The following is a 144179-nucleotide window of genomic DNA, read 5'->3' as shown; positions in this document are numbered from 1 at the left end:
ATTTATGTTAATCTGTAATTTTTGGGTATTTTATGTATATAGAGTTTTTTTTAAAGAAAAATTTGGTAGCTTTATAGTGATAATTCATTAGCGATAAATTTACCAGTAACTCTGAAACTGTATTTTTTTGATATATTGTGAATTTAATGTACATTTAAATTAATGTACCCATAAATCTTATTTCATTTATTACAACCATCTTGCTGCCCCATTACAGTTCTCAAACGGAATCAGATTAAATATTCTTGCCTTGTTGTGCATGTATTGTGTCTCTAGTGGATGAACCCTTGTCTCTCTGATGTGATGTGGTCTGAATTGTAAGTTGTCACTGGACAAAAGAAGTCAGAAGGTAGAGCTAACTCCAACTTGCAACTATTACACACTATCCGTACCATGGGGGTCATTCAGACCTGGTTGCACGCAGGCGTTTTTTTGCACTGCTGCGACCCGATAATCGCTGAGCAGGGGGGGTAATCGCTGAGCAGGGATGTGATCAGCTGTGCAGTGGGCTGCACAAACAATAGTTTGTGCAGTTTCTGCACAGCCCAGGACTTACTCAGCCTTTGCGATGATCCGGGCTGATGCTGACGTCAGGAATCCTCCTCCCGAACTGCTAGGCACGCCTGCATTTTCCCAGGCACTCCCTGAAAATGATGAGTTGCCATCCACGAATGCCTTCTTCCTGTCAATCTTCTTGTGATTGCTGGTGTGATCGCTTACCTTGTTAGTTCTGTCGCTGCCCGGTGATCCCCGTCGCCGGCGACCGACACGCCTGCGCATTGCGGTGCATGCACTGTTCAGTCCCGATCGCACGTCTGCGACAAAAGGCAGCATGCAATCAGGTCTGAATGACCCCCCCCATTTCCTTAAGCAGGGTATCACACTTGTATTTGCAAAAACACTGCAGAGAGGGTCCTGCAGGGGTGGATTGCCCACCAGGACACCATGACAGATTCCGATGGGCTGGTTCCATATCCCCCTAAGCCAGGCCGATTCACACTCAGACTGGGGTGGCTCACACTGCTTCCAGTACTTGCGGTTCATTGGAACGCAATGTAGAAGTTAGGCTAGAAAGGACTTATGGGTGCTGCTAGCCGTGAAAAGTGGTGAAGCTGTTCTACCAATGGGGGACCTGGAGATAGTTAACCAGCCCAGCAGCATCCTCTCCCTGGCCCCGGCCAAAGGTCTATTTAACGACCCCGGCCCGGGAGCTTCAGCATAACGATGGTCGGAGCCAGGTTCACTATACCCGCCACCACCCTAGCTCCTGCACTTTCACTGAACTGGCCAGAGCAGCGACTGAGCACTGAAGGGGTCCCGGCAGAGAGGTTATTTTTAATTACATTATTTGCATTATTATGTTGGTGTAAGGGTTAGGGGGTGTGGTTCATTAGATTGACATGCATTAGGTCAACATACAATGGGTTAACCACTAATGGGCAACATGCATTAGGTCGACATGGTCATTAGGTCGACATGTACTTGGTCAACATGGAAAAATGTCGACATGAGTTTTTTTACTGTTTTTGGTGTTGTTTCCTTCGTAAAGTGACGGGGAACCCCAATTAGTGCACTGTGTCCCCTCGCATGGCTCACTTCTCTCGCCATGCTTCGGGCAAGGTGCCTCGCTACACTACCACTGCTCTCGGCACAGGTTACCATTCCCAATTGTAGTCCACGTGGATCGTTAAGTATGAAAAAGGTAAAAATATGAAAAAATTGTGAGAAACTCATGTCGACCTTTTTCCTAGTACATGTCGACCTAATGACCATGTCGACCTAATGCATGTTGACCATTAATGGTCGACCCAAAGTATGTCAACCTAATGCATGTCGACCTAATGACCGCCATCCGGGTTAGGGCACCCACAGTGTATGGTTTGAGGGCTGGACAGGAGCAGGACGTATCTTTTTCTCAAGATGCCAGCTGATCAGGCAACACTCACAACCAGACCTGGGACAATCTCTTATGCAAAGTCCTTAAGCCCTATAGCTGCCAAATGTCTGTCCCTGATGATGGGCCTATTTATGTAATGTGGTGCATACGTATGTAATGCGGTGGCTTCATATGTAATGCGGTTGCTACGTATGTAATGCAGTGGCTACGTATGTAATGTGGTGCTATTTGTATAATGAGGTGCTATACGTGTAGTGCGGTGCTATACATGTAATGTGGTGCTATTCATGTTATGTGGTGCTAGTCGTGTTATGTGGTGCTATTTGTGTAATGCAGTGTTATACGTGTAGTGCAGTGCTATACATGTAATGCAGTGCTATTTGTGTGATGTGGTGCTATTCGTGTAATGTGGTGCTACTCCTGTAATAAAGTGGTGGCTATGTATGTAATGTGGTGGCTATGTATGTAATCAGGGGCGGATTGGCCATTGGGATAAATTTGTCTGTGCTGGTCCCCTGTGTCTGTGTTTCACAACATGTGTGTGCTCCCTTCCTGTACTGTGCTTCCCCTCCTTGTACTTTATAACATAAGGTTAATAAAAAGGGTTTGTAGAATGAAAAATCAATAAAATCAGAAGTAGATTAAAGGCATGACTGCAGTGTCAGTAGACACTGAAAGTGGGCATATCAGTCCTTTTATATTCAGACGTACGGATGTACATCAGGGAAGGGTATTGTAGCAGCATATGCATAAAGTCGCAGGTAAACATTAACATAACATAAAGCAAAGGAGGCCACAACTGTGTCTATCTCAAAATCAGGACCTCTGAGGAGTGACCCCGCCCTCTTGACAGACCCCTCCCCCTCAACAGACTCCACCCCCATTATGGCTGCTTCTATAAATTTTCCGGGCTGGTGTTCGATCCCAATCCGCCCCTGGGGTCCTGGTATCCCTCTTCAACCCTTACAACTTGCAAATATGCACACCAATGACCACGCATGCACGTTAAGATGCAAGCATGCAGGTGAATAAGGGTGGGATGCATTGCAATATAAATGTGATAATTGATACATCCTTCCACAATCCTTTTTTTTTTACTTTATCAGTCATTGTGTAAAAGAAAAGGTCTGCATGCTGCCAGGTCTTGGGTTCATCCAAATTATGCTTGTCCTGCTTAAAATATTTTTACTGTAGTTTGAAATACATACTAAGATAAGGAATATTTTCAGGTAAATCTTTCTTTTTTTTTTAATAAATTACATATGTTTCTATGGTATGCTAATCTTTGTGCTTTTGTTTACTGATATTTTGGTTTTGACTTCTGGTCTGTCGGTCTGTCTGACTACCCACTTTGGATTTGTGATCCCGTGCTAGTCACTTATTTTCCATTTGATTAACTTCTTACTACCCTCTATACTACCCTCTATACTATTTGCCTTCTCAGTTTGCTGTAACTTCATTGTGCCCCTATTGTGCATCTCAGTTACATTAAGAATGAGATCCCTACAGTACATTCACCCCTAAATTGTGTTTATATAAGCGTATTTTGTAGATACTGCCTTTGTTTTCAACAACACATAACATGGCTATTTGATATGTTTACAAAGAGCTTATTGTTGTAACCAAAATCATTAACTTAATTAGCTATCAGAAAACCATATTTTTTTCTCATTTGGAATTGGGAAAAAGCACAGTAATCAGGCTTAATTATTGAAGAAAATAACTCAGTGGATAAACCTCACACGTCAGATGCATCCACTAGAGAGTCATCACCACTAGAAGGGGGCAGCGCGACGTCGGACTGAGAGCTGACCGCAGAAGCATCGGCAGGAGACGACTGGACACGGGGAGGGGGAGAAGGTTCGTGAGCCACCTGCGCACGCCGCCCCCTTATGGGGTGAGTGACCGGCAGCCGAGACCCCGGTCGGTGTCCGGCAGAAGCCGCGCGGCCATGGGCGGCGGCAGAACTACCCGCCAAGTGAGGCACCCTGGAAGGGACCGGCGCCCCGGGCCCATCCACGGCAGGAGAGGTCGGACGGGCCGCCCCACCGTGGGCAGACACGGCATTCCCCCACACGACAGGCCCCGCACTATCAGTAACCGGCAACGCCCCCCCCACAGCTGCGGAGAGGGGCAATGCCCCACCATGACGCGGGAGGGCGCTGACTGGACCGGCAAAGAAGGGATTGTCACAGAGGGGGTAGGCCTCATCTGGGCCCCCCTGCTGTGTGGCTGATCTGCAGCACGCGCGCGCTGCCCAGACTGCCTGCATCCGGCAGCTGCGTGTCCCCCCACCCGCCCACTGCTGAACCCAGGAGGAAGGAGACTGCCCCCCCTGGTGGGGGAGAGCCGCCGGGCTGCAGGATGGGAGCTCCGTCCCCGCCCCACGTGACCCGTGCGGCCATCCATCCATGGCAGGCCGCCTAAGACGCCCCTGGCTCCCCGGTGCTCCATCCACCGCTGCTGACAGCAGCGGTGATGGAGATGGAGAGCGCGAACGCGGGGGAGCGCGGGCGGGCGGCCGAGCCCGGCCTCGCACGCCCCTCGTCTCCCGTATGGCAGCCGCAGCAGGGCTACCCCGGGCTGGCAGAACATCAAAGGAGTCCAAAAGCCGGACGGGGAGGCCAACGCTGCGGGTAGGACGGGATCAGTCAGCCATCACACAAAGGGAGGGGGGCTGAGGGGTTAGCAGCAAAGAATAAGACACAGGGGAGAGGGGAGGCACAGTAAGGAATAAGAGTAAAGGGTAAGAAAGGAGGGAATAGGAGAGTGAAGGTATCAGTAGTAATAGGAAAGTAGAAGTGTCAGAAAGAGCAAGGGAATGAAACTGTAAATAACTGAATGAAAATGGGTAGTACTTGCAGCCTCACGTGAAGAAACTGAAAGAGGCAGGAAGTACTAGGTCAGCAACCTATATGCATGGCAGTACAGCCCCTATCCACAATCCAGCCAATAGCCTCCCGGTCCTTCCATCTACGTTCCTCCCACCACAAAACATTAACCCCTTCCAAGCCAAAGTGATGCCTTGAGAGGCGCTCCGCAAGCCCAGATGGTGTGTTTATGCTGCTATGGTCACATTATATTCCCTACGCAGTCTTTCTTTATGAAAAATGTCAGACATGATATATATCACACCTTTACGTTACTTAACTTAGTAAAAATTATATTAGTTAATATTACATTATTATACAGGTTGAGTATCCCTTATCCAAAATGCTTGGGACCAGAGGTATTTTGGATATCGGATTTTTCCGTATTTTAGAATAACTGCATACCATAATGAGATACCATGGTGATGGGACCAAAGTCTAAGCACAGAATGCATTTATGTTTCATATTCACCTTATACACACAGCCTGAAGGTCATTGTAGCCAATATTTTTTATAACTTTGTACATTAAACAAAGTGTGTCTACATTCACACAATTCATTTATGTTTCACATACACCTTATACACACAGCCTGAAGGTCATTTAATACAATCTTTTTAATAACTTTGTGTATTAAACAAAGTTTGTGTACATTGAGCCATCAAAAAACAAAGGTTTCACTATCTCAGTCTTACTCAAAAAAGTCTGTATTTCGGAATATTCCGTATTTCAGAATATTTGGATATGGGATACTCAACCTGTAGTAATATTTGAATACAAAATATTGATTTAATACATAATATTTGTGAAATATTCATACCTGATTTTTTTATCTATTGTGTAAAACTGGTGAATGTAGCTTCATTCTCATTTTGTTAATAAGGAAAGTTTGGAAGGTTAACAATACTGTGATTCTTGACCACACATTTGTACAAATATTGTATTACTGTAGGACATAATTTTAGAAATGTACAAACATTATTTATTCAGATGTCGAAAACAGAAATTGTAAATTTCCCTAATACATTTTGAGAATGTTTTTTTCTAAATTATGAATAAACTTTCTCATACTGTAATTGTTGGATTATAGAGAAGCTTTAGTTACAGTGAAATATTCATGGTAAATTTTAATTATTTTTTGGAGTATGTTACACAAATTTTGAAGGATTATTTAATTAAATAAATAATTTAATTAATTAATTAAATGTATTGGTACATTATGTATGCATTGTGGTATTCAGGCACAATGTAATGTCTTTGTCACTATGTTTTTCTATACAATGAGAGTAATTTGTGTGCGCTAAAGAAATACAGCCCATGATGCAATTTAAACTCACTCTGAACTAATTTTTGTTGGTGTATCCATCGTACCATATTTATCTAATTGGGATTATTGCAGATAAAAATGTAACATCTATGATAGTCATTTTATTATGCAGAAACCCCAAAGCTTAAAACCTATTCTTTCATAATACTGAACTTAAAATTTTAAGAAACTACCAAGATTTACCTCTTCTAATGTGAACAACAAAATGTACTAACAATGTCCAAGACAGATTTTTTTTTTGTAATTGAAATTGTCAGAAAATTAACTTAAAACAGGGTATGCAGTTAACATACCGCCATACGGGATGCTGGTGATTACAATGCCGATGCCAGGATCACACACAGCGGTACAATGCCAGTGCTGGAATGCTGGCATCACAGGCTTTTCTCCCTCTATGGGTATACATGACACCCATAGAGGGACAATATAACCTGTGGTGAGCGCATCGAGCCACCGTACCCGCAGTGTGGAGAGCGCAGTGAGCCCTCATGGGGCTTACTAGCGCTCGCCACTCTGCCGGCATCCTGGTGGATGGGATGCCAGCATCAGTATAATGACTGCCGGCATCCCGCCCATTGGTAATTAATTCCGATCCCAAAAACAGATGTTTATTTTCTCTTGAAGTAGGAAAAAAGCAGGATTGTATACTGTTCCTTGGTTTTCTTTATAAAATCTGCATTTATGTAGCAATAATGTGGTAGCCAAAGAAGGCATAACATTTTTAAAAGTAGAAAAATTATTACTTATAAAATGAGGATGACCTTGAGTTTATTGAAGCCAACATGAGGGCCAGCAGGTCAGGGAACTCCACTGAGCCCAAAGACACCTCTCCACACACATCTACATCAATTGTAACCCTTGTGGTTCATGCTGAACCCTAACATGTTAACGTCACAGCTTCAAACAGAAGAAGTAGTAGCAGGATTGCCAGTTGTTTCATATTGGTGCTGTTCATCAGTATCCTTTAAGGGCATAACTACTTTGGTGTTAGACTGTTTAACCATTTCGTTGACTAATATTTTTTCCAAAAACTGCTCAGAAATTGTTGGGATTTTTTATGATTGAATTAAGTTAAGAACATTTATTTAAAGTATATCCAATACAATTTTTTTTTTAAATATTAACTTTTTTTAAAACAACGGTTCATCCATCACGACTTCAGTTTTTCAGCACATGATTCTCTCTGCAGACACTACAGGTGAAGACAGACACTACAGAATGGCAATGTATGGGGCAATATTTGCCAGAGAGTGGGAGCCCCAATATGTGGGTGCCCCTGGACTAACTCCCCATCCAACCCGCCTACAATCTGGCCCTGCCTAGAAAGTAAACCCCCTCTGGCCACTAATCTATCGCCCAGCAGCTGACCAATTTTATTATTATTATTTTTTTTAATACAGTACGTCCAAACCTCAGGCTCTAGCAGTATGACTCCCTGTGCGGCTGCAGCAACTGCCTTCGTTACATACAAACTGAGAAGCTAGCTACACTAGGGAACTGTTCCTCTCAGGCTGTTCTCAAGTGGTGTGTCTTGAGAGGTGAGAGTGCTGCTGTCCTCACTCCCCATAGCACTAACTCACTAACTCCAATGTAGCAGCAAGATGATGTATCTGAAGAGGCAAGGAGCAGGTGGGCACCATTTTCTTATAATAATAAATTATGCTTTTGACCAGCACTTTGACCAGCATAAGTGCAGGGACAGGGGTGGTGAGGAATGATTATGGTTACTGTGCTGCATGTCTATGGAGAAGAGGTGCTGAGGGGAATGATGGCACCTGTGCTGTCTGTATATGGGGGATTGTTGCTGGGGGAATGATGGTGCCTGTGCTGTCTGTCTATGGAGGGGGAAAGGTACTGAGGTGGGATGAACATGGTGACAATTCTGTCTGTCTATAGAGGGGAAAAAGGGTGCTGGGGGAACATTTATTTACACACACTTAACAAAAGTACATTAGAGTTTCAATTGTAGAGCTTATCTGAACAAATGAAAATATGGTAGTCCCATATGGAGCCAAACAGTAGAAGAATCAGCGGGATGTGGGATCAACACCTTTCATCCCATTTGCATCTGGTGGACTTCATCAGGAGGATGGACCATTGAATAACATTGAAAAATTGGGGAACCCTTCGTCTCTTGCCTGGTTATTTCTACAATGAGTGCCACCTACTATATTGTATATTCTGGATACGGTGCCCTGGAGTTTCCTTATTAAGGAATCACTTGCATTATATTAAATACTGTGCTACATAATGTTAATACACACATATATACAATATATATATATATATATATATATATATAGACAACATGCAGGTCCGGCTCTCCCATTAAACAGTCCAATAGCGCTGGGTGCCTACACAGGTATGGGGATATACACGGCATCGGGTGCGGCACTCCAAGCGGCGGAAACAAAGTACACTTACATCCGTAGTGAAGACAACGTTTCAATGCATTTTACACGTGCATTTTCATTTCGAACAGCCCCCCGGAGTGCAGATCACCCTCTCCCGTGCATTCCTAGTCTGGAGTGTTACCTCCCACACATGTAGATTCCAATGAGGCGGCACTGAGAGACTTCTTTTGAATGAAAAAAGTGCTTTAATGTAGCATCATCATCTACGTTTCGGGGGTCGCAGCCTCTTCATCAGGATGGTAGCATACAATCTAAACAGTGTTTAAATACCTATCAAGTGGGAGGTCCCCTCCACCACCACCAACCGCGCTGCCCAGTTTCCGGTCCTGTCATCTCTCCAATCCATGGAAGTGACCCGGCTCTGATCAATCCAGCCAGCGTGTCAGGGCTAGATTGGAGTAACCATAGTAACCATTAACACTCCAAAAATGTCTAAAATGTACCAGTTACATAATATTCAATATATATCATAAAAAGAGATACACTTTGGTTACACAAAAAACTGTAACAGTATCAATTAATATAACTTAATAAAAAACAGCAACATGCAGAACTTCACAGAGAGACGTAGCAAAGGGAAGCATTAGTCATTGTATATGCAGCTCACTCACAACTTCTGAACTATTAACCAATACATTGCTGCATTAGTACTCACATTACATCAGCCATATTCATAGCTACTATAAACTTATATTACATACTCAGATAGTTCTACCTAATACACTTAATGATAAATAATTATAAGAGACATATAAGATTAAGTGCTTCATTTAAACCCCTGGGGTACTGCGTGTTTAATTTGAAGATCCACTTAGATTCAATCTGTAGTAATTTCTTTGACCGATCTCCACCTCTTAAAGAATACGGGACAAGATCAATTACCTTATAACGCAGCATTGCCATTCCATGATTAGCAAGCATGAAATGGCGATCTACAGGTTGTTCACAGTTGCCTGTCTTAATAGCTTCCCGTATAGCATGACAAATTTGTGCCATTCTTGTTTTGAATGCAGTCAGTTTTACCGACACATGCAAGCCCACACGGGCATGTCAGCAGGTAAACCACAAATTTGGAATTACAGGAGTGTGGTTAGTGTATATTACACTTTAAAAGTATCATTTAGGTTAAGATAACTACATGTTGTACAACCACTGCACCTGTGACAACCATTTTTGCGCTTTAAGGCATTTTTTGTATCTTGACCTATACCAAACTTTGAAATATCGTTTTTTTTACCACAAAATCTCTGATACTTCATGCTTGCTAAACATGGAATGGCAATGATGTGGTATAAGAAAATTGATCATATCCTGTATTCTTTAAGAGGTGGAGATCGGTCAAAGAAATTACTACAGATTGAATCTAACTGGATCTTCAAATTAAACATGCAGCACTTCAGGGAATTAAATGAAGCACTTAATTTTAAATGTTTCTTGATAACTAAGCTAACCGACACAAGTGGACAACACAAACACCTGGCCCATCTAGGAGTGGCACTGCAGTGTCAGACAGGATGGCACTTTTCAAAAACTAGGCCCCAAACAGCACCTCATGCAAAGATGTAGAAGAGGTGCAAATAGGTAGCTGTATGACTAAGCCAAGCGACACAAACAATTACCACTGGAATTATACACCAATATCACTGGAATTATATGACAATATCACTGGAATTATATGGCAGTTCCACTGGACATATACGGAAGTGTAAGACAGGATGGCACTTAAAAAAATTGTTCCCAAACAGCACATGATGCAAAGAAGAAAAAGAGGTGCAAGAAGGAATTGTCCTTGGGCCCTCCCACCCACCCTTATTTTGTATAAACAGGACATGCACACTTTAACAAACCAATCATTTATGTGACAGGGTCTGGCACAAGACTGTGGCTGAAATGACTGGTTTGTTTGGGCCCCCACCAAAAAAGAAGCACTCAATCTCTCCTTGCACTAACTGGCTCTACAGAGGCAAGATGTCGACCTCTTCCTCCAATTCCTCACCCCTTTCACTGTGTACATCCCCCTCCTCACAGAGTATTAATTTGTCCCCACTGGAATCCACCATAACAGGTCCCTGTGTACTTTCCAGAGACAATTGCTGGTCAAGGTCTTCCTGGAGGAATTTATAATTCATTTTGATGAACATCAGCTCCACATTTTGTCGAAGTAACCTCCTATGCCGATCGCTGACAAGGTTTCCGGCTGCACTAAACACTCTTTCAGAGTACACACTGGAGGGTGGGGTGGGGGGTAACTTAGGTAAAATAAAGCCAGTTTGTGAAAGGGCATCGAAATTGCCTCTTTTTCCTGCTAGTGTACATACGGACTGTCTGACATGCCTACTTGGATGCTGTTACTCTTATAATCCTCCACCATTCTTTCAATGGTGACAGCATCATATGCAGTGACATTAGACATGTCAGTAATCATTGGCAGGTCCTTCAGTCTGGACAAGATGTCAGCTTTTGCTCCTGACTGCCCTGCATCACCACCAGCGGGTGGGCTAGGAAATCTTATCATTTTCCTTGCAGCCCCAGTGGTGGTAGAAATTGAAGAAGTAGCTGTTGATTGGTCACATTCCACTTGAATTGACAATTTACTCACCAGCAGGTCTTTGCACCTCTGCACACTTGTGTCTGCCAGAAAGAGAGATACAACATAGGCTTTAAACCTAGGATTGAGCACAGTGGCCAAAATGTAGTGCTCTGATTTCAACAGATTGACCACCCTTGAATCCTGGCAAAGCGAATGAAGGGCTCCATCCAAAAGTCCCACATGCCTAGTGGAATCGCTCAATCTTATCTCCTCCTTTAATTTCTCCAGCTGCTTCTGCAAAAGCCTGATGAGGGGAATGTAATCACCAAACTTATCTGGGCGCTAATGAATAATAATTGCACACAAATAATCTATATATACACGCAAAGCAGCAATTCAGTCAAGCTGTGTCTGTTCACACAGCGCAATTAGTAGCAGCTGACTTCAGCTGTACCAAAAAAACAATAGTTTACTTGTGACTTTTATGTGCTATAAATACAGGTGCATGAAATGACTAGAGACCACATCAATATAATAGAAATATGTATATACTGTAGAACGTTTCTTTTATGTAAACATTAAAAAAACTTATATAAACAGACATTTAATATCACTTAAAACGAGAACCTCAAACGGCATCCAGTGTTATACATAAAGATATTATAAAATGGATTTTTTGTATAGCCACATAACTCTTCCTGTATGGAATCCAGATATAATGCATAAATATGTCCTCATTCAATGAATTGTATCTCCAGACTAAAAACTTTGTATCTCAATGTCCATTATAGTGGATTGTATTCCTTGTGCTTGAAACTAATGCTGTTCAATGCACCATTCCTATTTGTTTAAGCCCTGAGAAAGAAGCTGTAATGGGCTGTGTTCTAATTAAACAAATGTCATCCAGCAGGAGTGAGCAGTGTGCAGCCATACCTGTGATGCTCTCCACTGCTGGCCCGGACGGGTGCATGCACACGGGCATTGTAACACATAAATGCAGAAGGTGGTGTTACAATTGATAAATTCCTCAACTTTGAATGTTTGTTTAGTCTGAAAAGATGTTATCTCACCCACCTTGTGTTTCATGAAATTACAAGAGATGCACTTTGGTGCTCCACACTTATGACGTCCAAGAGGGATGGATGACTCTAGCCAAGTTATTTTATTGGACTTCTTCGTATCTCTTAACATACTAGGTGCTATGATAGACTTCATGTTTCTATTTTTCTTAAATACCACTTTAATTTGAGGATCTACTGTATGGTTTTATGTAAAATCTGGTCCTTTTGTAAAATCCTGAAATTCATCATAAGGGTTTTCTTAATCATATTGGATTTGTTATTGTATTTTGACAAATGAATTAACTTAGACTTTTCTTCTACAGACACACCAATATATGAACATTCAACTTTGGGTTTGGACTGCAGTAGTACATTTCTGTCTGTATTTATACTTTTAGTACAAGCTGATTCTAAAAGGGCCCTGGGATATCCTCTTGTTTCAAAATCCCTTATCATGCTAGCTGCTTGTACAGCAAATGCTTCTTTAGTAGAACAGTTTCTACGTATTCTGTTAAACTGACTTTGGGGAACATTTTTGAACCAGGGTTTGTAATGCCCGCTGGAATAATGTCAGAAATTGTTAGTATCTACTGATTTTTTTATAATTTACGGTGGTTATATTTGTACCATCTGAAGAGACCATTAAATACAAAAAATTAACCAGGGAATCAAAACAATGTGTAACTTTTAAATTATAATTATTAGTGTTCAAATAATTAACAAAATCATGTACCAAGTGCGAACCATCTTCCCAAATAATAGACAAATCATCAATGTACCGGCCATAGTACACCAGGTTCATGCCAAAGGGCCCGTTCCAGATGTATTCATCCTCAAACTGTCAAATATAAAAGTTGTCAAAGCTTGGCGCAAACCTGGTGCCCATGGCCGTGCCTAACGTTTATAAATAAAACGTGTTTTCAAACATAAAATAATTGTGAGTCAAAATAAGCGTGATGGCATCCAAAATAAATTTCTTGAGGTTATCTGAGATCTCCATATCCGTGCACAAGTAACTAGCCACTGAATCTACTCCTAATTTGTGTGGAATATGTGTATATATTGCTTCCACATCAAGTGAAAGGGAATTATAATTAGCTTTCCACTCTATGGTTTTTAGAGAATACAATCCACTATAATGGACATTGAGATACAAAGTTTTTAGTCTGGAGATACAAGTAATTGAATGAGGACATATTTATACATTATATCTGGATTCAATACAGGAAGAGTCACGTGGCTATACAAAAAATCCATTTGATAATATCTTTATGTATAAGACCGGATGCCGTTTGAGGTTGTCATTTTAAGTGATATTAAATGTCTGTTTATATAAGTTTTTTAATGTTTACATAAAATAAACTTTCTATATATATCTATTATATTGATGTGGTCTCTAGTCATTTCATGCACCTGTATTTATAGCACATAAAAGTCACAAGTAAAAATGAAGAGGGCAATGATATGACTCAAGTTGGCAGTGTCTGAACTGACTTCAGATGTGGCAAGTTCAAAGGGTTGGAGAACCTTGTACAAGATGGAAATCATTCTCCACTGCGCTTGAGTCAGGTGAATTCCCCCTCCTTTGCCTATATCGTAGGTGGCTGTATAGGCTTTAATGGGCTTTTGTTGCTCCTCCGTCCTCTGAAGCATATACAGTGTTGAATTCTACCTCGTTACCACCTCTTGCTTCAATTGATGGCATGGCAGGTTCAGGAGTGATTCAAAAAGTTTCAAGGAAAAATCTTAGTGCGCATAAAGTGAGCTGCTGGACACCCCCCCCCCTCAAAGAAGGTTCCCACTCCCTTCACCCAAAGGTGCATGCAAAACAAATAGTATAGAAGGGGACTTATCCTGCGCTCCACAATGAAATCACAGTTCAAGTGCTTCTGGAGTTATTTGAAAACTCACATAAGTACCATGTAAAAAAGAAATGTACATATGGTGAAGTACAGTTTTAATAAAACATTAAACACAATACAAAATGTTAACAATCTTTTAAAAATTCCTTTGGTTAAATAAATAGCAGCATAAATGATAGCAGCATATGTTTGAGCAGCACAAATGCATGGACTGAAAAATGAGAAGCAATGGGGAATTACCAGAGGTGTAGAACTGTGAACACAATTCAAAGTCAGCTCGCGGGTTTAATTAGTGCAGGGAAACCCGGGAATCCCCTGTACCACGCTGTACTGGAATGGTCAATCGTCCGGTACTCCTCCGCTCACAGTCCTCCATCCCCAACGCGTTTCTACCTCTCACAGAGGTCTTTGTCAAGGTGCAGAAAGGATCAGGAGTGTTTGCTGGTGCTCCAGCTTTCTGCACTTAGTGGCAGAATGTCGAAAGTGGCCCGCAATTTTTTGGGCCACCGACAGCATCTCCTGTACACCCGTCATTTTTCAAAAAATTCTGCACCACCAAATTAATTGTATGTGCAAAACATGGGATGTGCTGGAATTTGCCAAGTTGTAATGAATGCACAATATTGGTGGCATTGTCTGATATCACAAATCCCCAGGAGAGTCTAAGTGGGGTAAGCCAATGCATAATGATGTTCCTTAGTTTCTGTTAGAGGTTGTCAGCGGTGTGCCTCTTATGGAAAGTGGTGAAACACAGTGTAGCTGCATAGAAATGAGTTTGGATTTGCAAGATGGTGCTACTGGTGCCACTGCTGCTTTTGTTGCTGCAGGAGGCAATACATCTAACCAGTGGGCTGTCAAAGTCATATAGTCCTTAGTCTGCCCTGCTCCACTTGTCCACGTGTCCGTGTATAAGTGGACAGTGGGTATAACTGCATTTTTTAGGACACTGAGGACACTTTTTCTGACGTCTGTGTACATTCTTGGTATCGTATGCCTAGAGAAGTGGAACCTAGATGGGATTTGATACCGGGGACACACTACCTCAAGCAATTCTCTAAGTCCCTGTGAACTAACGGTGGATACCGGACATACGTCTAACACCAACATAAGTGTCAAGGCTTCAGTTATCCGCTTTGCAACATGAAGACTGCTGTCATATTTCATCTTCCTCACATAGCACTGTTGGACAGTCAATTGCTTAGTTGAAGTAGTACGAGTAGTCTTTTGACTTCCAGTCTGGAATGACAATCGACTCCCAGCAGCAACAGCAGCAGTGGCGGCAGCAACAGCAGCACTAGGCATACCACTCAAAGATCCTCCCGAGGAATCCCAGTTAGTAGAGGACTTGTCAGTCTTGCCAGGGACATGACCTGCAGCACTACTGACGTCTATGGCTGAGGAGGAAGTTGACATTAAGGGAGTTGGTCGTGTGGCTTGCAGGAACTTGGGTACAACAGGAAAAAGGGATTTAGGTGTTAGTGGACTGCTTACGCTCTTACCCAAAGTTTCTCAACTTGACACTGACTTCTAATGAATGTGCATAAGGTGATGTATAAGGGAGGATGTTCCTAGGGGGTTACCGTCCTTACCCCTACTTATTACAGTTTGACACAGGCAACACACGGCTTGAACCTGTTGTCCAGATTTATGGAGAAATAATTCCACACGAAAGAGGTGGCTTTTTTGGTATTTTGCCCAGGCATCACAATGGGCTTCTTCATTCCACAGACAGCAGGTTTCTCCCTGGTGCCTGACTTAAACAAACCACATCACCATCAGAATCCTTATCGTCAACTTCCTCCTCAGCGCCAGCAACACCCATATACTCATCCTGGTGTACTTCTACAGTGACATCTTCAATTTCAATATCAGGAACTGGACTGCGGGTGCTCCTTCCAGCACTTGCAGGGGGCATGCATATGGTGGAAGGAGCCACCTCTTCCTATCCAGTGTTGGAAAGGCCAGGCATCACAATCGCTGAAACACTTGGACTCTCCTTGGGGATTCGTGATACCATCTTAGAATGCACAGTTATTTTCTGTGCTTTTTCCATCTTAACTCTTTTCATTTTTCTAGCGGGAGGATGAGGGCTTCCATCATCATGTGAAGCTGAACCACTTGTCATGATTATAGGCCAAGGCCTTAGCCGTTCCTTGCCACTCCATGTTGTAAATGGCATATTGGCAAGTTTACATTTCTCCTCAGACCATTTCAATTTCTTATTTTGGTTCTTTTACTGAACTTTGGCTTTTTGGATTTTACATGCCCTCTACTATCACATTGGGCAGCGGCCTTGGCCGACGACGTTGATGGCATTTCATTGTCTATGTCATGACTAGTGGCAGCAGCTTCAGCACTAGGAAGAAGTGTTTCTTGATCTTTCCCTATTTTATCCTCCAAATTTTTGTTCTCCATTATTTTTCTGGAGTTACATAATACAATATGCAGCACAGGAGAGTGTACCCCTACACCTCACAGGGCAAACCCTGTAAAAATTATTTTGATTAAATATTAATAACCCCTTTATTTGGAGTAAAAAATATATAGCACAGGACAGCACCACTGAACTTATATGGCAGCACCACTGGTCTGGATTTATACAGAATGATATGAATTTATATGGAATTATACTGCAGGATTACTGGAATTATATGTCAATACCAATGGAATTATATGGCAATATCACAGGAATTATACGCCAATATAACAGGAATTATATGGCAATATCACAGGAATTATACGACAGTATCACAGGAATTATATGGCAATATCACAGGAATTATACGCCAGTATTCCGAGAATTATAAGGCAATATCACAGGATTTATATGCAAAATCACAGGAATTATACGCCAGTATTCCGAGAATTATACGGCAATACCACAGGAATTATATGCCAGTATCACAGGAATTATATGGCAATATCACAGGAATTATACGCCAGTATTCTGAGAATTATATGGCAATAAAACAGGAGTTATATGCCAGTATCACAGGCATTATATGGCAATATCACAGGAATTATACAGCAATGGCCCTCATTCCGAGTTGTTCGCTCATTGCCGATTGTCGCTATGCTGCGATTTGTTGCTAATTGTGCATGTGCAAGGCACGCAGGGCGCATGCGCTTAGTTATTTAACAATAAACATAGCAGATTTGCTGTGGATCCTGTGGCGCTTTTCAGTCGCTCTGCTGATCGGTGAATGATTGACAGGAAAGGGGCGTTTCTGGGTGGTAACTGAGCGTTTTCCGGGAGTGTGTCTGGAGAAACGGGGGAGTGGCTGGCTGAACGCAGGGCATGTTTGTGACATCAAACTAGGAACTAAATGGACTGAGCTGATCGCAATCTGTGAGTAGGTCTGGAGCTACTCAGAAACTGCAGAGAATTATTTAGTAGCAGTTCTGCTAATCTTTCGTTCGCTATTCTGCTAAGTTAAGATACACTCCCAGAGGGCGGCGGCCTAGCGTGTGCAATGCTGCTAAAAGCAGCTAGCGAGCGAACAACTCGGAATGAGGGCCAATATCACAGGAATTATACACCAGTATTCCGAGAATTATACGGCAATATCACAGGAATTATACGCCAGTATATTGGGAATTATATGGCAATATCACTGGAATTATATGTCAATATCACAGGAATTATACGCCAGTATCACTGGAATTATACGGCAATATCACAGGAATTATATGGCAACATCACAGGAATTATACGCCAGTATCCTGAGAATTATACGGCAATATCACTGTAATTATATGCCAGTATCACGGGAATTATACAGCAATATCACTGGTATTATACGCCATTAACAATGGATATTTGGCAGCAGAGGACACCACCACTATGACTGGTCACTGTACTGATGCTGCACAAGAGAGACACTACCCCTGGTCTGATGCAAGACAATACAGCAAAACTACAAAGGACTTATACAGCAGCTCTGGGTACATTTAGCGGCAGAGGACACCACCACTGTGACTGGTCACTGGACTGATGCTGCACAAGAGAGACACTACCCCTGGTCTGATGCAATACAACACAGCAAAACTGCAAGGGACTTATACAGCAGCTAGCAGCACTGGGGACATATAGCAGCAGAGGACACCAACACTGTGACTGGCTGGACTGATGCATCATAAGACATTAACTACACTGGACTGAGCAGCACAAGACAGCACTAGAATCGCCACCCCACTTTCCCAACCACACAGACACTGAGGACAGAAACACGTCCTCTCACTAGACTCTCCGAGACTGGAGTGAAAATGGCCGCGACACGTGGTTCCTTATATGGAATCCAAATCCTGCGAGAATCCGACAGCGGGATGATGGCGTTTTGCCTCGTTCTGGTTTCCGAGTCAGGTGGGATAACCGAGCCTCTCAGGGATCCGAACCCGCTCATCTCTACAATGAACGGGTTAATATTTCAGAAGTTGTGAGTGAGCTGCATATACAATGACTAATGCTTCCCTTGGCTACGTCTCTCTGTGAAGTTCTGCATGTTGCTGTTTTTTTTAAGTTATATTGATTGATACTAAGTATTACAGTTTTTTGTGTAACCAAAGTGTATCACTTTTTATGATATATATTGAATATTATGTAACTGTACATTTTAGTCATTTTTGGAGTGTTAATGGTTACTATGGTAACTCCAGTCTAGCCCTGACACGCTGGCTGGATGGAGCGAAGCCGGGTCACTTCAGAGGATTGGAGTGATGACAGGACCGGATATTGGGCAGTGCAGTTGGTGGTGGTGGTGGGGACCTCCCACTTGATAGGTATTTAAACACTGTTTAGATTGTATGCTACCATCCTGACGAAGAGGCTGTGACCCCGAAATGTAGATGATGATGCTACATTAAAGCACTTTTTCCATTCAATAGAAGTCTCTCAGTGCCGCCTATAATGCAACTTACTACTTGACCTATCTAGTCTGTCCATGCGCACGCTTGCATGCTAGGGTTATTTTTTTGTTAGGAGCCAATTAACTTACCAGTATATTTTGGATTGTCGGAGGAAACAGGAGTACTCTTGCAAGTACAGTGAGAATATGCAAGCTCCACAAAGTTAGGGCTGTGGTGGAAATTGAACCCATGACCTCAGTGCTATGAGGCAGTAACTCTCACCATTACATCAGCCTTCCTACTATACAGTTGACAGAAGGTTTGCATTGGATATTACTAACGTGTCTTAGCACGAATGTGTCGTAGCAATTCTTGGGCGACAGCGCAAATGTTCTGTGTTATATATGAAATAGGGCCTGTATTGAGCATATTAAAAAGCCAGGGAATAATTGCTAGTTATGTGTGGAGGTCTGTTGGTCATTTTTATATGTATTTTATTCATTTTTTCCATCACTTCAACAGTTCCTTACAGCTTTCTTGGTTCTAGTGTGCAAGAGATAACGGTTGTGGGCAAGTGAAGCAATCAGCTGTAAGTGATTGTAACATTATGGGGGTCATTCCGAGTTGATCGCTCGCTAGCTATTTTTTGCAGCGCTGCAAACAGATAGTCACTGCCTATAGAGGAGTGTATTTTGGCCTTGCAAGTGCGCGATCGCATGTGCAGCCGAGCTGTACAAAAACATTTTGTGCAGTTTCTGAGTAGCTCTGAACTTACTCAGCCCTTGCGATCACTTTAGCCTGTCCGGGGCCGGAATTGACGTCAGACACCCGACTTGCAAATGCTTCGACACACCTGCGTTTTTCCAAACTCCCTTTTCCTGTCAATCTCCTTGCGATCGGCTGTGTGAATGGATTCTTCGGAAAATCCATCGCTTAGTGACGATCTGATTTGTACCCATATGACTCACCTGCGCATTACAGTGCATACGCATGCGCAGTTCAGAACTAATTGCTGCACAGTGAAAAATACTAACGTGCGGTCAGGTCGGAATGACCCCCCATATCTCTCTCCCTCTCTGACTCTTCACCTCTCTACAAAATTTCAAATGGTTATAAAGACTCACTTCTTCATCTCACCCAGCCATTTCTCATCCTAACCCTCTGTTCCATGCTCACTTCTAGCAAACCTGTATCACCCCTGTCTGTCTACCAATCCCCTGTAGAATGTAAGCTCTCACGAGCAGGGCCCTCTCCTCTCATGTGCATTCCTTCTTTTACTCACACTATCATCTACTCCATACTCCTTACAATGACTCTTGGTTCATGCTGCGTATTTGAATGTTCTGTCCCTTTGATGCAGAATTTTTTATATATTGTCACTGTTCTGCATTGTCTTGTACTATAAGTCATTGTTTAATGGTTTTGGTTCTTTCTTTATGTACTTTGTTACGGGCTGTGGAACCCTTGTGGTGCATTATAAAGAATAATATTATTAATAATAATAATAATAATAATATATAAATACTATATATGTATTTTTGGGGGGCAAGGCTCTTGTTAAGAAAAGTTTGATTTGTACTGAGCCTCACCCTATCATTTCAGATGGCGTCCCTGGATAATGTTCTCATGCATCCTACAGATTTACTGTAGTCACACTCATAGTTGCCACTATGCATATGTATTGCAGCAGCGATGGAGCGGCAAGTGTCCCTGCAACTACTTTCATGTGCGTCCATATATATGTGCACCCTCAAAGTCTATGGAGCGAACCCTGCTGTGACCCGGCCGTGATGCTTTTTTTTACTAACATTTTCCTGTGGCTTCACTCATGTGGATGTTTGTTATTGCTCAGTGGAACTAATTTAACTACACATTCTTGGGGTCCAATAAAAGGTTGTTGTTGTTGTTATTATTGTGTGTGTGTGTGTGTATATATATATATATATATATATACAGTATATATATTTATATACACACACACAGTATATATATATATATATATATATATATATATAAACTGGAAAATATCGGCGGCACTCAGAGTCTGTACACCTTCGATCAGCGTGAAAAAGCCATGTGCATTTATTAACGTTTCGGAGGGCGAACCTCCTTCCTCAGAACACTGCAAACAAGTGATAGCAAACAATATAACAACTTAAATACCTGCTTCTCCTGGTCCCCGTCATCTCCCGCCACGTCTGCGTTGTACACTACACCGGGAGCGCACCTCCGGTCACGTGGGGCACCCAGATGCCGGAAGTGACGTCCTCCCGCGATATGACCCGCTTCTGACGTGGCTGTGGACAAAGGGGAGAGGTTACCATAGAGACGGTACACAGTCTGCCAACGGCGCCGTGTATCACGTCACTAGAAGCCAATCATGTGTTGCATACAAAAGCTTCAATATCATAATGTGCATGTAATAATAAGACACACTGACCCGCAGTGTGAAACATTAGTGACATAAATAAACAAGTGTTGTATGTGACCATCTTAGATAAATCAACTATCCAATCTAAACAATAGGAGGATAAAAACTAGAGATGAGCGCCTGAAATTTTTCGGGTTTTGTGTTTTGGTTTTGGGTTCGGTTCCGCGGCCGTGTTTTGGGTTCGAACGCGTTTTGGCAAAACCTCACCGAATTTTTTTTGTCGGATTCGGGTGTGTTTTGGATTCGGGTGTTTTTTTCAAAAAACACTAAAAAACAGCTTAAATCATAGAATTTGGGGGTCATTTTGATCCCAAAGTATTATTAACCTCAAAAACCATAATTTACACTCATTTTCAGTCTATTCTGAATACCTCACACCTCACAATATTATTTTTAGTCCTAAAATTTGCACCGAGGTCGCTGTGTGAGTAAGATAAGCGACCCTAGTGGCCGACACAAACACCGGGCCCATCTAGGAGTGTCACTGCAGTGTCACGCAGGATGTCCCTTCCAAAAAACCCTCCCCAAACAGCACATGACGCAAAGAAAAAAAGAGGCGCAATGAGGTAGCTGTGTGAGTAAGATTAGCGACCCTAGTGGCCGACACAAACACCGGGCCCATCTAGGAGTGGCACTGCAGTGTCACGCAGGATGTCCCTTCCAAAAAACCCTCCCCAAACAGCACATGACGCAAAGAAAAAAAGAGGCGCAATGAGGTAGCTGTGTGAGTAAGATTAGCGACCCTAGTGGCCGACACAAACACCGGGCCCATCTAGGAGTGGCACTGCAGTGTCACGCAGGATGTCCCTTCCAAAAAACCCTCCCCAAACAGCACATGACGCAAAGAAAAAAAGAGGCGCAATGAGGTAGCTGTGTGAGTAAGATTAGCGACCCTAGTGGCCGACACAAACACCGGGCCCATCTAGGAGTGGCACTGCAGTGTCACGCAGGATGTCCCTTCCAAAAAACCCTCCCCAAACAGCACATGACGCAAAGAAAAAAAGAGGCGCAATGAGGTAGCTGACTGTGTGAGTAAGATTAGCGACCCTAGTGGCCGACACAAACACCGGGCCCATCTAGGAGTGGCACTGCAGTGTCACGCAGGATGTCCCTTCCAAAAAACCCTCCCCAATCAGCACATGATGCAAAGAAAAAGAAAAGAAAAAAGAGGTGCAAGATGGAATTGTCCTTGGGCCCTCCCACCCACCCTTATGTTGTATAAACAAAACAGGACATGCACACTTTAACCAACCCATCATTTCAGTGACAGGGTCTGCCACACGACTGTGACTGATATGACGGGTTGGTTTGGACCCCCCCAAAAAAAGAAGCAATTAATCTCTCCTTGCACAAACTGGCTCTACAGAGGCAAGATGTCCACCTCATCTTCACCCTCCGATATATCACGTGTACATCCCCCTCCTCACAGATTATCAATTCGTCCCCACTGGAATCCACCATCTCAGCTCCCTGTGTACTTTGTGGAGGCAATTGCTGCTGGTCAATGTCTCCGCGGAGGAATTGATTATAATTCATTTTAATGAACATCATCTTCTCCACATTTTCTGGATGTAACCTCGTACGCCGATTGCTGACAAGGTGAGCGGCGGCACTAAACACTCTTTCGGAGTACACACTTGTGGGAGGGCAACTTAGGTAGAATAAAGCCAGTTTGTGCAAGGGCCTCCAAATTGCCTCTTTTTCCTGCCAGTATAAGTACGGACTGTGTGACGTGCCTACTTGGATGCGGTCACTCATATAATCCTCCACCATTCTATCAATGTTGAGAGAATCATATGCAGTGACAGTAGACGACATGTCCGTAATCGTTGTCAGGTCCTTCAGTCCGGACCAGATGTCAGCATCAGCAGTCGCTCCAGACTGCCCTGCATCACCGCCAGCGGGTGGGCTCGGAATTCTGAGCCTTTTCCTCGCACCCCCAGTTGCGGGAGAATGTGAAGGAGGAGATGTTGACAGGTCGCGTTCCGCTTGACTTGACAATTTTGTCACCAGCAGGTCTTTCAACCCCAGCAGACCTGTGTCTGCCGGAAAGAGAGATCCAAGGTAGGCTTTAAATCTAGGATCGAGCACGGTGGCCAAAATGTAGTGCTCTGATTTCAACAGATTGACCACCCGTGAATCCTTGTTAAGCGAATTAAGGGCTGCATCCACAAGTCCCACATGCCTAGCGGAATCGCTCCCTTTTAGCTCCTTCTTCAATGCCTCCAGCTTCTTCTGCAAAAGCCTGATGAGGGGAATGACCTGACTCAGGCTGGCAGTGTCTGAACTGACTTCACGTGTGGCAAGTTCAAAGGGCATCAGAACCTTGCACAACGTTGAAATCATTCTCCACTGCACTTGAGACAGGTGCATTCCACCTACTATATCGTGCTCAATTGTATAGGCTTGAATGGCCTTTTGCTGCTCCTCCAACCTCTGAAGCATATAGAGGGTTGAATTCCACCTCGTTACCACTTCTTGCTTCAGATGATGGCAGGGCAGGTTCAGTAGTTTTTGGTGGTGCTCCAGTCTTCTGTACGTGGTGCCTGTACGCCGAAAGTGTCCCGCAATTTTTCTGGCCACCGACAGCATCTCTTGCACGCCCCTGTCGTTTTTTAAAAAATTCTGCACCACCAAATTCAAGGTATGTGCAAAACATGGGACGTGCTGGAATTTGCCCATATTTAATGCACACACAATATTGCTGGCGTTGTCCGATGCCACAAATCCACAGGAGAGTCCAATTGGGGTAAGCCATTCCGCGATGATCTTCCTCAGTTGCCGTAAGAGGTTTTCAGCTGTGTGCGTATTCTGGAAAGCGGTGATACAAAGCGTAGCCTGCCTAGGAAAGAGTTGGCGTTTGCGAGATGCTGCTACTGGTGCCGCCGCTGCTGTTCTTGCGGCGGGAGTCCATACATCTACCCAGTGGGCTGTCACAGTCATATAGTCCTGACCCTGCCCTGCTCCACTTGTCCACATGTCCGTGGTTAAGTGGACATTGGGTACAACTGCATTTTTTAGGACACTGGTGAGTCTTTTTCTGACGTCCGTGTACATTCTCGGTATCGCCTGCCTAGAGAAGTGGAACCTAGATGGTATTTGGTAACGGGGGCACACTGCCTCAATAAATTGTCTAGTTCCCTGTGAACTAACGGCGGATACCGGACGCACGTCTAACACCAACATAGTTGTCAAGGACTCAGTTATCCGCTTTGCAGTAGGATGACTGCTGTGATATTTCATCTTCCTCGCAAAGGACTGTTGAACAGTCAATTGCTTACTGGAAGTAGTACAAGTGGGCTTACGACTTCCCCTCTGGGATGACCATCGACTCCCAGCGGCAACAACAGCAGCGCCAGCAGCAGTAGGCGTTACATGCAAGGATGCATCGGAGGAATCCCAGGCAGGAGAGGACTCGTCAGAATTGCCAGTGACATGGCCTGCAGGACTATTGGCATTCCTGGGGAAGGAGGAAATTGACACTGAGGGAGTTGGTGGGGTGGTTTGCGTGAGCTTGGTTACAAGAGGAAGGGATTTACTGGTCAGTGGACTGCTTCCGCTGTCACCCAAAGTTTTTGAACTTGTCACTGACTTATTATGAATGCGCTGCAGGTGACGTATAAGGGAGGATGTTCCGAGGTGGTTAACGTCCTTACCCCTACTTATTACAGCTTGACAAAGGGAACACACGGCTTGACACCTGTTGTCCGCATTTCTGGTGAAATACCTCCACACCGAAGAGCTGATTTTTTTGGTATTTTCACCTGGCATGTCAACGGCCATATTCCTCCCACGGACAACAGGTGTCTCCCCGGGTGCCTGACTTAAACAAACCACCTCACCATCAGAATCCTCCTGGTCAATTTCCTCCCCAGCGCCAGCAACACCCATATCCTCCTCATCCTGGTGTACTTCAACACTGACATCTTCAATCTGACTATCAGGAACTGGACTGCGGGTGCTCCTTCCAGCACTTGCAGGGGGCGTGCAAATGGTGGAAGGCGCATGCTCTTCACGTCCAGTGTTGGGAAGGTCAGGCATCGCAACCGACACAATTGGACTCTCCTTGTGGATTTGGGATTTCAAAGAATGCACAGTTCTTTGCTGTGCTGCTTTTGCCAGCTTGAGTCTTTTCATTTTTCTAGCGAGAGGCTGAGTGCTTCCATCCTCATGTGAAGCTGAACCACTAGCCATGAACATAGGCCAGGGCCTCAGCCGTTCCTTGCCACTCCGTGTGGTAAATGGCATATTGGCAAGTTTACGCTTCTCCTCCGACAATTTTATTTTAGGTTTTGGAGTCCTTTTTTTACTGATATTTGGTGTTTTGGATTTGACATGCTCTGTACTATGACATTGGGCATCGGCCTTGGCAGACGACGTTGCTGGCATTTCATCGTCTCGGCCATGACTAGTGGCAGCAGCTTCAGCACGAGGTGGAAGTGGATCTTGATCTTTCCCTAATTTTGGAACCTCAACATTTTTGTTCTCCATATTTTAATAGGCACAACTAAAAGGCACCTCAGGTAAACAATGGAGATGGATGGATTGGATACTAGTATACAATTATGGACGGGCTGCCGAGTGCCGACACAGAGGTAGCCACAGCCGTGAACTACCGCACTGTACTGTGTCTGCTGCTAATATATAGACTGGTTGATAAAGAGATAGTATGCTCGTAACTTGTATGTATGTATAAAGAAAGAAAAAAAAACCACGGTTAGGTGGTATATACAATTATGGACGGGCTGCCGAGTGCCGACACAGAGGTAGCCACAGCCGTGAACTACCGCACTGTACTGTGTCTGCTGCTAATATATAGACTGGTTGATAAAGAGATAGTATACTCGTAACTAGTATGTATGTATAAAGAAAGAAAAAAAAAACACGGTTAGGTGGTATATACAATTATGGACGGGCTGCCGAGTGCCGACACAGAGGTAGCCACAGCCGTGAACTACCGCACTGTACTGTGTCTGCTGCTAATATAGACTGGTTGATAAAGAGATAGTATACTCGTAACTAGTATGTATGTATAAAGAAAGAAAAAAAAACCACGGTTAGGTGGTATATACAATTATGGACGGGCTGCCGAGTGCCGACACAGAGGTAGCCACAGCCGTGAACTACCGCACTGTACTGTGTCTGCTGCTAATATATAGACTGGTTGATAAAGAGATAGTATACTCGTAACTAGTATGTATGTATAAAGAAAGAAAAAAAAACCACGGTTAGGTGGTATATACAATTATGGACGGGCTGCCGAGTGCCGACACAGAGGTAGCCACAGCCGTGAACTACCGCACTGTACTGTGTCTGCTGCTAATATATAGACTGGTTGATAAAGAGATAGTATACTCGTAACTAGTATGTATGTATAAAGAAAGAAAAAAAAACCACGGTTAGGTGGTATATACAATTATGGACGGGCTGCCGAGTGCCGACACAGAGGTAGCCACAGCCGTGAACTACCGCACTGTACTGTGTCTGCTGCTAATATATAGACTGGTTGATAAAGAGATAGTATACTCGTAACTAGTATGTATGTATAAAGAAAGAAAAAAAACCACGGTTAGGTGGTATATACAATTATGGACGGGCTGCCGAGTGCCGACACAGAGGTAGCCACAGCCGTGAACTACCGCACTGTACTGTGTCTGCTGCTAATATAGACTGGTTGATAAAGAGATAGTATACTCGTAACTAGTATGTATGTATAAAGAAAGAAAAAAAAACCACGGTTAGGTGGTATAAACAATTATGGACGGGCTGCCGAGTGCCGACACAGAGGTAGCCACAGCCGTGAACTACCGCACTGTACTGTGTCTGCTGCTAATATATAGACTGGTTGATAAAGAGATAGTATACTCGTAACTAGTATGTATGTATAAAGAAAGAAAAAAAAACCACGGTTAGGTGGTATATACAATTATGGACGGGCTGCCGAGTGCCGACACAGAGGTAGCCACAGCCGTGAACTACCGCACTGTACTGTGTCTGCTGCTAATATATAGACTGGTTGATAAAGAGATAGTATACTCGTAACTAGTATGTATGTATAAAGAAAGAAAAAAAAACCACGGTTAGGTGGTATATACAATTATGGACGGGCTGCCGAGTGCCGACACAGAGGTAGCCACAGCCGTGAACTACCGCACTGTACTGTGTCTGCTGCTAATATATATACTGGTTGATAAAGAGATAGTATACTCGTAACTAGTATGTATGTATAAAGAAAGAAAAAAAAACCACGGTTAGGTGGTATATACAATTATGGACGGGCTGCCGAGTGCCGACACAGAGGTAGCCACAGCCGTGAACTACCGCACTGTACTGTGTCTGCTGCTAATATATAGACTGGTTGATAAAGAGATAGTATACTCGTAACTAGTATGTATGTATAAAGAAAGAAAAAAAAACCACGGTTAGGTGGTATATACAATTATGGACGGGCTGCCGAGTGCCGACACAGAGGTAGCCACAGCCGTGAACTACCGCACTGTACTGTGTCTGCTGCTAATATAGACTGGTTGATAAAGAGATAGTATACTACTAATATTATATATACTGGTGGTCAGGTCACTGGTCACTAGTCACACTGGCAGTGGCACTCCTGCAGCAAAAGTGTGCACTGTTTAATTTTAATATAATATTATGTACTCCTGGCTCCTGCTATAACCTATAACTGGCACTGCAGTAGTGCTCCTCAGTCTCCCCCACAATTATAAGCTGTGTGAGCTGAGCAGTCAGACAGATATATAATATATATAGATGATGCAGCACACTGGCCTGAGCCTGAGCAGTGCACACAGATATGGTATGTGACTGACTGAGTCACTGTGTGTATCGCTTTTTTCAGGCAGAGAACGGATATATTAAATAAACTGCACTGTGTGTCTGGTGGTCACTCACTATATAATATATTATGTACTCCTGGCTCCTGCTATAACCTATAACTGGCACTGCAGTAGTGCTCCCTAGTCTCCCCCACAATTATAAGCTGTGTGAGCTGAGCAGTCAGACAGATATATATAATATTATATATAGATAATAGATGATGCAGCACACTGGCCTGAGCCTGAGCAGTGCACACAGATATGGTATGTGACTGAGTCACTGTGTGCTGTGTATCGCTTTTTTCAGGCAGAGAACGGATTATAAATAAAACTGGTGGTCACTGGTCACTATCAGCAAAACTCTGCACTGTACTGAGTACTCCTAATGCTCCCCAAAATTAGTAAATCAAGTGTCTCTCTAATCTATTCTAAACGGAGAGGACGCCAGCCACGTCCTCTCCCTATCAATCTCAATGCACGTGTGAAAATGGCGGCGACGCGCGGCTCCTTATATAGAATCCGAGTCTCGCGATAGAATCCGAGCCTCGCGAGAATCCGACAGCGTCATGATGACGTTCGGGCGCGCTCGGGTTAACCGAGCAAGGCGGGAAGATCCGAGTCGCTCGGACCCGTGAAAAAAAACATGAAGTTCTGGCGGGTTCGGATTCAGAGAAACCGAACCCGCTCATCTCTAATAAAAACATTGTTTTTTTTTAAAAAACGTGATTAGCTGTGTAATAGACCAAATTTATCCAAGCTATACATCCTGTGTCTATAAGTATAGTGCCATCATTGATAGTTCTGTAAAAACAGTGCTAGAAATCGGCAGCGAATTGTGTTTTTATCTTTTCATATGGATGCTTATATTCTTATATAGGCATAACATTTTCAGGCATAATTTATAAAAAACAGCTTAAATTTAATTTATCATTTAGACCTCTGGGGTGGATGGTGTTCAGTCTAAAAATCCACCTGGCCTCGAGCTGTAATAACTTAATAGCCCTATTGCCCCCTCGGGCGGCTTCTGGGATATGATCCACTATCTTGTATCTAACTGACGCTAGACTATGCTTCATCTGAGCGAAGTGTCTGGCGACTGGTTGGTCGCTCTTGCCTGTCTGTAATGCTGCCCTAATGGCTGACCGATGTTGGGCCATTCTTTCTTTAAAAAGACACTGTGTCTTGCCTATATAATATAGGCTGCATGGGCAAATTAGCACATAAATAACAAATGAAGAACTACATGTCAAAGGCCATGTTATGCTGATCTTTTTGCCTGTATGCGGATGCGTGATGGTGTCTCCCGTTAGCATATAGCTACAGGTCGTGCAACCCAGGCATCGAAAGCACCCTGATTTGCGGCTCAAAAAATGTGGAGCCGCTGGTGTAGTTTTAAAGCCAGTGATATCATTTTTGACCACTAGGTCTTTGATGTTGGAACTGCGAGTATAACAAGGCATAATTTTACTATGTTTGAGAGAAGATAAATGTGGGTCAGTGGTGACTATTGGCCAGATTTGTTTAATACGTTTACTTGTTCTATCACTGGCAGTGTTATATTCATTGACCCACGTGACTCTCTCTCTCACAGGTCTCGGTTTGGGGTTCAATAATAGATCACAACGATCCAAAGTAAGCACTTTGCCACGTGCTTGTTGTAATAACTCCTTGGGGTATCCCCTCTGAATAAATTTCTCGGTCATAATATTTAGTTGATTTTCTAGGTCGTTAGGGTCACTAGTGATCCTTCGGACTCGGAGGAATTGAGAATATGGGAGACCTCTCACCAAGGACCTGGGGTGAAAACTATCATACCGCAAAATAGTATTACGGTCTGTGGGCTTACTGTATAACGAGGTCTGAATCTGACCATTATATACCATAATCTTAATGTCCAAAAAACAGATTTCACTGGGATGTGTAGTGAGAGTCAATTTGATAGGACTAGGTGACTTATTGTGTTCTTCAATCATAGCAGACAACATCTGTGGATCGTATGTCCAGAATAACAGTAAGTCGTCTATGTATCGAAAATATAGTAAAATATGCCTTGAAATGGATACATTTTCAAAAAATAACTCGCGTTCAATTTCCCACATGTATGCATTCGCCAGAGATGGTGCTACCGCTGACCCCATCGCACAACCTGTTCTTTGATTAAAAAAATTACCATTAAACAAGAAATAGTTGTGGGTCAGCGTAAATTCAAGTAATGTTATGAATAGGTCGATGTCCGGTCCAGTATATAATGTATTATGTGTAATCAGGCGCCTCACTGCGCTCAGTCCCGCTTGATGCGGGATGCATGTGTATAAACTCGCTACATCTAGTGTAGCGAGTGTGGTACCTTCTGGTACGGACTCAAAGGACATCAGTTTCTTCAATAACATATTTGAATCTTTAAGATGTGTAAATGTGGCTTGAACACAGGGCTGCAAGTAAGAGTCTAAAAAAATGGCTATGGCTTCACATAATGACCCTCTGGCAGAAATGATTGGTCTGCCAGGGGGCTGCCTAGCATCTTTATGTAATTTAGGTATGGCATAAAAAATGGGGATGACCGGATACTTGCATGTGAGTTTATTCAATACATCTAGTGAAATAAGCCCTTCCGTTGCTGCTGTCTCTAGAATGCTATCTAGTTCAGCCTTATATTCCCTAGTGGGATCTGCTTGCAACGGACTATAAGTGTTAGTGTCAGCCAATAGGCGGTCACATTCTCTGATATATTGGTCAGTGTCCATGACCACGATTCCTCCCCCTTTATCAGCTTTTCTGATAATGATGTCCTGTCTTTCCTGTAAGGACTTCAGAGCTGACTGTTCATCGACCGTAAGGTTTTTATAAACTTGTGGGGGAGGATCGTCCGACAAGTTCTCCATCATACGGGTAAAGGTTTTGATCGACGGATTTAAAGATAAAGGGTCGAACTTCGACGATGTCTCCAATCTACGGATTTGTGCTGGAAGACCCGGTTCAGTAGAAGGCTCTGCAGATTTATTGAAATGTTCTTTTAATTTCAGTGTTCTATTCAACTTAAATGTCTCCACTTTCCATTTAAACTTATCTGGGGCTTTGGTAGGGACGTATGAGAGTCCTTTGGATAAAACGGATACTTCAGCCGTGGAAAGAGTGGTGGAGGACAAGTTGAATATTAGGCTCGAGTCGATCTGGTCTGTCTGCCGCCCCGCCTGCCGCCTCGACTGGCCGCCCCTGCGGGTTGGTGTTTTTTTCTTCCGGACGTAACTGCCCGGGTTTTTACCCCTAAAGGGGCTCCTTGTGGAGGGAACGTCTGCACCTGAGTTGTGGAATCATCCGTCTCACTTGCTGATGTGCTGTACTGGGTGCGTTGCATCCGCTGTCTCCGTGGGCCCATGGGCTTTCTTTGTACGGTAGTTGATGTATGACTAGATAGCCATGTATATACGCGGTGCTGCTCATAATCCGCTTGGACTTTTTTCAATTTATCTTTCTTGAATTTGAGCAACTCCATTCTATATGCATCTGTTTGGTTTTTTAATTTATCCAGCCAATTTGTGGATGGATCGCTGGTTAGGGAGTTCTGATGCTGTTCCTCAAACGACTTGATTTTATCCCTCGTGATATTAACTTCACGAGTGGATTCCTCAATCACGAGTAACATCAAGTCCATTGCGCATTTATTGAGGACTGAAATCCATCGCTTACAAAAATTAATGTTATGACGTCCGATGGTGGGGGAGTTTTGTACTCGAAACCCCCTTGGGATCTGTTTATTTCTATGATAATCAGAGAGTGTCCGGCCATGGTATGTAAAGTCAATTTCTCTCTTTTTTAATTTATAAAATTCCCTGTATAATTCTTCGTTAGTGGATCTTGTATTTTCCTCAAATACCGGTTCCTTGAGCAATATATGCTCTGCCTCTAAATCCGAAAAACTTAGAGTCTCGTATGTATCACATTGCTGCATATATGATAAGGCATCATCTGAATCAACTGCCGCTGCTGCCATTCTACTGCAGCAGTTCACTGTTAGAAGGCACACACTAACTTATAGTGATGTAAGTGTATAAAAGAACTTACTGGTAGTGCTGGATAAAGTGCCAGTGCTAGGCTGTGCAATAAATTAAAGTGCTGAAGTGCTGTGATCCCCAATGTGCAAAAGAGCTGGCTGAGGTCCTGGAAAACAAAGTGCTTGAGTAGCTGTGCAGGTGCCTTGGCTGAAGATGGGACCCCCGGCTTCAAACTAGGGCCCACCAAATACAGTCCATGCAGGTAGCCCGGCACTCCGCTGTCCCCCACAGGGGATAAATGCTCCGGTGCCTTCCTAGGGGTGTGCTTGCCCCAATGTAAACTGGAAAATATCGGCGGCACTCAGAGTCTGTACACCTTCGATCAGCGTGAAAAAGCCATGTGCATTTATTAACGTTTCGGAGGGCGAACCTCCTTCCTCAGAACACTGCAAACAAGTGATAGCAAACAATATAACAACTTAAATACCTGCTTCTCCTGGTCCCCGTCATCTCCCGCCACGTCTGCGTTGTACACTACACCGGGAGCGCACCTCCGGTCACGTGGGGCACCCAGATGCCGGAAGTGACGTCCTCCCGCGATATGACCCGCTTCTGACGTGGCTGTGGACAAAGGGGAGAGGTTACCATAGAGACGGTACACAGTCTGCCAACGGCGCCGTGTATCACGTCACTAGAAGCCAATCATGTGTTGCATACAAAAGCTTCAATATCATAATGTGCATGTAATAATAAGACACACTGACCCGCAGTGTGAAACATTAGTGACATAAATAAACAAGTGTTGTATGTGACCATCTTAGATAAATCAACTATCCAATCTAAACAATAGGAGGATAAAAACATTGTTTTTTTTAAAAAAACGTGATTAGCTGTGTAATAGACCAAATTTATCCAAGCTATACATCCTGTGTCTATAAGTATAGTGCCATCATTGATAGTTCTGTAAAAACAGTGCTAGAAATCGGCAGCGAATTGTGTTTTTATCTTTTCATATGGATGCTTATATTCTTATATAGGCATAACATTTTCAGGCATAATTTATAAAAAACAGCTTAAATTTAATTTATCATTTAGACCTCTGGGGTGGATGGTGTCCAGTCTAAAAATCCACCTGGCCTCGAGCTGTAATAACTTAATAGCCCTATTGCCCCCTCGGGCGGCTTCTGGGATATGATCCACTATCTTGTATCTAACTGACGCTAGACTATGCTTCATCTGAGCGAAGTGTCTGGCGACTGGTTGGTCGCTCTTGCCTGTCTGTAATGCTGCCCTAATGGCTGACCGATGTTGGGCCATTCTTTCTTTAAAAAGACACTGTGTCTTGCCTATATAATATAGGCTGCATGGGCAAATTAGCACATAAATAACAAATGAAGAACTACATGTCAAAGGCCATGTTATGCTGATCTTTTTGCCTGTATGCGGATGCGTGATGGTGTCTCCCGTTAGCATATAGCTACAGGTCGTGCAACCCAGGCATCGAAAGCACCCTGATTTGCGGCTCAAAAAATGTGGAGCCGCTGGTGTAGTTTTAAAGCCAGTGATATCATTTTTGACCACTAGGTCTTTGATGTTGGAACTGCGAGTATAACAAGGCATAATTTTACTATGTTTGAGAGAAGATAAATGTGGGTCAGTGGTGACTATTGGCCAGATTTGTTTAATACGTTTACTTGTTCTATCACTGGCAGTGTTATATTCATTGACCCACGTGACTCTCTCTCTCACAGGTCTCGGTTTGGGGTTCAATAATAGATCACAACGATCCAAAGTAAGCACTTTGCCACGTGCTTGTTGTAATAACTCCTTGGGGTATCCCCTCTGAATAAATTTCTCGGTCATAATATTTAGTTGATTTTCTAGGTCGTTAGGGTCACTAGTGATCCTTCGGACTCGGAGGAATTGAGAATATGGGAGACCTCTCACCAAGGACCTGGGGTGAAAACTATCATACCGCAAAATAGTATTACGGTCTGTGGGCTTACTGTATAACGAGGTCTGAATCTGACCATTATATACCATAATCTTAATGTCCAAAAAACAGATTTCACTGGGATGTGTAGTGAGAGTCAATTTGATAGGACTAGGTGACTTATTGTGTTCTTCAATCATAGCAGACAACATCTGTGGATCGTATGTCCAGAATAACAGTAAGTCGTCTATGTATCGAAAATATAGTAAAATATGCCTTGAAATGGATACATTTTCAAAAAATAACTCGCGTTCAATTTCCCACATGTATGCATTCGCCAGAGATGGTGCTACCGCTGACCCCATCGCACAACCTGTTCTTTGATTAAAAAAATTACCATTAAACAAGAAATAGTTGTGGGTCAGCGTAAATTCAAGTAATGTTATGAATAGGTCGATGTCCGGTCCAGTATATAATGTATTATGTGTAATCAGGCGCCTCACTGCGCTCAGTCCCGCTTGATGCGGGATGCATGTGTATAAACTCGCTACATCTAGTGTAGCGAGTGTGGTACCTTCTGGTACGGACTCAAAGGACATCAGTTTCTTCAATAACATATTTGAATCTTTAAGATGTGTAAATGTGGCTTGAACACAGGGCTGCAAGTAAGAGTCTAAAAAAATGGCTATGGCTTCACATAATGACCCTCTGGCAGAAATGATTGGTCTGCCAGGGGGCTGCCTAGCATCTTTATGTAATTTAGGTATGGCATAAAAAATGGGGATGACCGGATACTTGCATGTGAGTTTATTCAATACATCTAGTGAAATAAGCCCTTCCGTTGCTGCTGTCTCTAGAATGCTATCTAGTTCAGCCTTATATTCCCTAGTGGGATCTGCTTGCAACGGACTATAAGTGTTAGTGTCAGCCAATAGGCGGTCACATTCTCTGATATATTGGTCAGTGTCCATGACCACGATTCCTCCCCTTTTATCAGCTTTTCTGATAATGATGTCCTGTCTTTCCTGTAAGGACTTCAGAGCTGACTGTTCATCGACCGTAAGGTTTTTATAAACTTGTGGGGGAGGATCGTCCGACAAGTTCTCCATCATACGGGTAAAGGTTTTGATCGACGGATTTAAAGATAAAGGGTCGAACTTCGACGATGTCTCCAATCTACGGATTTGTGCTGGAAGACCCGGTTCAGTAGAAGGCTCTGCAGATTTATTGAAATGTTCTTTTAATTTCAGTGTTCTATTCAACTTAAATGTCTCCACTTTCCATTTAAACTTATCTGGGGCTTTGGTAGGGACGTATGAGAGTCCTTTGGATAAAACGGATACTTCAGCCGTGGAAAGAGTGGTGGAGGACAAGTTGAATATTAGGCTCGAGTCGATCTGGTCTGTCTGCCGCCCCGCCTGCCGCCTCGACTGGCCGCCCCTGCGGGTTGGTGTTTTTTTCTTCCGGACGTAACTGCCCGGGTTTTTACCCCTAAAGGGGCTCCTTGTGGAGGGAACGTCTGCACCTGAGTTGTGGAATCATCCGTCTCACTTGCTGATGTGCTGTACTGGGTGCGTTGCATCCGCTGTCTCCGTGGGCCCATGGGCTTTCTTTGTACGGTAGTTGATGTATGACTAGATAGCCATGTATATACGCGGTGCTGCTCATAATCCGCTTGGACTTTTTTCAATTTATCTTTCTTGAATTTGAGCAATTCCATTCTATATGCATCTGTTTGGTTTTTTAATTTATCCAGCCAATTTGTGGATGGATCGCTGGTTAGGGAGTTCAGATGCTGTTCCTCAAACGACTTGATTTTATCCCTCGTGATATTAACTTCACGAGTGGATTCCTCAATCACGAGTAACATCAAGTCCATTGCGCATTTATTGAGGACTGAAATCCATCGCTTACAAAAATTAATGTTATGACGTCCGATGGTGGGGGAGTTTTGTACTCGAAACCCCCTTGGGATCTGTTTATTTCTATGATAATCAGAGAGTGTCCGGCCATGGTATGTAAAGTCAATTTCTCTCTTTTTTAATTTATAAAATTCCCTGTATAATTCTTCGTTAGTGGATCTTGTATTTTCCTCAAATACCGGTTCCTTGAGCAATATATGCTCTGCCTCTAAATCCGAAAAACTTAGAGTCTCGTATGTATCACATTGCTGCATATATGATAAGGCATCATCTGAATCAACTGCCGCTGCTGCCATTCTACTGCAGCAGTTCACTGTTAGAAGGCACACACTAACTTATAGTGATGTAAGTGTATAAAAGAACTTACTGGTAGTGCTGGATAAAGTGCCAGTGCTAGGCTGTGCAATAAATTAAAGTGCTGAAGTGCTGTGATCCCCAATGTGCAAAAGAGCTGGCTGAGGTCCTGGAAAACAAAGTGCTTGAGTAGCTGTGCAGGTGCCTTGGCTGAAGATGGGACCCCCGGCTTCAAACTAGGGCCCACCAAATACAGTCCATGCAGGTAGCCCGGCACTCCGCTGTCCCCCACAGGGGATAAATGCTCCGGTGCCTTCCTAGGGGTGTGCTTGCCCCAATGTAAACTGGAAAATATCGGCGGCACTCAGAGTCTGTACACCTTCGATCAGCGTGAAAAAGCCATGTGCATTTATTAACGTTTCGGAGGGCGAACCTCCTTCCTCAGAACACTGCAAACAAGTGATAGCAAACAATATAACAACTTAAATACCTGCTTCTCCTGGTCCCCGTCATCTCCCGCCACGTCTGCGTTGTACACTACACCGGGAGCGCACCTCCGGTCACGTGGGGCACCCAGATGCCGGAAGTGACGTCCTCCCGCGATATGACCCGCTTCTGACGTGGCTGTGGACAAAGGGGAGAGGTTACCATAGAGACGGTACACAGTCTGCCAACGGCGCCGTGTATCACGTCACTAGAAGCCAATCATGTGTTGCATACAAAAGCTTCAATATCATAATGTGCATGTAATAATAAGACACACTGACCCGCAGTGTGAAACATTAGTGACATAAATAAACAAGTGTTGTATGTGACCATCTTAGATAAATCAACTATCCAATCTAAACAATAGGAGGATAAAAACATTGTTTTTTTTTTAAAAACGTGATTAGCTGTGTAATAGACCAAATTTATCCAAGCTATACATCCTGTGTCTATAAGTATAGTGCCATCATTGATAGTTCTGTAAAAACAGTGCTAGAAATCGGCAGCGAATTGTGTTTTTATCTTTTCATATGGATGCTTATATTCTTATATAGGCATAAAATTTTCAGGCATAATTTATAAAAAACAGCTTAAATTTAATTTATCATTTAGACCTCTGGGGTGGATAGTGTCCAGTCTAAAAATCCACCTGGCCTCGAGCTGTAATAACTTAATAGCCCTATTGCCCCCTCGGGCGGCTTCTGGGATATGATCCACTATCTTGTATCTAACTGACGCTAGACTATGCTTCATCTGAGCGAAGTGTCTGGCGACTGGTTGGTCGCTCTTGCCTGTCTGTAATGCTGCCCTAATGGCTGACCGATGTTGGGCCATTCTTTCTTTAAAAAGACACTGTGTCTTGCCTATATAATATAGGCTGCATGGGCAAATTAGCACATAAATAACAAATGAAGAACTACATGTCAAAGGCCATGTTATGCTGATCTTTTTGCCTGTATGCGGATGCGTGATGGTGTCTCCCGTTAGCATATAGCTACAGGTCGTGCAACCCAGGCATCGAAAGCACCCTGATTTGCGGCTCAAAAAATGTGGAGCCGCTGGTGTAGTTTTAAAGCCAGTGATATCATTTTTGACCACTAGGTCTTTGATGTTGGAACTGCGAGTATAACAAGGCATAATTTTACTATGTTTGAGAGAAGATAAATGTGGGTCAGTGGTGACTATTGGCCAGATTTGTTTAATACGTTTACTTGTTCTATCACTGGCAGTGTTATATTCATTGACCCACGTGACTCTCTCTCTCACAGGTCTCGGTTTGGGGTTCAATAATAGATCACAACGATCCAAAGTAAGCACTTTGCCACGTGCTTGTTGTAATAACTCCTTGGGGTATCCCCTCTGAATAAATTTCTCGGTCATAATATTTAGTTGATTTTCTAGGTCGTTAGGGTCACTAGTGATCCTTCGGACTCGGAGGAATTGAGAATATGGGAGACCTCTCACCAAGGACCTGGGGTGAAAACTATCATACCGCAAAATAGTATTACGGTCTGTGGGCTTACTGTATAACGAGGTCTGAATCTGACCATTATATACCATAATCTTAATGTCCAAAAAACAGATTTCACTGGGATGTGTAGTGAGAGTCAATTTGATAGGACTAGGTGACTTATTGTGTACTTCAATCATAGCAGACAACATCTGTGGATCGTATGTCCAGAATAACAGTAAGTCGTCTATGTATCGAAAATATAGTAAAATATGCCTTGAAATGGATACATTTTCAAAAAATAACTCGCGTTCAATTTCCCACATGTATGCATTCGCCAGAGATGGTGCTACCGCTGACCCCATCGCACAACCTGTTCTTTGATTAAAAAAATTACCATTAAACAAGAAATAGTTGTGGGTCAGCGTAAATTCAAGTAATGTTATGAATAGGTCGATGTCCGGTCCAGTATATAATGTATTATGTGTAATCAGGCGCCTCACTGCGCTCAGTCCCGCTTGATGCGGGATGCATGTGTATAAACTCGCTACATCTAGTGTAGCGAGTGTGGTACCTTCTGGTACGGACTCAAAGGACATCAGTTTCTTCAATAACATATTTGAATCTTTAAGATGTGTAAATGTGGCTTGAACACAGGGCTGCAAGTAAGAGTCTAAAAAAATGGCTATGGCTTCACATAATGACCCTCTGGCAGAAATGATTGGTCTGCCAGGGGGCTGCCTAGCATCTTTATGTAATTTAGGTATGGCATAAAAAATGGGGATGACCGGATACTTGCATGTGAGTTTATTCAATACATCTAGTGAAATAAGCCCTTCCGTTGCTGCTGTCTCTAGAATGCTATCTAGTTCAGCCTTATATTCCCTAGTGGGATCTGCTTGCAACGGACTATAAGTGTTAGTGTCAGCCAATAGGCGGTCACATTCTCTGATATATTGGTCAGTGTCCATGACCACGATTCCTCCCCCTTTATCAGCTTTTCTGATAATGATGTCCTGTCTTTCCTGTAAGGACTTCAGAGCTGACTGTTCATCGACCGTAAGGTTTTTATAAACTTGTGGGGGAGGATCGTCCGACAAGTTCTCCATCATACGGGTAAAGGTTTTGATCGACGGATTTAAAGATAAAGGGTCGAACTTCGACGATGTCTCCAATCTACGGATTTGTGCTGGAAGACCCGGTTCAGTAGAAGGCTCTGCAGATTTATTGAAATGTTCTTTTAATTTCAGTGTTCTATTCAACTTAAATGTCTCCACTTTCCATTTAAACTTATCTGGGGCTTTGGTAGGGACGTATGAGAGTCCTTTGGATAAAACGGATACTTCAGCCGTGGAAAGAGTGGTGGAGGACAAGTTGAATATTAGGCTCGAGTCGATCTGGTCTGTCTGCCGCCCCGCCTGCCGCCTCGACTGGCCGCCCCTGCGGGTTGGTGTTTTTTTCTTCCGGACGTAACTGCCCGGGTTTTTACCCCTAAAGGGGCTCCTTGTGGAGGGAACGTCTGCACCTGAGTTGTGGAATCATCCGTCTCACTTGCTGATGTGCTGTACTGGGTGCGTTGCATCCGCTGTCTCCGTGGGCCCATGGGCTTTCTTTGTACGGTAGTTGATGTATGACTAGATAGCCATGTATATACGCGGTGCTGCTCATAATCCGCTTGGACTTTTTTCAATTTATCTTTCTTGAATTTGAGCAATTCCATTCTATATGCATCTGTTTGGTTTTTTAATTTATCCAGCCAATTTGTGGATGGATCGCTGGTTAGGGAGTTCAGATGCTGTTCCTCAAACGACTTGATTTTATCCCTCGTGATATTAACTTCACGAGTGGATTCCTCAATCACGAGTAACATCAAGTCCATTGCGCATTTATTGAGGACTGAAATCCATCGCTTACAAAAATTAATGTTATGACGTCCGATGGTTTGGGAGTTTTGTACTCGAAACCCCCTTGGGATCTGTTTATTTCTATGATAATCAGAGAGTGTCCGGCCATGGTATGTAAAGTCAATTTCTCTCTTTTTTAATTTATAAAATTCCCTGTATAATTCTTCGTTAGTGGATCTTGTATTTTCCTCAAATACCGGTTCCTTGAGCAATATATGCTCTGCCTCTAAATCCGAAAAACTTAGAGTCTCGTATGTATCACATTGCTGCATATATGATAAGGCATCATCTGAATCAACTGCCGCTGCTGCCATTCTACTGCAGCAGTTCACTGTTAGAAGGCACACACTAACTTATAGTGATGTAAGTGTATAAAAGAACTTACTGGTAGTGCTGGATAAAGTGCCAGTGCTAGGCTGTGCAATAAATTAAAGTGCTGAAGTGCTGTGATCCCCAATGTGCAAAAGAGCTGGCTGAGGTCCTGGAAAACAAAGTGCTTGAGTAGCTGTGCAGGTGCCTTGGCTGAAGATGGGACCCCCGGCTTCAAACTAGGGCCCACCAAATACAGTCCATGCAGGTAGCCCGGCACTCCGCTGTCCCCCACAGGGGATAAATGCTCCGGTGCCTTCCTAGGGGTGTGCTTGCCCCAATGTAAACTGGAAAATATCGGCGGCACTCAGAGTCTGTACACCTTCGATCAGCGTGAAAAAGCCATGTGCATTTATTAACGTTTCGGAGGGCGAACCTCCTTCCTCAGAACACTGCAAACAAGTGATAGCAAACAATATAACAACTTAAATACCTGCTTCTCCTGGTCCCCATCATCTCCCGCCACGTCTGCGTTGTACACTACACCGGGAGCGCACCTCCGGTCACGTGGGGCACCCAGATGCCGGAAGTGACGTCCTCCCGCGATATGACCCGCTTCTGACGTGGCTGTGGACAAAGGGGAGAGGTTACCATAGAGACGGTACACAGTCTGCCAACGGCGCCGTGTATCACGTCACTAGAAGCCAATCATGTGTTGCATACAAAAGCTTCAATATCATAATGTGCATGTAATAATAAGACACACTGACCCGCAGTGTGAAACATTAGTGACATAAATAAACAAGTGTTGTATGTGACCATCTTAGATAAATCAACTATCCAATCTAAACAATAGGAGGATAAAAACATTGTTTTTTTTAAAAAAAACGTGATTAGCTGTGTAATAGACCAAATTTATCCAAGCTATACATCCTGTGTCTATAAGTATAGTGCCATCATTGATAGTTCTGTAAAAACAGTGCTAGAAATCGGCAGCGAATTGTGTTTTTATCTTTTCATATGGATGCTTATATTCTTATATAGGCATAACATTTTCAGGCATAATTTATAAAAAACAGCTTAAATTTAATTTATCATTTAGACCTCTGGGGTGGATGGTGTCCAGTCTAAAAATCCACCTGGCCTCGAGCTGTAATAACTTAATAGCCCTATTGCCCCCTCGGGCGGCTTCTGGGATATGAGCCACTATCTTGTATCTAACTGACGCTAGACTATGCTTCATCTGAGCGAAGTGTCTGGCGACTGGTTGGTCGCTCTTGCCTGTCTGTAATGCTGCCCTAATGGCTGACCGATGTTGGGCCATTCTTTCTTTAAAAAGACACTGTGTCTTGCCTATATAATATAGGCTGCATGGGCAAATTAGCACATAAATAACAAATGAAGAACTACATGTCAAAGGCCATGGTATGCTGATCTTTTTGCCTGTATGCGGATGCGTGATGGTGTCTCCCGTTAGCATATAGCTACAGGTCGTGCAACCCAGGCATCGAAAGCACCCTGATTTGCGGCTCAAAAAATGTGGAGCCGCTGGTGTAGTTTTAAAGCCAGTGATATCATTTTTGACCACTAGGTCTTTGATGTTGGAACTGCGAGTATAACAAGGCATAATTTTACTATGTTTGAGAGAAGATAAATGTGGGTCAGTGGTGACTATTGGCCAGATTTGTTTAATACGTTTACTTGTTCTATCACTGGCAGTGTTATATTCATTGACCCACGTGACTCTCTCTCTCACAGGTCTCGGTTTGGGGTTCAATAATAGATCACAACGATCCAAAGTAAGCACTTTGCCACGTGCTTGTTGTAATAACTCCTTGGGGTATCCCCTCTGAATAAATTTCTCGGTCATAATATTTAGTTGATTTTCTAGGTCGTTAGGGTCACTAGTGATCCTTCGGACTCGGAGGAATTGAGAATATGGGAGACCTCTCACCAAGGACCTGGGGTGAAAACTATCATACCGCAAAATAGTATTACGGTCTGTGGGCTTACTGTATAACGAGGTCTGAATCTGACCATTATATACCATAATCTTAATGTCCAAAAAACAGATTTCACTGGGATGTGTAGTGAGAGTCAATTTGATAGGACTAGGTGACTTATTGTGTTCTTCAATCATAGCAGACAACATCTGTGGATCGTATGTCCAGAATAACAGTAAGTCGTCTATGTATCGAAAATATAGTAAAATATGCCTTGAAATGGATACATTTTCAAAAAATAACTCGCGTTCAATTTCCCACATGTATGCATTCGCCAGAGATGGTGCTACCGCTGACCCCATCGCACAACCTGTTCTTTGATTAAAAAAATTACCATTAAACAAGAAATAGTTGTGGGTCAGCGTAAATTCAAGTAATGTTATGAATAGGTCGATGTCCGGTCCAGTATATAATGTATTATGTGTAATCAGGCGCCTCACTGTGCTCAGTCCCGCTTGATGCGGGATGCATGTGTATAAACTCGCTACATCTAGTGTAGCGAGTGTGGTACCTTCTGGTACGGACTCAAAGGACATCAGTTTCTTCAATAACATATTTGAATCTTTAAGATGTGTAAATGTGGCTTGAACACAGGGCTGCAAGTAAGAGTCTAAAAAAATGGCTATGGCTTCACATAATGACCCTCTGGCAGAAATGATTGGTCTGCCAGGGGGCTGCCTAGCATCTTTATGTAATTTAGGTATGGCATAAAAAATGGGGATGACCGGATACTTGCATGTGAGTTTATTCAATACATCTAGTGAAATAAGCCCTTCCGTTGCTGCTGTCTCTAGAATGCTATCTAGTTCAGCCTTATATTCCCTAGTGGGATCTGCTTGCAACGGACTATAAGTGTTAGTGTCAGCCAATAGGCGGTCACATTCTCTGATATATTGGTCAGTGTCCATGACCACGATTCCTCCCCCTTTATCAGCTTTTCTGATAATGATGTCCTGTCTTTCCTGTAAGGACTTCAGAGCTGACTGTTCATCGACCGTAAGGTTTTTATAAACTTGTGGGGGAGGATCGTCCGACAAGTTCTCCATCATACGGGTAAAGGTTTTGATCGACGGATTTAAAGATAAAGGGTCGAACTTCGACGATGTCTCCAATCTACGGATTTGTGCTGGAAGACCCGGTTCAGTAGAAGGCTCTGCAGATTTATTGAAATGTTCTTTTAATTTCAGTGTTCTATTCAACTTAAATGTCTCCACTTTCCATTTAAACTTATCTGGGGCTTTGGTAGGGACGTATGAGAGTCCTTTGGATAAAACGGATACTTCAGCCGTGGAAAGAGTGGTGGAGGACAAGTTGAATATTAGGCTCGAGTCGATCTGGTCTGTCTGCCGCCCCGCCTGCCGCCTCGACTGGCCGCCCCTGCGGGTTGGTGTTTTTTTCTTCCGGACGTAACTGCCCGGGTTTTTACCCCTAAAGGGGCTCCTTGTGGAGGGAACGTCTGCACCTGAGTTGTGGAATCATCCGTCTCACTTGCTGATGTGCTGTACTGGGTGCGTTGCATCCGCTGTCTCCGTGGGCCCATGGGCTTTCTTTGTACGGTAGTTGATGTATGACTAGATAGCCATGTATATACGCAGTGCTGCTCATAATCCGCTTGGACTTTTTTCAATTTATCTTTCTTGAATTTGAGCAATTCCATTCTATATGCATCTGTTTGGTTTTTTAATTTATCCAGCCAATTTGTGGATGGATCGCTGGTTAGGGAGTTCAGATGCTGTTCCTCAAACGACTTGATTTTATCCCTCGTGATATTAACTTCACGAGTGGATTCCTCAATCACGAGTAACATCAAGTCCATTGCGCATTTATTGAGGACTGAAATCCATCGCTTACAAAAATTAATGTTATGACGTCCGATGGTGGGGGAGTTTTGTACTCGAAACCCCCTTGGGATCTGTTTATTTCTATGATAATCAGAGAGTGTCCGGCCATGGTATGTAAAGTCAATTTCTCTCTTTTTTAATTTATAAAATTCCCTGTATAATTCTTCGTTAGTGGATCTTGTATTTTCCTCAAATACCGGTTCCTTGAGCAATATATGCTCTGCCTCTAAATCCGAAAAACTTAGAGTCTCGTATGTATCACATTGCTGCATATATGATAAGGCATCATCTGAATCAACTGCCGCTGCTGCCATTCTACTGCAGCAGTTCACTGTTAGAAGGCACACACTAACTTATAGTGATGTAAGTGTATAAAAGAACTTACTGGTAGTGCTGGATAAAGTGCCAGTGCTAGGCTGTGCAATAAATTAAAGTGCTGAAGTGCTGTGATCCCCAATGTGCAAAAGAGCTGGCTGAGGTCCTGGAAAACAAAGTGCTTGAGTAGCTGTGCAGGTGCCTTGGCTGAAGATGGGACCCCCGGCTTCAAACTAGGGCCCACCAAATACAGTCCATGCAGGTAGCCCGGCACTCCGCTGTCCCCCACAGGGGATAAATGCTCCGGTGCCTTCCTAGGGGTGTGCTTGCCCCAATGTAAACTGGAAAATATCGGCGGCACTCAGAGTCTGTACACCTTCGATCAGCGTGAAAAAGCCATGTGCATTTATTAACGTTTCGGAGGGCGAACCTCCTTCCTCAGAACACTGCAAACAAGTGATAGCAAACAATATAACAACTTAAATACCTGCTTCTCCTGGTCCCCGTCATCTCCCGCCACGTCTGCGTTGTACACTACACCGGGAGCGCACCTCCGGTCACGTGGGGCACCCAGATGCCGGAAGTGACGTCCTCCCGCGATATGACCCGCTTCTGACGTGGCTGTGGACAAAGGGGAGAGGTTACCATAGAGACGGTACACAGTCTGCCAACGGCGCCGTGTATCACGTCACTAGAAGCCAATCATGTGTTGCATACAAAAGCTTCAATATCATAATGTGCATGTAATAATAAGACACACTGACCCGCAGTGTGAAACATTAGTGACATAAATAAACAAGTGTTGTATGTGACCATCTTAGATAAATCAACTATCCAATCTAAACAATAGGAGGATAAAAACATTGTTTTTTTTTAAAAAACGTGATTAGCTGTGTAATAGACCAAATTTATCCAAGCTATACATCCTGTGTCTATAAGTATAGTGCCATCATTGATAGTTCTGTAAAAACAGTGCTAGAAATCGGCAGCGAATTGTGTTTTTATCTTTTCATATGGATGCTTATATTCTTATATAGGCATAACATTTTCAGGCATAATTTATAAAAAACAGCTTAAATTTAATTTATCATTTAGACCTCTGGGGTGGATGGTGTCCAGTCTAAAAATCCACCTGGCCTCGAGCTGTAATAACTTAATAGCCCTATTGCCCCCTCGGGCGGCTTCTGGGATATGATCCACTATCTTGTATCTAACTGACGCTAGACTATGCTTCATCTGAGCGAAGTGTCTGGCGACTGGTTGGTCGCTCTTGCCTGTCTGTAATGCTGCCCTAATGGCTGACCGATGTTGGGCCATTCTTTCTTTAAAAAGACACTGTGTCTTGCCTATATAATATAGGCTGCATGGGCAAATTAGCACATAAATAACAAATGAAGAACTACATGTCAAAGGCCATGGTATGCTGATCTTTTTGCCTGTATGCGGATGCGTGATGGTGTCTCCCGTTAGCATATAGCTACAGGTCGTGCAACCCAGGCATCGAAAGCACCCTGATTTGCGGCTCAAAAAATGTGGAGCCGCTGGTGTAGTTTTAAAGCCAGTGATATCATTTTTGACCACTAGGTCTTTGATGTTGGAACTGCGAGTATAACAAGGCATAATTTTACTATGTTTGAGAGAAGCTAAATGTGGGTCAGTGGTGACTATTGGCCAGATTTGTTTAATACGTTTACTTGTTCTATCACTGGCAGTGTTATATTCATTGACCCACGTGACTCTCTCTCTCACAGGTCTCGGTTTGGGGTTCAATAATAGATCACAACGATCCAAAGTAAGCACTTTGCCACGTGCTTGTTGTAATAACTCCTTGGGGTATCCCCTCTGAATAAATTTCTCGGTCATAATATTTAGTTGATTTTCTAGGTCGTTAGGGTCACTAGTGATCCTTCGGACTCGGAGGAATTGAGAATATGGGAGACCTCTCACCAAGGACCTGGGGTGAAAACTATCATACCGCAAAATAGTATTACGGTCTGTGGGCTTACAGTATAACGAGGTCTGAATCTGACCATTATATACCATAATCTTAATGTCCAAAAAACAGATTTCACTGGGATGTGTAGTGAGAGTCAATTTGATAGGACTAGGTGACTTATTGTGTACTTCAATCATAGCAGACAACATCTGTGGATCGTATGTCCAGAATAACAGTAAGTCGTCTATGTATCGAAAATATAGTAAAATATGCCTTGAAATGGATACATTTTCAAAAAATAACTCGCGTTCAATTTCCCACATGTATGCATTCGCCAGAGATGGTGCTACCGCTGACCCCATCGCACAACCTGTTCTTTGATTAAAAAAATTACCATTAAACAAGAAATAGTTGTGGGTCAGCGTAAATTCAAGTAATGTTATGAATAGGTCGATGTCCGGTCCAGTATATAATGTATTATGTGTAATCAGGCGCCTCACTGCGCTCAGTCCCGCTTGATGCGGAATGCATGTGTATAAACTCGCTACATCTAGTGTAGCGAGTGTGGTACCTTCTGGTACGGACTCAAAGGACATCAGTTTCTTCAATAACATATTTGAATCTTTAAGATGTGTAAATGTGGCTTGAACACAGGGCTGCAAGTAAGAGTCTAAAAAAATGGCTATGGCTTCACATAATGACCCTCTGGCAGAAATGATTGGTCTGCCAGGGGGCTGCCTAGCATCTTTATGTAATTTAGGTATGGCATAAAAAATGGGGATGACCGGATACTTGCATGTGAGTTTATTCAATACATCTAGTGAAATAAGCCCTTCCGTTGCTGCTGTCTCTAGAATGCTATCTAGTTCAGCCTTATATTCCCTAGTGGGATCTGCTTGCAACGGACTATAAGTGTTAGTGTCAGCCAATAGGCGGTCACATTCTCTGATATATTGGTCAGTGTCCATGACCACGATTCCTCCCCCTTTATCAGCTTTTCTGATAATGATGTCCTGTCTTTCCTGTAAGGACTTCAGAGCTGACTGTTCATCGACCGTAAGGTTTTTATAAACTTGTGGGGGAGGATCGTCCGACAAGTTCTCCATCATACGGGTAAAGGTTTTGATCGACGGATTTAAAGATAAAGGGTCGAACTTCGACGATGTCTCCAATCTACGGATTTGTGCTGGAAGACCCGGTTCAGTAGAAGGCTCTGCAGATTTATTGAAATGTTCTTTTAATTTCAGTGTTCTATTCAACTTAAATGTCTCCACTTTCCATTTAAACTTATCTGGGGCTTTGGTAGGGACGTATGAGAGTCCTTTGGATAAAACGGATACTTCAGCCGTGGAAAGAGTGGTGGAGGACAAGTTGAATATTAGGCTCGAGTCGATCTGGTCTGTCTGCCGCCCCGCCTGCCGCCTCGACTGGCCGCCCCTGCGGGTTGGTGTTTTTTTCTTCCGGACGTAACTGCCCGGGTTTTTACCCCTAAAGGGGCTCCTTGTGGAGGGAACGTCTGCACCTGAGTTGTGGAATCATCCGTCTCACTTGCTGATGTGCTGTACTGGGTGCGTTGCATCCGCTGTCTCCGTGGGCCCATGGGCTTTCTTTGTACGGTAGTTGATGTATGACTAGATAGCCATGTATATACGCGGTGCTGCTCATAATCCGCTTGGACTTTTTTCAATTTATCTTTCTTGAATTTGAGCAATTCCATTCTATATGCATCTGTTTGGTTTTTTAATTTATCCAGCCAATTTGTGGATGGATCGCTGGTTAGGGAGTTCAGATGCTGTTCCTCAAACGACTTGATTTTATCCCTCGTGATATTAACTTCACGAGTGGATTCCTCAATCACGAGTAACATCAAGTCCATTGCGCATTTATTGAGGACTGAAATCCATCGCTTACAAAAATTAATGTTATGACGTCCGATGGTGGGGGAGTTTTGTACTCGAAACCCCCTTGGGATCTGTTTATTTCTATGATAATCAGAGAGTGTCCGGCCATGGTATGTAAAGTCAATTTCTCTCTTTTTTAATTTATAAAATTCCCTGTATAATTCTTCGTTAGTGGATCTTGTATTTTCCTCAAATACCGGTTCCTTGAGCAATATATGCTCTGCCTCTAAATCCGAAAAACTTAGAGTCTCGTATGTATCACATTGCTGCATATATGATAAGGCATCATCTGAATCAACTGCCGCTGCTGCCATTCTACTGCAGCAGTTCACTGTTAGAAGGCACACACTAACTTATAGTGATGTAAGTGTATAAAAGAACTTACTGGTAGTGCTGGATAAAGTGCCAGTGCTAGGCTGTGCAATAAATTAAAGTGCTGAAGTGCTGTGATCCCCAATGTGCAAAAGAGCTGGCTGAGGTCCTGGAAAACAAAGTGCTTGAGTAGCTGTGCAGGTGCCTTGGCTGAAGATGGGACCCCCGGCTTCAAACTAGGGCCCACCAAATACAGTCCATGCAGGTAGCCCGGCACTCCGCTGTCCCCCACAGGGGATAAATGCTCCGGTGCCTTCCTAGGGGTGTGCTTGCCCCAATGTAAACTGGAAAATATCGGCGGCACTCAGAGTCTGTACACCTTCGATCAGCGTGAAAAAGCCATGTGCATTTATTAACGTTTCGGAGGGCGAACCTCCTTCCTCAGAACACTGCAAACAAGTGATAGCAAACAATATAACAACTTAAATACCTGCTTCTCCTGGTCCCCGTCATCTCCCGCCACGTCTGCGTTGTACACTACACCGGGAGCGCACCTCCGGTCACGTGGGGCACCCAGATGCCGGAAGTGACGTCCTCCCGCGATATGACCCGCTTCTGACGTGGCTGTGGACAAAGGGGAGAGGTTACCATAGAGACGGTACACAGTCTGCCAACGGCGCCGTGTATCACGTCACTAGAAGCCAATCATGTGTTGCATACAAAAGCTTCAATATCATAATGTGCATGTAATAATAAGACACACTGACCCGCAGTGTGAAACATTAGTGACATAAATAAACAAGTGTTGTATGTGACCATCTTAGATAAATCAACTATCCAATCTAAACAATAGGAGGATAAAAACATTGTTTTTTTTTTAAAAACGTGATTAGCTGTGTAATAGACCAAATTTATCCAAGCTATACATCCTGTGTCTATAAGTATAGTGCCATCATTGATAGTTCTGTAAAAACAGTGCTAGAAATCGGCAGCGAATTGTGTTTTTATCTTTTCATATGGATGCTTATATTCTTATATAGGCATAAAATTTTCAGGCATAATTTATAAAAAACAGCTTAAATTTAATTTATCATTTAGACCTCTGGGGTGGATAGTGTCCAGTCTAAAAATCCACCTGGCCTCGAGCTGTAATAACTTAATAGCCCTATTGCCCCCTCGGGCGGCTTCTGGGATATGATCCACTATCTTGTATCTAACTGACGCTAGACTATGCTTCATCTGAGCGAAGTGTCTGGCGACTGGTTGGTCGCTCTTGCCTGTCTGTAATGCTGCCCTAATGGCTGACCGATGTTGGGCCATTCTTTCTTTAAAAAGACACTGTGTCTTGCCTATATAATATAGGCTGCATGGGCAAATTAGCACATAAATAACAAATGAAGAACTACATGTCAAAGGCCATGTTATGCTGATCTTTTTGCCTGTATGCGGATGCGTGATGGTGTCTCCCGTTAGCATATAGCTACAGGTCGTGCAACCCAGGCATCGAAAGCACCCTGATTTGCGGCTCAAAAAATGTGGAGCCGCTGGTGTAGTTTTAAAGCCAGTGATATCATTTTTGACCACTAGGTCTTTGATGTTGGAACTGCGAGTATAACAAGGCATAATTTTACTATGTTTGAGAGAAGATAAATGTGGGTCAGTGGTGACTATTGGCCAGATTTGTTTAATACGTTTACTTGTTCTATCACTGGCAGTGTTATATTCATTGACCCACGTGACTCTCTCTCTCACAGGTCTCGGTTTGGGGTTCAATAATAGATCACAACGATCCAAAGTAAGCACTTTGCCACGTGCTTGTTGTAATAACTCCTTGGGGTATCCCCTCTGAATAAATTTCTCGGTCATAATATTTAGTTGATTTTCTAGGTCGTTAGGGTCACTAGTGATCCTTCGGACTCGGAGGAATTGAGAATATGGGAGACCTCTCACCAAGGACCTGGGGTGAAAACTATCATACCGCAAAATAGTATTACGGTCTGTGGGCTTACTGTATAACGAGGTCTGAATCTGACCATTATATACCATAATCTTAATGTCCAAAAAACAGATTTCACTGGGATGTGTAGTGAGAGTCAATTTGATAGGACTAGGTGACTTATTGTGTACTTCAATCATAGCAGACAACATCTGTGGATCGTATGTCCAGAATAACAGTAAGTCGTCTATGTATCGAAAATATAGTAAAATATGCCTTGAAATGGATACATTTTCAAAAAATAACTCGCGTTCAATTTCCCACATGTATGCATTCGCCAGAGATGGTGCTACCGCTGACCCCATCGCACAACCTGTTCTTTGATTAAAAAAATTACCATTAAACAAGAAATAGTTGTGGGTCAGCGTAAATTCAAGTAATGTTATGAATAGGTCGATGTCCGGTCCAGTATATAATGTATTATGTGTAATCAGGCGCCTCACTGCGCTCAGTCCCGCTTGATGCGGGATGCATGTGTATAAACTCGCTACATCTAGTGTAGCGAGTGTGGTACCTTCTGGTACGGACTCAAAGGACATCAGTTTCTTCAATAACATATTTGAATCTTTAAGATGTGTAAATGTGGCTTGAACACAGGGCTGCAAGTAAGAGTCTAAAAAAATGGCTATGGCTTCACATAATGACCCTCTGGCAGAAATGATTGGTCTGCCAGGGGGCTGCCTAGCATCTTTATGTAATTTAGGTATGGCATAAAAAATGGGGATGACCGGATACTTGCATGTGAGTTTATTCAATACATCTAGTGAAATAAGCCCTTCCGTTGCTGCTGTCTCTAGAATGCTATCTAGTTCAGCCTTATATTCCCTAGTGGGATCTGCTTGCAACGGACTATAAGTGTTAGTGTCAGCCAATAGGCGGTCACATTCTCTGATATATTGGTCAGTGTCCATGACCACGATTCCTCCCCCTTTATCAGCTTTTCTGATAATGATGTCCTGTCTTTCCTGTAAGGACTTCAGAGCTGACTGTTCATCGACCGTAAGGTTTTTATAAACTTGTGGGGGAGGATCGTCCGACAAGTTCTCCATCATACGGGTAAAGGTTTTGATCGACGGATTTAAAGATAAAGGGTCGAACTTCGACGATGTCTCCAATCTACGGATTTGTGCTGGAAGACCCGGTTCAGTAGAAGGCTCTGCAGATTTATTGAAATGTTCTTTTAATTTCAGTGTTCTATTCAACTTAAATGTCTCCACTTTCCATTTAAACTTATCTGGGGCTTTGGTAGGGACGTATGAGAGTCCTTTGGATAAAACGGATACTTCAGCCGTGGAAAGAGTGGTGGAGGACAAGTTGAATATTAGGCTCGAGTCGATCTGGTCTGTCTGCCGCCCCGCCTGCCGCCTCGACTGGCCGCCCCTGCGGGTTGGTGTTTTTTTCTTCCGGACGTAACTGCCCGGGTTTTTACCCCTAAAGGGGCTCCTTGTGGAGGGAACGTCTGCACCTGAGTTGTGGAATCATCCGTCTCACTTGCTGATGTGCTGTACTGGGTGCGTTGCATCCGCTGTCTCCGTGGGCCCATGGGCTTTCTTTGTACGGTAGTTGATGTATGACTAGATAGCCATGTATATACGCGGTGCTGCTCATAATCCGCTTGGACTTTTTTCAATTTATCTTTCTTGAATTTGAGCAATTCCATTCTATATGCATCTGTTTGGTTTTTTAATTTATCCAGCCAATTTGTGGATGGATCGCTGGTTAGGGAGTTCAGATGCTGTTCCTCAAACGACTTGATTTTATCCCTCGTGATATTAACTTCACGAGTGGATTCCTCAATCACGAGTAACATCAAGTCCATTGCGCATTTATTGAGGACTGAAATCCATCGCTTACAAAAATTAATGTTATGACGTCCGATGGTTTGGGAGTTTTGTACTCGAAACCCCCTTGGGATCTGTTTATTTCTATGATAATCAGAGAGTGTCCGGCCATGGTATGTAAAGTCAATTTCTCTCTTTTTTAATTTATAAAATTCCCTGTATAATTCTTCGTTAGTGGATCTTGTATTTTCCTCAAATACCGGTTCCTTGAGCAATATATGCTCTGCCTCTAAATCCGAAAAACTTAGAGTCTCGTATGTATCACATTGCTGCATATATGATAAGGCATCATCTGAATCAACTGCCGCTGCTGCCATTCTACTGCAGCAGTTCACTGTTAGAAGGCACACACTAACTTATAGTGATGTAAGTGTATAAAAGAACTTACTGGTAGTGCTGGATAAAGTGCCAGTGCTAGGCTGTGCAATAAATTAAAGTGCTGAAGTGCTGTGATCCCCAATGTGCAAAAGAGCTGGCTGAGGTCCTGGAAAACAAAGTGCTTGAGTAGCTGTGCAGGTGCCTTGGCTGAAGATGGGACCCCCGGCTTCAAACTAGGGCCCACCAAATACAGTCCATGCAGGTAGCCCGGCACTCCGCTGTCCCCCACAGGGGATAAATGCTCCGGTGCCTTCCTAGGGGTGTGCTTGCCCCAATGTAAACTGGAAAATATCGGCGGCACTCAGAGTCTGTACACCTTCGATCAGCGTGAAAAAGCCATGTGCATTTATTAACGTTTCGGAGGGCGAACCTCCTTCCTCAGAACACTGCAAACAAGTGATAGCAAACAATATAACAACTTAAATACCTGCTTCTCCTGGTCCCCATCATCTCCCGCCACGTCTGCGTTGTACACTACACCGGGAGCGCACCTCCGGTCACGTGGGGCACCCAGATGCCGGAAGTGACGTCCTCCCGCGATATGACCCGCTTCTGACGTGGCTGTGGACAAAGGGGAGAGGTTACCATAGAGACGGTACACAGTCTGCCAACGGCGCCGTGTATCACGTCACTAGAAGCCAATCATGTGTTGCATACAAAAGCTTCAATATCATAATGTGCATGTAATAATAAGACACACTGACCCGCAGTGTGAAACATTAGTGACATAAATAAACAAGTGTTGTATGTGACCATCTTAGATAAATCAACTATCCAATCTAAACAATAGGAGGATAAAAACATTGTTTTTTTTAAAAAAAACGTGATTAGCTGTGTAATAGACCAAATTTATCCAAGCTATACATCCTGTGTCTATAAGTATAGTGCCATCATTGATAGTTCTGTAAAAACAGTGCTAGAAATCGGCAGCGAATTGTGTTTTTATCTTTTCATATGGATGCTTATATTCTTATATAGGCATAACATTTTCAGGCATAATTTATAAAAAACAGCTTAAATTTAATTTATCATTTAGACCTCTGGGGTGGATGGTGTCCAGTCTAAAAATCCACCTGGCCTCGAGCTGTAATAACTTAATAGCCCTATTGCCCCCTCGGGCGGCTTCTGGGATATGAGCCACTATCTTGTATCTAACTGACGCTAGACTATGCTTCATCTGAGCGAAGTGTCTGGCGACTGGTTGGTCGCTCTTGCCTGTCTGTAATGCTGCCCTAATGGCTGACCGATGTTGGGCCATTCTTTCTTTAAAAAGACACTGTGTCTTGCCTATATAATATAGGCTGCATGGGCAAATTAGCACATAAATAACAAATGAAGAACTACATGTCAAAGGCCATGGTATGCTGATCTTTTTGCCTGTATGCGGATGCGTGATGGTGTCTCCCGTTAGCATATAGCTACAGGTCGTGCAACCCAGGCATCGAAAGCACCCTGATTTGCGGCTCAAAAAATGTGGAGCCGCTGGTGTAGTTTTAAAGCCAGTGATATCATTTTTGACCACTAGGTCTTTGATGTTGGAACTGCGAGTATAACAAGGCATAATTTTACTATGTTTGAGAGAAGATAAATGTGGGTCAGTGGTGACTATTGGCCAGATTTGTTTAATACGTTTACTTGTTCTATCACTGGCAGTGTTATATTCATTGACCCACGTGACTCTCTCTCTCACAGGTCTCGGTTTGGGGTTCAATAATAGATCACAACGATCCAAAGTAAGCACTTTGCCACGTGCTTGTTGTAATAACTCCTTGGGGTATCCCCTCTGAATAAATTTCTCGGTCATAATATTTAGTTGATTTTCTAGGTCGTTAGGGTCACTAGTGATCCTTCGGACTCGGAGGAATTGAGAATATGGGAGACCTCTCACCAAGGACCTGGGGTGAAAACTATCATACCGCAAAATAGTATTACGGTCTGTGGGCTTACTGTATAACGAGGTCTGAATCTGACCATTATATACCATAATCTTAATGTCCAAAAAACAGATTTCACTGGGATGTGTAGTGAGAGTCAATTTGATAGGACTAGGTGACTTATTGTGTTCTTCAATCATAGCAGACAACATCTGTGGATCGTATGTCCAGAATAACAGTAAGTCGTCTATGTATCGAAAATATAGTAAAATATGCCTTGAAATGGATACATTTTCAAAAAATAACTCGCGTTCAATTTCCCACATGTATGCATTCGCCAGAGATGGTGCTACCGCTGACCCCATCGCACAACCTGTTCTTTGATTAAAAAAATTACCATTAAACAAGAAATAGTTGTGGGTCAGCGTAAATTCAAGTAATGTTATGAATAGGTCGATGTCCGGTCCAGTATATAATGTATTATGTGTAATCAGGCGCCTCACTGTGCTCAGTCCCGCTTGATGCGGGATGCATGTGTATAAACTCGCTACATCTAGTGTAGCGAGTGTGGTACCTTCTGGTACGGACTCAAAGGACATCAGTTTCTTCAATAACATATTTGAATCTTTAAGATGTGTAAATGTGGCTTGAACACAGGGCTGCAAGTAAGAGTCTAAAAAAATGGCTATGGCTTCACATAATGACCCTCTGGCAGAAATGATTGGTCTGCCAGGGGGCTGCCTAGCATCTTTATGTAATTTAGGTATGGCATAAAAAATGGGGATGACCGGATACTTGCATGTGAGTTTATTCAATACATCTAGTGAAATAAGCCCTTCCGTTGCTGCTGTCTCTAGAATGCTATCTAGTTCAGCCTTATATTCCCTAGTGGGATCTGCTTGCAACGGACTATAAGTGTTAGTGTCAGCCAATAGGCGGTCACATTCTCTGATATATTGGTCAGTGTCCATGACCACGATTCCTCCCCCTTTATCAGCTTTTCTGATAATGATGTCCTGTCTTTCCTGTAAGGACTTCAGAGCTGACTGTTCATCGACCGTAAGGTTTTTATAAACTTGTGGGGGAGGATCGTCCGACAAGTTCTCCATCATACGGGTAAAGGTTTTGATCGACGGATTTAAAGATAAAGGGTCGAACTTCGACGATGTCTCCAATCTACGGATTTGTGCTGGAAGACCCGGTTCAGTAGAAGGCTCTGCAGATTTATTGAAATGTTCTTTTAATTTCAGTGTTCTATTCAACTTAAATGTCTCCACTTTCCATTTAAACTTATCTGGGGCTTTGGTAGGGACGTATGAGAGTCCTTTGGATAAAACGGATACTTCAGCCGTGGAAAGAGTGGTGGAGGACAAGTTGAATATTAGGCTCGAGTCGATCTGGTCTGTCTGCCGCCCCGCCTGCCGCCTCGACTGGCCGCCCCTGCGGGTTGGTGTTTTTTTCTTCCGGACGTAACTGCCCGGGTTTTTACCCCTAAAGGGGCTCCTTGTGGAGGGAACGTCTGCACCTGAGTTGTGGAATCATCCGTCTCACTTGCTGATGTGCTGTACTGGGTGCGTTGCATCCGCTGTCTCCGTGGGCCCATGGGCTTTCTTTGTACGGTAGTTGATGTATGACTAGATAGCCATGTATATACGCGGTGCTGCTCATAATCCGCTTGGACTTTTTTCAATTTATCTTTCTTGAATTTGAGCAATTCCATTCTATATGCATCTGTTTGGTTTTTTAATTTATCCAGCCAATTTGTGGATGGATCGCTGGTTAGGGAGTTCAGATGCTGTTCCTCAAACGACTTGATTTTATCCCTCGTGATATTAACTTCACGAGTGGATTCCTCAATCACGAGTAACATCAAGTCCATTGCGCATTTATTGAGGACTGAAATCCATCGCTTACAAAAATTAATGTTATGACGTCCGATGGTGGGGGAGTTTTGTACTCGAAACCCCCTTGGGATCTGTTTATTTCTATGATAATCAGAGAGTGTCCGGCCATGGTATGTAAAGTCAATTTCTCTCTTTTTTAATTTATAAAATTCCCTGTATAATTCTTCGTTAGTGGATCTTGTATTTTCCTCAAATACCGGTTCCTTGAGCAATATATGCTCTGCCTCTAAATCCGAAAAACTTAGAGTCTCGTATGTATCACATTGCTGCATATATGATAAGGCATCATCTGAATCAACTGCCGCTGCTGCCATTCTACTGCAGCAGTTCACTGTTAGAAGGCACACACTAACTTATAGTGATGTAAGTGTATAAAAGAACTTACTGGTAGTGCTGGATAAAGTGCCAGTGCTAGGCTGTGCAATAAATTAAAGTGCTGAAGTGCTGTGATCCCCAATGTGCAAAAGAGCTGGCTGAGGTCCTGGAAAACAAAGTGCTTGAGTAGCTGTGCAGGTGCCTTGGCTGAAGATGGGACCCCCGGCTTCAAACTAGGGCCCACCAAATACAGTCCATGCAGGTAGCCCGGCACTCCGCTGTCCCCCACAGGGGATAAATGCTCCGGTGCCTTCCTAGGGGTGTGCTTGCCCCAATGTAAACTGGAAAATATCGGCGGCACTCAGAGTCTGTACACCTTCGATCAGCGTGAAAAAGCCATGTGCATTTATTAACGTTTCGGAGGGCGAACCTCCTTCCTCAGAACACTGCAAACAAGTGATAGCAAACAATATAACAACTTAAATACCTGCTTCTCCTGGTCCCCGTCATCTCCCGCCACGTCTGCGTTGTACACTACACCGGGAGCGCACCTCCGGTCACGTGGGGCACCCAGATGCCGGAAGTGACGTCCTCCCGCGATATGACCCGCTTCTGACGTGGCTGTGGACAAAGGGGAGAGGTTACCATAGAGACGGTACACAGTCTGCCAACGGCGCCGTGTATCACGTCACTAGAAGCCAATCATGTGTTGCATACAAAAGCTTCAATATCATAATGTGCATGTAATAATAAGACACACTGACCCGCAGTGTGAAACATTAGTGACATAAATAAACAAGTGTTGTATGTGACCATCTTAGATAAATCAACTATCCAATCTAAACAATAGGAGGATAAAAACATTGTTTTTTTTTAAAAAACGTGATTAGCTGTGTAATAGACCAAATTTATCCAAGCTATACATCCTGTGTCTATAAGTATAGTGCCATCATTGATAGTTCTGTAAAAACAGTGCTAGAAATCGGCAGCGAATTGTGTTTTTATCTTTTCATATGGATGCTTATATTCTTATATAGGCATAACATTTTCAGGCATAATTTATAAAAAACAGCTTAAATTTAATTTATCATTTAGACCTCTGGGGTGGATGGTGTCCAGTCTAAAAATCCACCTGGCCTCGAGCTGTAATAACTTAATAGCCCTATTGCCCCCTCGGGCGGCTTCTGGGATATGATCCACTATCTTGTATCTAACTGACGCTAGACTATGCTTCATCTGAGCGAAGTGTCTGGCGACTGGTTGGTCGCTCTTGCCTGTCTGTAATGCTGCCCTAATGGCTGACTGATGTTGGGCCATTCTTTCTTTAAAAAGACACTGTGTCTTGCCTATATAATATAGGCTGCATGGGCAAATTAGCACATAAATAACAAATGAAGAACTACATGTCAAAGGCCATGTTATGCTGATCTTTTTGCCTGTATGCGGATGCGTGATGGTGTCTCCCGTTAGCATATAGCTACAGGTCGTGCAACCCAGGCATCGAAAGCACCCTGATTTGCGGCTCAAAAAATGTGGAGCCGCTGGTGTAGTTTTAAAGCCAGTGATATCATTTTTGACCACTAGGTCTTTGATGTTGGAACTGCGAGTATAACAAGGCATAATTTTACTATGTTTGAGAGAAGATAAATGTGGGTCAGTGGTGACTATTGGCCAGATTTGTTTAATACGTTTACTTGTTCTTTCACTGGCAGTGTTATATTCATTGACCCACGTGACTCTCTCTCTCACAGGTCTCGGTTTGGGGTTCAATAATAGATCACAACGATCCAAAGTAAGCACTTTGCCACGTGCTTGTTGTAATAACTCCTTGGGGTATCCCCTCTGAATAAATTTCTCGGTCATAATATTTAGTTGATTTTCTAGGTCGTTAGGGTCACTAGTGATCCTTCGGACTCGGAGGAATTGAGAATATGGGAGACCTCTCACCAAGGACCTGGGGTAAAAACTATCATACCGCAAAATAGTATTACGGTCTGTGGGCTTACTGTATAACGAGGTCTGAATCTGACCATTATATACCATAATCTTAATGTCCAAAAAACAGATTTCACTGGGATGTGTAGTGAGAGTCAATTTGATAGGACTAGGTGACTTATTGTGTTCTTCAATCATAGCAGACAACATCTGTGGATCGTATGTCCAGAATAACAGTAAGTCGTCTATGTATCGAAAATATAGTAAAATATGCCTTGAAATGGATACATTTTCAAAAAATAACTCGCGTTCAATTTCCCACATGTATGCATTCGCCAGAGATGGTGCTACCGCTGACCCCATCGCACAACCTGTTCTTTGATTAAAAAAATTACCATTAAACAAGAAATAGTTGTGGGTCAGCGTAAATTCAAGTAATGTTATGAATAGGTCGATGTCCGGTCCAGTATATAATGTATTATGTGTAATCAGGCGCCTCACTGCGCTCAGTCCCGCTTGATGCGGGATGCATGTGTATAAACTCGCTACATCTAGTGTAGCGAGTGTGGTACCTTCTGGTACGGACTCAAAGGACATCAGTTTCTTCAATAACATATTTGAATCTTTAAGATGTGTAAATGTGGCTTGAACACAGGGCTGCAAGTAAGAGTCTAAAAAAATGGCTATGGCTTCACATAATGACCCTCTGGCAGAAATGATTGGTCTGCCAGGGGGCTGCCTAGCATCTTTATGTAATTTAGGTATGGCATAAAAAATGGGGATGACCGGATTCTTGCATGTGAGTTTATTCAATACATCTAGTGAAATAAGCCCTTCCGTTGCTGCTGTCTCTAGAATGCTATCTAGTTCAGCCTTATATTCCCTAGTGGGATCTGCTTGCAACGGACTATAAGTGTTAGTGTCAGCCAATAGGCGGTCACATTCTCTGATATATTGGTCAGTGTCCATGACCACGATTCCTCCCCCTTTATCAGCTTTTCTGATAATGATGTCCTGTCTTTCCTGTAAGGACTTCAGAGCTGACTGTTCATCGACCGTAAGGTTTTTATAAACTTGTGGGGGAGGATCGTCCGACAAGTTCTCCATCATACGGGTAAAGGTTTTGATCGACGGATTTAAAGATAAAGGGTCGAACTTCGACGATGTCTCCAATCTACGGATTTGTGCTGGAAGACCCGGTTCAGTAGAAGGCTCTGCAGATTTATTGAAATGTTCTTTTAATTTCAGTGTTCTATTCAACTTAAATGTCTCCACTTTCCATTTAAACTTATCTGGGGCTTTGGTAGGGACGTATGAGAGTCCTTTGGATAAAACGGATACTTCAGCCGTGGAAAGAGTGGTGGAGGACAAGTTGAATATTAGGCTCGAGTCGATCTGGTCTGTCTGCCGCCCCGCCTGCCGCCTCGACTGGCCGCCCCTGCGGGTTGGTGTTTTTTTCTTCCGGACGTAACTGCCCGGGTTTTTACCCCTAAAGGGGCTCCTTGTGGAGGGAACGTCTGCACCTGAGTTGTGGAATCATCCGTCTCACTTGCTGATGTGCTGTACTGGGTGCGTTGCATCCGCTGTCTCCGTGGGCCCATGGGCTTTCTTTGTACGGTAGTTGATGTATGACTAGATAGCCATGTATATACGCGGTGCTGCTCATAATCCGCTTGGACTTTTTTCAATTTATCTTTCTTGAATTTGAGCAATTCCATTCTATATGCATCTGTTTGGTTTTTTAATTTATCCAGCCAATTTGTGGATGGATCGCTGGTTAGGGAGTTCAGATGCTGTTCCTCAAACGACTTGATTTTATCCCTCGTGATATTAACTTCACGAGTGGATTCCTCAATCACGAGTAACATCAAGTCCATTGCGCATTTATTGAGGACTGAAATCCATCGCTTACAAAAATTAATGTTATGACGTCCGATGGTGGGGGAGTTTTGTACTCGAAACCCCCTTGGGATCTGTTTATTTCTATGATAATCAGAGAGTGTCCGGCCATGGTATGTAAAGTCAATTTCTCTCTTTTTTAATTTATAAAATTCCCTGTATAATTCTTCGTTAGTGGATCTTGTATTTTCCTCAAATACCGGTTCCTTGAGCAATATATGCTCTGCCTCTAAATCCGAAAAACTTAGAGTCTCGTATGTATCACATTGCTGCATATATGATAAGGCATCATCTGAATCAACTGCCGCTGCTGCCATTCTACTGCAGCAGTTCACTGTTAGAAGGCACACACTAACTTATAGTGATGTAAGTGTATAAAAGAACTTACTGGTAGTGCTGGATAAAGTGCCAGTGCTAGGCTGTGCAATAAATTAAAGTGCTGAAGTGCTGTGATCCCCAATGTGCAAAAGAGCTGGCTGAGGTCCTGGAAAACAAAGTGCTTGAGTAGCTGTGCAGGTGCCTTGGCTGAAGATGGGACCCCCGGCTTCAAACTAGGGCCCACCAAATACAGTCCATGCAGGTAGCCCGGCACTCCGCTGTCCCCCACAGGGGATAAATGCTCCGGTGCCTTCCTAGGGGTGTGCTTGCCCCAATGTAAACTGGAAAATATCGGCGGCACTCAGAGTCTGTACACCTTCGATCAGCGTGAAAAAGCCATGTGCATTTATTAACGTTTCGGAGGGCGAACCTCCTTCCTCAGAACACTGCAAACAAGTGATAGCAAACAATATAACAACTTAAATACCTGCTTCTCCTGGTCCCCGTCATCTCCCGCCACGTCTGCGTTGTACACTACACCGGGAGCGCACCTCCGGTCACGTGGGGCACCCAGATGCCGGAAGTGACGTCCTCCCGCGATATGACCCGCTTCTGACGTGGCTGTGGACAAAGGGGAGAGGTTACCATAGAGACGGTACACAGTCTGCCAACGGCGCCGTGTATCACGTCACTAGAAGCCAATCATGTGTTGCATACAAAAGCTTCAATATCATAATGTGCATGTAATAATAAGACACACTGACCCGCAGTGTGAAACATTAGTGACATAAATAAACAAGTGTTGTATGTGACCATCTTAGATAAATCAACTATCCAATCTAAACAATAGGAGGATAAAAACATTGTTTTTTTTAAAAAAACGTGATTAGCTGTGTAATAGACCAAATTTATCCAAGCTATACATCCTGTGTCTATAAGTATAGTGCCATCATTGATAGTTCTGTAAAAACAGTGCTAGAAATCGGCAGCGAATTGTGTTTTTATCTTTTCATATGGATGCTTATATTCTTATATAGGCATAACATTTTCAGGCATAATTTATAAAAAACAGCTTAAATTTAATTTATCATTTAGACCTCTGGGGTGGATGGTGTCCAGTCTAAAAATCCACCTGGCCTCGAGCTGTAATAACTTAATAGCCCTATTGCCCCCTCGGGCGGCTTCTGGGATATGATCCACTATCTTGTATCTAACTGACGCTAGACTATGCTTCATCTGAGCGAAGTGTCTGGCGACTGGTTGGTCGCTCTTGCCTGTCTGTAATGCTGCCCTAATGGCTGACCGATGTTGGGCCATTCTTTCTTTAAAAAGACACTGTGTCTTGCCTATATAATATAGGCTGCATGGGCAAATTAGCACATAAATAACAAATGAAGAACTACATGTCAAAGGCCATGTTATGCTGATCTTTTTGCCTGTATGCGGATGCGTGATGGTGTCTCCCGTTAGCATATAGCTACAGGTCGTGCAACCCAGGCATCGAAAGCACCCTGATTTGCGGCTCAAAAAATGTGGAGCCGCTGGTGTAGTTTTAAAGCCAGTGATATCATTTTTGACCACTAGGTCTTTGATGTTGGAACTGCGAGTATAACAAGGCATAATTTTACTATGTTTGAGAGAAGATAAATGTGGGTCAGTGGTGACTATTGGCCAGATTTGTTTAATACGTTTACTTGTTCTATCACTGGCAGTGTTATATTCATTGACCCACGTGACTCTCTCTCTCACAGGTCTCGGTTTGGGGTTCAATAATAGATCACAACGATCCAAAGTAAGCACTTTGCCACGTGCTTGTTGTAATAACTCCTTGGGGTATCCCCTCTGAATAAATTTCTCGGTCATAATATTTAGTTGATTTTCTAGGTCGTTAGGGTCACTAGTGATCCTTCGGACTCGGAGGAATTGAGAATATGGGAGACCTCTCACCAAGGACCTGGGGTGAAAACTATCATACCGCAAAATAGTATTACGGTCTGTGGGCTTACTGTATAACGAGGTCTGAATCTGACCATTATATACCATAATCTTAATGTCCAAAAAACAGATTTCACTGGGATGTGTAGTGAGAGTCAATTTGATAGGACTAGGTGACTTATTGTGTTCTTCAATCATAGCAGACAACATCTGTGGATCGTATGTCCAGAATAACAGTAAGTCGTCTATGTATCGAAAATATAGTAAAATATGCCTTGAAATGGATACATTTTCAAAAAATAACTCGCGTTCAATTTCCCACATGTATGCATTCGCCAGAGATGGTGCTACCGCTGACCCCATCGCACAACCTGTTCTTTGATTAAAAAAATTACCATTAAACAAGAAATAGTTGTGGGTCAGCGTAAATTCAAGTAATGTTATGAATAGGTCGATGTCCGGTCCAGTATATAATGTATTATGTGTAATCAGGCGCCTCACTGCGCTCAGTCCCGCTTGATGCGGGATGCATGTGTATAAACTCGCTACATCTAGTGTAGCGAGTGTGGTACCTTCTGGTACGGACTCAAAGGACATCAGTTTCTTCAATAACATATTTGAATCTTTAAGATGTGTAAATGTGGCTTGAACACAGGGCTGCAAGTAAGAGTCTAAAAAAATGGCTATGGCTTCACATAATGACCCTCTGGCAGAAATGATTGGTCTGCCAGGGGGCTGCCTAGCATCTTTATGTAATTTAGGTATGGCATAAAAAATGGGGATGACCGGATACTTGCATGTGAGTTTATTCAATACATCTAGTGAAATAAGCCCTTCCGTTGCTGCTGTCTCTAGAATGCTATCTAGTTCAGCCTTATATTCCCTAGTGGGATCTGCTTGCAACGGACTATAAGTGTTAGTGTCAGCCAATAGGCGGTCACATTCTCTGATATATTGGTCAGTGTCCATGACCACGATTCCTCCCCTTTTATCAGCTTTTCTGATAATGATGTCCTGTCTTTCCTGTAAGGACTTCAGAGCTGACTGTTCATCGACCGTAAGGTTTTTATAAACTTGTGGGGGAGGATCGTCCGACAAGTTCTCCATCATACGGGTAAAGGTTTTGATCGACGGATTTAAAGATAAAGGGTCGAACTTCGACGATGTCTCCAATCTACGGATTTGTGCTGGAAGACCCGGTTCAGTAGAAGGCTCTGCAGATTTATTGAAATGTTCTTTTAATTTCAGTGTTCTATTCAACTTAAATGTCTCCACTTTCCATTTAAACTTATCTGGGGCTTTGGTAGGGACGTATGAGAGTCCTTTGGATAAAACGGATACTTCAGCCGTGGAAAGAGTGGTGGAGGACAAGTTGAATATTAGGCTCGAGTCGATCTGGTCTGTCTGCCGCCCCGCCTGCCGCCTCGACTGGCCGCCCCTGCGGGTTGGTGTTTTTTTCTTCCGGACGTAACTGCCCGGGTTTTTACCCCTAAAGGGGCTCCTTGTGGAGGGAACGTCTGCACCTGAGTTGTGGAATCATCCGTCTCACTTGCTGATGTGCTGTACTGGGTGCGTTGCATCCGCTGTCTCCGTGGGCCCATGGGCTTTCTTTGTACGGTAGTTGATGTATGACTAGATAGCCATGTATATACGCGGTGCTGCTCATAATCCGCTTGGACTTTTTTCAATTTATCTTTCTTGAATTTGAGCAATTCCATTCTATATGCATCTGTTTGGTTTTTTAATTTATCCAGCCAATTTGTGGATGGATCGCTGGTTAGGGAGTTCAGATGCTGTTCCTCAAACGACTTGATTTTATCCCTCGTGATATTAACTTCACGAGTGGATTCCTCAATCACGAGTAACATCAAGTCCATTGCGCATTTATTGAGGACTGAAATCCATCGCTTACAAAAATTAATGTTATGACGTCCGATGGTGGGGGAGTTTTGTACTCGAAACCCCCTTGGGATCTGTTTATTTCTATGATAATCAGAGAGTGTCCGGCCATGGTATGTAAAGTCAATTTCTCTCTTTTTTAATTTATAAAATTCCCTGTATAATTCTTCGTTAGTGGATCTTGTATTTTCCTCAAATACCGGTTCCTTGAGCAATATATGCTCTGCCTCTAAATCCGAAAAACTTAGAGTCTCGTATGTATCACATTGCTGCATATATGATAAGGCATCATCTGAATCAACTGCCGCTGCTGCCATTCTACTGCAGCAGTTCACTGTTAGAAGGCACACACTAACTTATAGTGATGTAAGTGTATAAAAGAACTTACTGGTAGTGCTGGATAAAGTGCCAGTGCTAGGCTGTGCAATAAATTAAAGTGCTGAAGTGCTGTGATCCCCAATGTGCAAAAGAGCTGGCTGAGGTCCTGGAAAACAAAGTGCTTGAGTAGCTGTGCAGGTGCCTTGGCTGAAGATGGGACCCCCGGCTTCAAACTAGGGCCCACCAAATACAGTCCATGCAGGTAGCCCGGCACTCCGCTGTCCCCCACAGGGGATAAATGCTCCGGTGCCTTCCTAGGGGTGTGCTTGCCCCAATGTAAACTGGAAAATATCGGCGGCACTCAGAGTCTGTACACCTTCGATCAGCGTGAAAAAGCCATGTGCATTTATTAACGTTTCGGAGGGCGAACCTCCTTCCTCAGAACACTGCAAACAAGTGATAGCAAACAATATAACAACTTAAATACCTGCTTCTCCTGGTCCCCGTCATCTCCCGCCACGTCTGCGTTGTACACTACACCGGGAGCGCACCTCCGGTCACGTGGGGCACCCAGATGCCGGAAGTGACGTCCTCCCGCGATATGACCCGCTTCTGACGTGGCTGTGGACAAAGGGGAGAGGTTACCATAGAGACGGTACACAGTCTGCCAACGGCGCCGTGTATCACGTCACTAGAAGCCAATCATGTGTTGCATACAAAAGCTTCAATATCATAATGTGCATGTAATAATAAGACACACTGACCCGCAGTGTGAAACATTAGTGACATAAATAAACAAGTGTTGTATGTGACCATCTTAGATAAATCAACTATCCAATCTAAACAATAGGAGGATAAAAACATTGTTTTTTTTTAAAAAACGTGATTAGCTGTGTAATAGACCAAATTTATCCAAGCTATACATCCTGTGTCTATAAGTATAGTGCCATCATTGATAGTTCTGTAAAAACAGTGCTAGAAATCGGCAGCGAATTGTGTTTTTATCTTTTCATATGGATGCTTATATTCTTATATAGGCATAACATTTTCAGGCATAATTTATAAAAAACAGCTTAAATTTAATTTATCATTTAGACCTCTGGGGTGGATGGTGTCCAGTCTAAAAATCCACCTGGCCTCGAGCTGTAATAACTTAATAGCCCTATTGCCCCCTCGGGCGGCTTCTGGGATATGATCCACTATCTTGTATCTAACTGACGCTAGACTATGCTTCATCTGAGCGAAGTGTCTGGCGACTGGTTGGTCGCTCTTGCCTGTCTGTAATGCTGCCCTAATGGCTGACCGATGTTGGGCCATTCTTTCTTTAAAAAGACACTGTGTCTTGCCTATATAATATAGGCTGCATGGGCAAATTAGCACATAAATAACAAATGAAGAACTACATGTCAAAGGCCATGTTATGCTGATCTTTTTGCCTGTATGCGGATGCGTGATGGTGTCTCCCGTTAGCATATAGCTACAGGTCGTGCAACCCAGGCATCGAAAGCACCCTGATTTGCGTCTCAAAAAATGTGGAGCCGCTGGTGTAGTTTTAAAGCCAGTGATATCATTTTTGACCACTAGGTCTTTGATGTTGGAACTGCGAGTATAACAAGGCATAATTTTACTATGTTTGAGAGAAGATAAATGTGGGTCAGTGGTGACTATTGGCCAGATTTGTTTAATACGTTTACTTGTTCTATCACTGGCAGTGATAGAACAAGTAAACATATTAAACAAATCTGGCCAATAGTCACCACTGACCCACATTTATCTTCTCTCAAACATAGTAAAATTATGCCTTGTTATACTCGCAGTTCCAACATCAAAGACCTAGTGGTCAAAAATGATATCACTGGCTTTAAAACTACACCAGCGGCTCCACATTTTTTGAGCCGCAAATCAGGGTGCTTTCGATGCCTGGGTTGCACGACCTGTAGCTATATGCTAACGGGAGACACCATCACGCATCCGCATACAGGCAAAAAGATCAGCATAACATGGCCTTTGACATGTAGTTCTTCATTTGTTATTTATGTGCTAATTTGCCCATGCAGCCTATATTATATAGGCAAGACACAGTGTCTTTTTAAAGAAAGAATGTCCCAACATCGGTCAGCCATTAGGGCAGCATTACAGACAGGCAAGAGCGACCAACCAGTCGCCAGACACTTCGCTCAGATGAAGCATAGTCTAGCGTCAGTTAGATACAAGATAGTGGATCATATCCCAGAAGCCGCCCGAGGGGGCAATAGGGCTATTAAGTTATTACAGCTCGAGGCCAGGTGGATTTTTAGACTGGACACCATCCACCCCAGAGGTCTAAATGATAAATTAAATTTAAGCTGTTTTTTATAAATTATGCCTGAAAATGTTATGCCTATATAAGAATATAAGCATCCATATGAAAAGATAAAAACACAATTCGCTGCCGATTTCTAGCACTGTTTTTACAGAACTATCAATGATGGCACTATACTTATAGACACAGGATGTATAGCTTGGATAAATTTGGTCTATTACACAGCTAATCACGTTTTTTAAAAAAAAACAATGTTTTTATCCTCCTATTGTTTAGATTGGATAGTTGATTTATCTAAGATGGTCACATACAACACTTGTTTATTTATGTCACTAATGTTTCACACTGCGGGTCAGTGTGTCTTATTATTACATGCACATTATGATATTGAAGCTTTTGTATGCAACACATGATTGGCTTCTAGTGACGTGATACACGGCGCCGTTGGCAAACTGTGTACCGTCTCTATGGTAACCTCTCCCCTTTGTCCACAGCCACGTCAGAAGCGGGTCATATCGCGGGAGGACGTCACTTCCGGCATCTGGGTGCCCCATGTGACCGGAGGTGCGCTCCCGGTGTAGTGTACAACGCAGACATGGCGGGAGATGACGGGGACCAGGAGAAGCAGGTATTTAAGTTGTTATATTGTTTGCTATCACTTGTTTGCAGTGTTCTGAGGAAGGAGGTTCGCCCTCCGAAACGTTAATAAATGCACATGGCTTTTTCACGCTGATCGAAGGTGTACAGACTCTGAGTGCCGCCGATATTTTCCAGTTTACATTGGGGCAAGCACACCCCTAGGAAGGCACCGGAGCATTTATCCCCTGTGGGGGACAGCGGAGTGCCGGGCTACCTGCATGGACTATATATATATATATATATATATATATATATATATATACATAAATGCCGGCACTCCAGTGCTAAACATTTTTACCTTGCCCTGGGGCCCTCCTGGGTCATCCAAGCCCCATATGTAAAACTGCATATCAGGCGGCACTCAGGGGTATTCCCGTGGACAAATAAGGACTACTGAGTCAGTTCTGGGATCAACATTTTGATGTTGCCACCTTTATCAAGAACAATCCACTGTTCCTTTATACCCCTACCACTCACTTTCTGCCCATTTCTATCTACCCCAAACCCTCCCCCTCTCTCTCCCCAATCTCTATCTGCCTCTACCCCATTCTCTATACCCAGTTCCTGCCCTAACCCTTTCCGCCCTCTCTCACCCCAGTGACTATCTGCCCGTACCCCATTCTTCACCCTTTATGTCCTTTTCTGCCCGTACTCCCACTCTCTCTCCACAGCCCCCTATCTACATATGCAACAAGTGTGAAACAGAGCAGTATTATTAATATAATCAGCAGCAGGGTAGGAGGCTGTAACATCTTCCTGAAGTATCACTTTTACTTTCGGCTGTGAGTCATTTGGTCCATGTGGCAGCCTCTTGTGGCCGCTGGTGCACATAACAGAGGTGATGAGCAGACTTTTTGTATACAGGATATATACAGATGTAGCTACACTCACCGGCAATACATACACCCAGTGCACCTAGTCATACCCACACCCAGCAGTACTGAGCTGCAACAATAGCCACTCTATACATCCCTAATGGACCCCGGCATGACTAAGACATATGCAAACATCAGGCGTGCATAAGGTCATGGCAAACAAGGCATATTCACATCTAGATGTAGCCACAATAAGCGCGGCTGCATATGAATACAAACTGTAGATATATATATATATATATATATATATATATTGTCATGCCTGAGGTCTGACTCTGACCAGTGGAGATCTCAGGCATAGGGACTGACTGGAATGTGAATCTGGGAGCTTTGATAAAGTTCTTGTACATAAACCAGGATATGGCATTACTTGAGCGTAGGCCTGAAGGTGAAACCAGAATGGAGGAGAATGAGAAATAAAATAAGTATTTTTATTTAGCAGGCAAGATGGTACAGATAGCGGCAGATGGTAGTAGACTTAATAATCGGTATCACAGATAATGCAGTAACATAGGCATAGGAACAAAAGCAATGCTGTAGCAGATGTAACATCGATGGCAAGATGTAATATCAGCACTGTGAACCACTGATGAAGTCCTGATATTGGTGAGCATGGAACAACAAACTCAGATGCAGTATAAACCACTGACGAAGTCCCAATATAAATAAGCAGAAGGTTGGTGACCACTGGAGATAGGTGGGATACCGATGATACTGGATATCGGTGGTGGAGCACCGATGTAGCAGGAGATTGATGGCGGAATACCGATGGAGCTTGAGATTGATGGCAGAACACTGATGGAGCTTGAGATCGATGGCGGCACACCGATGGAGCTTGAGATCAATGGCGGAACACAGATGGAGCTTGAGATCAATGGCGGAACTCCGATGGAGCTGAGTTTCGATGGCAGAACACTGATAAAACTGAGTATCCATGGTGGAACACCGATGAAGCTGAGTATTGATGGCGGAACACCGATGAGCCAGGCAAAGCTGCAAGCTGGATGGAACGCAGGTCTCAGGGCAGAATTAAATCTCCTGGAGAAAGTAAACCTGGAAGCAGCTGAGAGCAAATAACCATACAGGGTATGACAATCATAGCACTGGCAATTAGGTAGTCCTTACCCAGCATTCTTATAGGAGCCAGTGTGCAGAGATTGGCTGGGTCTATAAGGTTATGCAGGGAAGCTCAGACAGTCACATAATTGACTGTGCTGCAGTCAGGTGATCAGGACTTGTCACAGCAGTACTCCAGGCTTAGGGTCAGATGTGGATTGAAGCCTGGTAGGCCCAAACACTAGGAAGCAGACATTATGCTGAGAGAGAAATGCAGGAACAACATGTAAAGACTTTTCTGCGAGCTGGGTGTGATGAACAGAGAGCCTGGTTGCTGAACACTGGATCTTGTCAATTACTCACACAGAGGAATTCCTACTCATGTGCTAATCAGCAAGTAATCAAGACTGCAGATAGTATGTGGAGCAGGTGCCTGTTTGCAGAATAAGCTGAGGTAAGTCAAAGAACATGAGAAATACAGTCAGGATTTTGACATATATGCAGGGTGATTCAAAAGTCGCAGTACACCCTTTTGTTTGAAAAACTGTGCAGGAAATGGGAAAACTGAATACTCCAGAAAGGTATGGGTGAGGTGGATTATCTTTTAGGGCATGTACAGAACATGGGCACCATTTTAAAATCGGCTATCTTTAATCTAAGTTAGTTTTTTTTCAAATGGAAAGGGGGTCGTGTAACATGTCAACCAACATCAGAATTTGCTGAAAAGTTTACTGCTGCTAACAGATTTGAAATAGCAGTTATGGTTCGAGTTACAATACTTTTTTTGTTGGAATTACAGGCTGAACTGTTCTCCATAAAAGACAGTCATTTAATGTGTTCAACATGTTGTCACTCTTGATCAACACAAATTCAAAGGTGCTGGATCCAATCGTCATGCACTCACAGAAGGATTTCTGAAGAAATGCTGGCACACGCTTCTTCAATGTGTTGCTGGAGATGATGTCTGTTTCTTATTTGTCTCATACATGAATTGCGTTAAATGACCCCATAGATAAAAGTCAAGTAGTGTGAGGTCAGGTGATTTGGGTGGCCATTCCACAGAACTATGTCAGCCAATCCAATGACCAGGAAATTGACCATCTAACCACTGATGAATACCTGCTCTGTATTGTGGTGGAGTTTGCCTTATCACTGAACAAGATATCTATTGCAAAAGAGAGATCCTGTTGATGTTGCTCTAAGGCCCACATGCAAGACTACATATGTCTGTCTGGGTCATCCTCTGCTAGGTACTGGAGTAGCTGGATCTTGAATGGATGACATCGATGGGCATGAAGGATTAGTACGATCGATAACTGGCTGATTCCACATTCTGATGACAAACATTTTATGCTGCGTTGTGGGCTCTTCCTGAAGGATGCTAAAACCATTGCTGAGGTTGTCTTGTCAGTAGCACTTTTTGGATGACCACTCCGTGACTTGTCAGCCACGGTCCCAGTTTCTCGGAATTTGAATATTGGGCACCTGACAGTGTTACGTGAAATTGGAGGTCTTTCTGGGTGCCGGTTGTTAAAATCTGCAGCTATGACATGGAAACTTAATTATCCAGACATCAAAATGACCTCAATTCTCTCCTCTTTTGTCAAAGCCATCTTCAGTTACCTGCAACAAAAAAATGTTGTAACTTTTCAACCATAACTGCTATTTCAAATCTGTTTGCAGCAATAAACTTTTAAGCAAATTCTGATGTTGTTTAACATGTTACACAACACTCTTTCCATTGAAAAAAATGACTTAAATTCAAAATGGCGCCCATGTTCGGTACATACCCTAAAAGATAGTCCACTTCACCCATACCTTACTGGAGTATTCAGTTTTTCCATTTCCTGCACAGTATTTTAAACAAAAGGGTGTAATGAGACCTGTATTGGTTGAAACAGCTGTTGGGCTGTGCCTGTATGTACACTTGTCGCCTTGATATGGAATAAATCTTCTTCGTTTTCTCATCTAAACCGTGAGTGCTGGCTTGTTTTGCTTTTGCCAATGAGCTGGAAAAGCGAGTGCCTTTATGTTATTTTACTGCCTTGCACCATCTATTCATTCTGTACTATGGTTTTGAGTGCTGTCATTTTTGCTCTTTTATATATATACATATATATACTGTATATATATATATGTATACTGTGTATATATATATATATATATGTATAGTTAGTTAAGATTTAAGGAGCCTTAACACTGCATTTGGCGAGTGTCAAGTGTCTGATTTCTCTCTTATAGCCCCCTCTATGTATGTTTGGTAGCAATGCTACTGTAGTTTTCATGGTGGGTTTCTTTGATTGATTTAATGTGCAGTATCAAATCTGGGGGTATTGTTGCTTGTTTTAGTCTAAAATATTGATTCTGTTTTAGTGTGTGATAGGGATGTGTTTTGTTTTCATCCAAGATAATAAGAAAATATTTTTTTAAATGTACATATTTTGCAAAATGTTACTTTTGTTGTATCTTATAGAAAGTCACAAGTTGTTTCTGACATTAGTGTCAAGGTCAAAATGGCCATGTAAACAAAAGGGTGCTATCCAGAAATATTTTAAAGTAGCTGTAAAAGCTGCAGCACTGCCATCAGTGATGTCTTCCTCTGCTTCTGAAAGCTGTTTTGTAGAGCACCCTGGCACAGTTCTTTTGGAGGGAACTTCTGAGAGTGAGGCAAGAGCATACTCTGCAGAAATAATCGCAACAATAACAAACTTACATGAATGTCCATGTGTTTCAGAAGGATGCTCAGAGGATGAGGCAGGAACATCATCTGGATACAAAGGGGATGCAACAAGCCTTCTTCATGAGGAACAGATTAATTAATCTAATCCAGACATCAGTATTACCCTATCTCATTCCCTTAGTGAGCAGATAAGTTCAATGTTCTAGTGAATTTTTATAAACCCCCAAAGATTTTCAGTTTCCAAGATCCATTGTATAGAAAGCAGTGAAAGTTTCAACGTGACCATCTGTCACAATTCAAATGGCTGGCATATTCCAAATCCTTTTATGATAGACACTGTTTCTTTTTCATCCACTAGGGATCACTGGAGTATTCTTGGGATATGGACGGGGCGTTAGCAGGGATAGGCACACTTAAATATTTAAATTAGTAACTCTCCACCCCCTCCATACTCCCAAAGGTACCTCAGTGTGTTTTCTGTGCTCAGTCGGGATAGACACACGTGGAGGATTCTCCACTTTATTTCTATTTTTACTTTTATTTTTATTTTTTTTATTTTTACACACAATCCCTAGGGGCCTAATTCAATTCGGTTTTGTTCTGTTCTCTCGCTAGCTATTTTTTGCAGCGCTGCAAACATATAGACGCCGCCTATAGGGGAGTGTTTTTTTAGCTTTGCAAGTGTGCAAACGCATGTGCAGCCGCCCTGTACAAAAACAGCTTGTGCAGTTTCTGAGTAACTCTGGTCTTACTCAGCCGCTGTGATCATTTCAGCCTATTCGAGCCCAGAATTGACGTCAGACACCTGCCCTGCAACGCCTCCACATGCCTGCGTTTTTCCAAACACTCCTAGAAAACGGTCAGTTGCCACCCACAAACGCCCTTTTTCTGTCAATCACTTTGCGTTCGGCTGTGCAAATGGATTCTTCGCTAGAACCAGTGCACAGCAACGATCCACTTTGTACAAGTACGATGCGCCTGCGCATTGTGGTGCATACGCATGCGCAGTAGTTACCTGATCACTGCGCAGCAAAAAACACTAGCGAGCAAACAGATCTGAATTAGGCCCCAGGTGTACTTAAGGATTGCAGACAACAAAACCATTATCATTTTCAGGTACTTCCGTTTGGTTTCTCATCAGCGCCTCCGGTATTCACAAAGGTGATGTCTGTGATGATAGCTCATCTCAGATCCCTGAGAGTGATAATAGTTCCGTACTTAGACGATCTGTTCATCAAAGCTCTGTCTCAACAGATACTCCTTCAACATGCCTTTCTAACGTACAATGTACTAGTTCAGCACGGTTGGATTGTCAACTTCAAGAAATCAAGCCTGATTCCATCTCAAAGACTTCTATTCCTAGGAATGATTCTTGATACAGTGGATCAACGAATTTACCTACCACAACAAAAAGCACAAAGTATTCATCATCTGGTACAGTTAGTGCTCAAACCACGGTCAATCTCGGTGCATTTGTGCATTCCCCTGTTAGGAAAGATGATGGCATCTTTCGAGGCACCCCAGTTCGGAAGATTTCACTCATGTCCTTTTCAACTGGATGTTCTCGCTCAGTGGTCAGGCTTGCATCTACAAATTCATTAGATGGTGCGGTTGTCTCCAAGAGCCAGAGTATCACTACTCTGGTGGCTCCAAGTACACAATCTCAACACAGGAAAAAGTTCGGAGTCTGGAATTGGAAAATTCTGATGATGGACGCAAGTCTCAGAGGTTGGGGAGCAGTGATCCAAAATTGTCAGCTTCAGGGTCTCTGGTCAGACTGAGAAAGATTACTGTCAATAAATGTCCTGTAACTCAGGGCAATTTACAATGCACTGTGGCAGGCATTGCACATGCTCCAGTCTCAGACTGTCCAGGTTCAATCAGTCAACAAACAAGGAGGAACTCAAAGTCGCATGGCCATGCGGGAAGTTGCTCGAATCCTGAATTGGGCCGAGCATCACTAAGTGATATTGTCGGCAGTGTTTATTCCCGGAGTGGACAACTGGGAGGCGGATTATCTCAGCCATCAGGATTTTCATCGAGGACAATAGGCGTTAAATCCAGAGGTGATCCAGATGTTGGTCCAGCAGTGGGGTTACCCACAGGTGGATCTAATGGCATCTCACCAAAATCATCAAACACCCCATTATGTGTCCAGAACAAGAGATCCAAAGGCAGTTGCCGTGAATGCTCTCACAATCGCGTGGCCATACAGCCTTGTGTATCTGTTTCCACCTTTTCTGCTGCTTCCTCGGTTGCTAAAGCGGATCAAACGAGAGACCACGACATTCATACTAGTGGCGCCTCATTGACCTCGGAGAGAGTGGTTTTCGGATCTTCGTGGTCTACTCACAGATGATCCGTGGACGCTCCCGCTTCGTACAGACCTGCTACAACAGGGTCTGTTTCTGTACCCCGATTTAGCGCAGATGTGTTTGATGGGGTGGCTGTTGAAACCGCTCTCTTGAGACAAAAGGGCATTCCAGAATCAGTTATACCAACCATGTTATGTGCTAGAAAGCTAGTTATGGCAGCTCATTATCACATGATTTGGCATGCCTATATAGGGTGGTGTGAAGCTCGGAATTTTCCAACTTCATCTTTCAAGTTATCCCGTCTTTTGCTAATTTTACAGACTGGGTTAGATGTAGGACTACGTTTATCTACACTAAAGGTGCAGGTCTCTGCCTTGTCAATTTACTTTCAAAGGTGTTTGGCCCTTTTACCAACAGTTCACACTTTCCTGCAAGGTGTCCTCAGAGTACAACCTCCATTTATACCACCTACAACAACGCCATGGGACTTGAATCTGGTTTTAGATTTTTTACAGTCTTCAATTTTTGAACCATTACAACAAGTGGATGTTTAGTTTCTAACTTGGAAAACAGTTTTTCTTCTAGTCTTAGCTTCAGCAAAGCATGTTTCTGAATTGGGTGCCTTGTCATGCAAGCCACCCTATATGGTGTTTCATTATGATAGAGCGGAACTTCGGACGAATCCCGCTTTCCTACCAAAGGTGGTATCTTCTTTTCACATCAATCAACCAATCGTAGTTCCTGTGTTATCAGAAGGTGCAGAAACTCCAGCTACTTTGGATGTGGTATGCGTGCTCCACATTTATGTAACCCGAACATCAACAGTACATAAAATGGATACATTGTTTGTTCTCTATGATGCAGTCAAGATGGGTTGGCCAGCTTCCAAGCAGACCTTATACAGATGGATTAAGCTGACCATACGTCAGGCTTACCTTCATGCTAGTCTACAACCACCTGCATCAGTTTCAGCGCATTCCACACATTCTGTAGGAACTTCATGGGCAGCAGGTCGTGGAGCTTCTATGACGCAACTTTGCCGTGTGGCTACATGGTCATCAGTGCACACGTTTGTGCACTTTTACAAGTTTGATACATTTGCAGCATTAGCATCTAGCTTTGGCCGTCTAGTGTTACAGGTGCCAAACAGCTCTCCTGCCCAAGGGGGAAACTTTGGTACATCCCAAGAGTACTCCAGTGACCCCTAGAGGATGAAAAATAAAATGGTATTTTGGTTCTTACCAGATAAATCCTTTTCTTTGAATCCACAGGGGGCACTGGACGCCCACCCAAAGCAGTTTTTACCTGTCTTGTGGTAAGTTCAGTGGATCTTGTGGTAACACATTCTCACCGACTTGTTCAAATGTTAAGGTGAGTGTTATCTATTGTCAGTGATGTGCAGTGGGATGAGGCAGGTGAGGCAGAGACTTTCCTGTCATACTAACGTATGTGCCAGAGATTTGACCCTATAAAGTATATGAAAAATATAAAGGATATGTTTGAAATATCTTCTTTGCATTATTCTTTTCATTTTTATAGCCAAAACTCTGGAGTAAAAAGTCTATGGCAGGAGAGGCAGTGCCTCACCTGACTATCTTTTCCGCACATCTTTGTTCAAAACTCACCAAATTTCCAGGAGTTTATACTACTGCAACTGTGTACAATAACCAGATGTACCCTTTGGCTCATACACTATAATATGTGTAAATCTGGCTCTGATGCTAGCCAGTGCCTCCCGAGCCAATTAGCTCACCGCACATCCCTGTCTATTGTCATGTCAACTGTTTAGTTGTCCATTACGTTATGTGTCAACTTATTGTTGTCCGTTAGGTTATAATGTTATATGTAATTCTCTATTGTCCATCCTCTGTATCGCTCCTGTTCGGCTCAGTAAAAAACACTGAGGTACCTTTGGGAGTATGGAGGGGGTGAAGATTTAATAATTTAAATATGTAAATGTGCCTCTCCCTGCTAATGCCCCGTCCATATCCCAAGAGTACTCCAGTGCCCCCCTGTGGATTCAAAGAAAAGGATTTATCTGGTAAGTACCAAAATCCCATTTTTCTGAACTCCTTCCTCTTTGCCAAGTGATGCAGCAGAAAAATTTGTTAATGTGCCATTTTCTAACTTGACAAAAATGGTTAGTGCATTAAATAACACCAAGCTAGTTTAACCCATGTGACTGCTGTATCACTAGGCACAGATTTTAAAAACATTAACAAGGGACTATAGAAGCCAGTGGGCGGCAAAATATTGCTCTAAGAGGCCATACAGACAGTAACACAGGTGATTCTGCTAACAATGACAACTTTAAGGCTATTTCAAATTACAGAAGTGAGAAAAACAGTGATTTGAGAAAGCATCTAAATAAATCAGTCAGAAATGTAAGATACACTGGCATGTTAAAAATGAAGTCATAGACATCTGTGGAAACATTCTGAATAGCATGATATTTGCAGATGTGGATGAATTTTTTACTGTCATAGCTGATGAAAAGGCTGACATCAGCAATAAAAAACAGTTTTCACTTGTGTGGCATCGAGGTTGCCCGTACATATAACTTATCACTATGGCCCTTTTTCCCCCTCTACAAAATGCAGCCTGGTTAAATGCTTTGAGACTTCAGTAGGGAAAGAATTAAAAACATTTTCTGTGCTGTAGCTGGCATGAGCAGGGGCAGTTAACAGCCGTGTGCCAAGTCTGTTGGCAGTTGGGTGGTGGCCATTTTAGGAGGATGGGGAGAGTGAAGCAGCTCCTTGGAGCAGAAGGGGCTGAGGTGTACCTAACCTGATTTGGTGGTGTCCCAAGGGACCGGAGGAGATTCCTAATCTGACAGGCACAAAGGTGGTCCCTCCTTGAGCAAGGCAGGTGTACCTAACCTGATTTGGTAGTGTCCCTAAGGACTGGAAGAGGTTCCTAATTGGAGCGGCACAAAGGTTATCCCTCCTCTAGCAAGGTAGCCAGTGAGCAGTGAGGAGGAAGAGAGGTACCTCATTAGAGTCCAGCAGCCAACAGAGAGAGTCTAAGGAGCATTTAACAGATGTCAGCCCTGAGGCAAAATAGCCATTTCTAGTGAGATCAGGAGCCCAATTTCAGACTATACATTCTCACACTTCAAATAATAGGAGTCTCAGTAATTGTTGAATCATCCTGTTGACTGTTGACTCTCTCCTGAAATACCCTGTTATATGAGTGAACACAGTTTTATACATTAAATTACCCAGCTTCCATGTTACCAGAACCCTCTAGGAGACTGATAAGAGCTGTCATATAGAAGGGACCTCTGTGCAGAAGCAGACAGTCTGCTATCACGTGCTGCAGTTTTCTAAACACAAAGCCAGAGCTTTGTAGTGCAATAAGGAACAATACTGTCTTAGATACACATAGAGCTTAAAGGATTCAGGTCTCAATATCACAGGGACATGCAGCTTTCAGTCAGACAGAGGGTAAATGTAACTTTTGAGCACAGCAACATTTTGGGAGCACATGTCAGAAGCCCTGCTTCACTAACTACACATCACAAGCCGTTCCAGGGATAGACAGAGAGAGAGAGAGAGAGAGAGAGAGAGAGAGAGAGAGAGTGCTCATAACAGGGACAGAGATATCTTAGCTACTTACTGTATACTATGTTTAAGGATGAGTCAGGACCAAGTGGTGCAATTTTAAGCAGTTATTGCCTGACATAGCAGCATGGAAATCGCAGAGAGCTTCCATTATGGGAATAGTACAAACATTCAGCTAACATAACATCCAGCTAAACATTGCTACAGTTACAGTGCCGAGTAATTAGATTATTCAGAGATTAGCAATATAGGCCTATACTTGCCAAAAGACATTGTGCTGCACTGTAATAGGAGAGATTGTTATGGTGGAAAGCACTTGCCTACAGACAGGAAAGAAATGCAGAACTAACTACACGTTATCTATTGTAATCTTTCCATTGCTACATTCAGCCCACGCTTTTAACTGAACTCAGGAGATAACTTGACTAGAGAAGTGCACTGAACTCAATATAACTAGCTACAAAATGACAAAGGTTTTATTGGGCCCCAATTATAAGAGTATTTTTAATGTGATTGCCAAGTGTTGATGTTATTTCTTGTGCTTTGTTCTCTGCATGAAAAGGGCATGTGAATAACATACTTATTGAGGTTATTCTAAACTGCCATTATATGTGATAATCTCCTCAACTTCTTACAGCTGAGAAAGATTGCAGTAATGTTCCGGTTAAATAAAATTGAAATAGAGATATTGTGTAATTAATGTCTGTTTGTAATATATCAGGAACTGTATTGTGAGTTACTGGTGAAACTTATTCCTGTTAGAAGGTACAGACACTAGGTCCAGGTGAGGAATACCAGAAGAAATAAAGTAACACATTCATCAACCTTCCTAATACTTTCCTGTAAACTGTTAACAACCGTGATGCCAACCCCCGGGTGTCACAATTGTTATTCAATTTGTAAGTAAAGATGGCTTAATTAGAAAGGAGTTTCTAAGATCTTTATAATGCAGCAGGGTGGTCAATGGGCAAAATATTGTACAGCAAATCCTCTCAGGTACTAATATGGCCAGAGTTTCTTTAAACAAATTTTGCGGTCAGGGATATGATGGTGCAGGATCAATGGCAGGTAAAGTGTAAGGTGCTTCTGCAATTATACCTTGGCAGCACCAAAAGGTGCTATATATACTTTGCTGCTCCCATTTATTAAACCTGGCCATTATGGCAGCTTCTGAAATTTCCATGGTTAGGAATATGTTTGGTGCTATGGATCACTTTTTTCTACTCCCACCCAAAACTCCAAACTGCTCTTGAGGCTGGTATATCTAGAGAGTGCACAGAAACAACAAGAAAAAGGTCTCTGTGCAGGTATCTTTGGATAGAACGACATCATGCACTGGAGACCTTGCTTGACTTGTATCCTGCTATAGTGAAATGTTTAGTGGACATTTATAATCCAGCATCAGAAAATCCTGTGTCCTGGAGCAGAGATAGTGTGGTTGATGCCAAATATCTGCACCTTACTTTGACTACTTTTGACCACATCATAACTTAAGTAGTAGTACAGCACTGAAAGAGTGCCAAATATCTGCACCTTACTTTGACTACTTTTGAACACATCATAATTTAAGTAGTAGTACAGCACTGAAAGAGTGTCTTTGTTGAAAGAGTTACTGTCTTACTACAAGCTAAAGCAGATTATATGATGAAGGCATGCTCTGCAGTTGAGGTTCTAAAAGTTACAATAGCAGGAATCAGACAGGATACTGAAAATGAGCATGCAATGCTCTTTCAGAATGCTGTTGATCTGGGATTTATGTTAGGAGTTACACCTAGTCTTCCAAGTACCTGTGGTCAGCAAACCAATAGAAGTAATGTGCTAGCAGAAAATCCTGAAATCTATTACATGCATGTCATTACATATTGTCCCATATCTTGATCACCTTATTACAGAGCTTGATCTTTGCTTCTCTGATCATCAGACAAAAGTTATGACAGCACTGACCATAATTCCATCTGTAAATGTTACAAACAGTGCAAATCAGAGCCAAATGATAACTCATTTCACAAACACATATAAGAATGATCTTCCTTCATCAAGAACATTCCATGCTGAACTGATGCTATGAAAAATTATTGGAAAACTCAGGTTACTGTGCTTCTTCCCTCTACACCTTTTGAATCTCTATACTATGCTACTAAGCTGGCATACCCCAATATAAACACACTGCTGAAGATATTATATGTACTTCTAGTCACTACCTGTGAGTGCAGCTTTAGTTCCCTAAAACTTCTAAAAACCCATCTGCATAGCACAGTGGGGCAAAGTCATCTGAATGGTTTGGCTTTGTTACACATACATATAAACATAATACTCTCCCCCACTTCCTGCTGTAGATAACGTTCTGGCAGCGTTTATTGGCCACCATAATCGTAGAATGGAACTGGGACATACTGACATGTAATGTACTGTTAAATTACTTTACATTTATTTTTAAAAAAGTGTGAAATTGCACTGATAGTTTTCATTTTGTTCGTATAAACTGTTACATATTCTGCATAAGTACGTTTTTTTGCCCAGATGTCGTTATTATATATATTATTTATTGTTATTTATATTAAAACACTCGAACTACACAATAAAGTGTATGTTACAGGCTTATTTGGGATAGACTTTTTTTCATTGGTCTGTAGCCAATTATATGGAAAACCCTCTTTCAAAATTCTGCATTTTCCACTGTAATTGGCTACAATTTCATGTTATATAAAAATGTACAGTATAGTTGAAATAACTTGATTTGCATATATGAGAATAGGAATATATGTTGCTAATCAGTAAAAGAAATATATGTTTATACACAGTATGTCATTATTTGGCCAGGTGGATGCTGAAAAATCTAACGGACAAAAACATTAAAAACATAAATTAAATGGAAAAATTATATTCAATGTGTATCTGAGCATCTATTAAATCACCATTTAGAATAAACATAATATATTTAATTGAATCAGGCTTCTATGTCATGATAACAATATGTTTCAAATAATTTGCTGTAGGCAAATGAGTGTGGCATTTTAACTAGCTGTTGGTTTTTCTATAACTGCTCAATTTAATGAGATATTAAATAGGATAATTGAAAGGGAAATAGTGGCTGCAGTATTTTTTGTGTACAGTACTTAAAATAGTAGCATACTGTTTAATGACATTACATAGCCCACATACATTACACACTTTTGATAAATTCAGCAATACTAACATTTGTAACCTTTATTTTTAATATAATTATATTGTGTATAGTTCTGATCGCCATGTTATTGTAACAGTTTTAATACATTTCATTTAACTTCATAATTGTAAAGCTAGCAGTGCAAACTTTTCATCGCATAAAAATAATTTTTTGTGTGTTATTTTATTAGCTGAAAATCTGTGAATCAGATATTAATAATATCCATTAAAATGTTTATTGACCTGTAAATGTTATGTTTATGATAAAATTCAAATCTTTCAAGATGTTATAGAAAATATCTTGTTCTGTATAATAACAACATTAAATAGTAGATGTCATTTATTATGCAGATACAGGCATATTTATCAAAATTATTTTTACTAAAATAAAGTAAAAAAAAGTGTGTTTTCACACCTTTTTCAAATTATTTTAGTATCACCTGAATGTATTAAAGGGATTTTTGAGCAGTTTTTGTGAAAAACTACTCCAAGCACTTTAATTCACATATTTTAAGTAAATATGTTATATTTCCCATTCTTGTAATGTGAAATGCGATCGGCTTGAAATTTACTAGAGGGAAATGTCAAAAAACACCAGGGGGAAGTCCTGTGTTAACAACACTATCTGGAGATTGAGTTAAGCAGGGTCCCCCCCTGGTTCCCCAATTCCTGCTCTTCTCTGGCAGCAGAGCAGAGCTGGAAGTCAGCCATGTGATCAGCTTTGCGGTCTTAATAGGCACCAAACATATAAATTGGGGTCTGGTAATCGGTGTGTATATATATATATATATATATATATATATATATATACAAACAAATATCGAAAACCACAGCATTCACCACCTCAGAAGCGGGGTGCAGTGTCTATAAATAAAGGATGGGGGTTTAGTTAGTGAATTGGCCAATGCACGGAAGCCTGCATACCGCTCGCCAAGGTACCCCACCTTCATGCAGGTCCTACACTACCACAAAGCCATAAAAATTAAAACCTGGCAACTGTATAACATATAATATAACTGCAAATATGCCCACTAAGTTTAATGTATGCCTGCCACATATCTTATGGCTTTTAAAGGCATACTAGTCACCTAACACTAGCTGATAAATTACTAAGGAGCAGCTGACACAGGTTTAGAACAATTGAGATTACACAGGGGTGCATGAAAAGGCCTGTGACCACGGTTAATAAGAGTTAACCAAAGATTAACCCCATAATATACAAACAAATATAGAAAACCACAGCACTCGCCACCCCAAAAGCGGGGTGCAGTGTCTGCACTCACCACTCATAGGGTGGGGTGCATGCAGCCCATGGCCACCTACCCAAATATATACAAATAGAGAATTCAGCACTCACCATAGCAAGCTCACTTGTCCTCACAACATCAATAAATAAATGATGGGGGTTTAGTTAGTGAATTGGCCAATGCACGGAAGCCTGCATACCGCTCGCCAAGGTACCCCACCTTCATGCAGGTCCTACACTACCACAAAGCCTTAAATATTAAAACCTGGCAACTGTATCACATATAATATAACTGCAAATATGCCCACTAAGTTTTTTTTTTTTTTCAAAAACTGTTTTATTATAGTTTTTTGTCAGGTTGAATGAGTACTTATACATAATGATAGTTTTAACAGTAAATAAAGGAGATCATAACAGACATAAACGAATGCTCAGTGAGATTGGGCCACAACTGGCCAATAACAATAGTGTATAACTAGGGCTGTCTTGGCGAAGACAAGCACAATACTAAACTGAAAAAGGGTAAGGGAAGGGATGGAGAGAGGGGGTAGAGAGTGGGGAGGGGGGAGGGGGGGGGATGGCGCTACCAGAGTATGTGTGCACGATGAGTAATATCATAATGAAGATAGCAACATGTGCATTAATAAAACATATTGAAGGCAAAAAAAAAAATTAAACAAGCATCTGTAATTTGGGAGTCGGACTGAAACCAGAAAGTAAGTGGAAGGAAGGAGAAAAGAGGATGCTCTGGGGGGTAATCAATACAATTTTACCTAAGTTTAAGTGACATTGCATTTCTCCTGTGACAGGATTGTGGGCGGCAAAGATCCGCTGGGGAGGGAGAGAGAGATAGATAAATATTGAAGAGGGATAGAGGGGAGACATGAGGGGGGCTGAAGCTCTGTAATTATCTGGCTATTGTCCAGGAAGTGTTTTCAAAGGACTGAGTAAACGTGGCGTAGGTCGGGGGGTCTAAGGTGGTAATATAGGGGTCCCATTTCCTATGATAGCTCACAAGGCCTGGGTGGTCAGGGAGCTGTATGGTCCTACGGTCTAGGTAGAGGTTTTGTAGCATAATTTTTAAAACTTCACGTAATGATGGGGCAGAGCTAACAATCCAGTGTTTCAGGATCGTCTTTTTCGCGACCGTGAAGAGCATAGTGATCATGGGGAACAAGGGTTTGAGGCCCTTGACGTCATGCCATATTTTGAAGTTTATGCAGAGACACGCCAGGGGGTCGGGTTTCAGGGAAAGCGAGAAGTGGCTGTTAATAAACCCAAAAAGCTTATTCCAGAAACGCCTAATCTTGGTACAATTCCAGAGACAGTGAAAGAAATCCGCTCTTGCTCCCTTGCATTTTGGACATCTGTCAGAGATAGTTGGGTCGATGTAGGATTGGGTACAGGGAGGGAGGTAGGCTCTATGTATGGATTTGAGATGTACCTCTTGCAGGTAGGCTGATCCCAGGGTGGACATGGTAGAGAGAAAATGTTGGGTGACAATTTCATATGGAGGCATTTCAGGAATATCTGTCTTCCAGGAGGCAGTCAATTTTTGTATGTAAGGCGTGGCGGGGTCATTTACTATAAGAGTGTATATGTTTTTCAGTTTATAGGGGTGAGATTCCCAGTATCTGAGGACTTTTGCTAAGGGGGAAGTAGGGATAGGGATATATGACTCGAGAGGTAAGGAAGAGATATAATGTCTAATTTGTAGGAACATGAAGAAGTGTGAAGAGGGGAGGGAGTACCTGTCTCTCAGTGTGGTAAATTGTGAAGTGTGGCCCCCAGGGTCAAATACCTGGGTGGCTGTACATAGTCCTCTCTCTCTCCAGCGGGTGAAAAGAGAGTTGTGAAGAGATGGGCTGAATGAAGGGTTTCCCCATAGGGTTACATACGGAGAGGCTGTATGGTCGCTGCGCATTTTTTTGTGAAGTTTCACCCAGCTAAGGTAAGTGTCTTTGAAGAGAGGGTGTTCCATAATGGAGGGTGGGATACAGGGTCGTTTAGAGTGTAGTAGAGCACAAGGGGAGAAGGGGTGGAAGATGGCAGAGTCTAGGGCTAAATCAGTATATGTGCTTCGTCCGAATAGCCAGTCTGCAGCGTACCGGAGAAACACCACTAAAGAATATGAGAGGCGGTCGGGGACGCCCGCTCCTCCCACAGCTCGATCCATCACAAGTTTAAGGAAAGCAATTTTAGGTTTCTTCCCTTGCCACAGAAAGTGAGTCATCGCCTTCCGCAATCTGTACCCGTCTGTATCCCGTAAGCGTATCGGGAGGGATTGGATGATGTAGAATATTTTCGGGAATATAACAGATTAAGGACTGCGACTCTGCCCAACAGTGAGAGGGGCAAGTTAAGACATCCCTCTAATCTGGTAAGTGTATCTTTAATGACTGGGGAGAAGTTGAGATCGTAGATCTTAGATATATCACAGGGTATGTTAACACCTAGGTATTTATAATGTGACTGAGTAATCTTGAATGGGGTGGTAAGTGTGAGGGAGGAGAGGTCTGGAAGGGGGATGTTGATTGGTAGCATTTCAGATTTAGTGACATTGATTCTGTAGCCTGCCGTCTTCCCGAAATCTGAGATCAGGTGCATAATTTCAGGTATGGAGGAGAGCGGTTTAGAGATGAATAGCAGCATGTCGTCTGCAAAGAGACCGACCTTTAGTTCAATGTCACCAATAAGAATGCTGTTATAAGATTTAGACTGCCTGAGGGCCAAGGCTAGGGGTTCTAGTGCAATGGCGAAGAGGAGGGGAGAGAGAGGGCAACCCTGTCTCGTGCCCCTTCCTATGGGGAAGGCATCAGAGAGAAACCCATTGCAAGAGACATATGAGGTGGGGTTAGAGTAAAGGGCCTTGATTGCTTGGATGAAGGAGTCTGGGAAGAGGAATTGACGCATGGTGGCATAAAGGTGAGGCCATTCAACGAGATCAAAGGCCTTTTCGGCATCCAGGGAGAGTATGGCATACCCTTCGGGAGACGCATGCTTGTTGCAAGTGTGGAGGGCCGCGATCACTTTTCGTACATTTACTACGGAGTGTCTGCCCGTTATGAAACCAGTCTGGTCTGGGTGTATGATGTGGGGAAGTAGTACCTTGAGGCGTTCCGCTAGTATCTTTGCCAGGAGTTTGTAGTCGAGGTTTAGTAGTGATATTGGGCGATAGGAGCCCGGGAGCGAAAGGTCTCTGCCTGGTTTAGGGAGGACTTTGATAACGGCCGAGTTAAAGTGTGGGGGAGGGGAGTTCGATGTTAATATTGAGTTGAAAACCGCAACAAGGATAGGGCTGAGGCGGGTAAGCAGCAGCTTGTAGAAGTCACCGCTATAACCATCAGGGCCTGGAGCCTTGTTGAGTTTTAATTGCTTAATCGCTTTGTGGACCTCAATGGAGGTGATAGGGGCTTGGAGTGTTGAGATCATGTCAGTCTCAAGGGTGGGGCGGGGGAGGCTGTCCCAAAAAGAGGGTAGGGATCGGGTATCCGTGGTGGAAGGAAGAGTAGAGGATGCGTCGGCGGGGGGGGGGGGGGGGGGGTACAGCTGTTTATAAAAATTTTGCATGATGTGTGCTATTTGTTTGTTGGTTGTGGTTAACGAACCCTGGGGATTGCGTAGGGGGTGCACTGTGGATGGGGAGTAGGTTCCTCTTAGTAAGTTAGAGAGCAGACGTCCCGTTTTATTTCCGAATTTGTGAAACTTGTGATGGATCGAGAAGAGACATTTGTCACCCATTTCGGTCAGGTATTCCTCGAAATTAGTTTTGGACAAAAGATAGGCTTGTTTTGTAGAGGGAGATGGAGACAATTTGTAGGTTTGGAACGCCGCAGACAAAGCATCCTGCAGTGAGAGGTAGCGGGTTGAGTATCTTTTGTTAGAGGCTGCGGTGAACGAGATAATCGCCCCCCGGAGCACAGCCTTTGCCGACATCCAGAATAAGGAAGGGTCGGTTTCAATGTGCTCAGAGTTAGACGCGCTAAAGTCATCCCACGCAGCCTCCAACATGGTTTTAAACGTGGAGGAGCGGTTGAGTCTGGAGGGAAACTTCCATAGTTTAGGGGAGTTCTGCTCATCAGGGAAGTGAATTGTGGTGGAGACCAATGCGTGGTCAGAGAGAGAGATGGGAGCTATGTTGCAATCGGTGATGAGGAGGAACAGAGCATGGGAGACAAAGAGGTAGTCTATGCGGGAAAGGGTGCCATGGGCCGCTGAAAGACAGGTGTAATCCCTATCGGTGGGGTGTAAGGCTCGCCATAAATCTACAACCTGCAGTGTTTTTGAGAAGAAAGGGATGCCTATTTTAGGGAGGGATGGTGGGGTACCGCGTGACATGGATTTATCTAACAAAGCTGAGGAGACCAGGTTAAAATCTCCCCCAATTATTAAATTTTCGCCCATGAAGGGGGTCAGGAGAGTCATCAATTGTCGAAAGTAGGTCCTAGAATATGGTGTGGTGGCATAGATATTGGCTAGTGTGAGTTGTTTACCCAGTATTGTGGCAGACGTTATAACGTATCGGCCTTTGGGATCAGGGGTATTGTGTGTAATCTCAAAGGGGAGAGAGCGTCGGATTAAAGTAACTACCCCACGGGCTCTGGAATTGTAAGAGGACGAGGCCATAACAGACCACCCAAACATGCCCAGCTTAGCAGTTTCCACAGTGGTCAGGTGCGTTTCTTGAAGGAATGCAACATCTACTCCGCTCTTCTGTATAAACAACAGAAGTTTTCTCCTCTTGGCCGGGGAGTTAATGCCTCCAACATTCCAAGTGGCGCAGCGTAAATCAGGCATGATTCAAGGAACTAGTGGGAAATGTAAGTAGGCCGCCATAACATAGAGCCAGCATGTTCCATCCTCATCATGAATATCTGGAGAGCCTTGAACAGCGCATAGGGGGAGAGGGAAAGAGAAGGGAGGGAGATTGGAAATGGAAAAGAAGGGGGGAATAGACACCAATGAGAGAGAAAATCGGCACTCCAAGTGAAGTGCCGATAGACTTCCTAGACTTATAAAAAGCTTAAGAAAAACATTATTACGAAACATCCGGGGGGAGAGTAGGCGCCCCAATCCTCTCTCTCGGGCACTTGAGAAAGATAGCTAAGGCTCGGAGGCCTCCACACTAATAACTGTAACAAATACATTGAAAGAAATTAGTATCGATATGAATTCCGTGCATAACATCTTGCTTCAGTATGAAGGTTGAGCTTACACAGAAGAAAATAAGCAGAAAAGGTATTGTGAAGATGTTCATATCTTTGCAGAGTAATAAGGGTAAACTGTGATAATTCGAGAGAACATCTAGCATGCAGGTAATAACTTCAGCATATAGAGAGTAGTCAGAGGGTTTCTTTTACGTCAATCCGCAATGTCATTTATATCCGAGACTGTCGCATGAGCAAGTTCTTGAAGAAATGCCATAGCATCAGAGGGATTGGAAAAATCCTTAAAAGAAGTACCATCATATATGCGTAGCCTTGCAGGGTACAAAAGGCCAAATTTGCGCCCTTCCGCTACAAGGCGGGAGCAAACAGGGGAAAAGGATTTTCTGGCTCTAGATAGCTCGGCGGAGTAGTCCTGAAATATATGAAGTTTGTGACCTTCCCAGGATAGTGATTTCGTCTTGCGGGATGCTGACCAGATTTCTGTTTTGTGTAAATAGTTTAAACATCGGAACAGGGTAACACGTGGTCTCAGCCTGTTAGGGGACGGTGTCGGTCCTACCCTATGGACCCTCTCGATAACCATGTCTTGGCAAACCGCTTCTATGCCTAGGAGCGAGGGGAGGGTGTTGCGGACAAAATGGGACAAAGCAGTCCCCTTGATAGATTCAGGGAGGCCGACCAATCTAATGTTGTTACGACGCGAGCGATTTTCTAAATCGTCAATCTTGTTCCAAATCTGATAATTTTCATTGGTAAGGCGTTCAACTGAATGGTGTTGGTCTTCAACCTCATGGGAGACTCCAGCAATGCGTTGCTCTGTTTCAGATACCCTGTGTGTGAGTTGCTGCAGCTGGCCTGTTATATCAGCCACTGTTTTAGATAATAGTGGGGACATTGTGGCTGTAATGGCGTCTACCACATCTTTATATGTAACTGGGGCATCAGAGCCCAGACTCACATGACCGCTTGTGGAGTATCCCTCTGCTGCGGGCTTCTTATGTAGAGGGAGAGCGCTCTCTGCAGCGGTGTCTCGTTTCATGTTCTCCGCAGCGCGCTTTTTCTCCTGGCGTGGAGGCTGAGGCGGCTGCGGCGGATGCTGGGGAGACAGTGCGGGCGGCGTCTGCGGTGCGGAGGACCGATCCATCCGGATCGTAGGTGAAGCCGGAGGTAGTGTGGAGGACCCCGGGGTCAAATGGAGGCTTGAGAGCCTTGTAAAAGGTATGTGCCGTGGGGTGAGAGACGGAGCTCAGACACGGAGCTCCTCACTCCATGAAACCGGAACCGGAAGTGTCCTGCCCACTAAGTTTAATGTATGCCTGCCACATATCTTATGGCTTTTAAAGGCATACTAGTCACCTAACACTAGCTGATAAATTACTAAGGAGCAGCTGACACAGGTTTAGAACAATTGAGATTACACAGGGGTGCATGAAAAGGCCTGTGACCACGGTTAATAAGAGTTAACCAAAGATTAACCCCATAATATACAAACAAATATAGAAAACCACAGCACTCGCCACCCCAGAAGCGGGGTGCAGTGTCTGCACTCACCACTCATAGGGTGGGGTGCATGCAGCCCATGGCCACCTACCCAAATATATACAAATAGAGAATTCAGCACTCACCATAGCAAGCTCACTTGTCCTCACAACATCAATAAATAAATGATGGGGGTTTAGTTAGTGAATTGGCCAATGCACGGAAGCCTGCATACCGCTCGCCAAGGTACCCCACCTTCATGCAGGTCCTACACTACCACAAAGCCTTAAATATTAAAACCTGGCAACTGTATCACATATAATATAACTGCAAATATGCCCACTAAGTTTTTTTTTTTTTTCAAAAACTGTTTTATTATAGTTTTTTGTCAGGTTGAATGAGTACTTATACATAATGATAGTTTTAACAGTAAATAAAGGAGATCATAACAGACATAAACGAATGCTCAGTGAGATTGGGCCACAACTGGCCAATAACAATAGTGTATAACTAGGGCTGTCTTGGCGAAGACAAGCACAATACTAAACTGAAAAAGGGTAAGGGAAGGGATGGAGAGAGTGGGTAGAGAGTGGGGAGGGGGGAGGGGGGGGATGGCGCTACCAGAGTATGTGTGCACGATGAGTAATATCATAATGAAGATAGCAACATGTGCATTAATAAAACATATTGAAGGCAAAAAAAAAAAATTAAACAAGCATCTGTAATTTGGGAGTCGGACTGAAACCAGAAAGTAAGTGGAAGGAAGGAGAAAAGAGGACGCTCTGGGGGGTAATCAATACAATTTTACCTAAGTTTAAGTGACATTGCATTTCTCCTGTGACAGGATTGTGGGCGGCAAAGATCCGCTGGGGAGGGAGAGAGAGATAGATAAATATTGAAGAGGGATAGAGGGGAGACATGAGGGGGGCTGAAGCTCTGTAATTATCTGGCTATTGTCCAGGAAGTGTTTTCAAAGGACTGAGTAAACGTGGCGTAGGTCGGGGGGTCTAAGGTGGTAATATAGGGGTCCCATTTCCTATGATAGCTCACAAGGCCTGGGTGGTCAGGGAGCTGTATGGTCCTACGGTCTAGGTAGAGGTTTTGTAGCATAATTTTTAAAACTTCACGTAATGATGGGGCAGAGCTAACAATCCAGTGTTTCAGGATCGTCTTTTTCGCGACCGTGAAGAGCATAGTGATCATGGGGAACAAGGGTTTGAGGCCCTTGACGTCATGCCATATTTTGAAGTTTATGCAGAGACACGCCAGGGGGTCGGGTTTCAGGGAAAGCGAGAAGTGGCTGTTAATAAACCCCAAAAGCTTATTCCAGAAACGCCTAATCTTGGTACAATTCCAGAGACAGTGAAAGAAATCCGCTCTTGCTCCCTTGCATTTTGGGCATCTGTCAGAGATAGTTGGGTCGATGTAGGATTGGGTACAGGGAGGGAGGTAGGCTCTATGTATGGATTTGAGATGTACCTCTTGCAGGTAGGCTGATCCCAGGGTGGACATGGTAGAGAGAAAATGTTGGGTGACAATTTCATATGGAGGCATTTCAGGAATATCTGTCTTCCAGGAGGCAGTCAATTTTTGTATGTAAGGCGTGGCGGGGTCATTTACTATAAGAGTGTATATGTTTTTCAGTTTATAGGGGTGAGATTCCCAGTATCTGAGGACTTTTGCTAAGGGGGAAGTAGGGATAGGGATATATGACTCGAGAGGTAAGGAAGAGATATAATGTCTAATTTGTAGGAACATGAAGAAGTGTGAAGAGGGGAGGGAGTACCTGTCTCTCAGTGTGGTAAATTGTGAAGTGTGGCCCCCAGGGTCAAATACCTGGGTGGCTGTACATAGTCCTCTCTCTCTCCAGCGGGTGAAAAGAGAGTTGTGAAGAGATGGGCTGAATGAAGGGTTTCCCCATAGGGTTACATACGGAGAGGCTGTATGGTCGCTGCGCATTTTTTTGTGAAGTTTCACCCAGCTAAGGTAAGTGTCTTTGAAGAGAGGGTGTTCCATAATGGAGGGTGGGATACAGGGTCGTTTAGAGTGTAGTAGAGCACAAGGGGAGAAGGGGTGGAAGATGGCAGAGTCTAGGGCTAAATCAGTATATGTGCTTCGTCCGAATAGCCAGTCTGCAGCGTACCGGAGAAACACCACTAAAGAATATGAGAGGCGGTCGGGGACGCCCGCTCCTCCCACAGCTCGATCCATCACAAGTTTAAGGAAAGCAATTTTAGGTTTCTTCCCTTGCCACAGAAAGTGAGTCATCGCCTTCCGCAATCTGTACCCGTCTGTATCCCGTAAGCGTATCGGGAGGGATTGGATGATGTAGAATATTTTCGGGAATATAACAGATTAAGGACTGCGACTCTGCCCAACAGTGAGAGGGGCAAGTTAAGACATCCCTCTAATCTGGTAAGTGTATCTTTAATGACTGGGGAGAAGTTGAGATCGTAGATCTTAGATATATCACAGGGTATGTTAACACCTAGGTATTTATAATGTGACTGAGTAATCTTGAATGGGGTGGTAAGTGTGAGGGAGGAGAGGTCTGGAAGGGGGATGTTGATTGGTAGCATTTCAGATTTAGTGACATTGATTCTGTAGCCTGCCGTCTTCCCGAAATCTGAGATCAGGTGCATAATTTCAGGTATGGAGGAGAGCGGTTTAGAGATGAATAGCAGCATGTCGTCTGCAAAGAGACCGACCTTTAGTTCAATGTCACCAATAAGAATGCTGTTATAAGATTTAGACTGCCTGAGGGCCAAGGCTAGGGGTTCTAGTGCAATGGCGAAGAGGAGGGGAGAGAGAGGGCAACCCTGTCTCGTGCCCCTTCCTATGGGGAAGGCATCAGAGAGAAACCCATTGCAAGAGACATATGAGGTGGGGTTAGAGTAAAGGGCCTTGATTGCTTGGATGAAGGAGTCTGGGAAGAGGAATTGACGCATGGTGGCATAAAGGTGAGGCCATTCAACGAGATCAAAGGCCTTTTCGGCATCCAGGGAGAGTATGGCATACCCTTCGGGAGACGCATGCTTGTTGCAAGTGTGGAGGGCCGCGATCACTTTTCGTACATTTACTACGGAGTGTCTGCCCGTTATGAAACCAGTCTGGTCTGGGTGTATGATGTGGGGAAGTAGTACCTTGAGGCGTTCCGCTAGTATCTTTGCCAGGAGTTTGTAGTCGAGGTTTAGTAGTGATATTGGGCGATAGGAGCCCGGGAGCGAAAGGTCTCTGCCTGGTTTAGGGAGGACTTTGATAACGGCCGAGTTAAAGTGTGGGGGAGGGGAGTTCGATGTTAATATTGAGTTGAAAACCGCAACAAGGATAGGGCTGAGGCGGGTAAGCAGCAGCTTGTAGAAGTCACCGCTATAACCATCAGGGCCTGGAGCCTTGTTGAGTTTTAATTGCTTAATCGCTTTGTGGACCTCAATGGAGGTGATAGGGGCTTGGAGTGTTGAGATCATGTCAGTCTCAAGGGTGGGGCGGGGGAGGCTGTCCCAAAAAGAGGGTAGGGATCGGGTATCCGTGGTGGAAGGAAGAGTAGAGGATGCGTCGGCGGGGGGGGGGGGGGGTACAGCTGTTTATAAAAATTTTGCATGATGTGTGCTATTTGTTTGTTGGTTGTGGTTAACGAACCCTGGGGATTGCGTAGGGGGTGCACTGTGGATGGGGAGTAGGTTCCTCTTAGTAAGTTAGAGAGCAGACGTCCCGTTTTATTTCCGAATTTGTGAAACTTGTGATGGATCGAGAAGAGACATTTGTCACCCATTTCGGTCAGGTATTCCTCGAAATTAGTTTTGGACAAAAGATAGGCTTGTTTTGTAGAGGGAGATGGAGACAATTTGTAGGTTTGGAACGCCGCAGACAAAGCATCCTGCAGTGAGAGGTAGCGGGTTGAGTATCTTTTGTTAGAGGCTGCGGTGAACGAGATAATCGCCCCCCGGAGCACAGCCTTTGCCGACATCCAGAATAAGGAAGGGTCGGTTTCAATGTGCTCAGAGTTAGACGCGCTAAAGTCATCCCACGCAGCCTCCAACATGGTTTTAAACGTGGAGGAGCGGTTGAGTCTGGAGGGAAACTTCCATAGTTTAGGGGAGTTCTGCTCATCAGGGAAGTGAATTGTGGTGGAGACCAATGCGTGGTCAGAGAGAGAGATGGGAGCTATGTTGCAATCGGTGATGAGGAGGAACAGAGCATGGGAGACAAAGAGGTAGTCTATGCGGGAAAGGGTGCCATGGGCCGCTGAAAGACAGGTGTAATCCCTATCGGTGGGGTGTAAGGCTCGCCATAAATCTACAACCTGCAGTGTTTTTGAGAAGAAAGGGATGCCTATTTTAGGGAGGGATGGTGGGGTACCGCGTGACATGGATTTATCTAACAAAGCTGAGGAGACCAGGTTAAAATCTCCCCCAATTATTAAATTTTCGCCCATGAAGGGGGTCAGGAGAGTCATCAATTGTCGAAAGTAGGTCCTAGAATATGGTGTGGTGGCATAGATATTGGCTAGTGTGAGTTGTTTACCCAGTATTGTGGCAGACGTTATAACGTATCGGCCTTTGGGATCAGGGGTATTGTGTGTAATCTCAAAGGGGAGAGAGCGTCGGATTAAAGTAACTACCCCACGGGCTCTGGAATTGTAAGAGGACGAGGCCATAACAGACCACCCAAACATGCCCAGCTTAGCAGTTTCCACAGTGGTCAGGTGCGTTTCTTGAAGGAATGCAACATCTACTCCGCTCTTCTGTATAAATAACAGAAGTTTTCTCCTCTTGGCCGGGGAGTTAATGCCTCCAACATTCCAAGTGGCGCAGCGTAAATCAGGCATGATTCAAGGAACTAGTGGGAAATGTAAGTAGGCCGCCATAACATAGAGCCAGCATGTTCCATCCTCATCATGAATATCTGGAGAGCCTTGAACAGCGCATAGGGGGAGAGGGAAAGAGAAGGGAGGGAGATTGGAAATGGAAAAGAAGGGGGGAATAGACACCAATGAGAGAGAAAATCGGCACTCCAAGTGAAGTGCCGATAGACTTCCTAGACTTATAAAAAGCTTAAGAAAAACATTATTACGAAACATCCGGGGGGAGAGTAGGCGCCCCAATCCTCTCTCTCGGGCACTTGAGAAAGATAGCTAAGGCTCGGAGGCCTCCACACTAATAACTGTAACAAATACATTGAAAGAAATTAGTATCGATATGAATTCCGTGCATAACATCTTGCTTCAGTATGAAGGTTGAGCTTACACAGAAGAAAATAAGCAGAAAAGGTATTGTGAAGATGTTCATATCTTTGCAGAGTAATAAGGGTAAACTGTGATAATTCGAGAGAACATCTAGCATGCAGGTAATAACTTCAGCATATAGAGAGTAGTCAGAGGGTTTCTTTTACGTCAATCCGCAATGTCATTTATATCCGAGACTGTCGCATGAGCAAGTTCTTGAAGAAATGCCATAGCATCAGAGGGATTGGAAAAATCCTTAAAAGAAGTACCATCATATATGCGTAGCCTTGCAGGGTACAAAAGGCCAAATTTGCGCCCTTCCGCTACAAGGCGGGAGCAAACAGGGGAAAAGGATTTTCTGGCTCTAGATAGCTCGGCGGAGTAGTCCTGAAATATATGAAGTTTGTGACCTTCCCAGGATAGTGATTTCGTCTTGCGGGATGCTGACCAGATTTCTGTTTTGTGTAAATAGTTTAAACATCGGAACAGGGTAACACGTGGTCTCAGCCTGTCAGGGGACGGTGTCGGTCCTACCCTATGGACCCTCTCGATAACCATGTCTTGGCAAACCGCTTCTATGCCTAGGAGCGAGGGGAGGGTGTTGCGGACAAAATGGGACAAAGCAGTCCCCTTGATAGATTCAGGGAGGCCGACCAATCTAATGTTGTTACGACGCGAGCGATTTTCTAAATCGTCAATCTTGTTCCAAATCTGATAATTTTCATTGGTAAGGCGTTTAACTGAATGGTGTTGGTCTTCAACCTCATGGGAGACTCCAGCAATGCGTTGCTCTGTTTCAGATACCCTGTGTGTGAGTTGCTGCAGCTGGCCTGTTATATCAGCCACTGTTTTAGATAATAGTGGGGACATTGTGGCTGTAATGGCGTCTACCACATCTTTATATGTAATTGGGGCATCAGAGCCCAGACTCACATGACCGCTTGTGGAGTATCCCTCTGCTGCGGGCTTCTTATGTAGAGGGAGAGCGCTCTCTGCAGCGGTGTCTCGTTTCATGTTCTCCGCAGCGCGCTTTTTCTCCTGGCGTGGAGGCTGAGGCGGCTGCGGCGGATGCTGGGGAGACAGTGCGGGCGGCGTCTGCGGTGCGGAGGACCGATCCATCCGGATCGTAGGTGAAGCCGGAGGTAGTGTGGAGGACCCCGGGGTCAAATGGAGGCTTGAGAGCCTTGTAAAAGGTATGTGCCGTGGGGTGAGAGACGGAGCTCAGACACGGAGCTCCTCACTCCATGAAACCGGAACCGGAAGTGTCCTGCCCACTAAGTTTAATGTATGCCTGCCACATATCTTATGGCTTTTAAAGGCATACTAGTCACCTAACACTAGCTGATAAATTACTAAGGAGCAGCTGACACAGGTTTAGAACAATTGAGATTACACAGGGGTGCATGAAAAGGCCTGTGACCACGGTTAATAAGAGTTAACCAAAGATTAACCCCATAATATACAAACAAATATAGAAAACCACAGCACTCGCCACCCCAGAAGCGGGGTGCAGTGTCTGCACTCACCACTCATAGGGTGGGGTGCATGCAGCCCATGGCCACCTACCCAAATATATACAAATAGAGAATTCAGCACTCACCATAGCAAGCTCACTTGTCCTCACAACATCAATAAATAAATGATGGGGGTTTAGTTAGTGAATTGGCCAATGCACGGAAGCCTGCATACCGCTCGCCAAGGTACCCCACCTTCATGCAGGTCCTACACTACCACAAAGCCTTAAATATTAAAACCTGGCAACTGTATCACATATAATATAACTGCAAATATGCCCACTAAGTTTTTTTTTTTTTCAAAAACTGTTTTATTATAGTTTTTTGTCAGGTTGAATGAGTACTTATACATAATGATAGTTTTAACAGTAAATAAAGGAGATCATAACAGACATAAACGAATGCTCAGTGAGATTGGGCCACAACTGGCCAATAACAATAGTGTATAACTAGGGCTGTCTTGGCGAAGACAAGCACAATACTAAACTGAAAAAGGGTAAGGGAAGGGATGGAGAGAGTGGGTAGAGAGTGGGGAGGGGGGAGGGGGGGGGGGATGGCGCTACCAGAGTATGTGTGCACGATGAGTAATATCATAATGAAGATAGCAACATGTGCATTAATAAAACATATTGAAGGCAAAAAAAAAAAAATTAAACAAGCATCTGTAATTTGGGAGTCGGACTGAAACCAGAAAGTAAGTGGAAGGAAGGAGAAAAGAGGACGCTCTGGGGGGTAATCAATACAATTTTACCTAAGTTTAAGTGACATTGCATTTCTCCTGTGACAGGATTGTGGGCGGCAAAGATCCGCTGGGGAGGGAGAGAGAGATAGATAAATATTGAAGAGGGATAGAGGGGAGACATGAGGGGGGCTGAAGCTCTGTAATTATCTGGCTATTGTCCAGGAAGTGTTTTCAAAGGACTGAGTAAACGTGGCGTAGGTCGGGGGGTCTAAGGTGGTAATATAGGGGTCCCATTTCCTATGATAGCTCACAAGGCCTGGGTGGTCAGGGAGCTGTATGGTCCTACGGTCTAGGTAGAGGTTTTGTAGCATAATTTTTAAAACTTCACGTAATGATGGGGCAGAGCTAACAATCCAGTGTTTCAGGATCGTCTTTTTCGCGACCGTGAAGAGCATAGTGATCATGGGGAACAAGGGTTTGAGGCCCTTGACGTCATGCCATATTTTGAAGTTTATGCAGAGACACGCCAGGGGGTCGGGTTTCAGGGAAAGCGAGAAGTGGCTGTTAATAAACCCCAAAAGCTTATTCCAGAAACGCCTAATCTTGGTACAATTCCAGAGACAGTGAAAGAAATCCGCTCTTGCTCCCTTGCATTTTGGGCATCTGTCAGAGATAGTTGGGTCGATGTAGGATTGGGTACAGGGAGGGAGGTAGGCTCTATGTATGGATTTGAGATGTACCTCTTGCAGGTAGGCTGATCCCAGGGTGGACATGGTAGAGAGAAAATGTTGGGTGACAATTTCATATGGAGGCATTTCAGGAATATCTGTCTTCCAGGAGGCAGTCAATTTTTGTATGTAAGGCGTGGCGGGGTCATTTACTATAAGAGTGTATATGTTTTTCAGTTTATAGGGGTGAGATTCCCAGTATCTGAGGACTTTTGCTAAGGGGGAAGTAGGGATAGGGATATATGACTCGAGAGGTAAGGAAGAGATATAATGTCTAATTTGTAGGAACATGAAGAAGTGTGAAGAGGGGAGGGAGTACCTGTCTCTCAGTGTGGTAAATTGTGAAGTGTGGCCCCCAGGGTCAAATACCTGGGTGGCTGTACATAGTCCTCTCTCTCTCCAGCGGGTGAAAAGAGAGTTGTGAAGAGATGGGCTGAATGAAGGGTTTCCCCATAGGGTTACATACGGAGAGGCTGTATGGTCGCTGCGCATTTTTTTGTGAAGTTTCACCCAGCTAAGGTAAGTGTCTTTGAAGAGAGGGTGTTCCATAATGGAGGGTGGGATACAGGGTCGTTTAGAGTGTAGTAGAGCACAAGGGGAGAAGGGGTGGAAGATGGCAGAGTCTAGGGCTAAATCAGTATATGTGCTTCGTCCGAATAGCCAGTCTGCAGCGTACCGGAGAAACACCACTAAAGAATATGAGAGGCGGTCGGGGACGCCCGCTCCTCCCACAGCTCGATCCATCACAAGTTTAAGGAAAGCAATTTTAGGTTTCTTCCCTTGCCACAGAAAGTGAGTCATCGCCTTCCGCAATCTGTACCCGTCTGTATCCCGTAAGCGTATCGGGAGGGATTGGATGATGTAGAATATTTTCGGGAATATAACAGATTAAGGACTGCGACTCTGCCCAACAGTGAGAGGGGCAAGTTAAGACATCCCTCTAATCTGGTAAGTGTATCTTTAATGACTGGGGAGAAGTTGAGATCGTAGATCTTAGATATATCACAGGGTATGTTAACACCTAGGTATTTATAATGTGACTGAGTAATCTTGAATGGGGTGGTAAGTGTGAGGGAGGAGAGGTCTGGAAGGGGGATGTTGATTGGTAGCATTTCAGATTTAGTGACATTGATTCTGTAGCCTGCCGTCTTCCCGAAATCTGAGATCAGGTGCATAATTTCAGGTATGGAGGAGAGCGGTTTAGAGATGAATAGCAGCATGTCATCTGCAAAGAGACCGACCTTTAGTTCAATGTCACCAATAAGAATGCTGTTATAAGATTTAGACTGCCTGAGGGCCAAGGCTAGGGGTTCTAGTGCAATGGCGAAGAGGAGGGGAGAGAGAGGGCAACCCTGTCTCGTGCCCCTTCCTATGGGGAAGGCATCAGAGAGAAACCCATTGCAAGAGACATATGAGGTGGGGTTAGAGTAAAGGGCCTTGATTGCTTGGATGAAGGAGTCTGGGAAGAGGAATTGACGCATGGTGGCATAAAGGTGAGGCCATTCAACGAGATCAAAGGCCTTTTCGGCATCCAGGGAGAGTATGGCATACCCTTCGGGAGACGCATGCTTGTTGCAAGTGTGGAGGGCCGCGATCACTTTTCGTACATTTACTACGGAGTGTCTGCCCGTTATGAAACCAGTCTGGTCTGGGTGTATGATGTGGGGAAGTAGTACCTTGAGGCGTTCCGCTAGTATCTTTGCCAGGAGTTTGTAGTCGAGGTTTAGTAGTGATATTGGGCGATAGGAGCCCGGGAGCGAAAGGTCTCTGCCTGGTTTAGGGAGGACTTTGATAACGGCCGAGTTAAAGTGTGGGGGAGGGGAGTTCGATGTTAATATTGAGTTGAAAACCGCAACAAGGATAGGGCTGAGGCGGGTAAGCAGCAGCTTGTAGAAGTCACCGCTATAACCATCAGGGCCTGGAGCCTTGTTGAGTTTTAATTGCTTAATCGCTTTGTGGACCTCAATGGAGGTGATAGGGGCTTGGAGTGTTGAGATCATGTCAGTCTCAAGGGTGGGGCGGGGGAGGCTGTCCCAAAAAGAGGGTAGGGATCGGGTATCCGTGGTGGAAGGAAGAGTAGAGGATGCGTCGGCGGGGGGGGGGGGTACAGCTGTTTATAAAAATTTTGCATGATGTGTGCTATTTGTTTGTTGGTTGTGGTTAACGAACCCTGGGGATTGCGTAGGGGGTGCACTGTGGATGGGGAGTAGGTTCCTCTTAGTAAGTTAGAGAGCAGACGTCCCGTTTTATTTCCGAATTTGTGAAACTTGTGATGGATCGAGAAGAGACATTTGTCACCCATTTCGGTCAGGTATTCCTCGAAATTAGTTTTGGACAAAAGATAGGCTTGTTTTGTAGAGGGAGATGGAGACAATTTGTAGGTTTGGAACGCCGCAGACAAAGCATCCTGCAGTGAGAGGTAGCGGGTTGAGTATCTTTTGTTAGAGGCTGCGGTGAACGAGATAATCGCCCCCCGGAGCACAGCCTTTGCCGACATCCAGAATAAGGAAGGGTCGGTTTCAATGTGCTCAGAGTTAGACGCGCTAAAGTCATCCCACGCAGCCTCCAACATGGTTTTAAACGTGGAGGAGCGGTTGAGTCTGGAGGGAAACTTCCATAGTTTAGGGGAGTTCTGCTCATCAGGGAAGTGAATTGTGGTGGAGACCAATGCGTGGTCAGAGAGAGAGATGGGAGCTATGTTGCAATCGGTGATGAGGAGGAACAGAGCATGGGAGACAAAGAGGTAGTCTATGCGGGAAAGGGTGCCATGGGCCGCTGAAAGACAGGTGTAATCCCTATCGGTGGGGTGTAAGGCTCGCCATAAATCTACAACCTGCAGTGTTTTTGAGAAGAAAGGGATGCCTATTTTAGGGAGGGATGGTGGGGTACCGCGTGACATGGATTTATCTAACAAAGCTGAGGAGACCAGGTTAAAATCTCCCCCAATTATTAAATTTTCGCCCATGAAGGGGGTCAGGAGAGTCATCAATTGTCGAAAGTAGGTCCTAGAATATGGTGTGGTGGCATAGATATTGGCTAGTGTGAGTTGTTTACCCAGTATTGTGGCAGACGTTATAACGTATCGGCCTTTGGGATCAGGGGTATTGTGTGTAATCTCAAAGGGGAGAGAGCGTCGGATTAAAGTAACTACCCCACGGGCTCTGGAATTGTAAGAGGACGAGGCCATAACAGACCACCCAAACATGCCCAGCTTAGCAGTTTCCACAGTGGTCAGGTGCGTTTCTTGAAGGAATGCAACATCTACTCCGCTCTTCTGTATAAACAACAGAAGTTTTCTCCTCTTGGCCGGGGAGTTAATGCCTCCAACATTCCAAGTGGCGCAGCGTAAATCAGGCATGATTCAAGGAACTAGTGGGAAATGTAAGTAGGCCGCCATAACATAGAGCCAGCATGTTCCATCCTCATCATGAATATCTGGAGAGCCTTGAACAGCGCATAGGGGGAGAGGGAAAGAGAAGGGAGGGAGATTGGAAATGGAAAAGAAGGGGGGAATAGACACCAATGAGAGAGAAAATCGGCACTCCAAGTGAAGTGCCGATAGACTTCCTAGACTTATAAAAAGCTTAAGAAAAACATTATTACGAAACATCCGGGGGGAGAGTAGGCGCCCCAATCCTCTCTCTCGGGCACTTGAGAAAGATAGCTAAGGCTCGGAGGCCTCCACACTAATAACTGTAACAAATACATTGAAAGAAATTAGTATCGATATGAATTCCGTGCATAACATCTTGCTTCAGTATGAAGGTTGAGCTTACACAGAAGAAAATAAGCAGAAAAGGTATTGTGAAGATGTTCATATCTTTGCAGAGTAATAAGGGTAAACTGTGATAATTCGAGAGAACATCTAGCATGCAGGTAATAACTTCAGCATATAGAGAGTAGTCAGAGGGTTTCTTTTACGTCAATCCGCAATGTCATTTATATCCGAGACTGTCGCATGAGCAAGTTCTTGAAGAAATGCCATAGCATCAGAGGGATTGGAAAAATCCTTAAAAGAAGTACCATCATATATGCGTAGCCTTGCAGGGTACAAAAGGCCAAATTTGCGCCCTTCCGCTACAAGGCGGGAGCAAACAGGGGAAAAGGATTATCTGGCTCTAGATAGCTCGGCGGAGTAGTCCTGAAATATATGAAGTTTGTGACCTTCCCAGGATAGTGATTTCGTCTTGCGGGATGCTGACCAGATTTCTGTTTTGTGTAAATAGTTTAAACATCGGAACAGGGTAACACGTGGTCTCAGCCTGTTAGGGGACGGTGTCGGTCCTACCCTATGGACCCTCTCGATAACCATGTCTTGGCAAACCGCTTCTATGCCTAGGAGCGAGGGGAGGGTGTTGCGGACAAAATGGGACAAAGCAGTCCCCTTGATAGATTCAGGGAGGCCGACCAATCTAATGTTGTTACGACGCGAGCGATTTTCTAAATCGTCGATCTTGTTCCAAATCTGATAAATTTCATTGGTAAGGCGTTTAACTGAATGGTGTTGGTCTTCAACCTCATGGGAGACTCCAGCAATGCGTTGCTCTGTTTCAGATACCCTGTGTGTGAGTTGCTGCAGCTGGCCTGTTATATCAGCCACTGTTTTAGATAATAGTGGGGACATTGTGGCTGTAATGGCGTCTACCACATCTTTATATGTAACTGGGGCATCAGAGCCCAGACTCACATGACCGCTTGTGGAGTATCCCTCTGCTGCGGGCTTCTTATGTAGAGGGAGAGCGCTCTCTGCAGCGGTGTCTCGTTTCATGTTCTCCGCAGCGCGCTTTTTCTCCTGGCGTGGAGGCTGAGGCGGCTGCGGCGGATGCTGGGGAGACAGTGTGGGCGGCGTCTGCGGTGCAGAGGACCGATCCATCCGGATCGTAGGTGAAGCCGGAGGTAGTGTGGAGGACCCCGGGGTCAAATGGAGGCTTGAGAGCCTTGTAAAAGGTATGTGCCGTGGGGTGAGAGACGGAGCTCAGACACGGAGCTCCTCACTCCATGAAACCGGAACCGGAAGTGTCCTGCCCACTAAGTTTAATGTATGCCTGCCACATATCTTATGGCTTTTAAAGGCATACTAGTCACCTAACACTAGCTGATAAATTACTAAGGAGCAGCTGACACAGGTTTAGAACAATTGAGATTACACAGGGGTGCATGAAAAGGCCTGTGACCACGGTTAATAAGAGTTAACCAAAGATTAACCCCATAATATACAAACAAATATAGAAAACCACAGCACTCGCCACCCCAGAAGCGGGGTGCAGTGTCTGCACTCACCACTCATAGGGTGGGGTGCATGCAGCCCATGGCCACCTACCCAAATACATACAAATAGAAAATTCAGCACTCACCATAGCAAGCTCACTTGTCCTCACAACATCAATAAATAAATGATGGGGGTTTAGTTAGTGAATTGGCCAATGCACGGAAGCCTGCATACCGCTCGCCAAGGTACCCCACCTTCATGCAGGTCCTACACTACCACAAAGCCTTAAAAATTAAAACCTGGCAACTGTATCACATATAATATAACTGCAAATATGCCCACTAAGTTTAATGTATGCCTGCCACATGTCTTATGGCTTTTAAAGGCATACTAGTCACCTAACACTAGCTGATAAATTACTAAGGAGCAGCTGACACAGGTTTAGAACAATTGAGATTACACAGGGGTGCATGAAAAGGCCTGTGACCATGGTTAATAAGAGTTAACCAAAGATTAACCCCATAATATACAAACAAATTTAGAAAACCACAGCACTCGCCACCCCAGAAGCGGAGTGCAGTGTCTGCACTCACCACTCATAGGGTGGGGTGCATGCAGCCCATGGCCACCTACCCAAATACATACAAATAGAAAATTCAGCACTCACCATAGCAAGCTCACTTGGTTCCCCAATTCCTGCTCTTCTCTGGCAGCAGCGCAGAGCTGGAAGTCAGCCATGTGATTAGCTTTGCGGTCTTAATAGGCACCAAACATATAAATTGGGGTCTGGTAATCGGTGTGTGTATATATATATATATATATATATATATAGGTATATACCTATATATATAGAGAGAGCGATATTGTGTAATTAATGTCTGTAATATATCTGGAATTGTGTTGTGAGTTGTTGGTGAAACATTCCTTTTAGAAGCTACAGATACCAGGTCGAGGTGAGGAAAACCAGAAGAAATAAAGTAACACATTCAACCAGAGGATCAACCTTCCTAATACTTACCTGTAAATTGTTAACATCTGTGATGCCAACTCCCAGGTGTCACAATTGTTATTCAATTAGTCAGTAAAGATGGCTTAATTAGGAAGGAGTTTCTAAGAATTTTTATAATGCAGCAGGGTGATCACTGGGCAAAATATTGGGGGTCATTCCGAGTTGTTCGCTCGCAAGCTGCTTTTAGCAGCTTTGCACACGCTAAGCCGCCGCCTACTGGGAGTGAATCTTAGCTTCTTAAAATTGCGAACGAAAGATTCTCAAAATTGCGACCACACACCTCTTAGCAGTTTCTGAGTAGCTCCAGACTTACTCGGCATCTGCGATCAGTTCAGTGCTTGTCGTTCCTGGTTTGACGTCACAAACACACCCAGCGTTCGCCCAGACACTCCTCCGTTTCTTCAGCCACTCCCGCGTTTTTCCCAGAAACGGTAGCGTTTTTTCGCACACACCCATAAAACGGCCTGTTTCCGCCCAGAAACACCCACTTCCTGTCAATCACATTATGATCACCAGACCGAAGAAAAAACCGTGAGTAAAATACCTAACTGCATAGCAAATTTACTTGGCGCAGTCGCAGTGCGGACATTGCGCATGCGCACTAAGCGGAAAATCGCTGCGATGCGAAAAAATTTACAGAGCGAACAACTCGGAATGACCCCCATTGTACAGCAAATCCTCTCAGGTACTAATATGTCCAGAGTTTCTTAAACAATCTTTGCGGTCAGGGATATGATGGTGCAGCGTCAATGGCAGGTAAAGTGTAAGGTGCTTCTGCAATTATATCTCAGCAGTATCAAAAGGTGGTGTATATTCTTTGCTGCTCCCATTTATTAAACCTGGCCATTATGGCAGCTTCTGAAATTTCCATGGTTAGGAATATGTTTGGTGCTGTGGATCACTTTTTTTGAATCTCACCCAAAACTCCAAACTGCTCTTGAGGCTGGTAAATCTAGTGAGTGCCCAGAAGCTACAAGAAAAAGGTCTCTGTGCAGGTCCCTTTGGATAGAACGACATCATGCACTGGAGACCTTGCTTGACTTGTATCCTGCTATAGTGAAATATTTAGTGGACATTTATAATCCAGCATCAGAAAATCCTGTGTCCTGGAGCAGAGATAGTGTGGTTGATGCCAAATATCTGCACCTTACTTTGACTACTTTTGACCACATCATAACTTAAGTAGTAGTACAGCACTGAAAGAGTACCAAATATCTGCACCTTACTTTGACTACTTTTGAGTAGTACTGCATTGAAAGAGTGTCCTTTATTGAAAGAGTTACTGTCTTACTACAAGCTAAAGCATATCATATCATATCATGGAGGCATGCTCTGCAGTTAAGGTTCTAAAATTTACAATAGCAGGAATCAGACAGAATATTGAAAATGAGCATGCAATGCTCTTTCAGAATGCCGTTGATCTGGGATTTAAATTTGGAGTTACACCTAGTCTTCCACGTACCTGTGGTTAGCAAACCAATAGAAGTAATGTACTAACAGAAAATCCTGAAATCTATTACATGCGTGTCATTACTGTCCTGTACCTTGATCACCTTATTACAGAGGGGTATGGGTCGTTGGGTCAACTCAACCTAGGTCGACAGTAATTAGGTTGACCATAGAAGGTTGACATGCATTAGGTTGATAGGGACATTAAGTAGACATGGTCACTAGGTCAACATGTACTAGGTCGACATGTTTTTTTATATGTTTTTGGTTTCATTTACTTCGTAAATTGACGTGGAACCTCAAATAGTGCACCATGTCCCCTTGCATGGCTCACTTCGCTTGCCATGCTTCGGTCTAGGTGCCTCACTCCACTACCGGTTTGCTTGGCACAGGTTACTGTTCCAATCGTAGTCCACATAGATCATTAAGTATGAAAAGATCCAAAAAATGGAAAAAATGTGAAAAACTCCTGTCGACCTATTGACCTGTCGACCTAGTACATGACGACCTAATGACCATGTTGACCTATTGACCATGTCGACCTAATGCATGTCGACCTTCAGTGGTTGACCTAATGGCTGTTGACCTAAGCTGTGTTGACCTTACGACCGTATCCCTTAGAGAGCTTGATCTTTGCTTCTCTGATCATCAGACAAAAGTTATGACAGCACTGGCCAACATTCCATCTGTTATTGTTATAGACAGTGCAAATCAGAGCCAAATGATAGCTCATTTCACAAACATATATAAGAATGATCTTCCTTTACTAAGAACATTCCATGCTGAGCTGATACTATGGAAAAATTATGGGAAGCTCAGGATACAGCACTTCTTCCCTCTACACCTTTTGAATCTCTATGCCATGCTAGTTAGCTAGCATACCCCAATATAAACACACTGCTAAAGATATTATATGTACTTCCAGTCACTACCTGTGAGGCAGAGTGCAGCTTTAGTTCCCTAAAACTTCTAAAAATCCATCTGCATAGCACAGTGGGGAAAAGTCATCTGAATGGTTAGGCTTTGCTCCACATACATATAAACATAGTACCCCCCTCCCCTCCCCCGCTGTAGATAATGTTCTGACAGCATTTATTGGCCACCACAATCGTAGAATGGAACTGGGACATACTGACATGTAATGTACTGTTAAATTACTTTACATTTATTTTAAAAAAATGGTGAAATTGCACTGATCGTTTTCATTTTGTTTGTACATACTGTTACATATTCTGCATAAGCACGTTTTTTTGGCCCAGATGTCGTTATTTATATTATTTATTGTTATTTATATTAAAACACTTGAACTACACAATAAAGTGTATGTTAAAGGCTTATTCTGGTTAGACTTTTTTTCATTGGTCTGTAGCCAATTATTTGGAAACCCCTCTTTCAAAATTCTGCATTTTCCACTGTAATTGGCTACAATTTAATGTTTTATAAAAATTTCCATTATAGATGAAATACATTGATATGCATATATGAGAATAGAAATATATGTTGCTAATCAGTAAAAGAAATATATGTTTATACACAGTAATGTCATTATTAGGCAAGGTGGATGCTGAAAAATCTAACGGACAAAAACATTAAAAACATAACAAGTGGAAAAATAATATCTAAAGTGTTCCTGAGCATCTATTAAATCACCATTTAGAATAAACATAATATATTTAATTGAATCAGGCTTCTATGTTATGATAACAATATGTCTCAAATAATTTACTGTAGGCAAATGAGTGTGGCATTTTAACTAGCTGTTGATTTTTCTATAACTGCTCAATTTAATGAGATATTAAACAGGATAATTGAAAAGGAAATAGTGGCTGCAGTATTTTTAGTGTATAGTACTAAAAATAGCATATAATGACATTACATAGCCCACATACATTACACACTTTTGATACATTTAACAATATTAACATTTGTAACCTTTATTTTTAAATATCATTATACTGTATATTGTTTACATCTCCATGTTATTGTAACAGTTTTAATACATTTCATATAACTTCATAATTATAAAGTTAGCAGTGCAAACTTTTCTCTGCACAAGTATAATTTTATTGGATGGAAATCTATGAATCAGATATTAATAATATCCATTACAATTTATTGATCCGTAAATGTTACGTTTATGATCAAATTCAAGATGTTATAGAAACTATTTTGTTCTGTATAATAATAACAACAATAAATAGTAGATGTAATTTATCATGCAGATGCAGTCATATTTATCTAAATTATTTTTACTAAAGTAAAGTAAAAAAAAGCGTGTTTTCACACTTTTTTCACATTATTTTATTATCACCTGAATGTATTAAACGGATTTTGGAGCAGTTTTTGTTAAAAAACGACTCCAAGCACGTTTATTCACATATTTTAAGTAAGTAGGTCACATTTCCCATTCTTGTAATAGCAAATACGATCATCTTGAAATTTACTAAGGGGAATTGTGTAAAAACACCAGAGAGGAGTCCTGTGAGAACAACGCTATCTGGAGATGGAGTTAAGCAGGGTTCCTCCTGGTACCCCCGATTCCTGCTCTTCTCTTGCAGGCAGAGCAGAGCTAGGACTCAGCCCTGTGATCAGCTTTGCTGGATTAATAGACACTGTAGAGGGGGGGGGGGTGCGGTAAACGGTGGTCGTTGAGCTCTCTCAACTAGTTGCCATGCTCCTGTTCTGTGAACCTGGTCAGCTGCTCTATGCTGTACTGTAAACTAAGATGCAGGTGCTTTGAAGTGGTATCTCAGTTTACAACACTAAGCAGCTGACTGGGGCCACAGAGCAGGAACGCGGCAACCAACTGATTGGAGGAGAGACTTAGCTTACCGGGCTGGTAAGCTAAGCAGAGGAGCAGGATGGGAAAGAGGGTAGCGATATCCAGCGGCACCACATGTGTGGACACATTCTCACTGTATTTTTTGTGAAAAATACAGTGATAAGTGTGTGAAGTGGATTCACAGGGACAGAGCTTTCTCACAAGCTTTGTCATTGCATTGCGATGATTGATACAACCTTGCAATGTATTCAATTATCACAATGCAATTTTGGTCATATTTATCACAACCCATTGTGATAAATATGACCCATAGGGAAAGCTGGCCCTAACCAATTTGATGCCCTAGACCAAATTATGGCTGGTGCTTCCTAGTACCATTACTAGTATTGCCAAGCATCTCTCTCCAGGTACAGCACCCTTCACCCAGCAGCACAGATTACAGCAGCAGCTAGCAACACCCATAACCCCTCACCAACATAAATCTTTATTCAGTACAGCACCCCTTATACAAAAGCCTTCTCCCAGCACAGCACCCCTCACCCAGCAGTATAGAACCCAACAGTAGCCAACAACATCCTTTACCTATCACCCAGCCAGCACATCCCAGCAGTCAGCTCAGCACCCATAACTCATGCATGCTGAGATAACTTATTCTAAAACTCACTCTTAAGATCTGCCAGGCTGACCGGTAATCTGATTGATGAAGCACAAAATAAAAGTGCAGCTGTCATGCTGCTTCACCTGCACGTTTTTCCCAGCTTATAGTCCTTATTATGCTTGGTAGCTGGTAGGCTACAGGCAGTCAGTGCAACCTGCTGGACTCCACAAATGCCCACGGGAAGATACACTGTTGTGGCAGGGCATACACAGCACCCTCCAGAGTCCAGCCAGTGCCAGATTAAGGTCCACATGTGTTTGCAGCTGAAATTCATGAAGGGCCTATTGTTTGCTGCAGCAGGGTGTGTGCTGCAGCAGGGTGTGTGACGAGCACAGCAGGGGTATGACTACTATTGTGTGGGTTTGGTCTGCACTGGAAGTGGGGCCTGTTTAGTAGGATGGGGCTAGCACAATAGAGGGCATAGCTACTGCCTACCATCAACCACCTCAATCACTCTCCCTTCTTCACTTATTTGAAATATGCACCACCTGTTATATTACTAAGCACTGAATAAAACATTTTATGTAGTAAAGGGAAAGGGTGTCTACAAGCATGATGTCACCTGGTGCCAAAGTGTGTCCCATTTATAGTTGAACTATTTGTATATTCAGATGAAAATGGAATTCTGAGCTGCTTTTAGTTGTCTTTTAACAATGGGGGTAAGTTGATCGCAGCAGGAAATTTTTTAGCAGTTGGGCAAAACCATGTGCACTGCACGGGGGGGGGGGGCAGATATAACATGTGCAAAGAGAGATAGATTTGGGTGTGGTGAGTTCAATCTGCAATCTAAATTGCAGTGTAAAAATAAAGCAGCCAGTATTTACCCTGCACAGAAACAAAATAACCCACCCAAATCTAACTCTCTCTGCACATGTTATATCTGCCCCCCCCCCCATGCAGTGCACATGGTTTTGCCTAACTGCTAAAAAAAAATCCTGCTGCGATCAACTTGGAATTATCCCCAATGACAATAACTGTTGAGACAAATTGATATGCTAAACAAAGCAAACAATGGACATACTGTTTCCAAGCCAGTTTTCAGTTTTTAGAGCAATGATTCAGTCCCAAAACAGCTGCCAAAATACTGAATTTCAGATTCTGGCTAATGCTGCAAGGCTTGATTTACAAATTTCTTCAGATTAGTGATGTCCTCCCCATTTGTTTTCATGTGGAGAAGGTTTAAGGTTTCCTGTCATAAAGTTTTTCTTTATTGAAGCATGAACATTAAACATACTGTACATACAGTATTAAAGCAACACAGGTGCTATAAATATGGCATATTATTTGCAAAATTCTCATCTTGGAGTGAGACAACTCCATTCATGAAAATCTACTTCGGCACAAATGGAAACTTAGGTGGAAGCAGTCTTCCAAGAGATCAAGGTTTGAAATAAAAAATGGGCTATATATGTTCCAGTATTGTATATACTGGCAAATGGTTGTGGCACAGGTGAAACCCATATTAAATAAGGGATATTGGGGTAAATGTATGATCCGTCGGTATGGGGGAGAAGTGGTATTAGCGGACATTGGGTTATATTTACTAAGGTGTGAGTTTTTTTTAGAAATGGAGATCTTGCCATAAGCAACCAATCAGGTTCTAGCTATTATCTGCTAGAAGCAGTTTTATAAATGTTAAGTGGAATCTTATTGGTTGCTATGGGAAACATCTCCACTTCTAAAAAAACTCACATCTTAGTAAGTATACCCCATTATCGGGGTCATTCCGAGTTGATCGCACCAAGCAACTTTTTGGCAGCTGGTGCGATCAACTAATCTCCGCCTATGGGGGAGTGTATTTTAGCATAGCAGGGCTGCAATTGCTTGTGTAGCCCTGCTATTCTAAAAAAGTTTTGTGTAAAAGAAGACCAGCCCTGGACATACTTACCCTGTGCGACGATCTCAGCGATGATGGGGCCGGCTTTGACGTCAGACCGTTCTCCTGGTCATGCCTGCGCTTTCCTTACCACTCCCTGAAAATGGCCACCAACGGACAGGTGACGCCCCAGAACGCCTTCCTTCTGTCAATCTTCTTGCTGTCGCCGCTGCGACTGCTTTCTTCATAACCAGCGTCGTTACCCGGTGACCCCTGTCGCCAGGCAATGACATGTGTGCGCGGTGCACACACCGCACATGCGCATTGCAGACCCGTTCGCACCACAGCGATGAACCACTGTGTGCGAATGGGTCAGAATGACCCCCTATGTGCACTGATACCCAGTATTGCTGAGAGGGGGGGGGATCAGGTACTATTTATCCAGGCCCAGGACTGATGGAGAGGCCCAGAGTGAGCCCAAGTCCCCCTCTTTCATGGCAGCAGCACTTGCAGCTCTTCTCAGTCCAGCACATGCTGCTGTGTGCTGGGCTACAGTGTGGCCAGGTGAGACACTAAAGTACTATTATTTCTGTATTTTCTTCTAAGTGCTCAGTACCTGGTCCAACTAGGCTCTCTGCTGTACTGCTGATACCGCTTTTCCCCCATGTATGACAGCAGCGGTACGGCTCAATGACAGGGGCACTACCTCCATATCAGCGCTGCTATCTATAAGATTGCAGGTTGATATGAGGGGGCAATATATTAACCACCAGCAGTGCTGACCATTCCGACACCTGCAGCTATCGATTTCGACAGCTGCAGGTGGCGATGCCCTATCTTCACAGCAGGAACAGAGCTGTCCCTGCCTGTGTCAGGTGCCGACTCCAGACTGTGCATGGAATCTTGCGTGAGTACCGAGATCCCGCACATGCGCAGAGAAGGGAGACACAGTGCATGAGAACTGAGCTGATGCGCTGTGTGCTCAGGGGAGCATCACCGGAGGGGATGGCTTTACCCCCCTGCATCGGCATACAAGAGGTTAATACATCTTGTCTATGTCCCTTCCTGCTTTACCTCAGAAACATTCCGTGCCACTATAGTACATTTACCCCATTGCCTTACAATGGACAATGGAGTTGGCAAATACCATATACAAATTAGACAGATCTGGGAGAGCTGTAGATTAAGCATCAACACTTATCCTAAAACTTACTGACACTTCCTGGAATTTGTCCATGCTATAGAAAAATGTCAATCCTGATAGAAATGTGCAAAGGCAGCTGACAGTAGAAATAAAGGGCCTAAATCAGACTTGATCACAGCAGCAAAATTGTTCTCTAATGGGCAAAACTATGTGCACTGCAGGTGGGGCAGAAATAACATGTGCAGAGAGAGTTAGATTTGGGTGGGGTGTGTTTAAACTGAAATCTAAATTGCAGTGTAAAAATAAAGCAGCCAGTATTTACCCTGTACAGAAACAATATAACCCACCCAAATCTAAATTTCTCTGCTCACGTTATTTATGACCCTCCTGCGGTGCATATGGTTTTGCCAATTAGTTAACTAGTTTGTTGCTGCGATTAGATCTGAATTAGGCCCATGGTTTTGCCATTAGAGAACAAATTTGCTGCTACGATCAGGTCTAAATTAGGCCCAAAATCTGAAATAAACATAAAGAGTCTGATGGCATATAATTTCTAAGGTTATGTTCTTAAATTAGGGTAAGATAAGTTTATATAAGGTCAATAAATTAACTAATTTTTTTTTTGTATTTAACCACTTGCCTGAAGTAGATGCTTCAGATACAAATGACCATATCTGATGTGAACACTGCACAGCTCCTCCACGACCCTCTGCTTCCTGATTCCCTCCCCAGTGCCTGCCATTCAGCTGATCACTGCTGATCAGGCAGCCCAGCAACACCTTGGACCCCGCGGCTGCAGTGATTAGCAGCCACCAGGGTAAAGTAATCTAAAAGAAAGGAGTTTTATGCAAAAGAAGGAAAAATATGTTGTGTAACCCAACAATGAACTGTAGCATAAGGTGCATGGCCTTTGGTCTCTACTTTAAGGTCTACGGCTCAAGGGTGGCTCTAGGCTTGGGAGGCACTATGTGGATCAAACAACAGATAAATGTACCCATACCATTAAGTACTGTAGCATGCGGCAGCAGTTTTTTTTAATCTGTATTTGGAAAGTTTTTTCTCCCCTTTAAACTGTTTGATTTTCACTGGCCTTGTAGGTTGTGTAGTTGGCTTTCAAACCAAGGGGGTCATTCCGAGTTGTTCGCTCGTTGCCGATTTTCGCTATGCTGCGATTTGTTGCTAAATGCGCTTGCGCATGGTACGCAGCGCGCATGCGCTTAGTTATTTAACTAAAAACTTTGCAGTTTTGCTGTTGATCGTGCAGCGCTTTTCAGTCGCACTGCTGATCGGTGAGTGATTGACAGGAAAGGGGCGTTTCTGGGTGGTAACTGAGCATTTTCCGGGAGTGTGCTAAAAAACGCAGGTGTGTCAGGGAAAAACGTGGGAGTGTCTGGAGAAATGGGGGAGTGGCTGGCCGAACACAGGGCGTGTTTGTGACATCAAACCAGGAACTAAACGGACCAAGCTGATCGCAATCTAGGAGTAGGTCTGGAGCTACTCAGAAACTGCAAGAAAATATTTAGTAGCAATTCTGCTAATCTTTCGTTCGCACTTCTGCTAAGCTAAGATACACTCCCAGAGGGCGGCGGCCTAGCATTTGCAATGCTGCTAAAAGCAGCTAGCGAGTGAGCAACTCGGAATGAGGGCCCAAATGTTCAATGAGACACCTTGTGCCACTGGCGTATTTATAATGGGTGTAGTGTGTGTGGTACACATGGGCCCCTGGGGGTCCAGGGGGGCCAACACCGCACATCCTGCACCCATTAATTGAAATAGTTACCCTCAGGAGTCCCACAGCACAGCAGCAGCGCTGCCAAAATAACTGGGAAAATGGCGTGGCACCATTTTCCCAGTGATTCGCGCATGCACACAAAGAAAATCACTGGGAAAATGGCCGCCGTACTATTTTCCCAGAGATCTGCGTATGCACTGTAGACTCAGGGACAGCGCTGGGGTCCCCTAGGGACCCTAATGCCCAGAGTTTACACAGTGCTGCTGGATAGAGAGGAGGGGGCCCAGCCGGAGCATGCACATGGGCCTCCTCCTCTCTAGAAACGCCCCTACCTCGTGCACCATATGTTTTTAATTTATGCAGAGAAACACTTTATTAGGCCCATGAATAAGAAATAATATGGGCAACCGACCACAGCTTCTGGTTTGCATATGCATACAAATATCATTTTTGTTTTGTTAAAAATAAGAATATACCATTTATTAAAACATGCAAATATAATATCACATCACATTTAGGTCACGTGGGGCCATCCAGATTAGTGTACTCCATTAAGAATAAAATTATGTGGCCACAGATATATAACTGTGGCCACAGAATTTACAAGTCCAGCTGCATGTAATAAGGAGGTCCAGCACAAGGAAGCATAGCAGGATTAACTGGTGATCATTGCATAAAGCTTTTTTTTTAAGCATTTAGCAAGGGTTAATGGAAATGCAGGAGAAATGCAGTATCACATACAGGAGAGTAATGTATTTTCATCATATCCTTTTTATGGGAAATATGCAGTCTTCCTCTGGGGTGTACTGCATGGTTTTGCTTCCCTGTATATTTCAATCCTAAATGGATAGAAAAATCAACTGCACATGTATACCAATACATGATGTACCACTTTAAAGTTCAATGCCACACCTTAGCCCCTAGGGCTAGCATCACATTATTCTGTAGTGCAGAAAAGCAGTGCTTCCTTCTACTAGATTGCCCCAACAGAATGTAAATTGGGCAGTACCACCTTTATTCTGTGAATGATGGATTATATACCAGTTAGACTTGTCTTTCACTAAACAGCCCCAGATCAGTGTGTATATATACCAATTGACACTGTTTTTCCACCCAATGACACAGTTGTTTCAGCAGAATAGGCACATACGTGATAGGTACCTGTTAGGCAAGAAAAAAAAATTATTAGGAAAATTTTGATTTATTCTTCAACATAGTCCCCTTTTAGCTTGATACACTTGGCCCAACGATATTCCAACTTCTTCAAGCCCTCCAAAAATAGGATTAGTCAAACTCTGCAAAATAGGCTTCAGTTTTGGCGATGACCTCCTCGTTCGATGCAAATCTCTTTCAGCAGAGCCATTTTTACATGTTTGGAAACAGGAAACAGGACGAAGTCACAGGGGGCCAAATCTGGAGAATATGGTGGATGAAGCAGCAATTCGTATCCTAATTCCATCAATTTCACTGTGGTGACGTACTGTAGGACGAGTGTGCTTGCTCATTGTCATTGTGGTCCGTTTTCTCTTCAATGCGTTGTCGAATCTGGCCAATAATTGAGCATAATACTGCCCTGTGATCGTTCTTCTTTTTTCCAAGTAGTCGATGAAGATTATGCCATTTGAATCCCAGAAAACGGTGGCCTTGACCTTTCCGGCCAATGGAACTGTCTATGCCTTCTTTGGTGCCCATTCGCCAGGTGAAGTCCACTGTTTTGACTGTTCCTACATTTCTGGCATTTAGTGATGGATCCATGTTTCATCAACAGTCATGAAACGGCACAGAAACTCCTTCGGATTTTGCTTAAACAGGACCAAACACTGCTTCAAAGTGGTCATTCAATTCCGCTTGTTGTCCACAGTGAGCAAACGCGGCACCCATCTTGCTGATAGCTTTGTCATGCCCAAATGTTTATGTAGGATATTCTGCACACATTCAAATGAGATGCCTACAATCTCAACAATCTCTCTGACCTTCACTCGCCGGTCTTTCAATACGATATCATGGATTTTGTTGACCATTTCATCCATAGTCACCTCCATTCGGTGACCTGGATGCTCTTCATTGAGGACGGATGTACGACCACGCTTGAATTCATTGAACCAATATCTGATGGTTGTCATCGAAGGTGAAAGGTCCCCATAAACGGCTTCCAACTTTTATATGATTTCCTCACACGTCTTCCCATCCAAAAACAAGAATCTAATGACCGATCGGTACTGCACTTTCTCCATAGTTAGAAAAAACTCAAACTTGCTCACTTCCAACAGCTACCAAAACAAAAGTACACAATGAATTTATCTAAAATTCTGACAGTCGTTGGTTGACAGATGACACTAAATGATGATATTCAGGTTTGACATCAGTGGTGCCATCTGTCTTCAAAAACGGGTACTTATCAATCACCCCTCATACATACAAACAACAGGGTATCATTCAAATTTAAAAATGAACAATATGAAAAAAGCTGTCTCCAATTTCCAATATAAAATAAAAAGCTAGGCTCTAAAGACCAGTATTTTAAGAGAAAATAACTGAAGTAATACTAGGCAGGGCATTTAAATGACACACCAATAAAAAGTTACCTTGCTGGCACTAATAGCCTTTAAAATGAATGTGTGGTTCAGTTCTCAAAAAAACTGAATCCACCCGAATTTTGTGGATCCAAACCAAAGCAAAACCTGGTTCGGATTGCCCGAGGAGATCTGAACCGAGTCCCAGTTTAAATCTTCCCGTGGTTTGGAAGTCTGATTTTATATCTACATTTTTGGATTTAGTTTGCAAAAATTATATGATTTTAGCTTGTTTTGTTGATTTTTATAAATGTTTAGCAAATTTTTTTTATCGAGTTTAAACAGAAGCGAAATCCAAATCTGAAACAAAAGACTTGAGGGTGGTTTTTCCAAAACCAAAACATGATTATGAATAAGAAACAAAACCAAAACATGGGGGTCTGTGCACATCTCTAATTTTAATAAGCAGCTGTAAAGGAGGGGTCAATTTCCAAGAAATGTAATAGCTATGAATATATGTACAGTAACAGCCAATCTATTAATCACAATATAAAGTCCTAATAAAAACAATATGGTATGTGGACCAATATAAAAAACACTATTTATTCACCACATATATATACACACGATATACTCTACTATAAATCTAAATCAGAATGCAGGATTAAGTGATGTTTTAACTCTATGTACATTTCCATCTCAAATTGCAATCCCATAGTTACATGGACATTTGCATGGGGATACTTTCCAATGTTTTAGTATAGTACTGTATGTTAATTAGTAAATTAACTTAAAAACTATAGAGATTATTGTGTTTTATAAAATATATAATACTATATTTATTGTGTAAAGTATAATATGTTATTAGTAAAAACAAACAGATCAATACACAAACTTTTTACAATGTAAATTGCAACGTCTATTTTCTGCGATTGTGGTAACTGTGAAGAAAAGAAGCATGGATTTCTTTCTGCAATTTTACAGTCTTGGGGAGATAAATCAAATAACTGGCATATTGTACACTTCACTTCCTCAAGGGACAGAATAGTCTGGTGGTAATCTGACACCAGGTTGACACATTAAGAACTAAACATAAGTGAATAAAAGTATAATGATGTATGCAACTCCATATGCACTCCATATGTAGCGAAATAAATCTCTCATTATTTCATATAGCAATCTCTGAAATTTTAAATTATGGGGGATTTAAGTTAAAGAATTTCTGATGGCAAATCTTTACTTTGAAAAATTGCTCATATAAGAATGCAATGAGTTCTCCAAGGCCTTGCAGCACAACAAACTAATTCATTTTATGACCACTGAAATTCTGTTAAAGAAGCACATTTTTATTCCATTTATTATGGAATGAGTAATGGTTTCTAGCTGATCATTATTTTATGTGTCGATTTCACAAGATCTACAAAAAATTACTTTCCCTGAAACATTTATTGCAGTAGTCAATTAAGAAGCATGTTCCTTGAGGCTATATGAGATCAATATCACCAGGGAGTCAAGTGTGTTGAGATAACTACACCAAACGATTTGTTATATCTTCGTATGATTAGCTGCCACCAGAAAGAGAAAACATCTGCTCTTGAACTAGCAAATACAATCTTTTGTGGTAGTTTTAAATGAAGTATATTTTCTGTTTGCTGGTAATAGAGTGACTTTAGGATACTGGAATACAATAGGCAACAAAATCTGCATGCATATACTGTATATTTTTTTATATTACATTTGCTCATTTAAGAAATATACTTATTTACATTTAATTTTAAAATGTTTTTCAGAAATTTGATTTTCAGTGAGAACTGTATAAGCATAATATTTGTCTTAAAACATTTTCAAAACTATTGTGTACAATAGAGAGCATTGGGGGTTATAAATACAGGTACTAGATAAAATATTTTATTTTCAAACTACTAGTTACAAGGCTACATCCAACATGCAGACTTTCTAAGTTTCTGAACAATGCATCATAAATTCAGTGGTCAATTTATAATAAGGACACATGGAGTGTCCAACACAGGTAGGGCATAAGGCTATTGCCCTTTTCAACCTTGGTCCACTGTTTTTCAAATTTACCTTCTTCACCCTGTACCCAACCAGCTTAAAATAATATCAGACAAAAGTATAATATATCCCCTGCACTCCACACAGAAAAGCACAGCTAGATATAGTTATGATAATCACCAATAGCAAAAAAGCACAATGGATGAACATAAATAATATTGATCTCCTTCACCAGGGTATATATATATATATATATATATATATATATATATATATGTCAAAAATATATTTCCAAAAAAGTCTAGGTAATTCTCTGTAATAAAGTCATATTTAGCAGTTTTCTATTCCCTCTGGTTTCCTTTTGACTCAGAAGTACTATACCCAAAATAGTGGAAAAATAGCACTGGAAGTAATTTGTCTCCAACAGCCCAATCTTGTGAAGTTTGGGCATAGAAAATACAGTAATAAATGTTATGGTAAATATGCATAAACATTTCCATGTAGACACTAGAGGGAAACATATTTTAGGACTCAATTAAGTCCCACAGCAGGCTGTCTACATGAAACTAAGGTTTGATCATAATAGAGCCGTAATTAGATATTTTAGTGCTCTGTGCCAGAAAGAGAATTGGTGCACCCCATATAAAAAATAGGAACAGTGTGAGCCAAAGGCGCGCTCATAAAATATAGGGTAGTGGCTTCATGGGAAAGGGGTGTGGACACAGAACAGTACCAATTAACCTTACACCGTATAGTGTACATTAGTCACATTACACCACACATTAGTGTTAAGTTTTTAGAAATGCCAACTTTGACAGGAAGAGGGAAGCACTAATGGCCAGAAAGTGGAGAGCATAAAAAAAGTATAAATCAGAACAGCAAGGCGGAGTCATTCCAGTACTATAAGGACTGTACCAAAATATGCAAAAAAGGAATCAGAGCGTCTAAAATAGAAACGGAAAACCTAATAGCAATGGAAAAATAAATCAAACCCCAAAAGTTTTTTAAATACATCAAAAGCAAAATATTAAATAAAAAGAGTATAGGCTTTTTAAAAGGCAATATGGGTGTCCTAATCAAAGACAACAGGGACATAGCCAAAAAATAAAACAGGTTTTTCTCATCTGTATTCACAAAAGAGGATAACGATAATGTCCCACTGCTTAATGTATTTTTAAGTGAGGAAATAGTCTGTGACCAATTAAAAAAATAATATTATTAAGTCACCGAGTCCCAATGGAATTCATCCAAGGGTTCTTATGGAGCTACACTCCAAATTAGCAAGATCCCTATATTTGATTTTCAATGACTCACTTACATCAGACATGGGGGGTAATTCCAAGTTGATCGCAGCAGGATTTTTGATAGCAATTGGGCAAAACCATGGGGGTAATTCCAAGTTGATCGCAGCAGGAAATTTTTTAGCAGTTGGGCAAAACCATGTGCACTGCAGGGGGGGGCAGATATAACATGTGCAGAAAAAGTTAGATTTGGGTCGGTTATTTTGTTTCTGTGCAGGGTAAATACTGGCTGCTTTATTTTTACACTGCAATTTAGATTGCAGATTGAACACACCACACCCAAATGTAACTCTTTCTGCACATGTTATATCTTCAGTGCCTCCCCTGCAGTGCACATGGTTTTGCCCAATTGCTAACAAAAATCCTGCTGCGATCAACTTGGAATTACCCCCATGGTCCCCAAAAACTGGCGTATAGCGGAAGTAGTGCCAATATTTAAAAAGGGGATTAAATATGAACCGCGCAATTATAGACCAGTAAGTCTTACATATATAATGGGGAAATTATTGTAAGGTATTCTAAGGGATAGTATACAGGGGTTCCTTGAAACCAATAAGGTTATTAATAGGAATCAACATGGATTTGTGAAGGATATATCATGTCAAACTAACTTAATAGGCTTCTATGAAACAGTGCAAACCAAGATCAGCGTAAATAGGTGGATGCAATCTTTTTAGACTTTGCTAAAGCTTTTGATACAGTACCTCACATGAGATTTATCTACAAATTAAAGGACATCAGGCTAGGAAACAAAATATGCACTTGGCTCAGCAATTGGCTGGACAAAAAGAAGCAGCGTGTGGTGGTAAATGGAGTGTTTTTCAAATTGGACTGAGGTACTAAGTGGTGTGCCACAAGGGTATGTACTTGGACCGCTATTGTTCAACATCTCTATAAATGATCTAGCAGTAGGTCTAGAGAGTACAGTGTCAATTTTTGCAGATGACACCAAATTGTGTAAGATTATAAATTCGGATGGGGGTGCTGAGTCTCTTCAGAATGACTTATTTAAACTGGAAGCTTGGGCAGCAAAATGGAGAATGAGGTTCAACATAGACAAATGTAAGGTAATGCACTTTGGTAGCAAGAACAGAAACACTACCTACATACTAAATGGGAAAAAACTAGGAGATTCTGTACTGGGATAAGATTTAGGTGTCCACACAGATAACAAACTTAACAGTAGTGTCCAAAGTAGGTATGCAGCAAAAAAGGCAAACAAGGTGTTAGCGGGCATAAAGCGGGGAATCGATGCAAGGAACGAGAGTGTTATACTACCATTATATAAATCACTAGTGATGCCACATCTCTATTACTTTGCACAATTTTGGGAACCATAATACAAAAAAGATATCCTGAAACTAGAAAAGGTTTAGAAATGAGTGACCAAATTAATTAAGATGGAGATTCTAGAATACAAGGAAAGGCTTGATAGGCTAGGCATGTGCACACTGGAAAAGAGGAGATTAAGAGGGGCATGATTAACATTTACAAATATATAAGGGGTCAATACACAGAGCAAGCGGGGGATTTGTTTTTGGTAAGATCATCACAAAGGACACGTGGTCACCCACTGAGGTTAGAGGAGAAGAGATTTTGCACACTGAGATGGAAAGGTTTCTTCAAAGTAATGATAATACGTATTTGTAATTCCTTGCCTGAGAGAGTAGTAATGGTGGGCTCAGTCATTGCTTTTAAGAATGGGCTAGATAAATTCCTAGTGGATAAGGATATACAGGGTTAAGGTGGGTAAATCATGTACTATAGTAATAATAAATAATGGCTACACATTTGCCGCAGTTAAAATTATTCTAAAATAAAAACAAAAAAAAAAAGAGTACAGTGTTGGAGAACACTAACAGAACTCGATGGACAAATTATCTTTTTTTGACCTCAGCAATTATGTTACTATGTTAGTACCCATTGCTCAAATTACACCACACAGTAGTACCCCTTATAAAAGTGATGACACAGTAGAGCCCCTTATACACCTTACTCCACAGAAGAGCCCCTAATACACATTATGCCATGGTAGTGTCCCTTACACAAATTATATCACCGTAGAGCCTCCTGTACACATTATTTCAGGTAGAGCACCTTATATACATTATCCCAGGTAGAGCCCATAAACCTCAATCCTTCTACTATGTGGATGGGAGGTCCATAACCTGAAAATTCAACTTACCACCAGGGGTAGTGGCGAGGAGGATGCTTCCCGGTGTGGTGTAATAATTCTTAGGAAGCTAAAATGAGAAGCTGATGGCAATGGTCCTGGTGCAGATGGCCAGGCTCTGGCTGTGCTGGTGCCTGGCTGACATGTTCCAAGCCTTGAGTATGTGAGTGTGGTACAAGTTAGGGATGTTTACAAGAGGGACAGAGAGAGAGGGGAAGAAGGAGAGAGAGACAGAGAGGGGAGGAGGAATAGAGTGAGAGAGGAGGAAGAGGGACAGAGAGATGGAGAGAAAGGGAGGAAGAGTGACAGAGAGAGATGGGTGAGGTAGAGGAGGTGGGAGGGAGAGAAATAAGGGGTAGGAGATAGAAAAAAGAGAGACGGGTGGGAAGGACAAAAAGGGACAGAGAGAAGGAGGAATAGAGAAAAGGGGATAGAGGGAGAGGGTGGGGGAGAGAGAGAAAGAAAGGGAAAGTAACAGAGAGAAGGGGAGAGAGAGAAAAGGGGAGAGGGAGGGCGGAGATGTGGTGAGGGAGAGAGAGGAGAGAAGAGTGGGGGTGGGTGAGAGAGATGGAGGGGGACAGAGAGAGGGAGGGAGAGAGATAGGGAGCAAAAGAGGGAGGGGTGGGAGGGGGTGAGAGAAAGTGAGAGAGAGATGGGGTGAGAGGGGGTGGGGGAGAGCGAGTGAGAGGGGTGTGGGAGAGGGATACATAGTGGTGAATTCAATTGTTTACTCACACCCGATGTCTCATCTAAAGTCACGGGAGATCATGGGATGATATTCAATTGTTCCCCAATATCACACCGATTGTGCCACTATCAGCCGGGTTTAGCCATGTAGAGCATCAAAACCTGACTAAATAATAGGGGAATGATAAAAGTCTCGTTTGGGTGCAGTGACGTGTCACTTTTTTGTGCATTTCTGAAATGAAGGTCTCGTGCCCACTGGCAGAAACATTTGAAAAGTTGCTGGCAGGCGCACATGTGTATGGGGGGGGGGGGGGTGGAAGAGAGAGAGATACGGTTGGGAAAGAGAGAGGGTTGGGAGAGAGAGGGGCAGGGTGATATGAGGGGAAAGGGATATCGTTGCTATGAATATGGTATACTATAGAGTCAAAGCTGCCGCTGTTGGAGCTGCTGCCGGTCAGTTGAAACTCTTGGCATCCCCTCTGCGGCTCCCTGCCGAGAAGAGATGAGTCACCAGCCGGGCCTTTTTACTATGGTGGAAAGACAAAGCTGCTGCACAAGGTGAAGTGTGTGGGAGTGTGGGCACACAAGGAGATAGGAATAGACTGCCCAGTGTTGCCGGATAATAATGTATATCAGCAGCACTGCATCCAATAGAGAAGGACTGGGGTGCAATGCTACTATTATACATTATAGCGGGCATTATAGCGGGCAGTGGTGCATTTGGCAGCAGCCAATCAGTGAGGATGCAGATGGTGTTCCTACAGTGCAAATGCACTGTGTGCTAAGTACCATCCACCCACACCTAGTTATGGCCTGGATCATACAACCACTGTACTAAGTAATGAATGGACATACAGTAGGGGCAGATTTACTAAGCTTAGAAAGTGATGAAGTGGAGGGAGATAAAGTACCAATCAATTGGCTTCTACAGTAACTGTCATTTTCAAACTGCCTGTAACATGGCAGAGATGGTAATTTATCTCTCTCCTCTTTGTCACTCTCCAAGGTTTAGTACAACTCACCCACAGTCTTCCTACCAGATAAAGGGGTTTGGAGGAGCCAATCAAGTGAAGAATAGATTACAAGCCATTGTTTAAATGATTTTGAAATACAGTATGTGTTAGAGCTTGTGATTATTCCAGAGTAGCAGATTATATTTAAGTACATGTGGGATTTTTTATCATGTTTCTACAACCAGTCCTGAAGATAAAGCCATTAGAGTAAGGCTTTTGCCTCATTAATACTAATATACAGATGTGCACACATTCATCATTGCGATGAACGAGTGGTATGAGTGCAGATGTGAGAAGGGAACAATACCATTTTAATTAAGTTGAATACAAAATAAAATAAGAGTGACTACCCATATAGCCAGATCCCATTCACAGACAGTATATAGAGCAATAATAATAGGTTTAAAATCAGAAAGGGGTTTGGGAATCTGAACACCTACAATATATACTGTAGGTAAATTGTTTCTGGGCCCACTGTAGTGGGACATAGTGATCCAAATAGGGGTGTAAATAAATAGCTGTGGACTTCACCAAATGAATAATGGATCCTAAAATTATCCCAAACTTTGCAATTTTCTGCAAGATGATTGAAAGAGAGGAACAGAGATATGAAATATAGAATAATATTATGAACTATTATTATTATTATTATTATTATTATTATTATTATTATCTTTAGAACAAATGAGGAAAACAAGGAAACAGTGACTTAGAGTACAAGACAATGTAGGACAAGTACATGGTATAAAAATATTGTTGCATTAGTAGACATGACACTGAAATAAGCATCAGGGTTGCCGAAACTGAGGGCTTGTGCCAATGTTAGGAGTATGGAATAGAAGATAGTCTAAGTAAGAGAAGGAAAAGTACAAGGCACTGCTCATGAGAGCTTACATTCTAAAGGGGAGGGCAGACAGACAATGGTGACACAGATGGGGTAGACATTGAGCATGGAACAAAGGGTTAAGTTGAGAGATGGGTGTAGTATGTTATGCTGGCACTTGGGATCTAACCCTTTAAGTCTTTCCTCATAATCCAGTGCCTCTAACCCCTTAACCAGTTTAGTGGCTCACCTCTGAACCCTTTTCGAGTTCCAAGATATCTTTTTTATAGTGTGGTGCCCAAAATTGTACACAATATTCGAGGTGTGGCCGCACCAATGATTTATACAGTGGCAGGATTACACTCTCATCCCTTGTCTCCATACCCCATTTTATGCATGCTAACACCTTATTAGCCTTTGTTGCTGCATTGTGACATTGCGTACTGCTACCAAGTTTATTATCGATGAGCACTCCCAAATCTTTTTCAACTACCGTTATCCCTACATTTTCCCCATTTAGTTTATAGGCTGCCTGATTGTTCTTGGTCCCAAAGTGCATAACTTTACATTTGTCTATATTGAACCTCATTCTTCATTTATCTGCCCAGACCTCCAGTCTAGATACGGAATTCTGTAGAGACTCAACATCCTTGTCTGAATTAATTATTCTATATAGTATAGTATCATCTGCGAAAATTGACACTGTGCTTTCCAGTCCCTCTCCTAGGTTATTGATGAACATGTTAAACAGCAATTGCCTGAGTACTGAACACTGCGGTATTCCACTGAGTACTGAAGACCATTCATAGTATATCCCATTAATCACCACTCGCTGTTCCCTATTAAACAGCCAATTACTCACCCAAGTACAAATAGTGTTTTCTACCCCAATCTCTCTTAGTTTGGGAATTAGTCTCCTGTGTGGAACTTTGTCAAAGGCCTTAGCGAAGTCCAAAAAGATCACATCCACTGCTTGACCTGATCAATATTATCACTCACTTTCTCGTAAAAGCTTATTAAGTTAGTTTGACATGACCTGTCCTTCACAAATCCATACTGATTCCTAGTAATAACCTTGGAGGTATCCAAGTACTCTAGTATGCTATCCCTTAATATACCTTCTAGTATTTTCCCCACTATAGATGTCAAACTTACCAGTCTATAGTTCCCAGGGAGCATTTTACCACCCTTTTTAAATATTAGGACTACCTCTTCTATACGCCATTCCGGATCTAATTACGGATCTAATTGACTGGCTGAAAATCAGATATAGATGTTTTGATATCTCTACTTTGAGTTCCATAAGAACCCTGGGGTGGAGTCCATCTGGCCCAGGAGATTTATTTATCTTAATTTTACTTAGTCTCTCCCAGACTACTTCCTTGTTTAACCAAGTACCAAGCAACGGGTCGTTATTATCGTCTATGTTATGCTCTACTCTCGTCAAACTGTCCTCTTTTGTGAATACTGATGAAAAGAATTTATTAAATAGATCCGCTTTTTCCTTATCATCATTAATCAAGACATCCAACTCGCCCTTTAAAGGCCCAATATTCTCCCTTTTTAACCTTTTACCATTTATATACTTAAATAACTTTTTGGGGTTTGTTTTGCTCTCCTTTGCGATTTGTTTTTCGTTTTCTATTTTAGCTGCTCTTATTGCTTTTTTGCTTTTTTGTTACATTCCTTGCAGAACTGGAATAATTCCACCATTCCGTTAGACTTAAATGCTTTGAAAGCATGCCTTTTTTTATCCATTTGTTCCTTGACCTTCTTATTAAGCCACATTGGTTTGAATTTCCTACTTCTGTTTTTGTTGACTTTGGGAATATATAAATTAGTGTACTTATTGAGCGCAGTTGTAAAAACGTCCCACATTTCAGCAGTATTCTTACCATGAAATACAATTTCCCAATTGATGTCCTTCATTTCTTTTTTCAGCAATATGAAATTAGCTTTCCTAAAGTTACATTTCTTAGTTAAACCCTTATATTGTTATTTTTGGAAGCTGATTTCGAATGTAATCATATTGTGATCGCTATTTCCTAGGTTCTCCCCTAATTTAGTATTTGTTATTATTTCCTCATTAATAGTTAGTACTAGCTCCAGTATAGCACTTTGCCTAGTTGGTTCCTCAATTACCTGGGACAAGTAATCATCTTTTAGCATGTTTAAGAACCTGTTACCCCTAGCTGTATTTACTGTTTCTGTGTTCCAGTTTATGTCCGGGTAATTAAAGTCCCCAACAACAATGACGTCCCCCATTCCTGCAGCTTTTTTGATTTGCTACAAGAGTTGTAATTTGTCAGCCACACTAATATTTGCCAGTTTATAGCATTTCCCTATTAAAAGTTTTTTTGTATCTTTACCTCCACTTGAAATCACAACCCATAATGCCTCTACGATATCTCCAGTCCCCTTGTAAATTACCTTCTTTTAATATGGTTTTAAGAATGGTTCAACATAGAGACAAACACCACCTCCCTTTTTGTTAGTCCTATCTCTCCTAAAGAGGGTGTAACCCTCAATGTTTGCCGCCCAGTCGTGAGAATCATCCCACCATGTCTTTGTAATGCCTATTATGTCATATTGGTCATTAAGTGCAATTGTATCTAATTCCCCAGTTTTACTTGTTAGGCTTCTCACATTTGCAATCATACATTTAAGTTTAGTAATTCCTTGATCCGCAAGTTTTGTTGTAAATAACGTTTCCTTAGGAACCTGGGTTTCTCTTAAATTACCATTGCTGACTATTTTTCTCCTTCCCTTCTCTCCACCCCCATTATACATTATCCATCCCACTATTCTTCGCTTTCTAGTTGTCCCACTAATTCTTTCTAATCCCTCCCCCCCAGGCACCTAGTTTAAAATCTCCTCCAACCTTCTAACCATCCTTCCCCCCAGCTCCGCTGCCCCCTCCTCATTCAGGTGCAATCCATCGGGACAAAAAAAGATGGCACCTGACTGAGAAGTTCACCCAGTGTTCGAAGAACACAAACCCCTCCTTCCTACACCAATCTCTAAACCACAGATTTACCTCCCTAATCTCCCTCTGCCTTCCTGGACTAGTGTGTGGCACAGGTAATATTTCAGAGGATATTACATTATATGTTCTTGCCTTTAATTTTTGTCCTAGGTCCCTATAATCTTTCTTAAATTCTGGGGGAATGAATTGGCAGGAGTAGCCAGAGGATAGAAGGACTCCAACACCACCACCAGGACAACTCCCAGGCCAAGTGATGTGTATCAATGTGAGGCCAGTGGAGAGAGCAGCAGGAGAAGTAGTGCAAGATATGGAAATATTTCTGTAATGGCTAGGAGGTTCAGGGAGTTGGAAATAAAGAGGTCATCAGTGGGGACCAGTTTGTTACAGACTGATCTTTAATTTCAGAGGACACAGGAGAAAGGGAGAGGGTTTGTGGGAGGGATGTCAAAGAGATTATCAGGGATGCTGTAGCATGGTGAGATTAATTTGGATGACAGAGATGAAGAGGTTGTAGTGGTGGTGTGGGCTTCTGGGTTAGGAGGGAAAACGGTCAGAGGTGGGCAGGTAGGGAGTAAAGTGTAATGTGGATGAAAGTGAGGTGACAGGGAGGAAAACATCGGCCTTTGAAAAATATTGATATTGACAAAATGTTGACATAGTGAAATGTCGACATAACATTAGGGCTACGGTCAAGAGTAGGGGCTAAGTTTACAGGTTAAGATTAGTATTAGACATTGTGAATGCTGAAATAATGCGTTTTCCATCTCTATCAAAAACAATCACTGAGGCAGTGTTGGGGCATATATGTTGGCAAAAGTAATGCACTTGTTCAATGTCCATATCTAGTATACAAATGGCCCCATGGATCTAGCGGGTTTGGTAATGGGTTGCTGGCACCCGGGATCCTGGCAGTCAGCATACCGACCATGGGATCCAAGCATCAGGTGGGGGAGGAGGGGGAGTGCAACAGAGCCCCTTGCGGGCTCGCCACCCTCACCATGCAGCAGGCTCGGTGGCTTGCTGAGCTCGCCACATGCTTTATTCCCACTCTATGGGTGTCGTGGACACCCACGAGTGGGAATAGACCCTGTGTGTCGGCATTCCTTTGGGTGGCATTGTGATCTTTTAGGATTCTGGCATCGGCATGGTGACTGCTGGGACCATGAGCGTCAGTCACATGACCACATCCCAATCTAACATAATATTCCTTAAAGAGTAAGGTGGTTTTTAAGAAAATAATAGGCACTTCTTAGATTTGGCCCTATATAAAGATGACACAAATTCCCAATCAAATTTGCTCTGAGAGTGGTACCTCCTTCCTCTAGTAAAGTAAGTATAGCATAGAGAAAGTGTATAGATTACAGTGATTTGTGACTTAATAGTATGAGTAGTACATGATAAAGTTGAATTGCCTTTTTTTCTACATATGTCATGCACAAAACAGAGGGAAGAGACTTACCAGTTATTAATAAAAGTTTAATTCATTATAAAAATCTTAACTAATAACCAACACAAATAGTATTACATTAAATACAATTAATTTCAGTTACATAAAAACATCAGGCAGCTGCAGCTTTACATGATGCAGCTGAAATGCAAATCACTAACTGTAAGTATTATTAGCTGGAGGTTTAGCTTGAAAGTCATACATAGTAACATAGTAACATAGTAACTGAGGTTGAAAAGAGGAAAAATGCCCATCGTGTTAACCTGTATTTAATTGTGTTGATTATAATGTACCTGCTGAAGTAATGTTTTATTACTATTTAACAACTATAAATCATGTTACACCCAGATTAACAATGTCTGTATTTTAAATGTTATTACCTTGGATATCATTTTCAGTCAGAAATGTATCCAATCCTTTTTTAAATGAAGAACCCTTTCCTCGGTTGCATACGGAAATTTCCTCTCCTCCAGCCTCAGCAAGTACCCACGTGTCCTAAACAGTGTTCTTTTAATAAATAATTCCTCTGATAACTTTTGTAGTGCCCATTTACATATTTGAAGATATTAATAATGTCTCCTCTTAGACGCCTCTTTTCCAGTTTATACATATTCAACCTAGTTAGCCTTTCCTCATAGTACAGTCCATCTAGCCCTTTAATCAATTTAGTAGCTCGTCTTTGAACCCTTTCGAGTTCACCGATATCTTTTTTTTACAGTGGTGCCCAAAACTGAACACAATATTCCAGGTGTGCGTACCAATGATTTATACAGCTGCAGAATTACATGCTCGTCCCTTGTCTCAATTCCCCGTTTAATGCATGCTAGCACCTTACTTGCCTTTTTTACTGCGCTTTGACATTGTGTATGGTTATTAAGCCTATTATCAATGAGCACTCCCAAATCTTTTTCCAGTACTGTTACCCCTAGACTTTCCCTGTTTAATATGTAGGATACACAAAATGGAAAGCTGCTCAATCAGATTGTAATGTCACTCAGGTGCTAAAAGGGAGGGGTAATTCTGTGTAGGAAAAAACTGTGTTCCCTAATGCACACCGAGTGAAAAATATTACTACATAATAGTCAGATAATACGGAGATCTTAGTTGCGTATATCTGCAGATATAGGGTTAAGCCCCCAGGCCGATCGACAAGGCTTCTCCGTCACTGGGGCCAGTGACGGAGAAGCCTTGTCGATTGGCCTGGGGACTTAACCCTATATCTGCAGATATACGCAACTAAGATCTCCGTATTATCTGACTATTATGTAGTAATATTTTTCACTCGGTGTGCATTAGGGAACACAGTTTTTTCCTACACATTAATATGTAGGATGCAAGTTTGTTTTTAGTCCCGAAATGCATAACCTTGCATTTTTTATATTGAACTTCATTCTCCATTTAGTAGCTCAGGTTTCAAGTTTAGATAAATCATTCTGCAGAGACTTCACATCTATTTCCAAATTAATTACCTTACACAGTTTAATATCATCTGCAAAGATTGATACTATGCTTTCCAGGCCTATTTCTAGGTCATTGATAAATATGTTGAACAGTAGTGGCCCGAGTACGGACCCTTGTGGTAATCCACTGGCTACTGGGGTCCAGCTTGAGGACTTCCCATTGACCACTACTCTCTGTACCCTGTTATCCAGCCAGTTACTTATCTATGTGCAAACAGTTTTTTATAGGCCAAGCTCCTTTAATTTGATGATCAGTCTCCTGTGAGGCACTGTATCAAAGGATTTTGCAAAATCTAAGTAGACCACATCCACTGCTTTTCCCTGGTCGAGATTACTGCTAACTACCTTGTAGAAGCTAAATAAAGTTAGTATGACATGATCTGTCCCTCACAAACCCATGCTGGTTCTTGCTTATAATCATAGCGGTCTGTAGAGATTGTATGCTATCCCTTAGTATTCCTTCCAATATTTTCCCCACTATAGATGTCAAACTAACCGGTCTGTAGTTACCCGGATGAATTTTGGATCCCTTTTTAAATAATGGCACTACCTCAGCTATACACCAACCCTTCGGTTCCATGCCTGATCTAATTGAACTATTGAAAATCAAGTATAGGGGTCTTGCTAGTACTGACCTAAGCTCCATAAGAACTCTCGGGTGAAGTCCATCATGGACCAGGTGATTTATTAATATTAATTTTGCTTAGTCTCTCCCAGACTACTTCTTCATTAAACAAGTATCTAACCACTAATCATTACTGTCACTGTCGTTATGCACTCCTCCCACCATCAGTTCTTCTCTGGTGAACACTGATGAAAAAAATGTATTCAGTATTTCCGCTTTTATTTCATCATCATTTATCAATACTCCAAATTCATCTTTTATAGGACCTATGTTCTCCTTTTTTAACCTTTTACTGTTTATGTATTTCAAAAACTGTTTAGGATTGGTTTTACTCTTTATAGTGATTTGCTTTTCATTTTCCGTTTTAGCTGCTCTTATTGCTTTTTTGCATTTTTTATTGCATTCCTTGTAATACTTGAATGACTCCTCCTTTCCATTAGATTTAAATGCTTTGAAAGCACACTTTTTGTTATCCATTTCTACCTTGACCTTCTTGTTAAGCCACATTGGTTTCAGTTTAGTACTTCTGCGTTTACTGCCCATAGGGATACATTTGTGAATATTGCTATCTAGCAACTCTTTTAAAGCATCCCACATTTCCGAAGTCTTCTTGTTATGAAACAAAACTTCCCACTCAATGTCTTTAATTGCACATCTAATCATACTGAAATTAGCCTTCCTAAAGTTAAATGTTTTGGTTGAACCCTTATAGATATGTTTCCTGAAACTGATGTCAAATGTGATCATATAGTGATCACTGTTACCCAAAGACTCCCCAACTTTAGTGTTTGATATAATGTCTGCATTATTAGTAATTACTAGATATAGAGTAGATTTACCCCTAGTTGGGTCCTTGACTAACTGGGACAAGTAGTGATCCTTTAACATATTTAAGAACCTGTTGCCCCTTGCTTTAACACAGGAATTGTTACTCCAATCACTATGATGCCCCCAATCCCGCAGCCCTTTTCATTGCTGCAAGAGTTGTTCTTCCTCATGTATGCTAATATCCGTCTGTTTGTAGCACATGCCTATGACTAGTTTTCTTGCATCAATACCCTCACTTGAGATTTTCAACCCATAGTGATTCCACATTATCGCCAGTCCCCTCATAAACAATCTCCTTTAAGTATGGTTTAAGAGATGGTTTAACATAAAGACATACACCTCCTTCTCTTTGGCTTGCCCTGTCCCTCCTGAAATGAGAATACCCCTCCAAGTATACAACCCAGTCATGAGAGTCGTCCCACCATGTTTCTATAATACGTATAATGTCATACTCAGCCTTTGATGCTAACAATTCCAATTCCCCCATTTTACCTGCTAGACTTCTTGCATTTGTAAGTCAAGTCATCATCATCTTTGTATATACTGCACCGCCACCAACACTAGCACTAAATACTTTTCTTACAGGTGTATCTGCATATATATTCACATCTGAGTCACATTTACTTAAACATGCCCCCACATTGCTCAGCTTAAGCTGGGGATGTGTGGTGAGGTAAATGGCTCAGGAGGCACTAGCTAGGACCAGAGCCAGATTTACACACAATATATGAGCCAAAGGGTTCATGTGGGCATTATACACAGGTGCAGCAGTATATACATGTGGAAATTTGTTGAGATTTGATCAGAGATGTGCTGAAAAGGTAGGCAGCGGAGGCACTGCCCCACCTTCCATAGACTTTTTATCCAGGGTTTTAACTATAAAAATGATTAGACTAATACAAAGAAGATATTTCTAATATATTCTTTGTATTTTTCATATACTTTATATAGTTAAAACTCTGGCATATATGTTAGTATGACAGGAAAGGCTCTGTCTCACCTGCTTCAACCCACCACATGCCAGAGACTTAAGTGTGCCCATTGGTTCCCTCCCTGGATCAACCACTGCATAAATACTGTATGTTAGTCAAAGATACACAAAAATATGGATGTATACAGTACACATGCATGTTTGGTGCTCATATGCAGAATGACAAAATTAATGTATGTCCAACTCTAAATGATCCCCATACTGTAGTACACAGCATACATAAAACTACCCAGAGTATTGATAAGCAACAGGTTCTTAGCCTTCAAACACAATTAAGCAGGTAATTAACTGGCCCTGCTGTTTTTACAGGGAACTTCTGTGTTACAAAAACAACTGAGGATTTACACACATGCTTCAATCAGTTGAATTTGACATTGAAGGAGTTAACCCAAAGGTGGGGGTGAAGGAGCAGAACTGCACGGATTAAAATGTCTATTTAACTGAAGTTAGTGTTTTTTCCTTGGAGGACAGCTATAAATTGAGATTGCTCCATACCTCTTATCTTTGTGACACCCCCCACAACAGAAAGTGTTAAGGTCTTTGTCATAAGCCTGGTTTTCTGAATTATTAATTTTTATTTTATCTGAAATTGTTTGCAAATCATAACCTGTATGTCAGGCTTATTAATTGTTTTAGTAATTCAACTTTAGAAACATGTTTTGTATTAAAATAAATAGTGGATTCTCTTTAATGAACTTGGAAGCCTATGTGGCTTATGCTACTTGTTTCATTTAAATATTAATAATTGTGTATGTACTATAGGTAGAAGTGAAGGATTACCCGGTGTCAGAACACTGAATGACTCCTTGATGGTGGCAGTTATCTTGTCTGATTAACCGCACGAGCTGACATAACTGTAAATCACTGAAGGTGATTTTCAGATTGACGTATCTGCAGAATCGGCTGGATATTTGTAACACTATAAAAATGGCTTTACAGAATATTAAAGTTTTTATTTTTCTTAAAATGCTTTGTAAAAATAAAGCAACAAATAATTTTAAAATTCAGAGCTTTGAAATAAAATGAGAAAATGTCAGCAGGATTTGTGATTCAGTAAAAGAGATTGAGTTGATGCTCTGAATACTTGTATATGTTTTACTTACTTTTATTATCAGTAAGCTAGACAATGTAATTGTTCCACTTCACTAGATATACTCATTGCTGATCATTGCTGAAGGCTGTGGGGTTAAAACTACCATCATAAGAAAACTTTGCTTGTTTTTGCAAAGATAATATTCATAATATATTGCTGCAATAAGAGGAACATAACTGTAAGATGTGGCAGCTCATTAAACTAATAATTTATTGAGAAGACATACTGTAGGCAATAGCTAATTTGCGTGTCTCAGACAAAGTGACATACTTTTTGAACTGTATAGTTTGTGGAACATTATGAAGTGGAATTCAGGAGAAAATAGAGAAAATCATACAGATAATCTTTTGTTGTACTGTGAAAGTTGCAATATTACATATATTATTGGAATTAAGGCAATGCAGAGGTAGCTATTCATATTGCGAGACTTTAAGGACATTGCTATTGTCCATCCCTATAGTAGTCACAGTAATGTTTGCAGAACATTCTTTAGTTTCAATGTTTCAGTCGTAGAGTAGTATGAGTTAATTTTTCTAATTCCTTCACTTAAATTTCCTTTCTTATAAAATGTTCTGAAAAAAACACTAGACATAGGTCAACTGTACTAATTCTAAATCTGGACCTGGTCAAAACAAAGCCTCTCTTTTCTGTTATTAGAAGTTGATTTGGATAGTGGTCAAGGCTAATTAATTAAATCAATGGCTGCTTGTTATTTCAGTAAGAATGTGAATGTCTCCAGTTTGGCTCATGTTCACTGAACATTGTGATTAGCACTTCTGTGGTCTATGGGCCTAACTCGGCTGCAGCTGCAAAGTTGCAAATACCCAAATCGGCCATTAATCTGATGACTGCGCATGCGCTGTGACCATATCGCACCGGTGCAAAGGTCAAAATGCTATTGCAGACTCAGCAAAGTGTGATCGCATAGCGATTGCCAGGAAGTGACCGATAGTGGGATGTAACATGGCATTTGTGGGGAGTGGTTGGGAAAACTCAGGCATGTCATGGCTGTTTTCAGGGTGTGCATCTGATGTCATAGTTGCCCTGAGTTATCCGCAACTGCTGATGGTGCTCGATTTCTGCATATGCATCGCAGTTAGGCAATTGCATATGCAGCTTTGTGATTGCATCAGTGGGTGTCTTTTACCTTTATGGGCGGCTCTTCACATGCGCTTTTAAGCAGAAGCAGGATTGAGAAAATCACAATTTCTGTCTTAATAGTGATCCAAGCTGAATAAGGCCCCATGAGTGAAAAGACTGATTCTTCTTTGCTCTGTTATGAATTTGGATCGAATTCTGTTCAAACAGAATTCTAAAAGGCTATTGTTTTAGGGGCATATTATTTACTAATTGGTCTGGATAATTTTTACTTCATATCTCCACTTATTATTATGGCATTAAGAAATTAAGTATCTCCTCAGTGTACCATTAAACAAATGCAGGGGCAGGAGATCCTTTAGTAGTCAATCTATGCAATTTGTTGGAAGTGTAAAGTGATTACTTCTGGGTTTGGGAATGCTACTGTGAATGGATGGTCATCAGATACCTTCGAATCCCTCTCCTACAAATGTATGCGGAAGGTAGCTCATAGGCTATAATGTCCAATTATTATCTCCAAAATCTACTGTGGTCCCCCGTACAAACATCCGTTTGTGGGTAACCCTTGAAAATGGTTGTTTTGGGGTAATACTGTATGTTGCAATTTTTTTTTTATAAATGTGCCCCTAAGTCTCAAGATGCTCTTCTTATTATTTACTTGATAAACTTAGAAATAATAGCATTTACCTGTGAAGTCTACTGTGAATTTACACATAATTTAGGCAGAGATTTATGAAACCTAGGCAAGAGATAAAGTGGAGATAGAGTAACAACTAATCAGCTCTTAATTATAATTTTTAAAACAGAGCGTGTAAAATGGCAGTTAAGAGCTGATTGGATGGTACTTTATCTCTCTCCACTTTATCTCTCACCAAAGTTTGATACATATCTCCCTCAATATTTTCTCTCATTTCTTGAACACCACAAAACATAACTGAGGCTCTGCACATGATCGCCATCTCTTTTTAACTGTGACCATATTTTGCTCTTCATATTTCCATGGCACTTTTCCATCTTGTGATCACATATCTCTATACTCTGCTCATTGTGCTACTATAACTTCATAAAAATCCTGATACCTTAATTGCTCCATAAAAATGTGTATTTTCAATCAATTTTATACTATAATCCTGCTCTAATGTTTTAATTTTATAATGTCTTAGTTGCTTACTCTATACAGCACTGTGAAATATGTTAGTACTCTTTAGTTCTCTATAGAGGGGATGTATGAGGCACTGTGGAATGAGTGTGCACTATATAAATAACTGATAATTAATAAATAAATAAAAATAAATGTGGTAATTTGAGGATACTTTAAGGACCTATTTATTAATTTCTTTAACTACAATATTTATGCAGAGTCACTGATGCTTCCTATGTTCATGCACCACAGAACACTCTCAATATTCCTTTATGGGTACATCAGTCTTATCCATTTTAACAAGCTTATCTCTGCCAAGCTTGTCTTTGGTAGGTAATGCCAACTTCATGTCACTTTTAGGCTTTTCACTGGTAAGAGCCATTATAGTGTATACACTGATCCCTCCATTTTTTCTGATGCTATCAAGGTCATGAATGCACAGGAAGACTTTAGGGACACAATCAATAGTGTAACATTTTGCCACTGTGATCAGCTGCAGATGTACAGGATTTAGCACTTGAATTTTCATAAATAAATTGGTCAAAAAAATATTCCTTATAGTTGATTCACTGCCCACCAGTGATGTCCCTACATGCTTATCATTGATGTCAAATCCACAAGGAAATGCTTTCCACTCCATGGAAGTCTATTAAAATATGCAGAGTCACTGATGCTTCCTATGTTCATGCACCACTGAACACTCTCAATATTCCTTTATGGGTACATCAGTCTTATCCATTTTAACAAGCTTATCTCTGCGAAGCTTGTCATTGGTAGGTAATGCCAACTTCATGTCACTTTTAGGCTTTCCACTGGTAAGAGCCATTATAGTGTATACACTGATCCCTCCATTTTTTCTGATGCTATCAAGGCCATGAATGCACAGGAAGACTTTAGGGACACAATCAATAGTGTAACATTTTGCCACTGTGATCAGCTGCAGATGTACAGGATTTAACACTTGAATTTTCATGAATAAATTGGTCACAAAAATATTCCTAATAGTTGATTCACTGCCCACCAGTGATGTCCCTACGTGCTTATCATTGATGTCAAATCCACAAGGAAATGCTTTCCACTCCATGGAAGTCTATTAAAATTTGCATAAAGAGATAGCTTTACACTCCATGGAATTACATCAACAACAAAAAAATAGCATTATTTGTGCAATATCGACATTGATCTTAAAAAGTTTTTAAATCTCTACTTTTAGGCAGGTTTTTTAATTTTATAATACATTTGTTTAATGTGCTATCATATTGTTTGAAAATCAAATTATCTGATATATTTTTATTAGAATACAATGAATATGTATAATATAAATTGCTGATAAATATAATGTGTTTCAATAGCATCCCAAAGAGAGATATTTCTACACATTAACATTCCAGCATGTTGTATTTAAATTGTGGTGTATGAATTTGTTGCCTTGCAACTAACTACCTAAAAAATGCATACATAATATCCACAGAGGTCGTAATTTTGTTGCTTCAAAGCACTTTACAGAAATAAAATATATTGTTTCACAGCAGAGGTTATATTTTGTGGAAGTAGCATAAAACCACATACAGGATACAGCAGGATGTTGAAACTTAAGAAGACTTAAGAAGATAGAAGACGTACTGTACTGTATATTGATTACACAATGTAAGCCCAAAATGTCTTATTGATCAATGATACCCATTATGTTTCTCAGTGGATTTGTTTAGTTGTATGTTTTTTTGTAAGCCCAGGTGTTAAAATATATATTTGATCCAAACAGGTCAAGTGTATTTTTAGAAAATGTTCTATATAATTTTAGGTTGTATAACTATTTTTTGTTTGCTATTCTCTCACTATAATCCATATACAAATTATATATATATATATATATATAGAGAGAGAGAGAGAGAGAGAGAGATCACACCTTGCGGGTGTGAGCTCATTTGATGAAATCCACTTTTTACAGTACAGGTGGTTACGTAATCAATCCGAGAACAACCCTATGTGTTTCAGACCCTCTGGACTTCTTCAGGGGTATTCTTCGTAGTGGTCTGTAAAGAACACTTTAAGCGACGATTAACAAATCAGGGTAGATTAGATCCCCAAATAAGCTCTAATGAGATTGTTAATTGTCGCTTAAAGTGTTCATAGTGTATAAAAGTCTTTTTAATAAAATTACAATAAAACTATACACTTTAAAATTTAACTCGTATCAACAGGTAACCAGTGTGGGCTGGTTACCACATGATTCCACAATGTGTTCACCCGGCACAAGCTATATATACACACACACACACACACACACACACACACACACACACACACACATATATATATATATATATATATATTATATATATAATATATTATATATAAAATAGATCAATGTGCAGCACTCATGACTCTTCAATGAAACTTCACACCAATCAAAGGAGTATCAACGTTTCAATTTTATGTAAAAATTTTCATCAGGATATACATACAATGCATAAATGACTCACCTTATATCACTCACCCATGTGTGTGAAGCACCCACAGGCGGTGTCTGCCTTCCGGCTATGACACTGAAGTTTGAGTCATTGTGTATAGCATGTTGCATGTCAGTGTGTTTGTGCGTCTCTGTGGAAACCTTCAGAATTATGACATCTAGAACATTACAATATGAGTTGAAATGTAGCCATACTGCAATACAATAAACAGTGTGACTAAAACATACATGAATTTTACAAAGATAAACAGATGTGCATATTAAGAAATGCACAGAATTGCTATATTCACACAATTCCACAATGCTATTCAACAAATATACTGTAGCAGGGGATTCAGTATATATAGATGCTATAAGGATCTCTACTGTAGTACTTCATTATGAGTGCAGCTACACGTTTATGCTTATACACTCATACAATTTGGTCTAATATGTAATAAGTATTGTAGCATTAAGAGTATGATAGGTGTAATCGCGCTATTTAGGAAAAGGTAGAGCCAAATACATAAACAAGAACTTTATTAAAAACAAGCTAGAGAGATCATTTCATTTAACCCTTGAGGGATTACGACATTGAGACGGTGAATCCATCTCAATTTACATCTGAGTAAAGCCCCACTATTGTCCCCACCTCTCAGTGAGGTGGGTATTTGATCTATCATTCAATACCTAATGGTTACTAAGTTGTGTTTAGCTTCCTGTGATTAGGTACTTACAAGTTATGCATGAACATTTGAAACAACTATGTTTTTTGGGTGGAAGAAAACTAGTAGTTGAAGATTTAATTCTACCTGATATGTCTGATTTTACTAGTAAGGCACATAAATTTCTTGATCTCCTGTAGCAAGGCATAAGCTCTGTGTGTCTAAGTGGTAAAGCTTTATCTGATTTGATCATGTGCCAATGTTTTTTTAGAAGTTTGATTCGTTTTATCAGATGATGTGTTATATTGTTTCTCAAGGGCTTTATATTTTTTGTGCAGAAGTAATTCTCTATGAAGTCTATGAACTTTTTGTTTGGTGTTTAACATATTTTTACAGCTATGCCCTCGCTGTACAAAGTGTCCTATTAAATTATCAATTTGGGAATATGCTACAATAGGATCACTATTAATTCTTATAATTCTGGGCATTTGAGAATATGGCAGTCCATGTTTGAGGTTTCTCGGGTGACAACTGTTACAGTGCAAAAAAGAATTTCTATCTGCATCCTTGATATATACTGTGGTTGTAATATGGGAATCTTTCAGTGCTATTCTTACATCTATAAAATCCAGTATTCCTGTCTATCTTATAGGTGAGCATGACAGGACTGTTGAATATTTTATGATTGCCCATAATGGATTCTGGCTTTTCTCTTGGACCTTTCCAGAAAAGATCTTGTCTTTGTCTTGTAGATAGTATTGAACAATAAGAATTTTTTTGTCAAAATGAGTTCCAATAGCTGTAATAGGATGTCCATATGTACGTCTGTATAGGAACTTTTCTTCTGTAATAATACTTTTACTGCTGATAATCCATCCTGATAAAGTATATTCTGTAAAGGCTTGTGACATCAGCTGTCACCAGCCATAAGTCTTTCTGAAATGGACCCAATTCATCAAGTTTGTTCAATAACATGGTGATAATCCATTAAACTGCAAGGGTGGGCTTGTACATATGGTTGTAATACTGAGTCAAATAAAACTGAAGTAGGCTGAAATAAAGGGGTGTGGTATGCATGATGCTGGGATCCAAGCAGCGGAATTCTGGTGGGAGAGGGGCAAATGCAGATAGCCTGCTGTCGCCACGTGTTCTATTCCCACTACATGGGTGTTGTGGACACCTACGAGTGGGAAAAGTCCCTGTTGGTTGTCCAGCCAACTGTCGGGATTGTGAGCGGGTTGGATGTACTGGGAGGTTATGTGACTGTCGGTCTCCTGACCACTGGTCACATGACTGCATCCCGAAATAAAGATCCTCTAGCAGTAGCAGATATAATAGGTTTGCCTGGGGGGCCATTTAACCCCTTTGGATATTGGGCACAGTATAGATGAGTGGAACAAATGGATTTTCTGGTATTAAGATTTCAAAAGTCTCTTCTGTGATGAGCTTTGTATCTTTAGCTTGTATTAATGCTTCCAAAAATTCTTGTTTAAATAATAAAGTAGGATTTCCCTTTAATTTACTGTATGTTCCTGGTTCATTCAATTGGCGTGTAATTTCTGCAATATAATCAGGTAGATCCTGAAGCACAATGGCTCCCCCCTTATCGGTTAGATGAATTGTTACATAGTTAATAGTAACATAGTTAATGAGGTTGAAAAAACCCAAGTTGTCCATTGTGTTCAACCTGTAAATTGGTTGTCAGCCAATGAACGTATTGCTATCAACTTCTTTTGTGGTAAATTACAGTGTTGTGCTCAACTGATCTTAACCATATCATCTTGATCTAATAGTCAAATGTATGTTTTAATGCTGGAATTGTTGGACAGTGGGTGTAAGAGTCTTTTTAACTGATTTAATTTGTCTGGGATCTGTTTGATGCTTTCTTTTTGTCTGTTAGAGAAATAATCTTTTAATTTCAATTTACATTGTAATTGATTTGTCTCAATTTGCCATTTCAAGCTATCAAATTTCATAGATGGAACAAAAAATATAAAAAACCTAGTTCATACTGTATAATGAACATATAGCATTTAGATAAAGAGCCAATGCAGTCCTACATGGAGACACCAGAGGAAACATCACTTTCAATCACAATGTAGTAAGATTAAGAAAATGTTCCCAGAAATTCCACCCTACTGGTTTGTTTTAAATGTTCAGTACATTAAACCTCATGTTCTTCTCTGGGAATCACTCGGTATGCACCAGATTTTTGCATACTTTATAGTTTTACTTGTGTTTTATTTATTTCATTATGCTGGCTAAAAATGAGAAGAGCTACAAATGAGATTTACATCCAAGAGCTTCTGAAGTCTCTATTCATCAATACCTTTTGAATTTACTACTAACACAGATAAGGACTAAGGGGGTCATTTCGAGTTGATTGCTAGCTCCGCTGTTCGCAGCACAGCGATCAGGCTAAAAATTGGCATTTCTGTGCATGCGTATGCACCGCAATGCGCACGCGCACCGTACGGGTACAAAGCCCGTTGTGGATGTGCACAGGTTCTAGCAAAGTTTTCAGTTGGACTGATGGCCGCAAGAAGATTGACAGGAAGGGGGCGTTTCTGGGTGTCAACTGACTGTTTTCAGGGAGTGTTTGCAAAAATGCAGGCATGTCTGAAAAAACGCAGGCGTGGCTGGGCGTTCGCTAGGCGGGTGTTTGACGTCAAATCCGGACACAAAATGGCTGAAGCGATCACAAGTGCTGAGTAGGTTCAGAGCTACTCTGAAACTGCACAAACTGTTTTTGCAGAGCTCGGCTGCACATGCATTTGTACTTCTGCTAAGCTAAAATACACTCTCCAGTGGGCGGCGGCATAGCGTTTGCACAGCTGCTAAAACTAGCTAGAGAGCGATCAACTCGGAATGACCCCCTAAATGTGTTAGGGACAACTCATACACTTCACTGCCCGTAGCTGCACTATGTATAAGCCAAACTGTTGGAGATATGCTCATCACTAGTTTAAATTCAGGAACAAGAAAATACATGGTACAGGAAAGGTACTTGAAACCATTCAAATTGACTGCTTTCATGTTGATTTAAATGAAATATTGGTCTTTATAATGATATAAATTCAAATTATAAAGAAATAATAAAAATGTTTTACCTTGCACTCAGGGTCAGATTAAGGCTGGTGGGGGCCCCAGGGCAATGAAGCAGTGGTGGCCTCAGTAGTAAAAGTAATGGGAAACCCTCACCATCCCAGTACAACATTAAAACACACACACTCACTCACTGGATGCAGTTACACTGAACACTGCAAAATAGGCAGTCCACACGCCGTATTACCTGCACACGTGGCCGGATCACACTCAATGTCTCACGGCAATTTACTTCCCTATCCTGAAAGATTCATTAGTGACTCATGAACTCCTCAGCGACTGCTCCAATTTCCACAGCAGAGTGTGTGGCCCCTAATCTGTAGGGGCCCCAGGCCCCTATTGCCCCTCCCTTAATCTGACCCTGCTAGCACTTAAATAGCAGATGTTTACTAGATATAATCTGACTTTAAATTCCTGACATTTGGCTTCTAACCTACCAGTGTATAGATTTTGTTAGATAAACTGAAAGTAAAAAATAATAGAAATAAAAGAAAAGGTAAACTTGCGTGCATTCTAAGTTTAGCATAGTTGTAAGAAATTTCATAAGCTTCTTTATAATACACATAATTGCTTAATTAAGCATAAAATGATCTCATTATGATGCTTGGTTGGGTCTATAATTACCTAGTAAACATGTGTACAAAATTGAAAATATTTAGATTTTTAATTTCTGCAATAGTTTCTGCATGAATTAGAAATAAACAAGACTGCTTAAACTGGAGATATCTATTTGTGCTGAGCTCATCTACTGAATAAAATCACAGGTTTCTTATGTGCAAGAGATGTTTGCTATAAAAGTCATTGTATGGCAAAGTACCACTTTCCATCATTATATGGCCACTGGGGGTAATGTTCCACAGATGCATTTTCATTTTTCTTCGGCAGTAGAAGCAGTACAGTATCTCACACCCATATTAATAAACTTGAATTTGCATAGAAAAATCTGCATAATTGTGCAGAAAGAAACCTAAAGATTTTTTACTAAATATTAAACCATAAAAGATACAGTACACGTTGAGAAAAATGCATTTTCCCCTTTAGGCAAATTTTATTATTTCAGTATTAATAATAATAATAATAATAATAATAACAATAATAATAATAATTTTAATTAAAACAATAAAGTACATGATGTGGACTTGTCACTATGACAGAACATGCATTTTAATATTTTTAAACATTTACATACAGTAATTAGTGTTCTTGTTAAAACATAAACTTGTCTAATTACCTTGCAGATTCTTCTAAAGCATAGGGTCTCAAACTTGGACAATTCATGTTTTCCAGGTCACCTAGCAGGTTCACAGGTGTATTCACTACTCACTGACACATTTAAAACATCCAGAGGTGGTGCTAATTATGTCACTGTTTGTGGTCCTGATTAAGAGCTGAGTTGATAACATACTGTATGTTCTAAAGAGTATAAGATATAACCAATCAAAACTATTAGGTGTAACCAGAGTTCTATATTAAACAATAAATTGGTTACTCTAAGTTTATACACACACAAAAAAAAGCACAAAATATTATAAAACTGTAGTGTGATGTAAAGTGAAGCAGAAGTGTAATAGTTAAAAATGGTGGCAATTTATATTTGATTTTAAAGGGGTAGAAAATTTATGTTTATCATTAATTAAATCTTAACACTTTTGCTGGTGTAAAGCTAACACATGTTATAGTTGCAGAGAAAGACTCATCTTGCAATTCAACTGGCTCAAGAAAGAAAAAAAACAGGAAACCCCAACACACAGAAAGACATCAGAAACATGATTTGAAAACTGCTGACTGAGCTGCAGCAATATGCTAGAAGTCTAGAACTTTCAGAGACACATGCTAAAGACATGGAGAGGGGCATGACCCAGCTGCAAGTGTGCAATAAATTACACACTGACACAAGTACCATTCCGGAGACAAGTAAATCTAGATCATGTTACAGGTGTGGACGCTCCTATCCACATTCAGGAGACTGTCCTGCCACAGGTAAAATTTGCACTGCATGTGGCAAACTGAATCACTTTTCCTCTGTTTGTAAATCTAAGGAAATCAAGTCTAC

Source organism: Pseudophryne corroboree, chromosome 5 (genome assembly GCF_028390025.1).
Source record: "Pseudophryne corroboree isolate aPseCor3 chromosome 5, aPseCor3.hap2, whole genome shotgun sequence".
Taxonomy (NCBI): Eukaryota; Metazoa; Chordata; class Amphibia; order Anura; family Myobatrachidae; genus Pseudophryne; species Pseudophryne corroboree.
This window is presented reverse-complemented; position numbering follows the sequence as displayed.